General features: G+C 47.3%; 3 protein-coding genes across 8 annotated transcripts; 2 read left to right on the forward strand and 1 right to left on the reverse strand.

Annotated features, from left to right (window-relative positions):
- Positions 1–11,222: 11,222 nt before the first annotated feature.
- On the forward strand, positions 11,223–56,395 carry DET1 (DET1 partner of COP1 E3 ubiquitin ligase). Of its 6 annotated transcripts, none has more exons than XM_033100059.1 (6): positions 11,382–12,069; positions 16,896–17,988; positions 20,827–21,014; positions 27,093–27,284; positions 27,807–27,928; positions 30,284–30,417. In XM_033100059.1, exons 1-5 carry the CDS (start codon positions 12,065–12,067, stop codon positions 27,907–27,909), a joined length of 1,581 nt encoding a protein of 526 aa, XP_032955950.1. In that variant the 5' UTR covers positions 11,382–12,064; the 3' UTR covers positions 27,910–27,928; positions 30,284–30,417. The 6 variants fall into 6 exon arrangements, 5 of the variants coding, with proteins under 5 accessions (XP_032955948.1, XP_032955950.1, XP_032955951.1 ...); XR_004422333.1 differs by lacking the exons at positions 27,807–27,928; positions 30,284–30,417 and adding exons at positions 55,683–55,829; positions 55,936–56,394 and having other exon boundaries at positions 11,383–12,069; XM_033100057.1 differs by lacking the exons at positions 11,382–12,069; positions 27,807–27,928 and adding an exon at positions 11,223–11,331 and having other exon boundaries at positions 30,284–30,931.
- On the reverse strand, positions 53,042–63,477 carry MRPS11 (mitochondrial ribosomal protein S11). The gene is made up of 7 exons (XM_033100062.1): positions 63,368–63,477; positions 63,123–63,240; positions 62,866–62,994; positions 57,613–57,711; positions 55,400–55,529; positions 54,125–54,190; positions 53,042–53,447 (listed from the first exon to the last, which is right to left on the reverse strand). The coding sequence occupies exons 2-7, from the start codon at positions 63,185–63,187 to the stop codon at positions 53,340–53,342; spliced, it is 597 nt and encodes a 198-aa protein (XP_032955953.1). The 5' UTR covers positions 63,188–63,240; positions 63,368–63,477; the 3' UTR covers positions 53,042–53,339.
- A 24-nt stretch (positions 63,478–63,501) lies between these two features.
- MRPL46 (mitochondrial ribosomal protein L46) lies at positions 63,502–71,878 on the forward strand. The gene is made up of 4 exons (XM_033100061.1): positions 63,502–63,762; positions 65,075–65,264; positions 66,654–66,827; positions 71,498–71,878. Exons 1-4 carry the CDS (start codon positions 63,535–63,537, stop codon positions 71,746–71,748), a joined length of 843 nt encoding a protein of 280 aa, XP_032955952.1. The 5' UTR covers positions 63,502–63,534; the 3' UTR covers positions 71,749–71,878.
- Positions 71,879–142,372: the final 70,494 nt, after the last annotated feature.

Consider the following 142,372-nt stretch of genomic DNA (forward strand, 5'->3'; position numbering starts at 1 on the left):
GAAATGCTTTTCCCAAGCCAAGATTTTTTTTAAATTACCCATAATTTGTCTAGTTTTTGTTTACATTTAAATCTTCAAACCAATTGGTTGCCTCTCATTTCTAAATAAATTGTAATTTGATTCTTTTTTTTAACTGAAGACTTATTTCGAAGGATATTTTAAGTATTTTTATAGGCAGATAATATTTTGGTTATTATTTTAAAATTAACTTTGAATAGTATTTCATTGTCTTCAGAGATTATGGACTCGAATTTTTGAGTTTTAGAATTTGTCCAGTTTTCTTTTGTAGCCTAAGGCAGCGTCTGTTTTTGAGACTGTTTTCTGTTTGCTGTGTGTGTGCGCATAATTTTATTGGATTTTGTGTGTATATATATGTGTGTATATACATACGTATTTACACATGCAATATACATTTATATATAATGAAGTTTAATTATGTTACCAAATTTTTTGTTTTACCTAATATCTGGTAGATAACTGTCAAAACTTTCTACCACATGGATTTATTAATTTCGCCTTGCTTTTCTATCCATTTACTCTGTGTATTTCAAAGCCATGCTCTTAAGTGCGTAAGGAATCATGATTTTTATTTACATTAATTTTATACACAAATTAATACACAGGAATTCTCATTGTTAAAATGCAAACAATACAGAAGTATAAGCGTTACGTACATTCAGACAACAATGATATGTCATTTCCCCAACAGAGGAAAAATTTAAAGATTGGTCACATTCTGTGATGGCCAGTGTGTAGGAAAGGTAGATACTGTGTTCATTATTGTTGGTGAAAGCGTAACTAGGAAATGTTATTAGAGCATCGCCTGGGATGTGGTAAAGGTACCATAAATGTGGCCTCTTGTTATAAGTGAAATCACTGGGTGTGACATTTTAAAATTTGGTAGATATGACCAAATCTCGTCCATCTAACAAGTTCTGAATGCTTAATGTTAAAGCCATGCCACTGTGAGTTCCCATCCATCCGCCGGGCGAGGGAAATGCAATCTAAGGCGTGGTGGCCTCTCCTGTCCGTTAGGGTTGTGGGAGATTTCAAGAGAGCTGGAGCAATGGGAGCCCACGCCAGCCAGGCCTTTCTTGCACCTCTCAGTGGAGCAGAGACTCATATTCAATAGCTGCTAACTAGGCTCTCTGGCCCTGGCCTCTCTCAGAGTTTGCCTTTCCTGTAGGATCATCAAGGTTGCCTGGCAACCACCAGCAGGTCGGCCTCTCACATGGTTTCCTTAAAGAAAATGGCAAAGCTCTCTATCCTGTCTCAGGCCAAACGAGGCCTAATTAGTGTGAACCAGGAATCAATCAGAGAGGGGGTTGGGAGCGTGGATGGTGAAAAGGGTGTGAAGAGCACAGAGGAGGGTCTGGACTCTTGGGAACCCTATGAAAATAGCCACCATTGCTTCATTTTACTCCTTACCCCCTTCAGAATGGAACCCTGGGCAGGGCATAGCGAGGACGGAACTTTTTAGGCTCGCGTCTGAGCAACGGTTGAAGGAACTGGGGATCTTTAATCTGGAGAAGGCTCTTTTCGAGGGTGGAGACATAGTTGTCTTTAAATATTTGGAGGCTGAGAGTGTTGGGAAGGGATTAGGCTGGTTCTAGTTGGCAGGAGAGGGAAGTAACTGTGGACCCATCAGGAGGCAGTGGTTTTGAAAACTGTCTGTGGTTCATAGAGGAAAGGGTTTGTCTTGGGACGGTGGTGAATTCCGCACAGCACAGGTATACAGGTTGGGGAAGGATGTACTCAGGTGGGCACTGATGCCTTTCACGTGTCCGTCCATATGGGTGACACTTCACCTTGCACAGGTCTGCGTTCCTGAGTGGACGGAGTAGCTCGTATGTGGGTACTGAGTCTGCCCCACCCATATCCGGGGTCCTGAGAACTGGCCCCGCTCGTCTCCACTGGCAAGTGCTGGGTAGGCGTTTGATGTCCTCTTCACTCACCTGAAGCCCAGTCCCAGGTCTCCTGAACCGACAGGTAGCCTTGGGGCCATGGCTGGTGTGGATGGGTGACTGCCGGGGGCACTGGCTGCAGAGTGGGGATCGGGGTGGTCTCGTGGGATGGACAGTAGAAAGGATTGACCCACTCTTACAGGAACAGGCGACAGGTCAAGAGTGGTAAGCAGGACTTTTGCAGTTGAAATAGGGACCCGGAAAATCTTGGGGAGAGGAGGTGGAAAGTGAAGAGCTGGTATCAAGTCACATCGAAGTTCATTTCAGATGTTGGGTGTGTCAAGCTAAGGTGAGGACCGGTAAGCAGGAGGAGCAGGCTCCTGAGGGACAAGCTTTTCACAGTGACCGGCGCTGGCATTTAGTGTGTATCTACGACGTGCCAGCTGCTTTCCACGTCATCATCTTTAATCCTTGCCACAACCCATAAAGCAAGGACTATTATCCCCACTTTACAGGTGAGGAAACTGAGAAATGGAGAGGCCTGTGACTTGCCCAGAGTGACTAAGGAAACAGCAGAGTCAATATTCAAATATGGAACTCCTCAAATTCTACCTCTTTCTGCCTCGCTGCCGCCGCCCACCCCCACCCCCACCCCCACCCCACCCCCACCCCCACCCCCACCCCACCCCCACCCCCACCACGACCCCGCCCCTACCCCGCCCCAGCAGGCACGGATCCAGCTACGGTTGTGCACACACAGCCAGGGCCCTTCCTGATGGGGTAGGGTGTTAAACCCAAGAGCTTGGCATCGCTCAGTTGTGTTTCTTCCTTTCCATCTTTTTTTCAGTCGATTTTTAAAAATGTCAAATTTATAAGTAGAGGGAGAGTATATAGAGAGCACAGTGGTGTACGCAGGACACTTGAGTGTACAGCTGGGTGACGTTTTACACATCCCACACCTGTATAATAACCACGCAGGCCAGGACACAGACGATTTCCAGCAGTCCCAATTGTGTTGTGCTTAACACCAGTCAGAACTCGATGGCCCTGAAATCTATGTAATTTTACTAACAATTGTCACCCCAATAAATTAAAAAAAAAAATGCACAAATCAAAAAAAAAAAAAAAAAGAACTCGATGGCAACAGCTGCATATATACATTAGCCGGTCATAAGCCGCTACAGAAAGCCTACCTAACAAGATTGGCTAACATAGGTGTTATGTTTTCTCCGCACATGCTATGGTTTCCAGAGCCCAGCCTGGGAGAGGTGAGGTGATCACAGCAGATAAGCTCGTGAAGCCCAGCGTCTGACATGATTAATAGTCCCTGGGCTGCCGCCCCGCTTCAGTCTGATATGGACAGAGGGCAGCCTGGTTGAAACTCTTCCTGTTCCAGCCCCCCGCCGCCCCCCCATGCCACGGCTGTTATCTCAGCGAGGCCAGAATCCAGCTGTGTTTAAACTACCCCCACCCATGCACACGTCCTCACTAGAGACCCATCTCTTAACAAAGTCAAAGAAATATTTCTGAGTCTTACCTGGGAACATGGAGGGCTGCCATACAGCCCTTGGCATCTGGGGGTTTTCATGCTCGCTGGACCCCTGCAGCCCACTTGCTTCGAGGAGGTGGGCGAGGAGGCCTGGGTGGCCCTCTCTGGAGGATAAAAGTGCCAGATGGCGGGGCAGGTGTTCCGGCTGACTTAACAACCTTATCAGATGCCCCGAGGGGCCCAGCCCCCAGCGGACAGTAATGTTTTATGAAGGTGGCAGGGGAAGGTGTCCCCACTCCTCTCTTCCCTTCCCTCTCCTCCCTTCAACCTGCCCCATGTTAGAAGACCATCCGGTGGTTCTTAGCTGCTGTCACTTTTTCCTCATTGTGCCTGGCCAGGTCCCTAGAAGGACCTTGGCTGTGTCTCGAGCTTGCTATTGATGAACCGGCAGGGGAGTGGGCTGTGGCCGAGCCCCCTGGCTGGCCGATTCCCGCTGAGGTGAAGTGTGACTGATCTTATTGCAGTCACCCTGGAGGCGTTCCCATCCCCAGACACCTACACTCCAAATGCTCTGGCCTCCTGCACCGGGCCTGGGCTTCCTGTGTTTGTCATTGGGGTGGAGGGAGAAGAGAGTGACTCTGGTGGCTTCACCCATGAAAGGGGGGGGCCAAACTTCACATCCAGCCCCTGTGGTCATTGGTTACACATCACACATATCAACTTCCAAGTCCAAATGGCCAGCCCAGCCATCTTGGGACAGAGCCCAGCTTTGTTAGGAATATACCGAAAATGATGTCATTTGCCTATTTCAGCCACTGGGGCCTAGGAAGGCTGGATGTCCCCAGGGCCACAATCCTTCCCAGCACTCTGCTCCCAGGAAGACAGAAAGGAATCTCCAGGTCAGAGTGGCTCCCTGAACACAAGTGTTTTCCTCCTGCCCTCTCAAAATCCCATGGAGAAGGCCGTGATGTATAGAAGGAAATAGATCCCTAGTGTCGAGGAAAACAGGAAAAGGGATCAACAGTGGATTAAGTGATGAACACATGCCTGGAAGACAGAAAGTGGTGGGTCGTACTGGGCTGAATGCTCTCAATGCGGCAGAGGACTCAGTTGTCACGGTCCCAGAAAAGCTCCAAATTCAGAGTCTGATAAAGAGCGCCAGCTGCTCGGGATCCATTCCAGGAGGAGGTGGGAGAGCTTGTCTGGGGACAGACCCCTGGGGCTCCTGCTGTACCCCATGGAGCTGTAGAGCAGTGTCTCTCAAACTCCACTCTACTTTAGAAAGTGCTGACATATCTCAATGCCCCGGCCAGATCAATTACATCAGAATACGCGAGAATGGAACCCAGGATTCGGGATTTCTAAAGCTCCCCAGTTACACTCATTGGGAAGCCAAGATTGAGAACCCCTGGTCTAGAGGACATTCTTCTTTGGGGCATAGGGCAGGGGGTGAATCAGCCTGTTTCCTGCGTGCTGCCCTTACAAGCTGGTCAGTAGGTGGGCCTCCCTGGATACGCCCCCTGACATGGGCCTTCAGCACCTGGAAGGATGATGGCCCAGCCTCTGGCACCACTCGTGTCCCTGTCTCCACCCTCCCCGCCCATCCCCACAGCTCCTGGAGAGTGATCTTCCAAAGGATCAATGCTAATTGTGTCACACCCCTGCCTTCTCCCTGCAGAACTACTACAGGCCATGGAGACACTTCAGGAAGATCCCCATGCTTTTCTTTCTAAGCAAATGTCCTCCCCCAGCCCTATACTGTAGTCAAACTGAGGATGGGGGCTCATCTTGATTTCCTATCCCTTCGCCGTGTCCCCCACCCCCAGTGCCTCGCCAGGTGACCTGGGCATCACAGATACTCACACAAAGGGCTCCTTGCGCTGAATTGAGCTTAGCAGAGTGCAGTGTCTCTGGGCTGTAGAATGAAAGAAACATCATTTGTCCTCGCTGAATGCTCTGGCTACGGATGGCGTTGTTCTGAGGGAAACGCAGCTTGAAAACTCAGCATTTTTGTCAACCTACCATTTGCTGTTACTTGTGTTTTCTGTTGAATACTTTTTAAAACTGAGGTGTAATTGACGTACACATTACGTTAGTTTCAGGTATACAACACGATTTGATATTTGAATATATTGCAAAATAATCGCCACGATAAGTCTAGTTAACATCTGTCACCTTACATAGTTATAGAATTTTTGTGTGTGTGATAAGAACTGTTAAGAGTTACTCTCTTAGCAACCTTGTATGAACTATAGTTACCATGTTGCATGTGATATCCCCAGGACTTATTTTATAACTGGAAATTTGTACCTTTTGATGCCCTTCACCCATTTTGCCTTTTCCCCACTTCCCTGCCTCTGGCAACCACCAATCTATTCTCTGTATCTATGAGCTTGGTTTCTTTTCCTCCCCACACCCCCTCATACACATTTAAGTGAGATCATACAGTATTTGTCTTTCTCTGTCTGGCTCATTTCACTTAGCATAATGCCCTCAAGGTCCACCCATGGCAAGATTTCATTCTTTGTTATGGCTGAATAATATTCCTCTGTGTGTGTGTGTGTGTGTGTGTGTGTGTGTGTGTACACCACATTTTCTTTATCCATTCACGTGTGATGGACTCTTAGGTTGCTTTCATGTCTTGGCTATTATAAATAATGCTGTAATGAACATGATAGTGCAATGAAATACTTTAAGTACCTGTATTGATTTTGCTGAATGTTAAAATAAGACATGCTCATTAGAAATTAAAAAAAAAATAGCAATGTATATAAAGTAGAAAGTGAATCTCTTCCTATCTATTCCTCCAGGGAACAACCACTGTCAACAGATCAATGTATAAACTTGCTGACTTTTTATTCCTCATGTAAACTTTTCCCCCCTTAAAATGGGCCTACATGCTACATGCTATTTTCCTTATATTCCTTTCTGATACTCTACCTTCCTTTGTTGAATCAGAGTCCCCTCTTGGTAGTCCCCTTTGTTCCCAACTTTAGCTGTAACATTTTGTAGTGTGTGAAAATAATGTGAAAAATGTAAATCATAGGAACAATTCATGAAGAAAAATGTGAACAAAAGAAATATCACCCAGGACCTTCTACCCAAGCAAAACCATTTTGTCATATTCCCTTCCAGCCATTGTTCTTCCCATATGTTTTTGTCGAAACATTTTAGACTCGGTGTGAATACAATTTGGGACCTACTTTGACATTTATTTCGTCATAAACTTATAAAATATTATGACTTAGTGGTCATCACCATTAACTTTAAAGAAAGCTTGGTATACCTTGCGGGTCGGTACGGGGTTCCTTAGTTATTCCGCCGCTGTAAGACATTTTGGTTGTAATGAACATTCTGTTGTGGATGGGTCCATTCCCCTGAGATTTATAATTTTAATTCCTGGTCAGAGTGATGGCAGTCCTCCAAATTGCTGATCGTGGTTCTACCGTTTCAGCAAACTTCAAAAACTGCCTCCCAAAGTGAAATGCATTTTCTAGAAGGCAGGTCTCGTCTTGTGCTTTCCCACCTGCTGTCCACTTTTGCTGTCACCCCACGGCCATGCCCCAGACGTAGGTAGAGAGCACGTCTTCTTGAAAACCTTCTCTCACGAAGGAACACCTGGGCTAGCTGTCACCTGCTGGGTCCACCTGGCTCTGTGCTTCCATAACCAGCATTTGCTGCACCCCATTCTCTGTTTTACAGTGTGAGTTACTCAACACGGAATCCTGAGTGGGTGAAACGGAGGACAATGGGAGAAAGGGGAGAAGGGGATGCCCTGTCCCTCCCCCACGGATTGCCCCCGGCAATTGCCCACAGGAGGGCAATCCTAGCTTAGCCACCCGTTAGCCTCCTGCCCGCAGAGCAGGTCCCAGCTGCACAGTTCTTGGGCTCCCAGACCCCAGGCCTGGGGCGGTGATTGGAAGGAGACCTGTGCCTTGGGTGGCCAGGCCACCCCCACTCCTCTAGCTGTCCCGGCTGCCCCCATCACAGGGCAGCATGGGGGTAGGGCCAGGAAGGACTGTTTGTTCAGTCATCATGACAGAGGGGCGATTACTGGCCCTGGAGGGGATGGCTGGCTGTTCATCTCCACAGCCGGGTCTGGGCCTCCTCACCTGAGAGCTTCCCTAGGTCTTTATCGAATGTCTGTGTCTCACAATTACCTCTCATTTCATTGCCTTCATGGGAAGAAGATTGCTTTTCCCTGCAGCTAAGATGTTTTTATGTTCCCTGGGCTTTGGCTCCTCGGCCTCCAGCCTCTGCCTTTGCATCCATCTTCCTTATCCTGCCCCTGGCAGTGGAAGGTGGACAAGACAGCCCTGAGACACGCAGGGAACCCCTGGTGAAGGGGACACTCCACAGGGCTTTGCTGTAGGGTCGCAGCAGCTGCTTCCATAGGAAAGAAGGTGCTGGAGTGCCCCCTGTTTCTTCCTCTCCTTCCTCCACACCCATCCCAGGCACGTCTAGGGGCAGGAGAGCACTACACTTCCGGTTTGGCTTAACTCATTCATTCATTCACTCAACCAGTGCATATTAGGCCTCTCATATGTGCGAGGCACGAGACAATCAAAAACTACTGATTCAATGCAGATTTTATCCTCAGCCCAGGGCCCAGATGAGGTGCAACCTAATTTTCAGAAACGGTCGCTGCCTTTCAGAAGTTTCACATCTACTTGGGCACGGCGGCAGTCATTGATTGGATCCCTAATCGGAGCTAGCACTGTTTGAGGTAATACGTCACCCCTGATTTAGAGATGAGAAATGTGAGCCTCAGAGTCTTGAGCTTTCTCTCCTGTCACCACCCATCTTACCCTCTGTGCCCACACTGCGCTTTGCCGTTTCGCGTCGCACGCCTTTGCCCGTGTGGGCCCTGCTTCCCAGAACACTGCCCCATTTTGTCCTTCAGCATCTGCTGTAGCATCTCTTCTCGGAGTGTTGGGTTAAGTGCCCATCCGCCCCACCTGGCACATACCTCCAGCTGAGTGCTCGCCGCGTCAGATAGAAATTAGCTGTTTGTGAGTGTCTTTCCAAAGAGACTGCAGGCTTCTCGGAGGCAGGAATCGTGACTTATTCCCCTTGGCTCTGGCACATGAGCCGGTGTTCAAAAAAGACGGGCTGAACAGGGCAGATAGGTGAAGTCACTTGTCTGAAGTGGCACTGTTAGCACAGGGCACAAAGGAGATTGGAATCGTGGTTGCTGCTACCATAACGCACCTCTGTGTGAATTAGGACCAGGCTCCCTCCGTTAGTGGATTGACTGCAAAAAAGGCAAGTCCGCTGGGTGGACCAGTAGGAAACAAAAAAAGACACTCTTTCTCTGGCTGATGCAGCCCTTTGCCAGGGTCCCAGGGTTTGGCTGAGCCAGCAGGAACTAGATTGCAGCCCGATTCAGGCTTCTGGGGCATGCCAACTCAGGAGCAGCAAGGGACGGCCTGTTTAAACCCAGGTCAGTCTCATTCTAAAACCCAGACTTTCCTTCTCTGCTACGTGAGTGAGAGCAAGTCCCCCTCAACATTCTCAAGCCAAGAGAAAGCTGTGGTGTGTGTGCGTGCATGCATGTGTGTGTGTGTGTGTGTGATTATTTTTGGCAATAATAATTGCCAAATTATTATTATAATTATTATATTATAATAATTATTATATATTATAATTATTATAATGGGTAAAAGGTAAAACAGTAAAAGCCCCAAATGGCTGCTGCCATGTTCTCCTTGATCCAAATCTGGAAGTTATTCTTTCCCCCGAAACCAAGCGGAACAAAAATGGTTCCATTGCTGGATCACTAAGTCATAGGTGCCAGAGGCAGTGGCAAGATTGTCTGAGAAAGACAGAAGGCTGCAGGATCACAGAAGATAAAGCAAAACCCCTCCTGGGGCAGGGAGCATTTAGCCTAGAGCATGGAGGGAAGGCACCTCTTTAGACAGTTGATATGAATTGGGGTTTGAAATCTGAAGGCTGAAGAACTGCAAGCAGAAACAGCATTTCCTGCAAATAGCCATAAGGGCTTATTATGAAGAAGTGAGGCTTCTAAAAGCAAATATAGGGTGGGGATCAAATGAAACCGAGCCTCAGTTTCTGCATCTGTAATGTGGGGATAATAATACCTAACTCGCAGTGTCATCCGGGGATTAAATGAGATAATGTAGGCGGGATGATTGGCGTACAGTGCATTCATACTAAATGGTGATTGCAATTATTTTGATTCAAGGACGGGTGGTGATGATGATGAGGGTGAAGGAGATGGTATGTTGGTGGAATAATACTTAGGGCAAGACATGTCTGCTACAATATAGAGGTGAAGAGTGCTGCCAGCCTCTTTTCGAAAGGGAGAAAGAACAAGAGCCTCTCATGCGAGCAGAGTCGTTAAAAGCCTTGGCAGAAGAGTCACAGGAGGACTGGAGTGGAGAGAAAGCTCTCAAGTACTTCAGGTCTCTCCCTGTCACTCCATCATCCCACTTACTTGGGGACCTTGTGTACGTGGATGGGGACTCTTGAGAGGGACAAAGGAGGCAGGAGCATGGCAGTGCAGTGGCGGCTCAGGACTCAGTGTTCTGCCCAGGGTGAGAGGACAGTGGGGGGAGTGGAAGGGAATTATACATTGGAACATCTGAGAGAGGCAGGCTGAAGAGCTGTGGAGATAAAGTGTGACATCTGGTGTGCTTGAACATTACCCCACTGAAGCACTGCCCTTGCGTGCATAAAAGACCGTTGTCAGCATTCAGCTAACCTTTACTGAGAGCCTCCGTGCCTGGCCCTGTGTAAGCCCTCAGGGATCAATAGTTGCAAAACAGAAATGGCCCTGTCCTTGTGGAGCTGACTTCCAATGTAGCCCCATCCAAATATTCTATTACTTTCTGAGCAAAAGCATTCACCGTTACTTAGGCCAAATACCTTGGGACATTGTTGCCTCATCCCTTTCTCGGTCTCACACTGTTTATCCAATCTGTTGGCAAGTCCCGTTGACTCCATCTTCAATGTATATTCCAAATCTGCCCACTTCTCACCACCTTCACCTATATCGCCACGATCGTCTCTGGCCTGGACTACTGCAGTAGCTCCTGGATGTTCTCTCAATAGTCCCCTCTCCTTGGGGCAGCCAGAGTGAACCTTCTAAAACATGAGTCAGTTTATGCTACTCCTCTGTTCAAAGCCTTGGCTCTTGATTCCATTCTGAAATGAAGGCACAAACCAGGTAATATCAGATAGTGATGAGTGCTGTGAAGGAATAGCGTGGTGACAGTGGCATGACAGCCGTCAGGGAAGCCCTCTGAAGAGGTGACATTTGCTTTGAGACCTGGAGACTGAGGCCGGAAAAGTGGGGGGCAGGCTGTCCAGAAATAGGACAAAGCAAAGGCTTCGAGGGAGGAACCAGGTTGTGAGAGACTGAATGAGAGAACGTAAGTGAAAGACAAGTAAAGGTGATGGATTCATTTAGTGCGAGAAGCTTTCACTGTACGTCCTGTGTGCCAGCAAACGTATTAGGCACTGAATTCAGAGAAAAGTACAATCCTGTGCTCCAAGCGCTCACTGTCGAGGAGGAGACAACAGAAAGCAGATTGTTTCTCGGCGGAGGAAATAGCACATCTCATCATGAGATGAAAAATAAATTTCCATTCATAGTTTTGCAAATGTGTCCAGCAGGCGCAGACCATTTGCCGAGGTGGCCTGGTTGGAGCTCCAGGTTAGTTTTTTTCCTTCGCGGTCCCTGGGCCTCTGTGGCTTCGATTCCCCCTCCCGACACCAGGGTGCGCTGTAACGTCCCTTCGTGCCGGCTGGACGGCACCGCGCTCTCCCCACGTCTCTTCTCGCCGTGCCGCACTTCCGGTCGTTAGCGGAAGTGGGGGCCGGGTCCTGAAGCATGGCGGGGGCGGGGCCGGGGGAGGTGCACGCCGAGCCGGCCGGGGGGTCCCTCGCCCCGGCCCATTGAGCCCGGACCGACAGGTGAGGACTTCTCCTTCCTTGGCCCAGCCTCCAAGCCCGACAGGCCCTCCCCAGGCCTCCTCAGGTTACCGCCATGGGGCTGCCCCCTCCCCGCAGGACGCCGCAGCCCCGCGGCCCCCGCCCTCCCTCGGAATTCTCTTCCCCTTGAGGCCCCGCCCCGGGCTTTCCTTTCCGGGGGCGCCCCCTGGGGGGGGGTGTCCGCCCCTCCGTCTCCCCTGCCCGTTTTTGGAAGCTGTCACAAAGAATTGAGGGACACGTGCCCCGGTCCCCCTGGGGAAACTGGGACCCAGCCCGAGGAGGAGGACTTGCTTAGTCCCACGAATTGAGTTGTGGTCCGATTGAGCCAGGCTTGCTTTCGTTCCGTAAATGACGTGCCCCGCGCACACTTAGGGGCCAGCCCCAGTGCTGGGCTCTGAGGACACGGAGGTGACTCCTCGGCTAGTCATGGTTATTACGTCCTGCCCGGAGAGTACAGTTGAGTGAGAAGTCCACCATGAAGCACATAACCCATGCGAGTCAACGGTACACATTCAGATGGTGCCAGGCACGTTGGCGAAGACGAAAGCACGACAAGAGGAGGCCGGTTTGAGACAGGGTGGTCCAAGAAGACTTCCTGAAAGGGATGACCCTTCCGCTGCAGCTTGGGAAATGATGGCAAGGGCCAGAGGAAACACATCCTAGGCAGAGGGAACAGCCCCTGTGGATACCCGAGTTGGCGAAGAACGTGCTTGGCATGAGGCAGGTCCAACGTTCAGGAAAGGGCGTTGAAGATGTGCCAAGTACTGTGATTGGCATACGAAATATACTGTTTGTGGACCGGGCAGTAGCCCACCGTCTGGTGCCCTAGACATAAGTAACATGCAGAGACAAAGTGGCAAGTGTGCCAAGTGGTATGATGGAGACGTATGGCTAGTACGTTGGTATTTTATCTGATGGGGAGGAGAAGGAAGAGTTCTCTGAGAAGGCATGGTTAAGCTGTTATCCGAAACACGGGATAACCGCAAGGTGAGAAGAGCTTTTTTAGATTGAGGTTAACAGCCAGTGCCAAGGTTTTGAGGCAGGAGGGAGGCCATCTGTTGAAGAAATGGCTAGATGGGAAATGAGAGCAGAGAGACAGAGCTGAGACCTCAGAGCTGAGCACCTGCGTGGTGTGGGAGGGATTTTGATCCTGTCACGGAGAGCAGTTGGAAGATTCGGGACCTGTCTTCATCTGTGGTGGAAAGGACGTGATCACCAAAGCATTTTTAAAAGATCACTGGCTGTTGAATGTATGGGAGGTAGAGTGGATTTAGGGAGACCGTATAGGAAACTGTTGCAGTAACGTAGAAGTGAAGATAGAAAATTCTGGATAAGGGTGCTGGCAGGTCATGAGAGAAAGAAGTGGAGGACTAGAGGACTACTTAGGAGATAAAATCGCCAGAGTTTGGTGACCGATCAGGTATGACGGCTGAGGGAAGTAGGTGTCAAGAAAGACTTGTAGTTCTCGTTCTTGTCAGCACGTGAAAGGCCATGTTATTCCCTGGGAGAGGGAGAGTGCTCGAAGGCAGCTTCTAGGACAGATACGTGACTCTAACTCTTATCGTAGCTCCCACCCTGACTGGAGACTTTCATTACATACTTTTTCTATGTTGTTTGAATTTTTGAGCATGTATTATTTTTATAATGAGGATACTAACAGAACAAAGGGAAAAAGACTTTTAGAATTCCACCACGTCCCTCAGAAACATAACTGTGTGACAGTAAAATTTTATATACATATATAGAGCTAGAGCATCCTAAGAGAAGTGTTAGGAAATTCAGTAAGAGCTCCCTGTATAGTTAGGAGCTAATAGGCCTTCATTTCTGCCCACCCCGCCTTTCCACTCCCTCCACTCCAGGGCTGGTTTCTTTACCTTCCGGAAGACAAACCAGAGAATTTCAGATGGGACTATTCCAAATGTACGCACGTTTTCTTAGAATTAAGCATTTACTTTGCTTAAAAGGATAATGGTCTTTTCTAAGTTGAACAACTGTGGTATACTTTATCCGACTCGGATGGGATTCGTCAGGTAGATGTGGTCTAACGCTCGTTCCTTCTCCCACTCCTGGGCCTTTCCCGCTTCTCTCATCCCGTGCTGGTCTCCCCCCTCTTAGATTGGCAGAGGTGTCTTGCGCAGACATTGATTGAGGCACTTAAGTACATTACGTGGTATTTTAAAATGCTAACACCTTCATAGTGTGTTTTCTTAGGCTGTTTCAAAATAGGCACATAACAATGCCACTGTTAGAAGGAGGAGCCGTGTGAAATTCAGTATCGTATTTATTGTTCAGCTGTGGAGGCTGTTGCCCACCCACTTACTCATGCCAAGGTCCTTTGAGAAAACTCATGAGAGAGATTTCTTTTAAATGCTCCTGCTGCTGGAAAGAGCTGTGCTGCTTCTGAGCCGCTGTGAAGTTTTTATCCTACTGGCAGTGCAAATTCTGTAACCATTTTCCTCTTTGCCTTGTGCGCTGAGAAAGTTAGAACCAAATTAGAAGGCTGAAAGTTCTGCAGATCCTCATGGTACGCCTTTCTGCCTATCTCTGGCTTCATTGTATTGTCCTGCCTTTGTTTTCTCTGTAAGGATTATTTGCTAACTTAAAAACATTCTAAGTACAATAGTTTAAAAATATGTGATCTTTAAAGAATAACAGTACAATCAATGCTGTTGGGTTGGTGCAAAAGTGATCGCGGTTTTTGCAATTATTTTTAACCTTTTGAACCGCATTGTTGTACCAACTAATAGTTGAAGAAAAAATAACACCCTCGGAGTTGTCAGTGTGTCCCCAACTCCCATCCTATTTTTTAACTTGCTCGGAGGTAACCACTATTCTGAGTTTTATGTTTATCATTTCCTTGCTTTTCATAAATGTATATTTGTATCTTTAAACTAGAAATTGTTTGATGCTTGTGTAAAAGGAATCACGCTGTATATATTCTGCAGTTTGCTTTCTTCATCCATCATTGTGTTTTGAGATTCAGCAGTGTTATGTATAACTTGTAGTGCGTTCATTCATTGCTTCATAAGATTCCACTGCATGAATATGCCTGGATACATTTATCTTGTCTGCTGTTGATAGACATTTGGAGTGTTGTCAGTGTCTGCTGTTGCTAACAGTCCTGGTACAGGTGTTCTTGTATACAGCTCATGTTACATGTGTGCGTGTATTTCTCTAGATTAAGGTTTCCCAACCTTAGCACTGTTGACATTTTGGGCCAGATGTGAGGGGCCGTCCTCCTCAGTGGAGGATGTTTGGCAGCATCCTTGGCTTCTATTTGCCGGACCCCCATGACACCCCTCCCTCCCAAGTTATGACAACCACAGATGTCTCCAGGTATCACGGAGTACCTGGAGTCACTCCCCTTCTTGAAACGTTTAATAGCTTGCATGGCATGACATACAAAGTGCTTTCCAGTCTGGCTCCAGTCTTCTTTTCTAGGCTTCTCTTTTATCACTCACTCTTCTGTGCTCTAACCACTTGGAATTCTTCTGTTTCCCAAATGTGCTGTGCTATGCTCTTTTTTTATTATACAAGCTTGTTTTTGCATTTTAAAGTCAATCAGAGTAATTCAGCGTATAACAGACTAACTGTATGAACAATTAACAAATGCAGAAAAAGCATTTTAAAATTCAGCAGGTTTTCCTATTAAAATCTATTAGCAAGGAAGGAATAGAATGCAATTTGAACCTGAAAAAAAGTTTATGAAAGTCCTACAACCAAACTCATTATTATGATGAAAGTTCAGTGTTCTCCCTTAGTTACAGGACTTTTGTTTAGCTAATCTTCAGATGGTTCTCCAGGCTGATTGTTCTATAGTTTAGTTGCAGTTTTCATGTGGTCATAGGAGAAGGCAAGCACAATGTTTACGTACTCTGCCATCTTGACCAGAGCTCTGTCGTGCTCTTTCTTAGTGTGTTTTTCAGACAACCTTCTTTCTGGAATGTTCCTCATTTACTTTGCCTAATGAATTCTTTGTCCTTCGAGGCCCATGTCAAATGTTGCTTCATTCATTTAACATATTTGTGAGTATTTACTGTGCTTCAGGCACTGTCCAGGGTGCTTGGAGATACAGCAGAGAATTAGACGAGGTCCTTACTGTTTGGTAAGGGAGACTTATACTAAGAAGATAAATAAGTAAGATAATCTCAAAGTGATAGGGGCCGAGGAAAAAAATAGGACAAAATGATAGATTGATATGGATGGAAAAAAGGTACTACTTTAGGTAAGTAGTCAGGAAAAAATTCTGAAGAGTTGCCACTTTAGCTGAGATTGAACTGATGAAACGGGCAATGAAATGTTGCTCTAAGAAAACAAAAGTGTTGTTCTCTTTCCTTCTGGCGTCCATAGTGTCTCATTAGAAATCCACAGACATTTGAATTGTTCCCCTGTAAGTAATGTATTTTTTTCCCCTTCTTCCGCCTCCCCCCTCCCCAACTCTGTTTCAAGCCGTTGTTTCTCAATCTAGTTGTGTAGAACACAGCTCCCTGGCCCATGCTGGTGTTACGAGCCTTGCGCTCCCCCCTGGCTGAGGCAGTCGGTCACTGGTTGTCGGTTGGCCGCTCACAGCAGCTCTCCCCGGCTGCCAGCCACTCATGGCAGCACATACTAGCCCACGGCTGCACACGCCAACCTCCGGCTGCTCCCGGCAGCCCAGCTCCAGGGAGAGCCGTTGTTCACAATCTCAGCTGTAGAGGGCACAGCTCACTGGCCCATGTGGGAATAGAACCAGTGACCTCGGCGTTAGGAACATGGCGCTCCAACCACCTCAGCCACCAGGCTGGCCAAGTATTGTATGTTTTACTTGGTTTGCTTTCAGGATTTTTACTTTGTGTCTTATTTCTTCCCAGTTTGCCTATGATATGTCTGGGCATGGGTTTCTTTGGGTTTATAATGTTTGGGATTCTCTGAACTTGAATTTCAGTCTTGTGTGCACGAAGGGCTCTTTTCTATTCCATTGGTGCATTTGTCTTGTCTTTATGCCAGTACCACACTTTTTGATTACTGTAGCTTTATAATATGTTTTGAAATCAGGAAGTGTGAATCTTCCACCTTCGTTGTTCTTTTATAAAACTGCTGGCTGTACTTTCAGGGTTCCTTGAGATGACATGTGCACGTTAGGATGAATTTTTCTATGTTTGCAAAAGATGCTGTTGGGATTTTGTTATGGATTGCATTGCGTTTGTAGATTGCTTTGGGTAGTATGGACGTCTTAATGCCCAATAAGTGGATGTATTTTTAATGAATGTACGTTGAATATGACTCTTACACTGAACAAATTTGATGCAGTTCTAGGTTTATTCTGTTGACTGTTCCTGACAGCTAAGCATGCCTTGAAGATATTCCTATTGAATTAGGTCCTTTTCTCCAACCTGTTTCTAGATTCAGAAGTGTCAGGACCAGTTCCTTACTACCATCCAGGACAGAGAAACGCCCATCACTGTCATGTCGGGAGCTCCTCGGTTCAGGATGTAAGGAGGGAAATCTGTTTGACTTGTACATGTTTTGGTAACTTTTGTTTTATTCTACTTTACTTCTCCCTGTAGAGATGTGACAATGGATCATCATGTTGCCACCATCAAACCTCGAAGAATCCAGAACCAGAACGTCATTCACCGCTTGGAACGCCGGCGGATCAGCTCCGGCAAAGCAGGCACCCACTGGCATCAGGTCCGCGTGTTCCACCAGAATGTCTTCCCCAACTTCACGGTGGTCAACGTGGAAAAGCCTCCTTGTTTCTTGCGTAAATTCTCACCTGATGGACGCTACTTCATTGCTTTTTCTTCAGACCAGACATCTCTGGAAATCTATGAGTACCAGGGCTGCCAGGCGGCCGAGGACCTCCTGCAGGGCTACGAGGGGGAGATCCTTTCCAACGGCAACGACCAGCGCTCCGTCAACATCCGCGGCCGGCTCTTCGAACGCTTTTTCGTCCTGCTCCACATCACCAACGTGGCAGCCAACGGGGAGCACCTGAACCGGGAGTGCAGCCTGTTCACCGACGACTGCCGCTGTGTCATCGTGGGCTCGGCGGCCTACCTCCCCGACGAGCCCCACCCTCCTTTTTACGAGGTGTATCGGAACAGTGAATCCGTGACCCCCAACCCACGGTCCCCTCTGGAGGACTATTCCCTCCACATCATTGACCTTCACACGGGCCGCTTATGTGATACGCGTACCTTCAAGTGTGACAAAGTGGTCCTGTCGCACAACCAAGGACTGTACTTGTACAAAAACATCCTGGCCATCTTGTCAGTGCAGCAGCAGACCATCCACGTCTTCCAGGTGACGCCTGAAGGCACTTTCATCGACGTGAGGACCATTGGCCGCTTCTGCTACGAGGATGACTTGCTCACCGTGTCCGCTGTGTTTCCCGAGGTGCAGCGGGACAGCCAGACAGGCATGGCCAATCCTTTCCGGGATCCCTTCATCAACTCCCTGAAGCACAGGCTGCTCGTGTACCTGTGGCGCCGGGCAGAGCAGGACGGGAGCGCCATGGCCAAGAGGCGCTTCTTCCAGTATTTTGACCAACTGCGGCAGCTGCGCATGTGGAAAATGCAGCTTCTGGACGAAAACCACCTGTTTATCAAGTACACGAGTGAGGATGTGGTCACGCTGAGGGTCACAGACCCTTCTCAGGTATGAGGTGCTCTCCTGCCCTGCACCCCTGCAGTCCCCTTGGCAGAAGGGGATGGTTTCCCTCTTTGCCTGTTGCCAGTCTCTCAGAAATACACATTTTATGTAGTCTTGAATGTCTGCTGTCCTCGGCTCAGTCAAATTGAAAACAGCTCCGTTTTTCTCTGGCCACGTGTATTTGTTTAGCTAAATAACCATCAGATGATTATCTGCGTGTCAGTGGCTAAATCTGAAGCCACTGACATTTAGCTAATCTTCTCTCTGATTATTATCCTTCCACCTTCTGCGCAGCATTTTCAGTCTCCTTGAGGTAGAAGTCCAAATGCTGCAAGGTCAAGGTTTGGGCTACCTGTGGAAAATCCCGCCTTGATTTTGTAAGACTGTGCTTATCGGTCTGACTATTTTAGTTCTGGCGATGACAGTGAGCCCCCCAAGCAAAAAGAAAAGCCTCTAAAAATCTAGCCTCTCTTTTCTGCTTACACGGTTAATGTCAATATACTTCTTTACAAAGTCTTCTTTAGAAGGGAATTGACACGTAAGTTCATTTGACAGAGGTAAGTGTTAGGATGCATCCTGCTTTTGCCCACGTGCTGAAAGATGGGCTGTGGAGCAGGAAAAGGTTTGCCAGGGAAGCCACGTTTTGGATTCCCCAAGTGAGTCATCAGGACGTCAGGGGCAGAGGGTTTGTTAGTTTGGGTGAAAGGTGTTGATAGAGGAGAGGGACATTTCTCAAATGCGAATAAAGTGGTAAGAGCACAGAAACCTCTAAGACTCTTGGGTTGAAACACCATGTTGAAATTCAGGGTAATCGGGGTGTTTCCCTTTGGGAAGCTGTCCACTTCAGTGTTGACTAAGTAAGAGACCACCTTTCTGTACCTTTGCCCCATTCTCCTGTTTCCAGTTTGTTTTCTTAGATGCTAGTTTGGAAATTCTGAACAGAGAGCAAAGCAGTAAAGCACAGAGTTGTCTGAGGCTGGTGTTTCTCGTTGCCCTGCCGCTGATTCTGCCATTAAAAGAGACTGTACAGAGCTTTGTCTCCTAAGGCCTTACCAGCCATCAGGGTAAAATGTTTCCTAACATTTGTCTTCTGAATCATAGCTTGTGTATTCTTAAAAAAAAGGGGGTGGGGAGGCATATGGTTAGAGATCAGTTTTTTCTGGATTTCTTTTTTTTTTTTTCCTGTCAATGATGAAGTCACCTGTTTTGCCATCATCACGAGTGACATTGTAGTTCATATGCGTCACGGGAGATTCGAAGAGATGCCCTTGACTTTTTCTGTACCCTCCTGGCCTGTAGTTCCTGATCTGCCCTGGAGGGAAGCTGGGTAGCCGTTTGTGTCATTCTGTATTCATGTAATTATGATGAATCCTGGTGAAGCTGCGATATGATCAAAGTGTTGTCCAGATCTATAGAAAGAACATGAGTCAGTCTTTTATTTAGGTTTGAGTTATAATTACTTTTTATTTTGGAGGGAATAAAATGTCCGTGATTGCTGCATTTGAGATTATCCTTTTTTCCTTTGCTAAAACATGACCTACTTATTTCTGGTAGCTGTGATAAGTTGTAGCCAGAAATGTAACTAGGGCTCTGTGCGTTGCTTAACCGAGTTTGTAACTTTAAACCCAATCTCTCTGCCCTAGTTGTCTTTCCCTCTTTCTTCAGTTTAATTCGATAGGTTCCAATAAGGTTAATGAGTAAAAAGTGCATCTAAAAACAAAGCCTTGGTAAGATTAGGGGTATTATTCTCAAGTTACCCTCCAGCCTCTTTAATTTACAGCCAAATTTAATTTCCAGGGGTTTGCAAAAGTCGTGTAATATAAGCTCTGGGAAGGACTAATTAGTAGTAAAATAGGTGGGCCAAATAGCACCAGAAATTGGTAATGGAAATTTAAACTCAATCATAGAAGGGGGAATACTAATCCCAGAATTCTGGAAACTTCTAGAGTTCTGTTGGAAGCAGGCAGATTGATTTACACTGTCACATTCACTGTAACAAAAACTAGGGGTTCCTGTCACGTCCCTGTTAGGCCAAGCAGAGCACTGGAGATTTAGAGGAAGAGGGCTCGTCACCCAGGAACCCGTTCAGAAAAGGCAGTAACTCTGCCACCTATGGCATTTGAATGCTTTTCAGGTTCCCCTTCTGATCTTAATTGCTACAAATCTCAAATGTATTTTACAGATGCCCGTGGGTGAAAGACCATTTATGAAGAAAGAAATGGAAATGCCTGTCTGGTTTTTCATTTGTTCAGCAGCAGTGCCCTGTTTGGTTACAGTTTGCCTGGGTGGTTTTTGGGCACAGTGTACTTAAGGCATCTCTCTGCATGTTAGAAATATTAAGAGGAAAAATAAATGCCCCTAAATTGAACTTTCAGCTGTTCATTTACAAGAGAAAATAATTTGTCAACAGGCAGCTCCAGGCTGCAAATCACTTTCTCAGCAGGAAAGAAAATTAAATCTGGCATTTTTTTAAAAAGTGTTTTTTATCTCAGGGTGGGTTGGGGAGCAAATAGGGAATAAACACTTAGAAGGAAAAATACTGAAATTGCACAGTTTGAAATGAAAGCTTGGGAACCTTTTCATACATATGTGCTGGCTAATTCAGTAATTCTAGCAGCACAGGTACAGTGGGAAATCTGGCAACGCTGAGGCCCTTGATTGATAGAGCCCGCGGAGGCCTCCTTCTTTCCCAGAACCACTTTGAACCATGTTTTGGCCCTAGTACTGGAGCGGAGGGCTTTGCATGTTTCCCTTGGGTAGCTGGAATTTTCAGCCAAGTGCGAAGTTTGCTAGGCACATGGTATTATACGCAGCTGTCCCTTAGCTCTCTCTGTTCTCCTGCAGGCATCTTTCTTTGTGGTGTACAATATGGTGACAACAGAGGTGATCGCTGTGTTCGAGAACACGTCCGATGAGCTTCTGGAGCTCTTTGAGAACTTCTGTGATCTCTTCCGCAATGCTACCCTGCACAGTGAAGTCCAGTTTCCCTGCTCAGCTTCCAGCAACAATTTCGCAAGGCAGATCCAGCGCCGGTAAGTTGTTCCAGCAGGTTTCCCAGGCTTACTTTTTCTTCAGTTTCCTTAATTTGTTGGTGTTAGGCCAACTGTAACTTATCCTCCAATTCATGTATCTATTCCATCTCCTGCACAGAATTGTATCCTAATTCTGTAACATATTTTGTTAATCATTTTATACTTTGCTGCATTGAAAAGATAATGTATTGAAATTATTTTTTTATTTTTTGGGAAGACATGGCTTTTAATGCTCAATTTTATAGTCTCCAAAAATCTTTTGGTAAAAATAAATAAAAATGAATTTATTATAGGTAAGAGTAAATATTTAAGAAAAAAGTATGGACACTAAGGGTCACGAGTCACTTAAGGAAAGCCTTTATCTTGAGAAAGTGAGATCAAAATAAAACAAACAATAAAAAAACTGCATTCACTGAAATAATTGAAGCTATAAGAATAAGAACATTCGTAGGACAGTGCAAAGAGAGTTCTGAGGATGAGGGTAAAGGGCGTCCAGGTTGACAGACCACCAGCTGGACCAGGTTGAAGCAGGAAGATGGGTGGAGATTTCCAAGAGGGATGGATCCAAGGAAATAGTAAAATCATTAGCACATTTGGTGGCCTTGAGTGTGTTAACAGGAGATTGTGGGTTCTGTTCTAGCAGGGTCGTCAGCACAGGCCTCACAGAAGGTGCTATTTGAGCAAAGCTTTGGAAGGAGGTGGGGGAGCGAGCCACGAGGATGTCAGGGGGAATCCTGTACCAAGCAAAGGGAATAGTGCACGGAAAGGTCCTGAGGGCGGGTCTCGCGCCTCGGAGGTCAGTGAGGCTGAGCCAGAGCGAGCAGGAGGCAGAGCGGGGAGAGCCGTGCTGAGCGACGGGCCAGGCACACAGGCCGTGCGGAGGCTTTGGCTTTACCTGTAGGTGAGATTGGGTTCTTGCGGAGGACCTGGGTGGTCTCACTCACGTTCTAACAGGAGCACTCTGGCTGCTGTGTTAAGAATAGACTGTGGGGGGCGGGGCGGGTAGAAGCGGGGTCACCAGTGAGGGTGCTGTCACAAGGATCCAGTATATACAATTGTTGCATTCTGTTTCCTTCCACTAGAATTTAAGTTCTTCTTGTTCACTTATAATATTCTAAGCACCTAGAAGACCATCAATAGTTATTTATTAATGATGGTGGCTTGGGTCAGGGTAGTGACATTCGGGGAGGTATTGTATTGTCGGTATATTTTGAAGATAGAGCCCAAAAGATCAGTGGAGGATGGGATATAGGCTGTGAAAAAGCACAAAGATGATTGTAATGTTTGTGGCTTAAGCCACTTGCAGGAGAGAGTCACCATTAAACTGATGGCAAAGCTTATGGTGGAACAGGTGTACGGGGGACCGGAAGTCCTGTGAGTAGAGTAGTCCAGTCGTTTCTCAGTGGAAGCAGGGTCACATCCTTCCGACAGGTCAAGGATGATGAGGACTGATAATCAGCTCTTGGGGTTAGCAACCTGGAGATCACGGTGACCCTGATGAGCGTGGTTTCAGCAAGGTGGTGGGGGTGAAAGTCTTTTGGGGGAAGTTTAAGAAAGAATGGGAGGAAGAGAATTGGAGGCAGTACAAAAAGACAGTAGGAGGAGTTTTGTTGTAGAGGAGAGCTGAAAATGGTGCGTTAGCCCGAAGGGCAAGTGGTGGTAAGTTTTTGTTATTTTTTTAAATGGGAGGGGGAAATGGCATGTTTGTATGCAGATGGGACTTACCCTGTAGACAGGGGGACACCTATTGTATGGGAAAAGGGGAGAAAGAGTTGGGTAAGGTACCAGAGAGGGGATGGGATCTAGTGCCCAAGTGGAGGGATGGACCTCACACGGAGCACAGGCAGTTATGTGGGCACGCATGTGCTGATGGGAGCTTTCAAAAATCCTCGTGACTTCCATTTGCCAGTAACGAAGTAGGCAATGCCATTAGGTTAGGGTGCGCATGGAGGAGGGGGATGAAATGGTCCGCGAAGAATGCGGGAGTCGCACTGGACTAGCAGAATGTGGCATGAGTGCCCTGCAGCGTTCAGGGTCCCCCGAGGTTCCTGGTTGTAAATGTAAAGTGAGCCTTGTCGTGTGTTTTTCTGCAGCCATGGAGACAACTGGGTGGATACAGGCATAGGCAGAGTTGAACTTAAGTAGAGTTGTGGTTTTTCCAAGCAAGTACCACAAAGCGCGAGAAGACAGGTTGTCGAGGATGAGTGCAATGGAGTAACGGCCTGTGGAACTGACGCTGGCTAAGGGAGGGAGGACAGGATGAGGCTTCAGGGTGGCCAGAAGCAGGTAGAATTCATGGATTGTACCATTCCACCTATGCAGGTGGAAGGAGTGCGGAAGCCGAGGTGAGGAGAGGTAGTGAGCTGGAAAGGTAGGAGAAAAGAGGGTTGGAGAGTGTGGGCCCATCTCGAGATTGCAGGGGGCGGCAGTCATTAGCCATGGTGACGTTGAGGATATGCTTTCGGAATGAGTGGCGGAGACAGACAGGAGGGCCAGGGACCAGGAGGCCGTGCTGTCGTAAAGTTCATCTCTGAGAAGTTTGAAATCGTCACAAGCGTAGATGGACAGAGTGACCGTGAGCCAGGAGCTAAGCTGGTGAAGAGTCAGAGGGATGACCGCTTCATCTCGTAGTCCGTGGGGGAGCATGGTGGGTGGGGGTGGGGGTGCTGCGGGGGAAGGTGGCGGCTGCTACCGCTTCTTCCTGTAGATTTTCACGGACGCTTTGATTTGTGATCATCACAAAGCTCGGGCCGGCCCCCATCATTTTACCTTTTGAAGCAAGTGAGCCAGGCAGGGTCGGAGTGTACATCATTCAGTGCGGTGTTAGATCTTTGCTGAAAAAGGGCTGAAAACCAAAGAGCCCAGGATCTTTGATTCCGGCTCAATGAAAGGGAAAGAAATAAGTTCTATTTGGCCAAGGTTTAATTTTATGATTCACATGGAGGCTGTGAAAATTACTGTCGAGAGGAGTAATGGAAAAGCAGTGTTGATGGCTTGGCTTCTGGGAAAACTGCGAAGTGTTAATGTCCATCTAACACTACAGGTTAGCGGTGAAAACAAAAATCAAAGCCCATGTACTCAGTCTTGCTGGTCTTACCAAATTTAGGAACATTCAACTTTTTTATTTCTTTAGTTTTTTTTTCTTTCTTTCTTCCACCAAGTTTATTTACTTTTAAAAGAAAAATACAGTAATTTTCAAACTGTTGCTAGTTCACAACATTTCCACTAGTCCCATTCCATCTTAACCTTGTCACAGCAATTTGTTTTGGTAGCCGCAACCATCAACACTTTAATTTGTAAGTCAGTTCTATGTATAAACTATCTACATTGCTTATTATTTGTGTGTCCCTGGCTTAGATAGAAAAATATGGTCAACATCCACGTTCAGCTCACCAATACCGATAATTTGATGTATCTTAGAACTGAGACAGACAGTGAGTGGAGTGGGTGGGGGGAGAGAGAGAGAAAAGGGGAGGGGAGGAGAAAGGAGGGGATGAGGAGAGGGAGGGAGGGAAGAGAAGAGGGAAGGACGGGCGGGAGGAGAGGAAAAGTGAGAAGGGGCCTGGAGGACAGTGGAAAAGAGAGGAGAGGAGGGAAAAGGCAAGGGACCATCTTCTTACTCCACACACAGGAGTGAACTCAAAATGGATTCAAGACTTAAATGTAAGACCCCAAAACATAAAACTCCTAAAAGAAAACAGGCGGTAAACTCTCAGACATCACCCTCAGTAATATTTTTACTGATTTGTCTCCTCGGGCAAGGGAAACAAAAGAACAAATGAACAAATGGGAGTACATCAAACTAACAGGTTTCTGCACAGCAAAGGGAACCATCAACAAAACGAAAACACATCCTACTGAATGGGAGAAGATATTTGCCAGTGACACACCTGATAAGGGGTTAATATCCAAAATTTATAGAAAAACTCATACAACTCAACGAAAAAAAACAACCCAATTAAAAAAATGGGCAGAGGACCTGAATAGACATTTCTCCAAAGTGGATATACAGATGACCAATAGACATATGAAAGAAATGTTCAACTTCACTAATCATCAGAGAAATGCAAATTAAAACTGTAAGGAGATAATCACCTCACATCTGTCAGAATGTCCATCATCAATAAATCAACAAACAAGTGCTGGCGAGAATGTAGAGAAAAGGGAACCCTCCTGCACTGTTGGTGGGATTGCAAATTGGTGCAGCCACTATGGAAAACAGTATGGAGGTTCCTCAAAAAAATAAACAGAGCTGCCTTGTGACCCAGCTATTCCACTCCTGGGTATTTATCTGAAGAAATCCAAAACATTAATTCAAAAAAATATATGCACCCCTATGTTCATTGCAGCACTATTTACAATAGCTAAGATATGGAAACAACCGAAATACACATCACTAGATGATTGAATAAAGAAATTGTGGTACGTATACACAATGGAATATTACTCTGCCATCAAAAAGAATGAAATATTAACATTTGCGACAACGTGGATGGACCTAGAGGGTATCGTGCTTAGTGAAATAAGTTAGACTGAGAAAGCCCAATACTATATGATCTCACTTATATGTGGAATCTAAAGAACAAAATGAATGAACAAACAAAAGAGAAACAGACCCACAGACACAGAGAACAAACTGATGGTGACTAGATGGGAAGGGGGTGGGGGCTGGGTGAGAAAGGTGAAGGGAGTAAAAAGTACAAATTGGTAGTGACAGGAGAGTCATGGGGATGTACAGTACAGTATGGGGAATATAGTCAATAGTATTGCAGAAACTATGTATAGTGTCAGATGGGTACTGGACTGGGGATCACTTCATAAATTATTTCTTTAGTTTTCATTCCATTAGTTTCATGGATGAGCTGTGAGATCAGTATTCCCCCAGACTAAACAAAGTTTATTTTCCCTTTGATGGTTAAACTATATGATAATGCTTTGATATAGAGATTTTTAAAAAATACATACTGATAGGCAGTTGACATTCTTTCTAAGAAACTATAGGAAAGTGGAAAGAAAGGGAAGAAATCCAAAATATCATTATGCAAACACAGCCATTAATATTTTGATGTATTTCTGCCAGTCTATTTTTTTTAGGCATAATTTTTGTTTTCTTTGTGTTTTTAATTATACTATATAGACAGAATGTACTTATTTTTCTCTTTTTTTTTAGTTAAAGTTTATTGGGGTGACAATAGTTAGTAAAGTTACATAGGTTTCAAGTACAATTCTGTAATACGTCCTCTAAATATCGCATTCTGTGTTCATCACCCAGAGTCAGTTCTTCCATCACTATATATTTGACCCCATTTACTACTTTTTTCATACCATTATGATAAACATTTCTCCTGTTACTATACAGTATTTGAAAATTATAGTTTTCCATTTACTTTTAAGTTTTTCTTCAAATTTTTCTTGTAGTATTAAATGTGCACAGATAACTTGCTGCATATAGGATTTCTTCATTGGGGTAAATTTCCAGAAATTTGGTCAAAGGGTTTTAAATTCAGTATTTGTTACCATTGTGAGAAGTGACTGCTTTATTATTATTTCTTATAGGTCAGATATGTGACTCTGTGTCCATGTTACTATTCTTCTAGACACTGGTGTTTCTGTAGGATATAGGTAGCTAGCTCTCAAAGTTTATTTAAACAAAGAATGAGTAATTTGTTGCAAGGTTTGGTGAAAGTTTATAACTGATCCTAAGAACAATCAGAGAGCGGCTGCTTTTTTCTGGATTCTCTGCTGTCCGTTATGCCTTCCTAATGCAGTCTGAGGCTGTTATTTGGGGAGAGTAAATTCAAGTAGGAGTCGTCGTCATAGATTAGTTATACTCATTTTAAACTTGTTTGTAGAGTCTTTGTTAATTTTTCTAAAGTAATGTTCCCCATTTCTGCTTTCTGCTTTTTGAGAGTATTAGTAGCCAGCCAGACTTGGGATGTATGTGAGATCTGACTTCGGTCAACATCTGGATTTTTATTTACCGAAGAGTTGTTTCTGGATATGTGTGTGTCCGTTTAAAATGCCAGGCAGCCTTGTGTGTCCACTAACACAGCCTTCCTCACTTTTGCTTTGTTTTAGATTCAAAGACACCATCGTGAACGCCAAGTACGGAGGGCACACGGAGGCCGTACGCCGACTGCTGGGCCAGCTCCCCATTAGCGCCCAGTCCTACAGCGGTAGCCCCTACCTTGATCTGTCTCTGTTCAGCTACGATGACAAGTGGGTGTCGGTCATGGAGCGGCCCAAGACTTGCGGAGATCACCCTATCAGGTACGCCAACTCCGCCAGCCGCTTCACTGCCAACCACCTAAGCGCTGGTGACGGCCCGCTTTCTCTCGTTAGACATCATTTCGCTGTGATTGTGTCCATTTGTACTCATGGGTTAAATGGAAAGGGCAGGCTGTTTCTATAATGTGGTGGGTGCTTTGATCAAATAGGCACTAGTCTCATAAATTAAACAATTACTCTTCGCTTCTCATCAAAACATCCAATTCAGGTAAGTGGTGTTCCCTTTTAAAGGTATCCAGGGAAGGAAACCATACTGTTTGTTCCATTTAGTAATCCAGTACCATTTCATAATAATGTTTCTGGTTGAGACTTTTTAATTTTATGTAGCTCAAACGATTTTATTCCCCCATGTTACCTAGTAGAAAAGATAGCTGAGACAATTTGGGGAACAGGAGGATTTGGAGAAACTCATGCTTCCTCATTTGGGGAATTTTGGAATGTAGACTACTGTGTTATTGCTGGAACCTTGAAACTAACCTCTTACACTCAATCCCTCCCTCACAGATGTCCAGTTCACAGATCCACTTGTCTCTCCATGTCAGGAGCTTATGCTGTTCTGTGTGCTGTAATAGGCATTAGGGAAAGGAACTGGCCTCATCGTTACTAGTGGGTTTCTTTTAAGGGAGGTAGGTGTGTTCCCGGAGCCCTGAGCTGCACGGAGCATGGGATGTGCTTTTCCATATAGATACAGTGGTAGTTAGTAGTTCATAATCCAGCTCATTGTGTATTACATAGGCTTGTGTAACATCTGCTATACAATTATCACCATTCTTAATATTTTCTTTGGCAAATTGTAGTCAAGATCCAAAAACTAGTTAAATTTTTTTAATTATAGAAGATTTTAAACATACAAAAAGGAGAAGAGTGAACCTTCACGTTCCCATCACCTAGCTTCAGCAGTGATCAACTCATCGTCAATGTTGGTGCATTTCTTTCTACCGTGACCACTACTCCCTCCCCTCCCGACTGCCACCCAGATTATTCTGAAGCAAGTCCCAGGTGGCATAGCATTTTACTCGTAAATATTTCAGTAAGAATTTCTAAGAGAGAAGGACTTAAAAAAAAAAATACAACCTCGATACCATTATTTCATCTAGAGACAATTAACGAAACTTTATTGAGACCACCAAATATCTAATCAGCGTTTACATTTTCCTATTGTCTTGTAAGTATTCTTGCTGCAGGTCGTTTGTTCCAGTCAGGACGTAAACAGGCTCTTGCTGTTGCATTTGGTCACTTTTTCATTCTCCAGGTTCTGTTTTCCTCTTATTTTCCTTGGCAGTGAAATTGTTGAAGAAGCCAGATGGTCCGTCCTGTAGTGTTCCCCACATTCTAGATTTTGCTCATTGTGTCTCTGGAGTAGTATTTACCATCGTTCTCATTCTGCCATATTTCCTGTAAAGTGGTAGTTACATTTAGAAGCTCCAACAACTCATGTTAAATTACAAGCCCTTTGTGTGTTGGGGACTAAGTGGGTAAAGTGAATGTGTTTTTCACACATAAAAGCATGTAATGGGCATTAATAGGCATCATTTGATATTGGCAAGTAGCATGAGATACATTTCTCTCCTTTCTGACTTCCCTGCCTTTCTGAAGTGAGAAGATATACCTAATTAACACATCTGGAAAGGCCAGAGTCCCTGGCTAAAGGGGTTTTTCTTGTAATTCTTATTTATTTTTAATTTAAAATGAGAAATGCAAGCATATGAAGGGCATTTGAAGAGGTAATGCCATTACTCTAACACTTTTATTGTATATTCCATTCTGGTCTTGGTCAACGTTACTGCTGTAATCGTGGTTAGCACTGTACTTTGTGGTCTGCTTTTATTTTATACATGTTTTTCCTGTTGTTACATGGTCCTCACAGAGTCCTAATGAGGGCATATTATTCCATCAGATAGATGTACCATTCTTTATGGAACCATTCCCCTATGACTGAGCATTTATTCTCCTTCTGCATTTTTCCATTAAAGCTGGTGCTATAGTAGCCATCTTTATTCATGTCACTGGTTACTTCATTGAAATTAAATGCTGAGGATCTAAATTCTTGGAAATGGGATTATTGAGTCAAAGGGTATGAATATCTTCATGTCTGATTAATATTTGCTTTCCAAAAGGGAAATTGTAGAGCTCTCTAATTCAGGCTCTTCATGTTGTAGGACTTGCCCCAGTTCAGCCCCACCCTGCTGATTCCCTGTAGTTCTCAGTGCCACCGGGGTACTTAATTTGCATATGGGAAAAGGTAGTGAAGTACTGGGATGGATGGCAGCATCTTCAGTCTTACTGTATTAGATGAAGAGCTAAAAACTACGTAGTATTTTGTTTTTGTGCATGAAAAGGAGAACCTTCCAAAAGAATTTATTCTTAAAATGGAAAACTCCAGTGGGCCTGGCTCTACACTGTCCTGTATAGTAGCCACTACCCACGAGACTCGCGCACGTAGAAGGTGATGAGTCCAAGTCGAGCTGTGCTCACTGTCAAGTACACATCCAATTTCAACGGCTTGGTACAGAAAAAAGAACGCGCACTATCTCATTCATATTTGTTATATTGACTCTAGGTTGAGATGATAATATTTTGGACACCAATAATGGGTTAAATAAAATAGATTATTAAAATTAATTTTGCCATAAAATTTTTTTTAGCATAGCTACCTGAAAAATTGAGATGGTCTGTGTGGTTCACATTTCATTTCTAGCCCTGGCCTCGACAGTTTGGGGGCAGCTAGCTTCTGGAAAGGGGGGGGTGTAATTAAGGGCCGTGTTGGGAAAAAGCAAAGACCCGTGACCCAGGACAACGTAGTAAAATTCATAATCCTGCCCCTGACACCAGCTGATGAGACGAAGGTGATTTTGCAGTTCTGATACCCTGGGGCTGGCACTAGAGGGGATTCGAGAAGCTGAAATAATGAGTTGCAGATTCCAGGTGGTGGTGAGTATCTCGACCGGCCTCCCTCTCTTTCTCTCTCTCGTTCTGTTTAGGTTCTATGCCCGCGACTCTGGTTTGCTCAAGTTTGAGATCCAGGCTGGCCTCCTGGGCCGCCCCGTCAGCCACACCGTGCGACGTCTTGTGGCCTTTACCTTTCATCCCTTTGAGCCCTTTGCTATTTCTGTGCAGAGGACTAACGCTGAGTATGTTGTCAACTTCCACGTGCGACACTGCTGCACGTAGGGGCCCCACCAAAGCCAGGTTTCCTGGGCTCCCAGGACTTTCCCCCTCTCGTCTCGTGGACTCGAAGCAGAAGCTCCTGACTGTCAGCGTGTTGGTGCCAGACCGGTGTTACCTCTGGTGGGGAGAGCTGGACCGAGGGGTGAGGGCGGCCCAGCCTAATGACACTGTCGTATCGTCTACAGAAAAGCTGCTGATTGATTTCACGTCCTCTCGCCTTTTCCCTGTGGCAATGCCTTAGTTAAGTCCATTTCATTTTTGTTTTATTTTGCATTTTATTGCTATGAAATGAGAGCATTACATCTTTCCCTCCTTCATATCACTTCTTTGGCATTATGGTATGCAGCCTGAAGCAGGTAAATCTTGTTTACTCAAGAGAACGGTGTACGTCCTTTCTACTTAGCCAACAAGCAGGGCTGTCTTTATAAGAAAACAAAATAAAGCCTTGGTATTTTCTTACTGAAATATATCCTGTTTGATGACTGGCTTGTGTTCTAATCTCACCAAATGCTTTTCAAAGACTTGGGTTCCAGGAAGGACTGTGAAAGGGACGAGAGGCCATGGGATTAGCAGCTGCTCTTGGGAGAACTCAGTGGTGTGTGCCAGCATGGAGACAGTTATCTGCCAGGATTGTTTCCCTCCCTTGGGTTTTCTCCTGGGGATGGTATAGCTGGAGGGACTGGGCGTAATTGCACATGCTCATGTGGCAGCACGGTCCCATCTGTACCATCTGTGTCGTGCAGGTGGCCATCGCAGAAACAAACACTGTAGCACGTACCGCAATTCGGGTAGTGGGAGCCGGCAAGTTCCAGGTGCTCCTAACGCAATCAGACTGGTTGTTCCTGGATGGTTGGGCCATCACAGCTATCCTAGAAACACCTGCCGGCCCCCAGCCAGCATCCTTCTGTCACATTCTCAGCAAGTCCCCTCCAGAGGACTTGTCAGACTGTGTATGTTTCATCTTTAAAATGCCATTTATTTATAAGCTTGTGTAGTGACATCTGACATCGAAGGGTACCTTTGAAATGTGGGGTTTCGGAACAGGCTGTGAAGGGAGCCATGGATGCAGACAGCTGGATCCTGTATCCTTCTGTAGCCAGACTGACTTCCCTTGGGAACATAAGAAATGGGATATGAGATGTGAAGCCCCGCTAAAAACAGTTCAGCTAATTGCATCATCTTCAATACTAAACAGCTAAATTCATTCTCATTTAGCACTCAACACAAGATTTGAGCACCTGTGTTGACGTACTACGAGTCAGGTAGATGCTGTGTCAAGATGCTGAGGAGGAGGAGAGAAATAGACAAAGAGGATTATCATGCAAAACAGTAAAAGCTCCAAAACTGTATATCTGGGAACAGTGGGGCGGGGGGATGAAGGACAGGAGGAGAAGGGAAGCTCTCCTGGGGAAGGGACCCTGGAACCAGATAAGTGGGGGTGTGTTGCATGAACCAGGGCAGAGCACACTTCAGGGAGAGATCCGGCATGTTCAAAGGCGTAGAAACGTGGAAAGGGCTGTCAGGAGTGTGGCATGGCAGATAACTGAATATGGCTACAGCATGAGCTGAGTAGGGGCCGGGGGAAACGTGAGTCGTCGTGGAGAGGTCTTGCGCACGGTGCTAGGGTTTTATGCAGTGGAAGGCATAGTAGGAATTCCACAGAGAACTTCCAGCAGTTAGGAAGATGGCTTGGAGAGAATAGAGACTAGAGGTAGGGAGGCTGGACCAGTCAGTGGTGGTCGTCCAGAGGGGACTTGGACGACCTCACGGGGCATCTGGATGGATGACAGACTGAGGCATTCTCTTGGAGTCTTTGTAGGTCATGACTAAATCAGGGTCCCAAAGCAGTCGCATGGGTGTGGGGCTGAACTACCCTTTCTTTGTAGACGCACTTCACCCGCAGCTTTTCCTTTGTAGCGGGCTGCTTGATTGCACCTGAGGACTGGCAGAGTGGAAAGAGCATAGAGTGTGAATTCGCTCGGGGCTCAGTGTGAATCCCGGCCCTTCCACTCACTGGCTGTGTCACCATGGGCTGATTTCCTAACTGTCCTGAGCCTTAATCTGCACTCCCCCCACCTGGTCACTCAGTCCCTTGGTCATATCTTCCATCTTTTCATCGCCTCCAGCCACTGCCTCCGGAGTCTGAATTCCATACACCCTGCTCTCCCCCACCTTGTAGCCTTTCACCTTACTCATTTTACTACCTTTGCAGATGACCTTTGACCTCACTGCAGCCTCCAATCCTTTGACCCAGCCTGGATTAGTTAGGGTGAGTTAAGCTGCCGCAGCCAAAGCGCTGCACAGTACAGTGGCTCAGACGACAGGAGTTGCTCATGCAGCAGCATGGGGCAGACACACACAGCCATTCAGGGACCCAGGCCCCTCTCCTCTTGATCCCCTGTGGCGTTGTCCTGGATTGAGCTGGGGAGACGGGGCAAAGCTGTAGAGGAGGCTCTGCTTGGTCTTCAGGCCCCTGTCGCTTAGTGGCACATGTCACTGCCACATGGCCACATGTAATGGGAGAGCCCAGGCAACGTAGTGTGCCTGGCCAGCCACTACATTTCTTGCTGTATTCCCAAGAAGGGGCCGTGGGTTTTGGCAAAGAGCCAGCCGATGCTGGGGCACTGGCATCTTCCTAGTGGTTGCTTCCTCTCCGGTCCTCTCCCCTGTCCTTATTCAGCCGAGGCCGTGTAGTCTTAACACTCTAATCACTCCCTGGCAGATGCCTGTAATTTCCTTGCTGCTCCTCCTCCATGATCATTTAGAAAACCCTCAACTCCGTGCATGTCTGTGTCTGAATAGAGGAAAATGGCTTCAGAGAATCCACGTCTGTTCTTAAATTCGTGACCACGAGCCGGAAGTGGGCACGTAGGACTGCTGAGCGATCCTCGTGTACTTTCTTGGTCTGTTCACTTTCCCACTCCCTGAAATATACCTTCACTCCTCTTCACAACCCCCCTCCCATTTCTCACTTATCATCCTTGCCACCCACTGCATGGCAGAAATAGAAGGGCATTTCCTTGTCTTTCCCTGACCATGGCAACCACGTGACATGTGTCTGTGCTCATTCTCTGCCTTTCTTCCTGAGTGAACAATCCCTGCTTCTGGAAAAGGCCAACTCATCCTTTTGGCTTCTCAAGGTATTTGCCCCTGCACTAACTTTCTCTCTCTTGCATCATCTGTCTCGTGATAAGTCATCTCCATTAGCATATAGATATGCTCCAGGGGCTTTCTTCTTTAAATAAAAACCCCTGCTCTGGCCCCATAACCCCCTTTAGTTACTGCCCATTTTTCTGTTACCTTTCACAGACAAATTTCTCAAGAGTTGTCTAAATTTAATGTGTTCGCTTCTGTACATTCCATCTTTCCTCAACCCACTCCAAACAGGTTTCTGTCGCCACTGAAACTGCAGATGTCTAGGTTACCAGTGATTCTGCATTGCCAGTACTTCGCTCACCTCTCCGTCCCTTTCCTACTCTGCTTCCCAGTGTGGGACGTGATTGATTTCTCTCTGTATCAAGAAGCACTTGCTTCCCTTGGCTTCTGGCACAGTATATGTATTTGGTTTTCTTCCTGCCTTACTGATTGTCGCGTCTTTGTTCCTTTGCTGGCCTCTTGTTTGCTATACCCATAGATGGTGGAGTATATATACCAGCCCTCGGCCTCGGATCGTCACCTCTTTTTCTCTATATATTCTTCCTTTAGTTGATTTCATCCATTCCCACGGTTTTAGGTTCTAGTTCTATGCTGATCGCTCTCAAAGTTACAACCCGAGCTCTGACCCCTTCCTTGAGTTCCAAATTCCTTTGCCCCATGGATTACTTGGCATCTCCGTTTGGATTCCAATAGGCATTTCAAAACTAACGTGTCCAAAACAACTCTTCTGATTCCTGTCCCCGCCTCCCACCTGGTTTTCCTCAAAGACTTCCCGTATGGCTTCAGTATCTACCCGCTTCCTTGAGCCCTTCTTTCCCTCTCCCACCCCCATATCTGACCTCACTCCAGGGATGTGCCCTGAGCAGTCTAAACCGATCACGATAGTCCTATGCTCCTTGGTAATGACTCGAAGTAGAACGAGGCCAAAACCAGCCAGCATAAGTGGGTAGTTTAGGAATCATGTGACTTATTTCAGGCCAATGCTACCGTGAGGTGAAGGTTTCTGGGACTTCTGGGGGAACATTTCCACTATCAACACCCTGCGATCATACTTAGAAAGAATCAGCCTTAGGATCACGCTTGGCCCCCCTGACAGCAGAATGAGGAGGAAGCAACCTGCATCGTAGATAACGTAGTTGGTTGACTAGATCATAACAGCCTTGAAACCCACCTTACGTCTGGATTTCCTGTTTTGTGAGACAACGCGTTCCTTACTGTTTAAGCCATTTTGAATTGGGTTTTCTGTTTCTTGTACTTGACAGCGGAAAATACCTAGGTGCAAAGATAAAGGTCCCTGGTGGAGGGTCACAGCATTCCTGCTGGCTGGGTGCCATTTCATTTCCAGTTTCCATGAGACCCAATTATGATTCCCATTCTTGCATTCTTCTTCTTGGATTTCTGTAAGATTCCTGGCAATGTCTTGTGAGTAAAAAAGACTTGACTAAAACAGGAGGTAAAGCACTCAGCCCCATATTAAGGGTTTGAATACTTGCTCCATATTAAGTTCTCAACCCCTGTGTGTTTCTTTATATTATTATAACTTTGTTTCTGAAGCAGTTAAGGCTGCTGTCGGTAAATTCAGTGTCTTGTCTCCACAAATGTCCAGTGAATCTCAAGAATCTTTGGAGAAACAAGATCTTTGGAACCAAAATGTTTAAGAAAAACAGAGACTTCTGGGATATATCCTTCAGAATGAAATTCTTCCCCAAACCCCTCTTCTCTCACCCCTGCACTTCAGGGAGCTGACGTGTCAACAATGCATGTGAAGCTACTCTGGACCTTTGAGAGAAAGATTCCATTTAAATTTTGCAAAACTCCTGGTATTCAGAGTCCTTGCAGAGAAGCACAGTATAAATCAGTGAAAACCTAAATTAGATAATTTTTAAAAGAAGGGTAGCTTCATTATTTTCAAGTACACAGAGTAACTGCGTCTCAGCCATGAGTGTTGCTTTGTAGAAGCCCTTAGGGACTTTCCTTAATGAGTAGATTATAATTATTGCTAATCAGCATAACCGTTTTCTGCAATGCGTGCTTCGAAAGCAATTGAGCATATTAAGTGATTTTGATGTTCCAGGGGGCAATTTTGTTTACAACATTAATCTGTTCAGTGTATATTCTTTATAGCTATCACCCTCTGTTATTTAAAAAATTCTGAAGGCTGCTCCATACACTGGATGACCAGACAGAGCTAATGTAGGAGGCAGAGAGATGCAGAGTAGGTCTCAGATTCCTTCCCCATGGTGTTCTGAGAATTCTGGGCACAGCTCGGGCCTGTGCAGACCCTGGCTCTGTCACCTACTCGTTCTGTCACCCTGGGTGCGGTAACAAGAACTTTACTGAGACTCAGTTTCTCCTCTGTAAAATGGGGATAACTCCTACTTTGCAGGGTTGATGTGAGCGCTAAATGCGTAGTAATTACAGCTCTTAATACAGCAAGAACTCCTTAAGTGCCCTCTCCTCCTCTCTAGATCTCTTGGCCTGTGGGGGAGCCTCTCCCACCTCTTTTAGTGTCACAGAGACTACACCCAGCCCTCGTAGTACCTCTTCATTCCCTGATGACCACCATAAGCTTGCCCCTTCTCCAGGCCCAGCCCCTGCTCACGCACCAGTCACTGGTGGCATCAGTGGTGGTGCCACTCTGCTGCCAAAGCCTCTGTCCCCATATCCCAGGTCTGAGAAGACCAGAATGTCCCAAACCATTTTTGCAGCCAAACATTGGATAAAGGGAGCTTTGTTTGCTGAGAGTTTGTGATTGCTGTTGATTGTGAACATTTATTAAGAGCTTACGATGGGCCAGAAACTATGGTAAGCACCTTCCTCCATAGGAAGGTGTTATGTCAGCTCATCAATTCTGAGATGCATTTTTCAAAGTTGGAGTGTATCTAAGATTGGCACATCTTGTCACTATCACCCAAGCAGCAGCTGTGACATCACTGTCATCCCTTGTGTCTGTGCAAATTGAACGTGCTCTTCATCTTGTCATCATTCCTGTTGAGTCATGCGCACTGTTGTAATACCGCGTGTTACATGCCTGCTTAAGATGTCTTCAAAAGGTTATCCTCTGACTAACCCTCTCTGGCGCCCCCATCCCACCGTCAGTAAAGCTACCAGTCATCCAGCCTTTGAGTGGAGTTAGGAAGAAAGAGCCAACTGGTGGACTGCTTTTGTGTGGGAGCCCACTGCTTCGCCCTGCAATGTTTCATTAACTCTGATGATGAAGGTCTGGCTCCTGTGGGGAGCACTTACAGCGCCCCAGGAGAACTGCCTGAAACTGACGCGGGGCAGTAGCACACGTTGGCTCTGACAGCGGAAGCGGGTTCCCAGGCCCCATGCTGTCTATTCAGGCAGCTTCCTGAGACCAGAGATCTGGTCTCCAGCTACTGTTGCCCTTCCAACCTTGGTAATTAATTTCCCAGGATTAGAAGAAGAGAAGAAGAGACTGTCCCTTAGCTTTAATTGATTGTTGAAAGAACAGAGGGGTTCTATATTCCTACAAAAAGAAAAAAAAAAGGAGGGAATGAAATTTTCTGAACAGGGGAACAAAGCAGCAAAAGAAAAGGTCAAGCTGAAGCTCAGTCTCTTCATCATCTCAGTCTTTAAAAGTTTTTGTTGGCCTTTATGAGGTTTGAAATCTGTCCTAAGGTGGGGCCAGGGGTGGATATGTTACTCAAAATAAACTGCCTCTGGATTGTTTTCCCAAGTCAATTATTTAAAAAAAATGTAAATGTCATTCTGGTTAAATTCTTTTCAAAATGAAGTTTATCTAAAAAGTGCTTCTTAATTCAGGGTAGGTTAGGGACGAGATTGAGGTACTAGGCGTGTTAGAATCTCCAGGGAAGTTTCCTTTGAAAAAAACAAGTTGGTACCATTTTTATTGAGAAAAGGAAAAAATGCGGAAGTTTTCACTTGCAAACTGGAGAATTTGAAAAAAAATGTTGTTTGACGCGGTTATGCAGAAGAACAGGGTTTAATAATTGGGACACATGGGGGACAGGAGATTTTCCTGGTTATCAAATAGGGGGTGAATTTAGAAGGCTGAAAAGCGTTGTATTAGAAAAATGTTGAGTTTTCTAAATAGGCAGAATGGGGAAAGCTGGAGTAGGACTCGGATATTTCTGTGGGTCTCACGAAGAGAGGATTCAGGGAGGGGCAGGCAGCAGGTATCAAGATCAGAGAAAGGGGAGGGACGCAAAGTGGAGCTAAATTGCCAAGGCGCATTGTCTTCTGGATTTCCCTGTATAATTTTTCAGTAAGTCCCTTTTAAGAATGTGGGAAAAAACATAAAATTGAATACATAGAAATGAAAACTTATGCCTGGCAAAAAAATATCAAAACAAAACCAAATGACAAATGACAACACATTTATCAAAGGTTTGATTTCCTTAGTATAAAACAATTTAAAAAATAATAAAAAAAATGAACAATCCCAAAGAAAAAATGGGCAAAGGGTATTATTAGCAGGGTATTCACAGAAAAAATAAACACATAGTAAACAATGATATGAAAAATGCTTATAATTATGTGTTTTTCACCCATCAGATTAGCAAAAGTTAAAAAATGTTTGATAATGCAGTATTGTCAAGAATGTACGGTGCTCTCACCCACTATTGGTGGGAGAGTAGTAAGTTGATTCAGATTTCTTGAAAGACCGAAAGCAATGTCTTAATAAATATGCGTATCTTTTAACTCCGTTAAATTCTATGTATCAAGGCAAAACGTGCATATGTGAGCAAAACATATGTACAAGCCTATTTCATTGCAACTTTTTGTTTATGAAAAAGTGGAAGCTACAGTAGAGGACAGAGTAAATAACTTGTGAAATGCCCATAAAATGGGATCCCATACAGCTGTTAAAAATAACGAGGCAGATGTGTGCATATTGATTTGGGAAGCTCTGTGAGACATCATAATTGAACAGCTGTGTTTAGTGTGATGCTATCTTTTGTGTAGGAAAAAAAAAGTACAATCTGTACTGAAATGGAAGCCAGTATAGATATAAATACATACACGTTTGTAGGTTCATAGAATACTTTTGAAAGCAAACAGAAGAGGCTGTTGACCATGGTGACCTTTGGAGCGTGAACTCAGGAATGAGGGAAGGTGAACATGTGCTTTTTAGCTTATTCCCTTTCTCTTTATAATTCTTTTATTGTAAACATGTATTTATTACTTAAACATTTTTTAAAGTGAGTTTTTTACTTGTAATTGTGGTAAAATTCACATAATATAGCATTTACCATCTTAACTATTTCTAAATGTACAGTTCGGTAGTGTTAAGTATATTCACATTGTTATGTGATCAATCTCTATAACTTTTTCATCTTGCAAAACTGAAACTCTATACCCATTAAACAATTCCCCCTTTGCAACCCTCCCACACACACCCACCAAGCCCCTGGTAACCACCGTTCTATTTTCTGTTTCTATGAATTTGACTAATTACCTCATATCAGTGGAATCCTACAGTATTTGTTCTCTTGTATCTAATGTATTTCACTTCGCCTAATGTCTTCAGGATGTAGCATGTGTCAGAATTTCGTTCCTTTTTACGGCTGAATAATATTTCATTGTATGTGTAGACCACATTTTGTTTATCCACTCCTCTGCTGATGGGTCACCTGGGTGGCTTCCCCTGTTGGTTGTCGTGAATAGTGCTTCTGTGTACATGTGTGTGCAGGTATCTCTCTGAGCTCCTTTTTTCAGTTCTTTAGGACGTTATACCCAGAAGTGGGCTTTAACAAGCTTTTAAAAAGGTATTTCACTCCTGGATTCATCTGTAGCAGCAGAGCTGGTATTAGGTAGACACTGTCTGTGTGGGCTAGTTGAGCTGAGTAGTCTGAGGCCAGGGTTTTCTTCACCAGCCTCCTGGCGCTCAGCAGTTTCCTTCCTTCCCCCTGAGCCTTTCCCATGCACAGGCAGGAGGGTCCTTAGCAGGTTCCCTGCCTGCTCCTGCCTGCATTAATTCTGCACATTTCTGTAGCTCCCTGATGGAAGACACGCTGCAGCAGCATTTAATTAGCGGCCGCGAACATGCTTTCCCAAGGACACGACTTATTTCTCAGCCAGCTGTTGCCAGTGGCTTCCTAGCAACATGCAAGACTCATATCTGGTTGCTTCTTTCCAGACAAGGGGGTTGGGTGGGGTGGGTGGTGACTGGTCCACCCGATGTCACAGCCAGGGTGGGGTGGGGTGGGGGTGAGACCCTGGGTCTAGGGCTAATTCTCCAGAGGGAGTGAGGGAGCGATCTGAACCTGTTATTCCTGCCAAGCCAGATACGGTGCTAAAACCTCTTGACCCTTGAACTACCTACCCCACCCCTCTCCTTCAAATTCAGGATTAGAGAGACAGAAAGAATGTCACCAGCTGGAACACAGAGCAGCACGCCCAGCCAGGTCCTCTCCCACTGTGAAGTGCAGCTCAGAGACTGGGGAAGAGAGAGTGATCTCACCCCACAGTCGGTGAAGCCTGCCTTTCCAAATGAGGGTGTGCGGGGGGAGGCTGGGAGCACCCCATCTTGGGCAAGGGGAAAGGAAAGCCTCATCTCAAGTGGCCCACTAACTGCTCTGGGCTGGAGGAGCTTTGGAAAGAGGGAGAGGGAAGGAAGATGTCAGCAACAGCTACCACCCTCAATCTGAACTTGCCGTTCCGCAAGGGCTCAGAGATGGCTGCTCTGGGGCCAGACTTCAGACCCCAATCCTTTGCACATGCTCCTTCTGCAGAGGTTGCAAACTAGATGCTTTGAGATGAGGTGCTGCGTAGTGACATGCTTTGGTTGGCTTGCGTGGGGTTTTTATAGTGTTGAAGATTGGTGAAAGATCGTGCTTTTTTATGTTGCTATCATGAGGCCCACAGCCCCACGTGAGGTCCCTTGGGATTGGGCGTGTGTGCCTCTGGCTTGAGTAACCCCACCTCACCCATCCAGGGGCCTGATATGTGGCCCCTGCACGCTTCTCCATCTGCAGTGGAGAGTGAGGCTGCATCTGCAGGGGTCCCCTTGTATTCATTCATTCATTCATTCATTCATTCATTCATTCATTCATTCCACAAGCATTTCTTGAGCTTCTTCTGAGTATCAGAGCCGGAGCTATTGAAAGGACCATAGGGTGTGTCTCTTTTTAGTCCTGAGTTGTGGACCTGATGGGAGGCAGGCAAGGAAACAGGCTGGGTTCACTGAGAGCGGGCGATGGACAGTGCACAGGGGCCAGGGAGGCAGAGACCCTGGGCGCCTGAGCCAGACTGGCGGGGTCGTGGAAGGCGTCTGGCAGACATGTCACCTGCGTGGAATTCTGAAGAAAGGTGAGAGGAGTTTGTCTGGTGATGCGAGCAGAGGTGGAGGGCAGAGGGACGAGAAGGGCCTCCATCCAGAGACATGGAGGCCGAGAGTTTGGCATGCCTGGGACTGGCAAGCAAGACTCAGTTACCTGAAGCCAAGAGCTCCTGTGGGGGTGGCCTCAGGAGGGCTTGCATTTAGGGAGCCCCTAGAGAGTTTAATCTGAGAAGCTATTTGTCAGATTCGGGTTTTTAGGTCACTCTGGCTGCAGAGTGGGTTTGATGTGGCATGGGCAGTTAGGAAGTAGGGAGGGTCTCGCAAAGAGGCTGTGGTGGTGACACAGGAAGTGACATGATCTATGTGTAGGGGACTCGGAGCCCCTCCCTCCCACACCGGAGGCAGGGAGCAGGCCTGCCTTCCAGGTGCAGAGATGCAGGTTGGGCATCCTGCCTTCTGCATCCAGCCTGTGCTCTCGCTGCCTCCCTGCCTTCTCCCACCCTGACTGGCTCCTTAGAACTGGCAGCTGGATTCTGGACTGTCCGTGGAGGCTTGGCCTGGTTCTGGCACTGGGGGCTCAGTAAGTGATTATCCTATTGGTGGATAATAGGGCGGGTAGAAAACTCGGCTTCTCTCCAGTCTGCTGCCTGTCATTTGGAACTCTCAGCATTGTAAGCACCACTGTGTGGCCCATCCCAGCCTAGGTCATGGCCCACAGCACGCCCACCCAGGCCTCAGTGCCCTGTGTCTGCGGGGGATGGTCAGGAGTGTGGGTGGCCTGGCGTGGCCAGGGGACGGAGAGGAGGAGAGCAGAGGAATGGGGGAAGGACAGAGTTAAGGATGAGGCAAGTGGGAAGGTGGTGCCCAGGCAAGGCGGGGACCCGGGAAGAGGCTGATGTGGGTGCTCACGAGACATGCGGGGAAGCCTCCACAGGAGGTGGGTGTGAGCCTGGAGGGCTGGGGCTCCAGCCTGGAGATCAGGATTGAGAAGCTGGAGCGGGGCCGACATCCCCCAGGGGCGCGTTTTGTTTGAGGAGAAAATACAACAATAGCTAAGTTCAGCTGAGCAGTGACCGTGTGCCAGGCCTGGCATTCACACTTGACGTTTGTTAACTCCCGAGATTCCTCACAACAACCTCATGAAGCAGAAACTGTTATGGCCGGCACTTTGGAGACAGGACACGTTTCTGGCTCACCAGCCCCTGGCCCTCGGTTACAGAGTGGAAGAGCTGGGCTGTGAGCCCAAGTGGTCGCTTCCAGAGCTTCTGTTGAGAACCGCCCGGCATCTCAGCAGCTGGTTCTCTGGGCCCCTCGCCTAGGGGTGGTCGTGTGTTTCTACTAGTCTGAACCACAGCTCTGCGAGAGGTAACTTTCCTGTTCTCAGATGAGCACGTTGAGGCCTGGAGCAATTTGCCCTAAATAATGCACACGGTGGATGGGAAAATCGGGGCTGTAATTCAGATTCTCCCTGATGCTCACGCTGGTTTCCTGAGCACGTGGTGCTTTGAGGGCCAGGCCACATAGCGAAAGAGGTGAGGACCCCATGCACGCCTGAGGGGGGCGCTTCAAGATGCCTGAGTGAAGAAGCAGAGAGCAGGGGAGGAAGAGGGGAGAGGGACAGAATCCATTCCCCTGTCACTGAGGGGGGCGTCTAATGAACAACTAAGAGTTTGGTCGCTAGAATTCTGACTCCATACCTTCTCAGTCTCTGACCCTATTATGTTGTCTCTGAGCCTGTTTCCTCATCTATGAAGACGCATGATAATTCTGCCTTCAGGGTTGTGAGGATGAAATGAGAGACTGCATGTCTGGTCCCCAGCGGACATGTACTTAGTAGTCAATACATGTGGCCAAAAGCTCTCATCCGGTGCCGGCAGCCCCTCCCTCAGGGTACGTGCAGCTTCTCCCTGGGTCTGGGAGGGTGCAAGTGAGTGTTTGAAGGGTTAACTTGGCATTGTCAAAGCAGTCTGCCCGTGGCGAGGAAGGACGAGCTTTTCCCATTTCTAGAGAGACCCGGGGAAATGATGACCCTTGGTTCTGGCTTCCTTTCCAGCTGGTTCTTATCGATGAGGTGAAAATCAGAAGCCACCACCTCTCGGTTCCCCCACTGTGCAGGCAAAGGCCAGCTTGTCTCGGCCTGTAGACACCTTCTAGGTGTGTGTTTTGTGTGAGCCCCACAACAACAGGAAGCTGGCTCGGGTGGCAGTGCAGAGGAAGGCCGTGTCCTCTCCGCACCTTCAGTGGAAAATTCAGAGTGTGGCGGGGCTCGGGCCACGTGGTGCTCCCGGTATCACAGAACTGAGGGCAGTCTAACTGCAACACCACCGCAGGAGGCCGGACTTGAAAGCCACCTAATTCCGAGCTCCCGGGTTTGAAGTTCAAGGTCTCCATTCACCCTTACAGTGACGTCACTGGGCTCACCCCCACACTTCTTTTCGTACCCACTCAGTGCCATTGCCATTTGTTTGATCTCCCAGCGCTTGAGCCTCTCTGGATTGGTGGGCTTCTGCATTTTATGAGTTTTCACAGGGAACAAAGTCCAGCTCGCTCTGTAGAGGCGTCGCAGCTGAGATTCTGCCAATCAGCCCACCCACGCAGGGCGTCTGCAGCCAGCTGTGCCAGAGGGATGGCGTGGGAGCTCGCTCCCTAGGGCAGTGGACCCCAAATAGTACTGACATTTTAGTATCACAGCCGTTTTCTAAATACAGTGTACATCTGGAAACAGCATGAAATGACAGAGATTCTACTGCTGGAGTAATGAGGATTAGATGAAATGATTCCCATTTTATGGAACAGGAGAGCAACTAAGAGAACAAGAATAAGGGGGTCACGGACATGGCCAAAAGTAGCGTGCAGGCCGTTAGTCTTTCCACTAGATCCTTACAGTCCATTCAGAGGTTCCAGGACCCTTTCTGAAGAGGGTTGTACGGCTGCTGCTTGGTCTCCTTAACAGGCGGAGGGGGAGGCCCTGCCTGAGATAAAGGGGAGGTCTGCTGCGCAGGCTGCCCTCTGAGGGGTCACAGGGGATTCAGGGGCCAAAAAAGAGCTTGTATTGCCTGGGCACTTGAGCCAGACACTGTAAAAGGCTTTATATATGTTAACTAATTGAATCCTCTCAGCCTTCTGAAGTGCCTAGATTCTTGTCTCCCTCTTCTACATGACAAAGGAACTCAGGCACAGAGACTCTAAGTACTTGCCAAAGGTCACAAAGCTGGTGCCAGAATGTAAATCGGACTTCAGAGCCTGTGGCCCAGCCTGGTGAGAAGCGCTGAGGAGGGACTTGGGCCAGAGGAGTACAGATGGCATATCTGGGCCTTACGGCCGTGTGTACAGGATGGAAAATCCCCATCTGAGCCACAGATCCACGCCAGGGGGAACGAGGGGAGATGGTCTGTGGGATAAGGGCCGTCTTAGAGACACCCACATCTCTGGTCAGGGAGGGTGCGTGGCAGATGGGCAGCCATGGGGCCCAGCCCTGACCAGCTGTTGTTTGCAGAGGAGGGCGAGTGCATGGTGACAGCTGGATTAGGTGTACCCAGCAACCTCAGGGCCCACTGCGTGGAGACGCACAGTGGGCCCCCTTCTGGCTGGCCCTTCTCGCACCTCCAAGCCCGTGGAGCTTAGTATTTGCTAATCTCCATCCCCATGGCAGCAGGAGGTGACAGGGCCATCACGAAGTCTGTGGAATCTGCCTCTCATGGCCAGGGAGCTTTTCCAAATGGTCAGGGAACCTGCCCCTTCTAGAAAGTAAGACGTCAAAGTAGGATGATGGGCCCAGAGTCTGTGCCTGGAACGAACAGTCTCTCTCTTGTCCTGCTTGATTCCTTTCCTTCCATGTCTTCTACACCCTCTTGGATTGGGGTCTCCCTATTTCGTTTGTTTTGTCTGCCCTTCTGTCTGTTTTCCTGCCTCATTTCACAAAGGATTTGAAGCAGCTCTCAAAAATACATTCAAAATAATAGGACAACAGAGTAAGTATTTAAATGACTGGGACCAGAGGAATATATGGGTAAGCGACCGACCAGAGGTATATGGAATGTTGGGATTCCTTTGTGACTTTGTCAGAACACTGATTCTGCAAGCATTCTGGTCTGTTTTATACTTTCTGGCTTAGAATGACATTTTGGGCATGGTTTTCATATTATATAAGCAGTTGGTGTATCCTTCGTTGGGGGAGAATGGCATCTCGTACCTGGGCTGGAAGCACACAGAGCTGCGGAAAACCCGTGAGCCTGCGCCAGCCACGTCTCAAGCAGAGGATTCACATATGCGTGAACCCATGAAGGAGAACCCTGGAGGTGGGAGGCTGGCGGAGCAGGGCAGGGTGATGGGGGCAGCACTTGGGTAAGCCCTTCTGCTCGCAGAAGGTCAGCCGCAGAGCGCACACACTTCCTGCTGACAGGGTCATGCTCTGGTTGTCTGGGGAGCTGCCTGCGCCGTCCCGGGGTGTGGCCCAGGGTCGATGACCGTGGAAGGGAGAGGAGGCGGCAGGGTTGGGCAGAGGGAAGGTGCGCGGTGGTGCAGGCCCAGCAGCTAAGCCAGTCAGGGCTTCAGCCACGGTTGAAAGTGCCTGTCAGAGCTGGCCCCCATTTGGCTGAAGTGGCCAGGCCCTCACGTGGACCTCTGTCACTCTGGGCGTGCCATTGGAAGCGTGACAGGAACAAGGCAGCTCTCTGCAGCTGTCCTTAATGGAGTGCCTGTCATAACGGAGGTGTGATGGCCAGTTCTGGCCAAGAGAGCCCCACGGACAGGAGGACAAGCTCTGCACCTCCCCTGGTTCCCTCCACCCCATCCCCACCCTGGAAGAGTGAAGGTGGGTGGGGTCTGCAGATGGGAGAGGGAGGAGCTTCGGAGGGGCTGTGACAGTGAAGTTTTGTTACAGATTTGATTGGACTTTTAGATTCCTGAGAGAGGGACTCATTCTTACAAGTGGAAGTAACTGGAGAGCCATGGACTCTTCCTGAGAGGGAGGTTTGTGGAGGTAGAAAGGGCTTTCTGACACAGTTGATTTAAGGCAGCGGTGGGAGAAAAATAAAGTTGGATCCTGTTAGTACTCCACGTTCAGTGTGTTTCTTGAACTTGTCCCTCGCTGAGGGACACAGGGGCACAGGTGCTGGGGGGTGGACGTGGACCCTGTGGCATTCTGGGAGGCTAGGAGCCCACGTGGTGACCCAGTTTCCTGCCTCTGTCTGAGCGACAGGAGTTCTGATTATAGGGGGTGTGAGGGCTCCAGATGACTGCAAAGTACTTTCCAATCAGACAGAAAATGGTGAGAAATGCATTTTCGTTAATGCCCCAATTATGCCAATCCCAACGAGGACAAAAAATGTCTCGCCTGCGCCAGGGACGTGCTGTCAGGATCCCTGATTGCTTCTCCTGGAAGTAGCTTTGTGCTCAGTTCGCACAGCCGAGGGGCCAGAGCGGGGTCCTTGCAGTGGCTGAGGTTCATCCGCCTGCTTCATAGGGCCCAGGATGCCAGGCCCAGGCAGGGAACCCCGTCTGTTACTCAGGCAGAGCATGCAGGCCCAGGGGGCTGGAGAGGAGCTTGTGCTGCTGCTGCCCCCCAGGTCCCTTCTGTTAGACGCTCCCTGTGGCAGCTCCTGTGCTTCCTGGCCCCCTTCACCCGGAAATGGCAATTTTGCCTCCTACACCGCTCGGCTGAACGGGCAGGGCTGCTGCTCAAGGGAGTGTTCATTCTTCTTCCAATGTCTGGTCGCTCCAGGTGGTCCTTGGCTTGTGGCTGCACCACTCTAACCTCTGCCCATGTGGTCACGTGGCCGTCTTCTCTTCTGTCAGTGTAGTCAAATCTCCTGCTGCCCCCGTTTTATAAGGATGCATGCAATCTCATTTAGGGCCCACCCAGATAATCCAGATAGTCTTCCCATTTTACGATCTTTAACTTCATTACATCTGCAAAGACCCTGTTTACGTACGAGGTGACATGTACAGGTTCCAGGGGTAGGATCTGATATCTTTGGGGGCCATTATTCAGCCTGCACAGCCTCCCAACTTTACATTATGCTCTCAACTGTTTGTAGTTTACTGCTCTGACTGTGTTATTTCTGTACTCTGCCCTTTGTCCATTCCATCCGCTCTGCTAGATACTTCCACATCGACATTCGTCCCTCACATTTGCCTCTTATTTTGAGCTCAGATGTCACCTCCTCCAGGAAGTGTTCCTTGACTCCTGTTCTTATCACCACCATCTCTTTCTCTTTCTCTCTCTCCCCAATTGTCTCTCTGTCTCTCTCCCCAACTCTCTCTGTCTCTCTCTCTCTCTCTCTCTCTCTCTCTCTGTCTCTCTCTCTCTCTCTCTCTCTCTCTGTCTCTCTCTCCCCCCAACTGTCTGTCTCTCTCTCACACACACACACACACACACAAGCCCTTGTTCTGTGGTAGCACTGGTGATATTAAAATGGAGTTTTTCTGTATTTCCCCAACCTGTCTCTAAGATGCTTAATAAACCAGTTCTTTATTTCTATTTTATTTTGATTGGTTCATTAATTAATCTAAGCAACAACAATATACACAGGTTTTAGAGTGTTGTATTTGAGTATTAATAGATTTTTGAGGAAGGGGGAGGGAAGAAAGACTCTTTAACAGTGGATTCTTGAGTCATTTGGCTTTTTAACTTAATTTTTGGCCGCAAAGTTTAACAATCTGACTTAATCTATAGTTGGTTGGATGTAAGGGAATAGGAGGATGGGTGGTTGGCTCCTACAGAACATTTTCTGATGAAAATCACAGGGAAAAACCTTTTAATAATAATACTTATAGTCAGAGCAGCAAGCGGGGTGTGGATCTGTGTTCACGCTGTGTTCCCCGCCAAGACCCCACAGACGAGCCCGAGGGGGCAGTGTGAGCAAGGGGTGCCTGGATGAGCACCAGCTGTATACAGTGGAGTGCATGTACAGTCGTCTGAGGGAACGCCTGTGACAGCTCCGTGGAGGTGGGGACAGCTGAGGTTCAGCTCCGTGCAGGGCTGGGACACCACGCAGGCCTGTGTGTCTCCGTGCGCCCCCCGCCCCCCCGCCCGACCCCCCGCCGCCCAAGCATGCTGGAAGGAATGGGTGCACAGGGAAAGCCCTGGCGAGGGCACAGAGGACAAGAGCTAATTGCATTTCCTGGGCACCCAGTCAGGCCTTTGTCCCACTCCTGAGGGACTCCCCCACTGCCGTCACTAGTGGGTGAGGACCCGGGCTTTCCTCCCAGCCATGAATGAGCTGTAGGCCCGTTAGGGTGGCAGAACCCCATCCCATTCAGCCGCCTCTTTGTTCTGAGGGGGAACCGAGATCCAGTGGGGGGAGGGGCGTGTGGCTGGGCGGCCTGCCTGCGAGTCTGTGCTCAGCTGGCTCCAGGTAGCAGGTGTCCTGCCGGCCAGGGCCGCCTATGACACCACACTGCCCCTCAGGTGACATTTCCTTTTGGTTCAAGGGGATTACGCAAATCCCAGGTGGTTACGCTGCCACAGGGCACTATGGAAACAGATCACGGCGCTGTCTGCCCCCTCCCTGCAGCCAAGCAGTGAGGACCAGAGTGAGGCCAGGCAACTTTTCTGGGAAGACTTGTTATGTGAGATCCCAGAGCATGTGCACAATTGAATTTGACTTGGGTGGGCGAGGGGACAAGCCAGGTTACTTACCAGAACTAGTTTCCGAGCCAAGGCAGGCAGATGTCTGCCCCAAGTGCCGGACCACCAGCGGGCTGCTGGCGGGGGTGGGGGGGGTACAGGGGCCCCGTGTGTCAACTGTCCGTGAACACGTGATGTGCACGTTGCAGTAAATAACTTACGTAATGCCTGACTCTGCGGCTTCCGTGCACTTTTAAATAAGCCTGTTCTTTATTGCATTTTAATTGGTTCATTAATTAATCTGAGTAATAACAATGTCCACCCTGACGGTGAGGAAGGTACAAAGCTGTTTTCTTTCTGCCTGTTTCCCACTCTCCCTGGAGAGAATGCTGCCATTGCGGAGTAAGTCTTTCCACACAGTGAGTGCATATACATTTATGTACACACATCCTGTCTCTTTGTACAAAAATTAGTGACTGTCCCATGCACGTTGTCACCCCCCTCCCCCTTATCTGTCACTTAGCAGACATCTAGGCTTGTGTCAGGGCCAACATTCCCTTACACGGACGGACCGTCATTTCTTTAACTAGTTGATGGACAGTTAGGTTCCAATCTTTTACCATTACTGACATTACCTCAGTGAATATATATCTTTACATGCTCGATACACACGTGAAACAATATCTGTGCTGCACTGTCCAGTATAGTAGCCCCAGCCACGTGTTACTATTTACATTAAATTAATTTGAATGAAATGAAACTTAAAATCCAGTTCCTCCGCCATAGTAGCCACAGCTCAAGTGCTAAGAGTGATGGGGCTGGTGGCGCTCTAGTGGCAGTTCTGGGGCATTTCCCTCCTGTGGGAGGTTCTGTTGGACAGCGCTGCTCTGTACAGTAAGTCCCCGGAACGGACTGACGAAGCCAGAGGTCTGTACCTCTGCAGTGTTGACGGATACTGCCAGCCTTCCCTCTGGAGAGGCTCTCGCTACTTATATTCCCCCCAGTCAGAGCTCAGAGAGGGTGGGCACTTTTATTTCAAGACAATTGTGTGGAATGAGGGGGAAGAGAAGAAAGAACATTGTGTTTCTGTGGCCGGTGCCCACGTTGTTCGAGTCAGACACTGCTGTTCCCCACTTGCGACAGGCACACCTGTGGCAGGGAGCCCCACACCGGCTGTGTCTGTCTGAGGCCTGGCCTCCTGCTTCTCCCCAGCTCTCAGTCTCTTCCCTCGCCTCTCCCTGACGTCCAGGGCTCCTCCATACCCCGTCTCATGGCCTGCCCTGCCTCAGTGAGAGTGCCATTTCCTCAAACATTCCCTGTTGCCACGACACAGCCTTTCCCAGAAGACTCCATGGGCTGAGTCTCCATCTCCTCGCCTCCCACTCTCCACCCTCCCTCCTCTCTTTGGTGATCGCCACGTTGCCAAATCCAGGGGGCACTGCCCAGCCCTCATCTTGTGTGAGCTCCTAGCGGACCTCTCAGCTGCAGTCTGCGCTTTGTCCCTTCCTGCTTGGTTCCCGAGGCGCCACACGTGTGGTCTCTGAGCACTCATCCCCTGCCTCCTCTGCAGTCTTATCCCCCTCGAAGTATTTACTACTCGGGGGTCTTCTCCCCCTCATCCTGTACTTTTCACGGGCAGTGTCATCCCCACCATGGCTTTGATTAGCGCCATCTGGGAGATGATAGTCACGTATTCTAATTCCCATTTCCCTGACGACTAGTAAGATGGAGCATCTTTCTGTGGTTTGCCAGTTTCCAGGGCTAAGGACCCCTTGGTCCTTTGGGTTGTCTCGCCTGCTGTCCCCCCACAAAGCCCTCCTTCATTTCTTAAGCTGAGGGCATCAGTCTTTCACTCTAACACCAGTAACATTCATGCATCTTCTGTGGAACTGCTTTCTAAGTCGAAAGTCAGCCGCATGCCTGTCTAGCACCCTAAGCCTGAGCTCGAGGGGAGCAGCGACAGTGCCATAGCTCTGCCCCCCAGTGCCCAGCCTGTGTTTGTGCAGTAACCTTTTTGCTCAGTCTGGTCGAATGGACAGTTTGGACAGCGGTGGCACTGACTGCTCCATCACTTGGGGCTGATAATACTCAGATTTGAAAAGTAGCGTGTGTACCTAAAATTGGAAAAAATGAATAGAGGAAATGAAGGAGGCCGGGGGAAGGTATATATGCTTTTTTTTTTTTTAATGGACCTGTCAGAGCCAGGTTGCAGGCAGAGGCGACTGGAAAGTGGTTTCTCCTAATGTGCCAAGTGATATTCTGCCAGCATCCAGGTACTTTAGTGTTAAACAGGCTTATTTTAGTGGTGACAGTACATCTTGCTGTCAGATGATGGCTTGGTCGAAAGAAGGGAAAACACTGCATTTATGCTGAAAGGGAAAAAATTGTATTTGTCTTTTTGCCTGCGGAGGAGAGGAGAGGGGAAGCTTCTCTAATGTAGCCCGTCCTGTGCCACCAGCCTCGAGCCGGGAGAAGCAAAAGTGCAGATGCAGTTAGAAATAATCCAGTGCTCTGCTGCCAGGAAACCAGGAAGGCTGTCGCCCAAGCTGATGCCAACACTCCGCTCGTGCGTATCCCCGGGACCCAGGGCTAGGCTCTGCCCCTTCTCTGCACGTACGCATTGTAAGCACACGGCCCACGCAGTTTTCAGGACTGCAGGGCATGCTGCTGTGAAGGGCTGTGGCAGCAGGGACCGGGCGGCCTGGCGTTTTAGATAAACAGTAACTGCTTTAATTGGTCAGCCTTTGGTGAAGATGCCTGCGTCTCCCCGCGGAGGGGCCGTGTTTGCGAGGCTAAGGCCTAACGACTGAGAGGTGATCCAGTTTACGAGAGCACAGGTTTCATTGGCCACTCAGACCCTGGACGCAGTCGTGTGCGCCGAGAGCTCACGACAAAGCTGGGCGTCTGCCAGTCTGCCCCGTAGGCAGGGCCAGGGCCGCCCACCCCACCTGGCTCCTGGTGCTTGTGCCGGGCGTCCGTTTCTGCGCCGAGGACCATTGATCCTTTAGGGTCCCCCGTGTCCTGTCTGTGCTGGTAGGTTCTCCTGGGATCCTGTGCAGTCTTGCTTTTCTAAGCCCCCTGTGAGTAGGATAAAACTTTCTAAAACTGCCAAGTATGGAATCCTTCCCTTTCAGGAATGACGCAAACCACCTGTGCGTACTGTTCTCCATTTGCCCCTTCAGGCCCATTTTGTGGCCAGGGAGGCTGACCTGTCAAGGACCACACCACCTGGCTGCCCGCCCTTCTTGCTTCTTGGTGGGTTCAGGCACTGGGGACACCAGCAGGTGACCAGTGGGGCCAGTCAGGGCGTTTCTGACCTCCCCCTCTGCCACACCCTGGCTTTGGCACAGGCCGCATTCCTGTCGGGTTCTGGGAGCTCTTCTTTCCCCAGAAGTGAGGCCTCAGGGGATGAAGGCTTCCTGCTCTTGCTGGTCCTGGAGGGCTTCGCCAATCTGTTTATTCCCTGAACCCTGCCCACACCGCTGGAAAGAACCTTCATGAAGCTTCTCTTTGATACCTTGGAGCCATATTTTATAGTGAGGGCCCTGATAAACTGTGCCATTGCTCCAGGCCCTCTGTCTTCATAGGTCCTGCTAAGCTGGAAGAGGAGACAGTAGGGAGACATTTTTCCTTCTCCAGGTCACATGGTGTTTCCCCTTCTCTAACCTTGTCTAAGCCACTTTCCTATTTAGGAGGGCACTTGTGGGTTAACGACATTGAGTTCAGGCAAATCACACTATTTAGCTGGCTGGGCACAGAAGGGAACCCCCACTGCCTTCCCTTGGGTGGTCAGCAGGCCCCACCTTGTTTGGAAGGAACAATGCTTGTGTGCACGTGTACCTCTCCTTTTCGGCTCCTTGTGATGCTCTCAGATCCTGAGCCCTCTCTGTCCAAGGAGGGAGGGTCTGTCTCTCAAGCCTTTGGCCTCTGTGTGGTATCTGGGAACCCCAGAACCCCGACTGGCGAGCTGTCCTGCCTGGGGCCCGGGCTGAGCCCACTTGTGTCAGCATTATCCGGGTTCCACGCCAACTGTTTTCTGCACTTTTCAGTTTGGGCTCTCGTCTCATCCATCCCTCCACCCACTGATTATCTAGAGTCCGTTTTATACCGCTCTACCCTTCCCCCTTTAGGGTCATTCGGCCTTGGGTGCGGGGACTGCTGAAGCCCCCAGGTGTGTAAAAGATGATGGTGCCACTTACCTGTGGGGTTCTGCCCACTTAGAAGAGGCAGACTGAGGACGGTCTCCTCACATTTTAGGGCGAACTGTACATAGGCTCCCAAGGGTGAACTGTTCTGTCATGAGCACGTTTGAGAGCGAGGAGGCAAAAAGCGCTCAATTTGGGGCCAAATTACAAGCTGGTAATAAGAAAAGTTGCTGTGAGGAGCTCTGGAAATCTTGGTGAAGGGGCTAAAAAAGAAAAACCTGAAAACAGAGGAAGGTGTCTGGTGAACAGCAGCTCACACTTACATTTTACCCCTTCAATCTAGGGTTTCATCTCAATTCACAATGTATTTTTCAGGAGAAAGTGGGGATTACTGTTTGCAAATCTGGAAGCAAGAAACTCACAAATTACTACAGATGGTAGAGACACTCTTTTATTTTTTTAGAGTAGGGCAGCATTTACTGGTTGGAGCCTGGGCCACAGCTGCCCCTGTGGCTCTCCTTGTGTCGGAGAGAAGCATGGCCTCACATGTGGGCGTGCCGATCTCCGGGGAAAAGTACAAAAACGGCCACTACGGGAGGTGGCAAGGCTCTCCCTTACTGTCTGAAGGACGTCCAACAGGCCCGCCTCTGAGACAGCTCCCACAGTGTGCTTTCTACAAGGTCCAGCTGGAGGTGGCACTGAGGCAGGCGCAGGCGCAGGCCGCCTTCCCGTCACAGCCTCCGAGCCTTCCTGGGGCGGCAGCCGTTGTGGGGGATGGGGGTGTTGTCTGTGATGGAGATCACTGCCAGGCCGCCCATCGTCAGTCCCTTGATGGCAGACTGGAAGGAGCAGAAGGAACAGGAGAATGCCATGGTCCTGGGAATGGTGTCCCAGCATGCCCGGAGATGGAGGGACAGGGAGCGTGGATGCTCACTCGCTTTGATACCTACGATCCCAACCGAATTCTACCCTCACAAAGGTCTCCTAACCGAGCTCCTACCCACGCCCTCAGTTCTGTCCACTTCTCTAGTGACACCTGCCCCCTCCTACCTCGTGCCTTACAATCTAAGAACAAAGACCACCTGTGAACCCGGGCAGAACTGGAACACTGCACTTCTGGAGCTTTACTTAAGCTGTTTCGTTCGCCTGGAATGTCCCCCGCTGTCACCCCACACCTGTAATACCTCATTATTCTTAAAAAGTCAGTGGAGATATCACGTCTTTGGGGAAGCTTTCCTGATTATCCGCAGTGGGCTCCCAGGATCCTGGGCACAAGCTTCCCCTGCACCCACTGGTCTGTAGTGAGGAACCCATTTTGCTAGTCCCCACGGACCACTTTCTATTCCCAGTGCCCGGCACACAGCACACACTGAGTGGGTGTCCGATGAATTACACTGGTGATCTGGGCCTGCTGTGAGGTTGGTCATGATAACAACGGAAAGAAACAAGTCCTGTCGCTCCATTACCAGGTCCCTGTCACGCCCGATCCTCTCGCTAACTAATCACCCTCACTCACCAAGCGCCCTGGCCCCAGGCCTTTCACCACCACTCGGATGTGGGTCACGCCCTTCCCTGCAGCTTTCTGGAGAGAAGCAGCAAGTGGTTAGTGCCCCAGCGAGAACTGCTACATCCAGGTGTCGCTACTGCTACCTGGAACAACAGGGTTTTGAGCTCCAGGGACAAGCACCCACATACGAAACCAGACAGAAGACGGGGAAGGGACACATGGCCACAGTGCAGGACAGACACCAGCAGAAAGCACAGAACTTGTCAAGTCATAAAGTCAATTGTGATCCCTTTTCGCCCAGGGCAGCACTGCCACCTAATGGAAATTTCTAATATTGCTCCAGTTTTTCTCAGGTGTGTAAATGCAGAATTTCCGACCATGAGGAGGTGAGGCTGAGCTTAAATATCCACTTAGAAAGTGTTATCACTTTAAATCTTTAATAGTGGTTAAGTTTTTCTTTCTTGATTATGAAGCCATTTCATGACAGAAAGTCTGGAAAACACACAGAAGTCACTCAACCCATCCTGCGGAACCTACAGTTAATACTGACATGTTTCTTTTAAGTGTGTGTAATCTGTCCATTGGCGGACATTTAGCACATTTTGGTGATCATTAATACATAGCAATCAGTATCTCTGGGCATCAAGCTTTATTTGAAGGTCAAGGTTTTCCTTCAGGAAGGCCTGTACTACAGTAGACAGTGCACAAGCTTTGGTCCCAGACCAGTGTGTGTTTAGTGCAGAGAACTGAACTGGTCGCATGCCTCCGAGCAAGTCACACACTCTGTGTCTCAATTCACTCTTTAAAATGGGGGTAGTGCCGAGCGTCTTCTGAGGATTCAAGATAATGGGTGTGAAGTGTCTGGCGTATAGTAGATGCTTAATAAATATACCAATAGCAGCACAGTGCCAATTTGCTTCTAGAAAGGTCTGCAGCTGTTCACACTCAAACTGGTATTGCATGAGGGTTTTCACTACACCACATCTTCCCCAGTAGCTTATTATCACCACTCCCCACCCCACCTCACTGGTCTTTAAATTGAGGAGGCTTTGGTAAGCCTTCAGCACCTGTCTCTTAAGTCCTCTAGAATGAACCAACAAGCGTCTCACTTCTGCTGAAGCTAAGACCTCTTCAAACCCTTTCCAATGTTCGGATATCAAACAAGAGCTGGCAAATTCCCCTCTGCTTCTGAATGGCTGGTTCATAGACAGTTCTTATCACAGTGATCGGCCATGCAGAAAGGGGGACATACCACAGAGGGAGCCGGAAAGAACACACACTTACCGCCGCAGCAGCTATGCCTGCTGTTTGTGCTGCAATGCCCGTGCCCTTCTTGGCATTCCGAAACCCCTCTGTGCCACAGGAAGTGCGGGCAAGGGGCTGGTTTGTGGCGGAGACTACCTGGATCTGTGTGCTGGGAACGCAGGAGATGCATAAAAGAGATCATGACTGTTCAGGGACGTAAGAGAGCGCTAACCTCTGCCTGCCCTTCAAGCCCAAGTGAGAGAGAAAAAGCTGCTTTCACTTTGAGCTTATCAGTTGAATGTTTTTTTGAACTCCTATGCAGGCGCCAGGAAAGGTCCAAATCATCACCTAAACCTCACTGAAAATGGACAAGTCATACATCCTAAAGAGAGCTCTGTTATGGACTGAATATTTATGGCCCCCCAAATTCATGTGGAAATCCGAACCCTGAATATGACGGTATTAGCAGGTGGGTCCTTTGGGAGGTGACGAGGTCATGAGGGTGGAGCCCTCCTGAGGGGGATGAGTGCCCTTACAAAAGGGACCCCAGACAGCTCCCTCTTCCCTTTCGCCAGGTACGGACACAGTGAGAAGCCAGCCCTCTGCAGCTTGAAAGAGGGTCCTTACCAGAACCCACCACCCTGGCACCCAGATCTTGGACTTCTAGCTTCAGAACTGGGAGAAATAAATGTCTGTAGTGTAAGCCCCCAGTCTGTGGTGCTCTGTTATGGCCGCCTGAGCAGACTAAGACTAGCTCTATACTCTGAGGGTGGTCCAGTGTCACCCCAAAGAAGGATGGCACGTTTTCTTCTAGTGCCTTCCCTGTAGTTCGTGTTTAGATTAGATGTGCTCTCCTTGTCTGGCTTTTTTTCCTAAAAAATCAGATGTTTCATATCAAATAATTTTAAATAAGACTTTTCATTAGGGAAAGTTTTCAACATACACAAAAGTGAACAGAATAGTATATGAACTCCCATGGACCTGTCACCCAGCTTCAACAATTATTACCGTGTTTCCCCAAAAATAAGACCTAGCCGGACCATCAGCTCTAATGCATCTTTCGGAGCAAAAATTAATATAAGACCCGGTATTATATTGTATTATATCTGGTATTATATTATACCTGATATGATATGATATTATATTACATCCGGTCTTATATTAAAATAAGACCGGGTCTTATATTAATTGTTGCTTCAAAAGACCCATTAGAGCTAGGTCCGGCTAGGTCTTATTTTCGGGGAAACACGGTAAGTCATACCAGTTTAGCTTCATCTACAAACCCTGTTTCCACTCCCCCTTTTTTCCCATTAATGAATTTATTTGAAGTAAATCCCAGACCCATTATGTCATCTGTACATATTTCAGTATATGTCACTAAAGGATAGGGACTCTTAAAAAAACTCCACAATACCATTGTACCTAAAAAAAGTTAGCAATATTACCATATTGGATAATTTTAATGATTATGACACTCCATTTCATGATCAAAAATCTTTTTTACATAAGTGGAACATTTTTCCTAAACATCTCTAACTTTAAAAAAGTTAAGGATAACTTTAGAAATCCCTAGACATGCTTTCCATTTCCCCCTTGGTCATCACTGCCCTGCCTTTTGGTCTGAAGAACTCCCTGAGAACTCATAGTAAAGCGGGAAGTGGAGGAGTGGTTTTGGGGAGACCTGCTGAAATCTGCCTGGGCTGGGGCCATCTGCTTGTTGGCCCGTCTATGGCTGCCATTTCCCCACCAGGGCGTTGTGGTTTCCTACACTGAAGAGCAGCATAAGAGAACTGCTTGTCCACGAGACAGCCCACACAGAGAGCTACAGAGCAGGCCCCGGACACTTCCGAATGCTGAAGGAGTCCGATGGCATCTCACGTGAGCCCCACACTCTATCTGTGACTACCAACAGTCTCTTGTGTCGTTCTCTACATAACGTTGTCACTAATGTCAGCAGCTTCTGTTGCCAACACACAGGTGGGTACGCCCTTGACACCCGTTTGTAGGAAAGCAAATCTTACCGATATGAAATGCTGTTCATTGTCATGAAATCTGAATGAACATCACAAGACAGAAGCCGGTTTTCCAACACAAGGAGGGAGCCTGGGGAACGTCTGCAGTGGCACCTTCATGCAGGACGCAGTGCCCTGACTTCCCTCCCCAAGCAGCGTGCCCAGGGCCACCTTGCCCTCCCCCACAAAGGTGAAAAAAGCCCCCCCTAGCACTGTCCAGCTGCTTCCCTTTCCGCTTACTTGTTGTAGGATGCTTTAATGTGTGCGATTGGGATCTCTTCAAATTTCTTTCCTGCCCACCTCAGAGAGTTCTCCTGTCCTGGAATCGGAGGATAAATGCTGAAATTAGAAGAAACAGTTTATGTAAAATTGTCCTGACTTTTTTCAAATCAAAGAAATCCATCATAAGAAATCCATAGTTAAAAAAAATCCAGTAGTACAGACAAACTTGAGTAGTTGACTCTAGACACATCGAGAGACTTCTTGCTAGAAGAGAATTTAATCTACATTCCCCATCTTTTCTTGTCCCTTCTCATATAATCTGATCACTAGAATTTTCAATCCTCTAGAAGCTCCACTTTCTGCACTTTAAAAAATATAGTTAAACTTCTATTTCTTGTTTCATCATCCACAGTTGATATGTTGACTCTCTATAAAAAAGGAAAACAAAATTTTAATAATACTTATAATATCATTACTGTAGAAAAATCCAGTATCCCCTAGAAGAGAGAGAAATCAGCAGACTTTTTCTTTAATGGGCCACAGGGAAAATATTTTAGGTTTTGCTGGCCGTGAAATTTCTGTTGCAACTCTGGCCCTCTAGTGCAAAACGGCCACAGACAACAGTAAATCAGTGGGTGTGGCTGTGTCCCAATAAAACTTTATTGCAACTGGCCAGATCTGGCCCATGGGAAGTAGTTTGCCAAGCCCTACCCTAGACCAGTGGTTCTCCATACTGGCTGAACAGCCGAGCCACTGTTACTGTGATGCGTAAGCTCTAGCCCAGACTTCTGAACGGAGCCTGGGAATCTTATTTCTGCAATGCCCCGGGTGAACCACATGTGAACTCAGGGTGGGGAACACTGGCTGAGACACTGTGAAGAATTCAGGATCTTTTGCCATCGCAGTCCAGTCTGTTCTCTGGCTATCCTAGGTGAGTACTCTTCATTTTCAGGTGGAGAAACTGAGGTACAAATAGGGGAATAGGGTTAGCCGGCATGTCAGGCGTTGGGCCTAGGAGACCTGACTCAGTTCAGAGCTCTGCTCATCATGCTCTCCTTTCTTTTATTCACACACACACACACACCTGTCAGGAAGCATGTGAGATGTGCATGAACCTGTGGGCGCAAATCAGATCAATGTCTGTACCCCCCGTCACGGGAAATACAACGGACTCTGGGTTAGAAATACACTATTATCTGAGCGCCGTCCTCCCTGCAGCCCTACCTGCTTTCTTAGAGAGAAACAAAACAAAAGAACATCACAGTGCTATTCAAGAGTTACAAGTGTATTCTTTCCTGCTCGGCCTGATCTTAAGAGATGGTTTAGCATCTCCGCAGGCTGCTGGTTTATCAGCCTACATGCCGAGATGGAACGCGGACGAGGCTCTGAGATGATAATGTTTAAAACATCATCACTTCCCAACTGGTAATTTCCCCTGCTGACTTTTGGGGGGGGGTCAAAAAAAATAAGCCTACTAAACTCTGAATGTACCAGTGTAATGCCTTATGTATAAAGCAAGGTTTTTGAAGTAAGGACTCGGAACTTGAGCCATTTAATTGAAGGCACGGACAAGCTCAGGCCTTTAAACCTCCCAAGTCCAGTGTACAAATGAACGAGTGCTTTACCCCAAGCAAGCCCAGGAAAAAGGAAGACAGCATTTTCTGGCACCGGTCTGCTGCCTCTTCGTACCTGTCCTCAGACAAGGGAAACGTAGAGGGGCCAGCACACGTGGCATCTGCTGTGCATGGCTGCGGACTGACTTCTGCTGTGTGTACTTCAGGCATGAGAATTTGCTGATCCCTGGACAAAACCATCCCACACGGACCCTGGCACAAAGGTGGCAGAAGTTGGATCTTGCCAGGGTAAGCTGCAGTTTTATTCCCAAAGGGAGAAGGTCCTGCCTCCCAGTCTTCAACCCATTTTCTAATTGTGGCTATAGACAATTTTTAGAAATGAAAATAAATGTAGAAAAATGCAAAGGTTATATAGTTCCTGGCCCGCCACTCCTGTCATGATTATATATGTGATCTCAGTTAAGAGCTTTCCCACCCTTGGCTTCTGTTCTTGACCTCTTTGCTCCAGTGACCCTGTGTCCTATCCTACACTGGCTACTTCCTCCCGTGGTCAGACCTAGCCCTTGTCATTACACCTGCAACCCCAACATAACCTCGGTTCCGGGAACCTCTGGCCACCACCTCCTGGCACACCCACTGGCTCCCCCACTAGCTTCTCTCCAGGAACCCTTCAATCCCACTGACCTTACCAGCTTTTCCCTTTCCCTCACATCCTTGATGCTCTTACTTCTCTCCTGACCTCAAGTCAATTCCATGGCCAATCATTATACTGACTCCCTTGCACACACCCTCCATTCTCTGCCCCCCTCTTACTTCACTGTACTCTCCCTAACCCTGTCACGTCCATCTCTCCAGCCACTCTGAGCCTGTACATGCCCCTGCATAGATGGCTAGAGAAACACTCATCAGTGACAGCTGGCCCTGTATGTCAGTTTCTCAGCTTCGACACTGGACATTTTGGGCAAGATAATTCAGTGTTGTGGGGGGCTGTCCTGCGCACTGGCCTCTACTCCCCAGACACTGCACTCCAAAGTTATGACAACCAAAAAAGTCTTCAGACATTGCTGGACGTCCCCTTGGAGGCAAAACTGCCCCAGGTTGAACCACTGCTTTATTTTAATGACTTCCAACATCACGTGGGCCCTGGGCACTGCCTGCCATCATACAGCACATCCCCAATTCAATCATCCCCCCATTCTCCTGGATGACTCTTTTATACCCTCTCGTCTCCTCAAAGCTCCATTTCCTTCCTGCTTGCTCCCTGCCAGCTGATGACCTTCACAGAGAAATCGAAGCAATCAGAGTTTCTTCCAGCTCCCACCATCAAACATCTGAGCCCGCAATCTTCACATTCTCTCCCGTTACGATGCTCCCCTGGTGTGTTAGCCTCTCAAGGACGTCACTCCAGCAATGTTCCCGCTCTGGCATCAGCCCCATCAGCAAAACATGCTCATTTCCCCAACCTGAAACCGAACAAAACCCTCTTGACCGCAAAGCCTCCTCGAGCTACTGCCCTTTTCTCTATTGCCCCTTAAAGAACTGACTGTACTTGCTGTTTCTTCCTGTCTTCCATTCTTTCTGAAGCCACTTCAATCAGACTTTAGCCCCTGTCCCCTCCACCAAATTGCTGTTCCTTATCCATTCCATGAAAAATGCTCTAGTTAAGGTCACCAACCAACGCACAATGTTAAATGCAATGAACACTTTTGTCATCAGCCTATTGACCTGTCATAGCAGTTGACATAGCTCATCTGTCTGCCCTTCAACCACATTCAAAACAACAACAGAAACCTCGCCAGGTTTTCTTACTACCTCTCTGGATGTCCCTTCTATCGCTTTTGCTGATCCTTTCTCATGTCCCAAATCTCTAAATGTCAGAGGCCTCCAGGGTTTGGGCCTTGGACTCTTCTCTTTATCTGTACTTACTGTCTTGATGATCTTGTAGTGTCATGGTTTTAAACATCATCTGGGAGTCATCCAAATGTGTATCTCTAGCCCAGATCTATCCCCTGAACTCCACTTCTGATAACCAACATTGTATCTCCATTTGGATGTCAATTAAGCATCTCAGCCTTAACCACCCAAATCCAATCTCCTGTGTTTTCCCCATTTAGTGACAACTCCGTCTTTCCGATTGTTCAGGCCCCAAATTTTAGTGTTCCTTCATCCTTCTCCTTTGCATACACATTAACGAATCCTGTTGGTTCTGCTTTCTGAATGGATCAGCCCGACCAGTCATAGTACCTCTACAGCTGTCACTCTGGTCCAAGCCACTGATCCTTGCCTAGATGGTTTCAATAGCCTTCTAACTGCCTAGAAGACTTCTAGCTTCCACCCTGGCTTCTCTACAGTTCATTATCAACACAACAGCCAAGGGGACTCTTTAAAATGTGGGCACGATCGTGTCAATCCTCTATTCAGAATTTTCCAGTGGCTCCTCATCTCACTCAGAGTAAAAGGTGAAATCCTCAGGATGCTCTACAGGCCATATAGGATGTACCCCTGCATGCCTGCTGCACCCCTTGTCCCATCTCCTGTTTTTACTCCTCACTCCACATTGGCCGCCGTACTATTGCTCACGAACTCCAGACACTCTCCTACCATCTGTCCTATTCCTGTGTTTTACTTGTTTTATAATTGCTGTTCCCTGTCCACTAGAATTTAAGTTCTGTGGGGGCAGAGAGTTTTGTGTGTTTGGTCACCCGTGTGTCTCCAATACCTTGAACAGAGCCTGGCAATGTTGAATGACCACAATAGAATCTTGACCTAAACTCCTTAGAAGCTCCCACTGCCTAGAGTGAAGACAGTGCAGAAGCCCCACTGTTCCAGACAAGATGCTCAGTGTTCTGATTCCTTCTTGGCTTGCTAGCCTCATCTGCCATTACACACACACCTGAATATACCATGTTCTTTCACACCACGTGCCTCTACCCAGACTCTCACTTCGCCTAAAACAATCCTTCATCTTCTCCATTCAGTTCAGTTCTTCACGTTTTCTTCTCTACAGTTTTACCTGGTTTCCTCAGTGTTAGACACTCACTCTTTCACACTTCTAAGCATCCAGTTCTTAGCTCCAGTGTATCATTGATCAGATTATGGTGAAAATGTTTGCATGTTTCTCTTCCCTGGCAGCCTGTGAACTACTTGTGGGGAAGAACGATCTTTTGTATTTCTGTTCCCAGCATCTAGCATGGTACCTGGCAGATGGTAGGTTCTCCGTAAATGTCTGTAAGAACACATAGCATATAGAGATGGTGGCACTGGTGGGAAGCAAGATGCCAGTCCCCAGGGCTAAGCACAAAAGCCGCCTAGACATTAGACCAACTCCAAAAAGTGCACAATAATCTATACCATAGCACAGCTCCCTCTCCCCTCTGATTTTGTGTCCTAGGCCCAGGGAAGGTTGTCATTCTGATGTGATCGTCCTCTCAGAGGGAAAGCTGATGTTTACTATACACCTCCGACATTCACTCATTCTTCAAATGTTCACTGAACGTCCTCCTCATGCCGATGCTCATCTCGTTTGATTTTCACAACTTCTCTCGGCAATTTATCCATTTTTCGACAAGAAAACTGAGGCTTAGAGATTAATTTTCATGTTTCACGGATGGCAAGGGAAAGAGTTGGGAATTCATTGGTTCTCTGACCCTGGAGGGTGATGCCAGCGTCGCGAGGGTTGGACCTAAGTGGCCCTCACCTGAAGCTGCTGCGGCTCAGAGCGGGAGCTGGAGCTGCGGTCTTCTCTTCAGCTTCCTTCCTGGCCGCGGCGTCTTGCAGCTGGTGGACACCCGTATGGATGGAGGGAGCCGGCGCCCGGGCCACGACCCTGCGGGGAAGGAAAGCTCAGAGAGGTCCCCAGGCCTAACGGCCCCTGGAGTCCTGGTGGCTCAGGGGACACGGGCAGGAGCGCACTCCGGAGGTGGCCGTGGGCTCGGAGCGGGCAATCAATCTTACCTGCTCGTCGGTGGCCAAGCCCATGACCACAGGAGGCGAGACCCCGCGTTTCTTACAACCTGCATGACTTGAATTGACCCGACTCAGCTCCGGTCCGCGGCGCCAGCACCGTGAGCGCCTGTGGGGGAAGAGTACAGAGGAAAAGTCATCTGATTCCTCTTCATAAGACCTGTTAAAAGATTTTTGCCCCATTTTTCATGGTCTATAATAACTATCTCTGCGATTTTCAACTGGGAATTTCCTACCTTTCCCCTGCTCTTTTAACATGAGATCTTCGCCCACCCCTTCGCATTGGAATGGTTCGTTCTAGTCGTTCCGGGGACAGGGCTCTTCCCTACGTGCCGCTCCCGCGCTGCCTTGTGGGAACATACGATTGGTCCAGGACCGCGTTGCATTGTGGGAGGGCAGAGAGATGGCGGCGACGGGAAGGCGGGCTCTGTTTGGGGTGGCGAGAGGCTGGCGGCGATTCGAGAGGCTTAGGGCCCGTAGTCTGGGTTTTCGCAGCCTGACTCTTGCGACCGCACCCTCGCACCGCGGGTCTCCATGGCACCTGTTAGGCGCGTTGTGCCTGCAGCGGCCACCGCTCGTGTCGAAACCGCTGACTCCTTTGCAGGAAGAGATAGCAGCTCTACTACAGCAGGTAGGTTTGAGGTGCGGCTTCTGGGGACCGTTGGGGAACCAGTAGAGGCACGCGGGCCTGGGTTGGATCCTGACTCTGGCACCAATTAGTCTGTGTGACCTTGGACAAGTCACCTAAGAACTTTAGTGTAAGTACAGAATGGTACCTACCTGCAGAATGGTACCTACCTTACTGGGTTGGTTTGGTACACAGTTGGCGTTCAGTAAAAGTTAGTTTGTTTTCGTTGGCCTTCTTTATCGTCGCCTTAGGCAATTCTTTGGAGAAGCTCTTCTTTTTCACTCAACGCACGAGGGTAGCGGTGGTAAATAAGACAGACTCAACCCGTCATAGGTGGTTGACAATTTGGAGAGGAGGAAGTCTTACATGATGAGTGTTACAAGATGCCCGGGATGAAGTCACCTTTGTTTTGCCTCCCAGGACTATTTGTGTGAGGGGCAAGTGATGAAACACGGGCAAAAACGGGGGGTAGTTGCTGTGAGGGTCTTAAGTCTCCAAAGATAGTGATGGAAGAATAGTATTATATGTTTCTTTAGAAGCAGAAGTTTTTCTGTTGGTACTGAGAGCTGTAAACTTCACTTCTGTGCTTTTTATTTGACTTATTAATATACTCTGCACATATTTCACTAATCACTTACAGATAATCATTGAGCACCTACTTTGTGCAGACACTGCAGAAATGCTAGGGATGCAGTGATGATTAAGACAGACATAACTGATTCTCAGAGTGCTTCAGTCTAGTGGAGGGGGCCCAGTCAGTAACCAGATAACCACATGATTATAATTGCAGAATCTGGTAAATGTAAAGGAAAACACATGGTACTGTAAGAGAACTTAACAGGGACATCTAATTTTGGTTTTATGAGAGGTGTCAAGGAATATCTCTCCAAGAAGTTGTATTTAAGTTGAGATCTGAAGGATTAATGGGAAATCTCTCAGGGGAAAAATGGGAAGGAAAACATTGTAGGAAGAAGGAACAGCACTTGTAAACTCCCTGAGGCAGGAAGTGGTGAGTGAGGTTCGAATCAAAGACTGACAAGACTGGAACATGGTAAGTAGACAGGCAATGGCTATCTTGGTCCTCTGTTATTAGCCATCTCATGCAGGGTCAAGGACCGCCAATCACATTCTGACATTTTAGCAAACGTAACTCAGGCCCAAAGTGCAGGTAACTTTTCTCTCTCTCTCTTTTTTTTTTCCCCCTGTGGTATTTTGATTGTATGTCGGGTTATAGTGGGTGGTAAACTTTTTAGTCTGTCATGTGTGCTATAACTGTTTTATTCTTCCTGTTTTCTTGTCCTTTTAATTTTCCCAGATTGAGATAGAGAGAAGCCTGTATTCAGACCATGAGCTTCGTGCTTTAGATGAAGCCCAGAGACTGGCAAAGAGGAAAGCTGACCTCTATGATGATGAAGAAGATGAAAAGAGTATATTGTTGGTACAGGATTTGGAAGATATGTGGGAGCAGAAATTCCTACAGTTTAAACCTGGAGCTCGCATCACAGGTTTGTGGCCTTTTCAGGCCAGTAAGAGGAAAGGGAAAAAGGGGTATTCTAGTTCCCAAATAAAGGACAGTTGCTTACCCTTGCTTTGTGTTTTAAGTAACAAATAATTGCAAATGAATAAACTTACAGGTGGAACAAAAATAAATTCTTTTTTGTGTTCCTTAATCTGCCTTAATATAATTTTTTCCCCTAAATTAATAACCCTAATAGAATTTTGTAATGCCTGTGTTATTTTTGAATAGGAGGTTAGGATGTTGGGATAGCCTTTTCTCTCTCAGCTAAACTTTATGAAAGTTACCTGAATTTTACTCCTAGTTTGGACAGAGAGAGGAGGAAATTAAGCCTATTCCCTCTAGTTCCCAGTGCTTTTTCTGAAATCCTCCTAAAGCAGGGGGTTCTCTTATCCTTGTTTCACAGAGGAAGACTGAAGGGAAAGTGGGGGCTGGTTGAGTCAGTAACCAATGGAGTAGTATAGTGTTTGAGTTAAAATGGGTATTGTTTCTTTTCCAAAGGCTCAAAGTACTTTATGGTTTGTTCTTCAGAGAAGTTCAACTTTTGGTTTTCCTTTTCGTATATTTTAGTTTCCTCAAGATTATAGGACTCTACCTTGAAAGAGGTCACAGTTAGAGAGATGGGTCAGGGTTGTATCTGATTACAGCAGGCCCCCATTATCTACAGGGAATGTATTCCAAGGCTCCCAGTGGATGCCTGAAACTGTGGATAGTACCAAACTCTGTATATACTATTTTTTTCTATACATTTATACTTACAGTGTTTAATTTATAAATTAGGCACAGTAAGAGATTACAGTAATCACAGTAAGAGATTAAAAACAATAAGTAATAAAATAGAACAATTACAGCAATATATTGTGATAAAAGTGTGTCTCAGAATACAAGTATGGTCTCAGAATATCTTAAGGTACTGTACTCACCTTTTCACTTAAAGGAAGCACTTTATGGCTTCTCCTTGGCATGTCTGAATTGCCAGCATCGCTATTCCTGTGCTTTAGGGCCCTGATTATGTAAAATAGGGTTATTTGAACAAGCACTGTGAGACTGAGACCGTCTATCTGGTAATTGAGACAGCTACTAAGTGACTAATGGGCTGGGATTGAATACAGCGTGGAGACATTGGACAAAGGGGTGATGCACGTCCTGAGCGGGACGGAGCTGGATGGCGAGCAATTTCATTATGCTACTCAGAACAGTGTGCGATTTAAAACCTAGGAATAGCTGATTTCTGGAATTTTCCATTTACTATTTTTGGGCCATGGTACTAAGTTCTTTGAGGGCAAGGGTTGTGGCTCTACCTTGAAGACTGTAAAGATCTTCTTGATTCTGGCAGATCACAGTAATCTTGTCTCCTCTCACCCTCTTTTTTCCCCAGATGCCGATAAAAAGAATGACCGAACCTCATTGCACCGGAAGCTAGACAGCAACCTTGTTCTGTTGGTCAAAGAGAAGCTCGGAGACCAGGATGTGTGGATGCTGCCCCAGGCAGAGTGGCAGCCTGGGGAGACCCTCCGAGGAACAGCTGAGCGAACCCTGGCCACACTCTCAGGTGAGTTCTCTGCCACCCTCTAAACCCCACGAGACTCACTTCAGACTCAGCCAGAGGATTTACAGGCTGACTGTCACGATGGGTCTAAGGGTAGCGGGTGGGAAGGTGAATGAAAACTTACATTTGTAAAATTTTCAGCTAGAAAAATCCAGGTAAGGATTTTCCTTAGATCAGGTGAGAGCCTATCTATGTCCCACTGAGATATTAAAATTTAGTACAGTTGACCCGTGAACACAGGCTTGAACTGTGTAGGTTCACTTATATGTGGATGTTTTGCGGTAAACATGTACAGTACTGTAAATGTATTTTTTCTTCCTTATGATTTTCTTAACATTTTCCTCTAGCTGACTGTATTGCAAGAATGCAGTATATAATACATACCCATACAAAATATGTGTTCATCAACTGTTTGTGTTAGACTCTCAGTCACTAGTAAGATATTAGTTAAGTTTTGAAGGAGTCAGAAGTTACCTGCGGATTTGCAACTGTGCGGGGAGGTGGGCACTCCTTCCCCCCACCTTGTTCAAGGGTCAACTGGACATTCAAAATCGATGTTCCTACCATTGTCTCAGCCTGCTTCTGTTCCTATCCTGGCCCATCGGCCCATCGTTTGCCCCTTCACCCAACTGGAAACCTCAGAATTACCCTTAATATCCATAAATTCTGGAGTCCTACCTGGTCTGCTCTTAATATATTGTCTCTTCTTTGTTTCCACAGTTTCAGCTGTGACCCCTTCAGTTCTCACTAGACCAGGGTTTCTCAGCAGCCTTGGCACTAGTGATATTTGGGGCCAGAGAATTTGTTGTGGGCAGTACTCTGTGCATTGTGGGATGTTTAGCAGCATCTCTGCCTTCTGTTCCCTAGATGCCAGTTACACTAACCCATCCCCACCCCATCTAGTGTGACAACCAGAAACATCTAGACATTGGCAAATATTACCTGGGGAGTGAAATCACAGTGGTTGAGAACCATGGCTATGAAAGTAGATGCCAGATAAGTTCCTCTTGCTTTCGTGTGGTACCCTTCATTGCTGCCAGAATGAGCTTGCTAAAGCACAGTTTCCTCGTCACTCCTCTACCTGGAGTTCTTAGAAGGTTTCCCATAGAAGTTCAGGCTTTCTCAAGCATGGCCTACACATCCTTTTTGCTCTGATCCCGAGCTCATCAGTCTTGCTGCTCATTAATGTGGACTCTAACTTCTAACCTAGTAATCCTTTGCATTCCTTGAATAACGTGGTCGTTCATGTGTCTTTGTTTTGAGGCATGCTGGTCCCTGGTTGGATGCTTTTCCTCCTCCCTGGTCTGAATGCTCAGCTCGTTCGTTACATCATCCGTGGTGGAGCCTTCTCCAGGCCTCTAGGTAGAGAGAGCTGCTCCTCCCTCTGGGCTCCGTACCGCTTGTGTGTGCCCTTGTTCAGTTTATTCAACATACATTTACTCTGCTTACCATTTGCTGGACACTGTCCTCGCAGTGGGGGGACAGTGATGAGCAGGACGCCACCCCTGCTCCCTGGGAGCTTGTGTGCCAGTGGAGAACAACACACTTGCACTTAGCCCATTGCCTGTAATCTCTTATTAACATTTCCCTCCCCAGCCAGAATTCTGACTGCCTTGAAGGTACGGACGATATCTATTCCTCTCCATCACCCAGCCGTCAGCAAAGTAGTTGGCACATAGTAGGTACTTGCTGAGTGTTTATTGAGTAAATGGATGTGGTAATATAAGTGCACAACCACTTTACTGGCCCCGCCACCAGCTTGAGTACTTGCTAAGGAGACATTGCAGCCAGTGTGTGCTCCTTGATCCTTTCCCTCGAGGGCCCTGTGGCCTGCAGGAGAGGCAGGGAGACAGAATGGAATGGGTGGGGGCCTTCGCAGGGCTTTATTTTCTCAGCCGTCACGTGGGAGTTGGCAGCTGGTTTCTTTCCGGGATCATTGTGTTCAGATGCTCAGCTTCCCTCATGTCAAATATTCACGACTGACCATTTGTGACTGACGCTTGCTCAGCTCTACCTCCTGTGTGCCAGGTGGAAAGGGGTTCTGCTTTGGTACTGCACTTTCCTCCTTTAACCTTCCCACTGTAATAAATCAATGTGAAAGGAAACATGTAACAGGTATGTTGACATTTAATAGGTGGATATAAAGTAAAATGTGTCAGTTTATTGCCAATCTATTAAGATGGCAAAGAAAAGCTCAAGCAATATAAAAGAAGTATATTTACAAAATAGTCAGAGTCCATTTCTTTTTTCGCATGGCCCCACACTTCTCAAGTATTTCTGCAAGATGGAATTCCTAGAGGTGGAATTAATGGTCAAGGATGGACGCATCAGGTTTTTGATAGGTACTGCTCATTGGTCCTGCAGAATGTACCCGATGTTTCACATTGGCAGGAGTGGTGTCCATGCGTGGCTGTTGGCCTGGCTCTCACCAACATGAAATAGTCTCTTTAATTTTTGCCTGTCCAGTCAGTGAAAACTATTGCTTTTGGATTAGCATATACCCGATTGCTCGTGCGATTGACTATCTTTTCATATGCTTATTGGCTGAGTCTTGTAAATTTGTGCCTGTCCAGTCAGTAAAACGATTGCTTTTGGATTAGCATTTTCCCGATTGCTCGTGAGATTGACCATCTTTCCACACATTTATTGGTTGTTTGTGTTTCTTCTTCCACGAACTGCCTGTTCAGAGTCTTTGCTCATGTTTGTAATGAACAGTTTCTTTTTTATTTTCTTCTTGATTTAATTATATTTTAATCCATTTTTCCCAGATTATAGAAAAGTAATATGTACCCATTTAATTAGGTGGAAATTTCAGAAACGTACAAAAGAAATATGCCAGTATAATTCCACCACCCACAGATACCTACTGTTGACATTTTGTTTTGTATAAAGTTGTTGTTTTTTAATAATCGAGAAAAGTAATTCATTATATATGATGAAAATATTATCAAACAATGTCTACCAAGTGTAATATAGGGTAAGAAGTAATTTTCCCTTCTCAGAAGCAACCACCATTAACAGTTTTTTGTGTATTCTTTTAGAAATTGCAAGCATATACATATTTTATCTGTTTCTTTTTTCCACATAGTTGAAGTGCGTGTGTACACACACACATATACACACACATATATGTACACAGAGTTGTATACCTTTTTTCTCTTCTTATATACAGCCTTTAATCATGTCTGTATCAGCACATGATGACATATCTTAGACTTTTTTTACACTAGTGTGCTATTTCATATGTACCTACTGTAATTTGTTTAGCCGGTCTGTTGCTTTTACAAGTAAAGCTGCAGTGACCTCATCCTTGTACAGTCATCTTTGCTCACATGGGCAAATAAATATATCTGGAGGATAAATTTCTAGAAGCAGAGTTGCTAGATCAAAGGGTATGTCTAAGTAAAATTGATAACTCTTGCCATATATAGCAGTTATAGTAATATACATCCATGTAAGAATACTCATTTTTCCCTTATCCTTGACAAGCAGTGTATAGCTCAGTTTTTGAACTTCAGTAATAATGATTTGTTGTTTTAATTTGTATTTCTTTAATTATTAATAAGATTGAACATATTTTAATGAGTTTGTAAGTCATTGATATTTATTTTCATGTGAGCTTCATGTTCATATATGCTTGGCTCTTTTTTTTATATACATTTGTTTTTTTCCTCATTGATTTCTAAGTACTTTTTACATCTTAACATATTATTCTTCTGTTGAATGTGTTGAAATATTTTTTTGTTTGTCAATTTGTCTGACTTTTCTTTTTGCTTCATTTTTTCTTTGCAGAAAGTTTTAATTTTTATGTAGCTAAGTATGTCTTTTATGGATTTTTCAATTTTGTATATTAGGCCTTCCTCTCTCAAAACTGATATAGAAAGTACTCTGATGGTTTATTTTTCCTTTAATGAAAATTTTTTTAAAATGGAAAAATCCATAAAATATTGTTAAATACCCATGAAACTACCATCCAGAATGAACAGACTTTTTATGAAAATTTTAAATTTCTGTTGTTAAATCTTTGATCTGTATGTTGCATATTGATATGGTAGCAGTGTTGATATGGGCCGAGGTTGAGATCCAGCTTTAGTTTTGTTATTTAGCTCACCAATTCTCCATATGCCATTTAGTTATTAATTATTTTCCTGTCATTGGAAATGCAGGTTTGGGGTTATTAACACTTTGTTATACATTGCAGATACTATCTATCAGTCTCTCGTTGTGTTTTAACTTTGATTATGATGTTTTTGCCCTACAGAAGTTAAATCGGGTCCTTTTTATGTTTTCCTTATGACATTCCCTTTGAAAGGCAGATGAACTTTGCTTCACAGTTGCCAGGTGTCTTCATTCTGCACTAACAGACGGTGACTGGGCTGAGTGCAGAAGCTCAGTGTTCTGATTCCCAGGTAGTAGTGTTTGCTGCATTGCTGACTCCAGTCTGGAAGCAGTAGCTTGGCACATGGTGAGGACGCAGTCATTCTGGAGCCCATGGGCCAGGAGCGTTTGGATTGAGAAGAGAGGAGGCTCTTCAGGAATGACTGTAGTCCTTACTCCTAGGGATTGCTTTTACGGCGTGGAAAACGGCTCTCGCAGAGACCCCGATGATTTGGGTTCCATAGTACACAGGTGGGTGTATCCTCATCTTCCAATTCTGTTTTCCCCCCTCTCAGAAAACAACATGGAAGCCAAGTTCCTGGGAAATGCACCCTGTGGCCACTACAAGTTCAAGTTCCCCCAGGCAGTACGGACAGAGAGCAGCCTCGGGGCCAAAATATTCTTCTTCAAAGCACTACTACTAACCGGAGACTTTTCTCAGGCTGGGCAGAAGGGCCATCATGTGTGGGTCAGTAAGGAGGAGCTGGGTGACTATTTGAAACCCAAATACCTGGCCCAGGTGAGGAGATTTCTGTTGGACCTCTGATGGACAGAGCTGCCTGTGGACTGCCCGAACAATTCTGTGATTTGGGTCTCAAGGACGTTTGTGATTGCTCCGTGTGTGCAGGGAATATCAAGCAGTAAACTAATTCTGAGAATAAACGAGTTTATCGTTGCGTGTGTCTCGGCTGATTTGCCCTTTGAGGGGTACTGGCTTCTGCCTGTGCAGAGAGAGCCAGCTCTTAGGGCGCCTTTCCCTTCTTTCCCTGATAATTATGTATTGCATTACTTTTCAGTGAATCGACTGGCTTCCTGGGCCAGGAAGGAAGAACAGAAGGAAATGAATCTAACTGCTAAAAGCCTTGAGTTCTGTGAAAGCTTCTAGGCCCATGAAAAAAAATAAAAACTAGTTCAGTGTAGTTTTTTAGCCATTTTCCCTTTTATTATTCCCTCCGTTTCTACTTAAAATATGAATGTATCAGTGTAGCCTAGGAAATAATTCCTTCCTTTTGTCTTCTTCCCTCCCTCCTTCCCTACCGCTTCTTTTATTCGTTTTTTTAAAAAGCATTTTGTATTTAAACAATTCAATCATGTGTTACCTGTTTTTGAAACAGTCGTGAAATAAGCAGTGTCGGCTCATTCTCTATTTTACAGGAGGGGAATCATGGCCGGTGTGTCTTGGCTAAGAGTCTCCTGTGTTCCCTTGGCATTGATGGTGCAGGAGGAGAACGCTGATCTCTGGCCTCTTGGTTGGGACTCCACCCCTCACTGTGTTGCTTGGGTCACCACTGGCCCCAGTGCCTGGCGCGGGGAAGGCACTCCGTGAACATTTGCTAAATGAGTGAAAAGAGGGGGCGTCTCAAATATGTCTCTGCCTGGAATAGTGGTTCCAGTAGCAAGGCTGCAGTCTGGGATCCCAACTCTCAGACGTCCTTCGGGTTAAACAGACTGGCCTATGTGATGTAAGGTCGCAAAATGGGATTTCTCTGTTTGCGGCAGGTGTAGCCCCATGTTCTCTCACTCAGGGTCAAGGAAGTTTTCTTCTGTGATGAAAATGGGAGTGCCCTGTCCTGATACTCCCTCCACCTGCTGTCCCTCCTGCGTGTGCCCCTTCTCTTTACTGAGGGGACATGGGCATAGTGGACATGTGAAGCCTAGGCCATAGGGGACGGTAAGAGCACCCATAGGATCAGGAGGGCATTTCTCGGTTTTGGAGTGAATTGTGTATGTGAACTAGGCTGTATATTCACTGCGGGGACCTCTAACCTAGAAGGGAAGGAATCACCCGGGTGAGGTGGCAACCATTTTTAAGACCGATACCTTGATTTATAATAAATATATATTTGGTCTTTGTCCTCATTCATTGGCACAGTGCTCCTATAAGCCCTTGGAGTTTCCTAAGTCTTGAGTGCAATCAGGGTCTCTTTTATTACGTTCATGGGGGCTTGCCATGCCCCTTGATAACCGGAGGTTGGGGTCTGGTTGCTGGGGAAGCCAGCCATTTGACTAGAGGGTTGGAACGTTCGGTCTCACCCCCTGACCCTCCGGGGAGGGAAGAAGGGCTAGAGATTTTAGTTCCGTCACCAATGGCCAGCCATTGGTTTCATCAATCATGCCTACGGAATGAAGCTTCCGTGAAAGCCCAGAAGGGTGGGGTTTGGAGAGCTCTCAGGCTGAACACGAGATGTGGAGAGGTGTGCCAGAGAGCATGGAATCGCCACATCCTTCCACTCCTGGCCTCATGCACGTCTTCTGGTTGTTCCTGCGTTACATCCTTTTGTAATAAACCGGTAATCTAGTCCGTAGACTGTTTCTGAGTTCTGTGAGCTGCTCTAGTAAATTAGTCGTACCCAAGGGAACCAGTGGGTCAGAAACAGGTATAACAACCTGGACTTGTGATCGGCATCTGAAGTGGAGAGCTGTCTTGTGGGACTGATAGCATCTATCGAGCCTGTAACGTGGCATCTGATGCTGTCTCCAGGTAGATAGGTAGTGTCAGAACTGAGATGAATTGCAGGACACCCAGGTGGTGTCTGTAAATTGCTTGGTTTGGGGAGAAACCCACACATTGGAATTGGTACCAGAATCTTAATGACCATGCATAAGGTGGTCTGTTTTGTTCCAGAGTTGTTTCTCTAGAGGGAAATAGTATATATACAACTGGTAAATAGAGAAATGGTGTCAGGATAACCCCAAATTAGGTTAGTTCCTGTGAGGTTTTCCCCAGAACATTAATATTTTGAAGTGATCGGGGACAGGATTGAATACCTTAAGAAAAAAGCCAAAAATTTTATAGAAGTGCCTGCCTTTATTGCAAGTAGTGGCAGGTACAATAGCTTCAAGAATCACCATTAAGCCCTCCCACTGTGTTTGGTTGGGGAAACCTCATGGAAAGGAAGACAATGCAAAGACACCACCCCTTTGTTTTAAAAATTGATGACGAAGTCGTTCCATTTTTGATTTTGATGGAACTCGTCTGCTAGGACCTGCATCTCCGAGAACCTACCTCTCAGGAAGAAGAATGAAGCCCAGGATTTCAGGGACCAGTGTTTGTGCCAGTGGGGGGTTAAGTGCCTTAGCATCGTCATTGGGCTTCATTCTGTTTTGTTAGTGCCCTGGCTACAAAATACAGGTTTTAGGTGATCTGCCCCAAGCCCCTTTTCCCAGAAGCCCTGTTATTTTTGGAGTGTGGTTTTGCAGAGTTTTGGAGATAAGTTGTTATTTGTTTTTTTCCCCCTGGCATCATAGTAGAAATGACTGCATGTGCTGAGTGCCCTGCAGCTTCCAGTGGCTGTCACACATGACCAGAAAATTGTTTCTAGTCTAATCCTCTGGGAGAAGAACCCCAGGGAACAGAGAAAAAGGTGATATTCTCTGTTAGAGGATGGGAGCTTTCAAAGAAAACCCAGAGGAAGAAACAGTAATGTGTGTGATGTGGGGATTAGGAATTAGTGTGAGGTGTGGTTGTGCCCCCTAAGAAGAGAAATGCCACGTGTGTGTGTGTAAGTGTGCAAGTGTGACATGTAAAACACCCCCCAGCTTACTGGAAGGCTCCTCCAGAAGTTCATCCCCACAGCTGGTCATTGCCTTCTAAATGATTTCTAGTCACTTTTGCTGGTACTATGGAGAAAATATTACCACTCTTACAAACTTGTCTTCCTGGTAACATCCTCAAGAGTTTCCTCCTGCTGGGCCATTTCTGCACCTTGTACGTGCTTCTCCACTTACCACTTGATAGGACAATGAGTTGTACCATGTGTTAGTCTGGCTCTGACACTTAACTGCACTTCCAAATCCTTGAGCAGAGCCTGCCTGCCTCATGGCCGTACTTACAAAAAATATTTAAGCGAATCAGCTTCTTTCCCCACGAACACTGAACTTCGGAGTCAGAAAACCTGGGTTTGAATTTGTTTTATGACCTTTGGCAAGTTACAACTACTATTGCTATTAATACTCGTGGAGTGACCTCGGAAGGTTCAGAACTGGTCCGAGATCCGTACCTGCAACATCCAGTTCTGTTGCAACCCAGGCATCCTCGTCACTATTTATAGATGAGAAAATATTCAGAGGCGTGTTAACTTGCTTAGGGTTGGTTACTCGCTAGTAAGTGGTGGGCTCAGAATTTGAACTCCAATGTGTGTACAAAGCTAGTAGTTAACCTTTGTTAGCTTTCCCTTTCTCATCTGTAAGATACAGATGATACTATTTCTCAGAATGTGATAATTTATGTGAAAATACTTAGCACTGTGCATGACTTGTTATAAACACTCAGTAAATGTTTCCCTCCTTTCAGCATCTTGAAGCTCCTAAATCCTGAATTCCGTTCTATCATCTTTAGCTCTTGCATCTCCCATTCTCACCTTCTCCAGGTTATATATTTTGTGGCAACTAAGGTGTCTGACCTGTTTGGAAAAGGATGTGACTATGAGGTCATTAATGGATTCATTCCATCAGCCGATCTCAAGATGGGGGGCTGGCAGGTCAGTCCCATAGTGACATCCAGCTGCCTGGGCACGTTAGCCCTGTCCACTCTGGGCCAGGTAATCCAGAGCCACTGTTAAGACACAGGCTTATGGGGCAGTACGAACAGAAAGGACATACTGACCCATTCTGTTGCCCCACAGGGGGAAAAGGAACGCCGCTGAAAGGCAGGCAACCCTATTATGAAGAACTCATAGCTGCAAGCACGCACAGCAAGATAGGGCCTGTTTGTCAGAAATCTTAGGATAGCCTCAGTCCCCTGCCTTTCTCTGCTTTATTTCCTAGAAGCCTGGATGAGAGCCAGTCACTTCAGGCTATCAGTCACCTCCCACCTGCCGTGGAATGGCAGTGGGAAGGAGGAAACTGCTCTGCTCCCTGCTTCCAGGACGGGTCCAGAGTAGGTACTGCTGTGAAGGCTCAGGGAGGTCCAGAGAGCTGTCACAGCTGAGGGGCGGCCACTGTGAGTTAGACTGGGGATGCCCAGGCAGGGCAGTAGTAGCCCAGAGCCAGGAATAGGTACGTGTGTGCACACACACACACACATACATCCCTACCACCTGTCCCAAGCCATCAAATGGGCCGGAGGAGCCAGCAACAGGTTTTGTTCAGAGGATTAAGCAGTACAGGCACACCGCTGATCGCTGAAAAACCAGACACCCAGTCCCCAAGTAGCTGCTGAATGGCTGAAGGAGTGACCGAAGTGGGCAGAGAGACCCAGGTTCTCGTTTGGCCCAGTAACGGGAAAATGGCCCTAACACGGTCCCGTGAGGACCATTGAGAGTAGGTGTTTGAGGACAACACGACTGGTAGACAAAGTGGAGACACCTGGGTAGGGGGTGTTGGGAGGACACTCCAGGGCAGAAGGCCTTGGGGTAGACAGGGCTGAGAAGAGAGAGAGAACCCCCAGAATAAGTGGCCTGATGGAGGTGGAGGTGGTAAGGCAGGGCTGCTGGGCTGGACTCATGCATGAGTGCCACAAGGTGGCAGGGTTTGCCTGGCAACCTCCGTCCCTTGCAACATCTGCCTTGGAGAGGCTTCTTGCCCAAGCTCTGCAGGGCCCCTAGTGCCCTGTCCTCTGGGATTGAGGGGCCTCTGGCCAGGACAGCCGGAGGGCATGGTTGTGTACTCTTCCTCATTTGCTGCCTCTGTCAGCCATGTGTGGTGACTTCCCTTGCCATGTGTTGATCAGCAGACGAGCTTGGGGAGGTGAAGGAACTCTGAAGGGCTTGGCACCAATGTGTGGTGGAATCAGGATTTGAACTCAGAGCTATGTGATTCTAAAGCCACCTACTGCCTGTCCCGTTACCTTTGTATCAGAGATCGCACACCTCTCACCAAGGGGCAGTGTACTGCAGGCCCATGGACCCCTGGAAAGGCCTGAACTGGAGCAATTTGGGAGAACCCAAAGAGCGTTTGGAGTAGAGAACAATGAGACTGAAGAGAAGGAAGTTACTGAACTTGGAGAAGAATATGACGAGAGTCACTGGTTGGTCTTCACGTGTGTATAAGACTTAAACAGGGTCTCCTTTGAATTAGAGGCGGTAGCTTGAAATGCAGCAGAAGGAACTTTGGGAAGTTACAACAAGGGAAGACTTCCTTGCCATTTAGGATTATTACATTAAACATGAAAGTGAGTTCCTGAAACGTTCCAGTTACCATTCAGCAAGTATTTGTAGAGGAGGTCGTTAGACTACCCAGCACTGGGGATAAAATGGTGATGGCTATGCTCCTGCCCAGTGCTCTCAGACGGTGGGGACAGGAAACAGACGCATCAACCAGTAGAAGGGAACTGTGCGCCCAGCCCCCGGGGGCTCAGAGAATGCCCCCCGGACAGTCATGGCTAAGCTGGGGCCTGAAGAGTAAGGTGAGTGAGCCGGTGAGGAAGAAGCAGAGGGAGCACGTGCCCACAGGGGCCCGAAAGAAGTTCTGTGGGACCGGAGCTCAGCACCTGCGGGATTTGCAGTGTTCTCAGTTCTTAACTGGCCAAGACAGCTTACGAGTTGTTTTGTCTGAAGGCAAGAGGCTGGGTCCCGTGATGTCTCGTGACAGTGGAGCCACACCTTGCCTGGGGGCTGGATTCTAAAGTTGGTGCGTCAGTCACAAGTAATGTGCAGAGTTACTGTGGAATTGCCCCTTAGGAAGGCATCGCATTGGTGACCGGCACAGGTCTGTTCGGGGAATCCAGAGCAGCCAGTGTTTCCTCTGGTGATGGAACCAATCACAGTGTATTTGGTTGAGCCCAAGAGTAACCAGTTGGCTTGTGTTTCGGGGCTGTGCTGTGTAAAGAAGTAGGATTCCCCACACTGAGGGGCATTGACTACAGGTCTGTGTACCCCAGCAAAGGCCCAGTTGGGGCAACTTGGGAGAATATGAGGAGATTCAGAATCACACTCAGGATCATGAGATGCTCACACAGGCTTTCGGGATTCAAGATGAAGTTGTCTCCCCGTCTCAGGCTCACTCCGCAGCAGGCGCCCCTGGGAGCAGTAAGCGCATCCACCGTGGATGGAAGTGCCCGCTTCCCGCTCACTAGTCTCACCTGTAAAAATCCCAGGACAACAGTTGGAATTCGTAAAAGTCAGATGTGTGTATGATGGGATTCCATGGTATCCGTTTGGTTCCCAGTTGTTCCCTGCAGCCTTCCATCTGCAGCAGCTAATAATCAAGCAGTGAAGCTTGTGTGTTAATCCATCTACATGAAGGAGGCTTGGCCTCAAAGGGGATGAAATAGCTTTTTTTTTTGGAGAGAGTTGGTTTTGGAAAAGTTCCGTCAGGCCAGGAGGGCAGTGATTAAGTGACTAAATTGGGTAATTCTGGCCTCAGCCAATAAGAATATGTGATGCTTGTACAGTTTTTTACAGGTGAGACTAATGATTGTAGATTTTATGTATGGCATACAAACTGACTCAAAGCAGGTCCAAAGACTTCTGAGCCATGGCTGCCTCGTTAAAATAAAAATTTAGCTTTTTAAGGTGACTCCTTGGAAGCAGGTGACACTCATTCGGATGGAAAGGTGTATTTGCTAAAAAATATTCTGTGTCTTGTAGTCACACCTGCTATAAAACTCAGCAGCACCCTCTTGGCCATCCTGTGTGCCTACCCGAGAACGGAAGGGCTTCGTACACATCTGTCCCCAGCAAAGACACGTGGCCACGTGTTCTACCCCGTCCATAGACATTGTACGCTTCCTACTTCCCATCCCCACTTCTCATCACGCTCACAGCCACGCACCACACACCCCCCCACACACACATCCTAGAACGTCATGTCACACGGCTTTGAATATTCACGTCACACACACACAGCTTTGAGCATTCGCCTCACACATCCACCTCCTGGAACATTCGCCGCCACACACACACACACACACACACACACACCCGAAAGCTTCAAATATTCTCGTCACACACACCCCTCCTCGAATGTTCACATCACACACACACCCCTGGATGCTCGCTCCTGTCCCACATTTGTACAAACCCTTGAAATCCACCCGATGCATACATACCCCTGAGCAGTCCCACTGAAACACACACGTGCACATTCTGTACACACACGCCTTGGCAGCGGGTATGAGAACAGGCACGGGCTTGAGCATTCCCCTCACGCACGGTGCAGGTCGTTGGCCTGTGGCTCTCAGATCTGCTCCCTACCCTTCCCCTGCCGAGCTCTGCGGTGCGTGCGTGCACGTGTGTTGAGGGGGCTGCCGACCCCTGACAATTGTATTTTCCAAGCTTTCTTGCCGCTGGATTCCGGTCGGGTTTGGCCAGTAAGAGGCGCTGGTGAGACATGGGAGGGCAAAGGGAGAAGCCGGGGGTTTCTCCCGGTTCTGTGCGGAGGAGGCGTTGCCGGCATCCCCTTCGTGGTCCCGTCTCACCAGCAGGTGTCTCCACGATGCCGGTTCCTGCAGGATGGCGGAGGCTCCGGGCAGCACCAGCACCACTCCTTCCTCTGTCCCGCCAGCTCCAGGGGTAATGGTGACTTCTACTCCTGCGACCTCTGCGCTGCTTCACCCCCCCCCCCCCCCCGTTTTGGTTTCTCTGTCTTCCCAACGCTTTTGTAGCTAGTTCCCTGTGTTGTTTTCCCTCTCTGTGCAACTTTGCCCTAACTGGACCCTGACTGCTACTCAGCTGACACCCAGACCGACAGAGTTCCTTCCAGCTGTGCTCGGATCTGTGTTGGGTCCATTCCTGGTACAGAGTAGCTATTCAGTATTTGTTGAGGGAGTGAGTGTAGTGGCCCCCTCCCTGTTCTGGGCTGTTCCTGGGACAGAAATCATTGTATTCCTGGACTAGATGGCTCAGTGGCACCGTTGGCCATCGAGACGGATTGCAAATGACCACAGTGAGCCCAGCCTCCTGGGGATCCAGGTCATCTTGGCCTAGAGCCCACTTGGAGAGTGGAGGATGAGTAGACCTCAGCTGAGTCGTGGAAACACCAGATTTTCATCCACAGGCCAGATGTGGTTTGAGAAGCAAAGGGACACTCAATGCCTGAGATACATAGGAAAGAATGGGGGCGGGGGGTCTCTCCCTAATGATTTGGCTGCACCTGTGGTCTGAGCACTGGCCCCCAAATCCCAATTCCTGGTTCTGAAATTGACTTGGGCGTGGTGTTCCCATGTTTCCCTGAAAATAAGACCTAGTCGACAATCAGCTCCAATGCGTCTTTTGGAGCAAACATTAATATAAGACCTGGTCTTATTTTATTATAAGACTGGCTAATATAATGTAATATAACATAATATAATAATCAGGTCTTATATTAATGTTTGCTCCAAAAGACGCATTGGAGCTGATGGTCCGGCTAGGTCTTATTTTCAGGGAAACAGGGTCTTTGTCTCAGCATTCTTGCTTATAGAAACACAGACTCTGAGCTGTCACTTATTCCTCTTTACGAAATGTCTGAGGAACTGTTTGATCTTGAACAAGTAATACGTCCCCCTGTGGGCCTCGGTTTCCTCGTCTGCAACACAAGGAAGTCAGATTCACAATGCTGGTGGGGGCGGCGGTGGGTTGGTGATTAGGTGTGGGGCTCAGGGTGGGTCCCAGGCACTACCTGCATTGTCCACAGGGAGGCCCCACACAAATGCATGTGCAGCCCGGACATTGCAGACCAGAAGCTGGCAAGCCAGGTTCCCCGTTCCCCAGAGCCTCCCTGCGTTCAAGTGCATTGGAGGCCACTGCACCTATGCAATGACACGGCGGCAAGGCAGAAGTCACCAGCCCAGTCATTAACATTAGAATGAGCTCCTAGAATCCAGCAGAATCATGAGAGGGTGTGGGAACCCAGGAGAGGTACAATTTCAAAGGGACGACAGCCAGAAACAAAAGTAATCACACCAACATCCAAGCGTTTTCACAAGTGTTTGATTCAACAGAACATAGTTTTATTTTGAGCAGACTGATAACACTAGAGCGTCCCTGTAGTCCAGCGTCCTACATGTCTGTGATCCTTACAGTTCGCCCGAGGAAAGCAGGTGCTGTAAGGTCCCTAACTGACAGAGAGGGGGCTGAGAGCTGGGGGAGTGGAGTAGCGTGATCCTGGTCACACACCTAGCAAGTACAGAACTGGGACTTCAATCCAGGTATTCATGAGCCAAAAAGGGCACCCCTGGGTGCTGGAAACATCCAGTAGGATGGGCACCTGCCGCGTGGTGGCCTGGGCTGATTCTGTCTTGCCAGCAGCTCCTGACATGTGACAGGGAGGCAGTCTGGCCAGATTCACACATGGCAGCAGGTGAAGCAGATGAGCACCTTAAATCACCTGTGCTTGTGCTTCCTCTCTTGACATTTGGGGTAATTGAGGCCCAGGGCGGGAGAGTCTCTTGTCAGGCTTCACATAGCGCCAGAGGCGAAGGTGAGAGACCTCGGGAGTCTTGAGGCCCAGCCCCCAGCGTTTGCCATGGGGGGTCTGGCCGGCCCCAGTGTGAGAACTGGTGCCTTCTGGAAGCCTCTGGAATGTTAGGGGCCTCCCTTTCTGCTCCCAAATACCAGGCCCTGGTGACAGCCCCCTTTTGGCCCCCTGGCAGGGCTCCTTGGCTCAGCAGAGCAGGCCTTATCCAGCACACGGGGGCTTGTGGGGGTAGGGAGAGCCGGGCTCTTGGCTCTGCACAGCTTTCTCTGGGATTACAAGATAATGCATATAAAGGAACGTTAGCTCATCCAAGTTTATGGATTATGTGGAAATCAAATTGTAGTAATCTCCCTGGCCATCTGGTCTTGGCACCACTCGCCAGGACCTCCCAGGGGCCTTCTCAGGCTCCCGAGTAGGGCTGGGGCTAGGGCTGGATGTCATTGTTATGCCTGAGGCCAGGACAGGATTTTCCACGGGGCCTGGAGAGGATTCTGCCCGGAGAGAGGAAGGAAGAGCATGGGTGTAGAAACTAAGTCATTACCAATAATACCGCATATGGACGGTCCACCTGGTTCTGTAATGAAATTGCAACCTTGCACTTTTGAAGGCATCATTAGGCACATTTCTGGGGTGGGGTGGGGAGGGAAATTGGACTCCAGGTTAGATGCACAGATCTCCCATCCTCCTTAAGAAGTCTGGCCTGAGCAATGGAGTGTGTTTCTGAAGCCCGGGGCCTGCCCGGCCTCCCAAGGATGTGAAGTCAGGCTTTCTGTTCTAGTAGTTTGGGTTTGGCTTCCATGACCGATGAAAAGCCCAGAGCCCACTGAAGATTTCGAGGGGGTAGAAGTAGAGAAGGGCAGTGTTATGGAGGGATGAAGCCGTGGACTCTGGTTCCTGATGGCCAGGTTTGAACTCAGCTCTGCCATTTAATAGCTGTGTGGCCTCGGGCCAGTCATTTGACCTCTCTGTGGCTCGGTTCCTCGCCAGCAAAATGGGGATACAAATCAGGCGTACCTTGTGGGGTGGTTGTGAGGGTGAAATGAGTGTGAAGATGGCCTGGCACCAGGGTCTCTGAGAGCAGAGACTGACCTGAGTGTGGGTTGTAGCTGATACTTAGTACCAGTGGGGAGCCGGGGGACGTGCTCCTGAGCCGGGGGGCGGTGGGGAGGGGGTGCTGCTTTGCAGCGCTTGCCGATTTCCAAGGTGTGAATATCCCCACTGTGGCTGGTGTTGAGGCCTCGCGGTGGTGACACTACATGCGGAGTCGGGAAGAGGCGCTCACAGCTGGCTCTCCAGAAGTGGCGTGAGCTGGTTCCAGCACAGCTCTGGCCCAGTCAGGCTGCTTAATAAATATGAAAGATTTTACACCGGTTTCTAAATAGCCACTGCTTTAAGGTCCTACTCTGCTAGCTTTTAGCCTCTCCCCTTGTGATCCGCCCACACTCCCACTGGTCCATTCACTAAAAGGGTTAGGAGGACCCTGCTTCCATGGTTGGGCCAGTGTCAGCTGTGCTTGGTCAAGGTTGTGCCAGACCAATGGAGACATTATTTGGATATCACAGGTCTGTAGCTTAGAGGTGTCAGGCCACTAGGCTGAGTGACCCTGGATTGTGGACATGATGCCTGCCCCTCCCCCCACTGTCAGCTGCCTTGTGAGGCCCCGTCCCCATGGTTCCCCAGCACAGCCCAAGACAGAGGTGGAGGAGCCCTGCGTCTGGAGGTTGAACTGGGGCAACAGAGAGGGCACGTCTCTTAAAACAGAGTTTGCACGTGATTTGCTTCAGTGACTAAAAATGCAATCAATACGACCTGCTTCACCAGCTTGGAATGCAAATACCATCACATTTATTTTATTTCTTCAATTAATTGCTTGAGCAGTCTTTATTATTCACAAGTTCAGGATCTCTCTTTTGAGGCTTCCTGCCACATTGAATTGTTGCCTCGGAGTGAAGGAAGTCGACCTGCTTCCAAATGCCAGGCAGAAAAACCACTAGCGTCTGATTAGTTGGTCTGCTGGTGGCCTGGGTTGGTGGCTGCTGTGGTGACCTCACTCAAGACTCGCAGCCTGACCCATGTGCCACAGTGGTTGGATCTGGGGCAGTAGGGAGCCAGGCAGGTAGCAGAAATGAGTGTGATGGGTTGGGGATGACAACTGAGTGGGAGGGGTCTGTGGAGAAGTGGCCTGTGCATTACCCCAGCCACGTGTGGACATATGCCGGCCCTGTGGTGCCAGATTTGCTCCTGTTTTCAGAAGAAAAAAGATATATGTGGGTTTTATTTTGGAGGCATAATTTACATATAATAAAATGCGCAAATTCTAGTGAATTTTTACATATGTATACATTTTACATATGCAACCACCATATGTCCCATATGGGGCGTTTTCCATCTCTTAGAGAGCTGCCTGCGCTCCAAATCAATAGCTACCCCCCCGCCCCCCAAATCCATGATTTAGTTGTCTCATCTTGAACTTCCTCGGAATACAATTTTACAGTATGTGTACTTTTGGCTTCTCTTGTTCAGTATGCTACACACGAGATTATCCGTCTTGCATATGCATTCCTTTTTCTTGCTGAATAGTATCAAACACCATGATTTGTTTACCCACATTCTTGTTGAGGAATATTTGGATAGGTTTTACCTCTTGGCTGTTGTGGATACAGCTGCTATGAATCTTCACAGAGAAGTCTCACTCACTCCTCTTGCACACTCACTCCTCTTGCGGATGTGTAGCCATCAGAGTGGTATGTCTGGGCTGTAAAATGGGTCTGTGAAACTTTATTAGAAACAGTTTTCCATAAAGATTATGTCGGTTTACATTGTCACCAGCTTTGAGCGAGAGTTCTAGTGGCTCCTCTTTGTCACTAGCTCTTTTGGCCATTGTAATGGGTGTGGAGTGGGACCTCATTGTGGTTTAAATTTACATTTCCCTGATGAATAAAGGTGTTGAGCACCTTTATGCATATCTATAGGCAATTCAGTGTTACTTTTGTGAAGTTCCTTTTCAATTCCTTGCCCTCTTTTTAAATTGGGGTGCCTTATTATTATCTTATATAATATATATGATATATATATATATCATATATATATATATGATATATATATATATCTCCTCTATTTATTTGTTCTGAGCACAAGTCCTTTGTCAGATATATGTTCTGTGAATATTTTCTCCCCGTCTGTGACTTGCCTTTTCACTTTCTTTGTAGTGTTATTATTTTTTCTCTTACATGTTTGGTGGAATCCATTAGTGAATCCGTCATCTGGGTCTGAAGTCTAATTTATACAAGGTTTTTAACTACAAATTTAATGAACAAAAATAGAACTTCCTCTTTTTGTATCAATTTCAGAAAGTGGTGTTTTTCAAGGGATATTTTTCATTTCCTCTAAGTTGTCAAATTTATTAACGTAAAGTTCTTCATAATATCTCCCTATTATCTTTTGAATAGCTGTAGGACTTATAATAATATTCTCCTTTTTATTCCTAATATTAGTATTATGTTGCCTTGATTATTCTTATTAGACATTAGCCAATTTTATTAATCTTTAAATAACACAAATTTTTGTTTTGTTGGATTTCTCATTGATTTTTTTGCTCTTATATTTTATTTTCTTCTACTTAGGGTTAAATTTGTTCTTTTAGCTTCTGGAGGTGGAATCTTTGGCTATTGATTTTATGCACTTATTCTTTTCTAATAGATGCCTTTAAAATATAAATTTCCCTCTAAGCATTGCTTTGACTACATACTACAGATTTTAATACAGCAGGTCCTCGAATAATGGTGCTTCGTTCAATATTGTATCATTATAACATTGATGAGACGCTGTAGGAACAGAATGCTTGTTTGTATCAGTTAGCTTCATTATATGTCATTTGGCTTAAAATTGCTTAAAATCAAAGAACCTCTCAATATGTTAAATGAGAACTTACTATATGCTGATTGTTCAACAGTTCACAATCTTTTCTCATGTACTTGGGATTTCTTCTTTGATGCTTGGAGGGGCTTTTTGTTTGTTTTTTTTTAAGGGTGTTACTTAATTCCTGTATACTTAGAGATTTTTAGCTTTTGTTTTGTTAATGATTTCTCTTTTAGTGCATTGTAGTCATAGAACATACTGTGTTTGATTTTTAACCTTTTGAGATTTAGCGAGACTTGCTTTATGTCCCAGCATATGGATTATTTTAGTGACGGTTCCATGTGAATTTAACAAAAGTTATATTCTGTAGTTGTTGGATATTGTTTTCTATGACTGTTAATTAGGTCAAGGTAGTTGATAATGTTGTCTAAATCTTTTCTATACTTCTTCATTTTTTGACTAGTCATTCTGTCAATCAAAAGTATTCATCTATCTCAACACAAAAAAAACAACCACCAAACAATCCAATTAAAAAATGGGCAGAGGACTTAAACAGACATTTCTCCAGAGAGGACATACAGATGGCCAACAGACATATGAGAATATGCTCAGCGTCACTAGTCATCAGAGAAATACAAATAAAAATCACAATGAGATACCACCACCTCACACCTGTCAGAATGGCTATTATCAATAAATCAACAAACAACAAGTGTCCCCGAGGATGTGGAGAAAAGGGAGCCCTTGTGTACTGCTGGTGGGATTGCAGACTGGTGCAGCCACTATGGAAAACAGTATAGGCTCCTCAAAAAAAGTAAAAATAGAACTACCTTATGACCCAGCAATTCCACTTCTGGGTATTCATCTGAAGAATACTAATTCGAAATACTAATTCGAAAAGATACATGCAATCCTGTGTTCACTGCAGCATTTCTAGTAATAGCCAAGATATGGAAGCAAACTAAGTGCCCATCGATAGATGAATGAGTAAAGATGTGATACATACACACAATGGAATATTACTCAGCCATAAAAAGGATGAAATTTTACCATTTGTGACAACTTCTATGGACCTGGGGGGGTATTATGCTAAGTGAAATAAGTCAGAGAAAGACAAATACCATGTGATTTCACTTACAGTGTTTCCCCAAAAATAAGACCTAGCCGGACCATCAGCTCTAATGCGTCTTTTGGAGCAAAAATTAATATAAGACCCGGTATTATGTTATGTTATGTCATATATCATATCATATCATATCATATCATATCATATCATATCATATTATATATAATTATATTAATTTTTGCCCCCCAAAACGCATTAGAGCTGATGGTCTGGCTATGTCTTATTTTTGGGGAAACACGGTATATGTGGAATCTGGAAAACAAAATAAACAGACAAAAACTCATAGATACAGAGAACATTTTGATGGTTGCCAGTGGGAGGGGGTTTGGGAGGCTGGGTAAAAAAGGTGAAGCGTTTAAGTATTATACAGATTGGTGGTTACAAAATAGTTATGGGATATAAAGTACAGCATAGGGATTATAGTCCATAATATTGTAATGACTGTGTAGGGCCAGGTGGGTACTAGACTAATTGAGAAGATCACTTCCTAAATTATATAAATGTCTAACCACTATGCTGTACACCTGAAACTAATATAAAATATGGAATGTCAACTGTAATTGAAAAAAATATTCATCTGTTATTGTGGGTTTGCTTATTTCTCCTTTAGCTTACATTAGTTTTTGCTTCACATATTTTGGAACTTTAATATTAGGTGTATACACATTTATGATTGTCTGTCATCCTGATGAAATGACCCTTTTATCATGATAACATGATCCTTTATTTCTAGTAATATTCCTTGTCTTGAAGTCTATTTGTCTGATAGGAATATAGCTACACCAACTTTCTTCTGATTAACATTTATGTGGTATGTCTTTTTTCATCTTTTTACTTTCAAACTGTGTTCTTATATTTTAAGTATATCTCTTGCAAACAGCATAATTTGAGCTTGATTCTTTACAGGCAATTTCTTTTAATTGAAGTGTTTGGTGTATTCACATTTAGTATAATTAAAGATATAGCTGGTTTTAAATTTGTCCTTTTACTGTGTGTCCAGTATTTGTCTTATATATTTGTTCTTCATTTCCAGCCTTCTTTTGAATTAATCAAGTATTTTTAATTATTCCATTTTATTCCTCTGTCGGCTTTTAAACTGTATTTCCTTATATTAATTTAAATGTCTATTCTAGAACTTATAATATGCATCCTTAACTTTTTCACATTTAATAAATCATTAATTAGTATTATTTCATTTAACAATATAAGAATCTTAGCAAGTATGATTCCTTTCATTTCTTCTTTCACCATGTGGGCTATTTTTCATGTATTTTACATCTAGACATGCTGTTAACCCCGCAATTCAATGCTATTTATTTTTGCTTTAAATAGTCATATATATAAATATATACACTTACCAGTATTTACCCTTTTTCTGTACTCTTCATTCCTCCCTGAAGATCTGGGCCTCCATTTGTTTGTTCCTCAGCCTAAAGATCTCCCTTTAGTGTTTTTTTTTTTTTTTAGTGTAGTCTACTGGTAATGAATAGTCTCTCCTTTTGTGCTTTTTTGAAAATGTCTTTATTTTGCTTTCATTCTTTAATAATGTTTTCACTGCATATAGAATTTATAGGTTGACTGGTTTTTCTTGCAGCACCTAAACCATGTCATTCCATTGTTTGGTGAATTCCATTGTTTACATTGTGGAGATATTTGCTCTAAATCTTATGATTATTCCTTTAAATTTAATGCCCCTCTTTTCTCTAGCTGCTTTAAACTTTTGTTGTCATCTTTATTTTTCAGTGATTTTACTACAATGTGCTTAGATATACTATTCTTTGTATTTCCCTACTTGGGATTCACTTAGCTTCTTGGATCGGTGGGCTGATACGGTTCACAAAATTTTGAAAATTCTGGTTACTGGTTCTTCAAATATTTCTTTTGTCCCAATTCTGTCTTTCCTATTATTTTTGGATTCCAGTGGTATTTGTATATACTGCTTGATATTTTCTCCCCCACATTACTCTGAAGCTACATTCTGTTTTTTAAATTTTTTTGCTCTTTATGTTTCAGTTTTGTTATTTTTCTGATTGATCTATTCTTGAGTTTACTGATCCTTTCTTCTGCTTTCTGTCCAGTCCATTATTAAGTAGCTTCTTCATTTCAGTGATTTATTTTTTTAGGTCTGAAATTTCAATTTGATTTTTCTTTAGAGTTTCTCTAATGAAATTATCCATCTTTTATCCATTATGTTTACACTTTCCACCAATTTAAAAAACCTTTATAATTGTTATTTCAAAGTGCTGATATGTTAATTTCATTATCTAGATCATCCGAAGGTCTGCTTCTATTGACCATTTTTCTCTTGATTAGAGTTGTCATTCTTCTTTGCATGTATTATAATTTTCATGACAAACTAGATGTTGTGTATAAAAGAGTGGTAGAAACTGAAGCAGGTAATACTTATTTCCAGAAAGATGATGTCCTTTCTTCTCTCAGTAGTAAAATAATGGTTTCATCACTGTTGGTTTCAGAAGCCTTGAGAATGGGGTCAGATTTCTCCCTGGGATCTAAATAATAGGTGATTATAAGATCTCTCTCTGATTTCCTTTCCTGCTTTCAGACTTTTATTCTGTGGGAGAGCTCTTGCTCTGCTTTCCAGCCCAGGTTCACATACTGCTGTGGACTCGATAAACATCCTGTGGGGGAGAATTGGCCATCACTACCTGAGGGCTCAATCAGAATCCAATCCATCATGCCAGCCCTTATGGTCTTTGTAAGTTAATCTGGTTTCCTCTTAATTCGGCAAAGTATCCCTATCTATTGCAGATTTGCTTCTCTGCCTGCTGATGACCCAGGAATAAAAGCAGCCACTAGTCTCTATTCATTTATTAAAGGCTTGCCTCTCTCCAGAATTCACTTCATTTAGCTTTTTCTGCATCCTTAGCTCATTGTTGGGTTTACAAAGTATGATTTTGTGGTTTATTGATGTTTTCTCATTGTTACGGTGAGAGTGATTGTTTTTTATGACCTTCTGCATCCTAATTGGAAGCTCGGATGATTGTTTTTTTTAGTGTGAAATCATCTCATTTTCAAGGTAGCAAAAAATTTCAATATTTAAAAAATGTCATGCAGGGCAAGGGAAATATGTCTGGGCTCCAGACTGCTTTTTAGCCCATGAGCTGTACGTTGTAGCCCCCAATTGACCTACAATTATTTATTGATTAATACATAATTATGGATGGGATAACTGACTTAGTGTAATATCTTACTTCCCTGAAAAATGGTTTGAGGTTTCTGTTAAAATCTGCTTGTGCTTAGGGAGTCTGTCATGCTTGTGCCATTCACATCTTTCTTAAGTGTCATGATGGGGGAAAATGTTAAGAGGCTGCTTGATAAGGCATTGATGCTCATAGTTGAAAGTCATCAGTCACCTAAGACCTTGGATCATAGCAAGCCCTACCCTAAGTGCAAAGGGCACGGGATCTCTGGTGGGGAGAGAAGGAAAGGAACTGAGGATGCTAGGGTTATATGTGTTTGGGGGGGGGCGGGGGGGGCTAGTTGGGGAAACTAACGAGCTGGGAAAGGCTAACTAGTAGTCCAAATTGCCAAGTCCAATGTGGTGTATGATCCCAAGGACTTGGGCAGAATGCAGGGCTGCCCTTTCTCCAAGTCCAGTGAGGGCCTGAGACATGGATCAGGAAGACTTTCAGAAAGACTCCAAAGTAGACAGTAGTCCCAGGGGCAGGGGCTGCTGGGAAATGAGCCGTACCCCGTGTAGCTGTCACACTTCGTTCCAGCAACTCTCACCTGCTATTAAGAAAATCATATTTTTTCATCTCTCTCATTGTGAAAAGTTAATCTTATTCTTCTCAAATATAACGCTTAATGAGCCCTATGATGAAACTCCTGACAGAGCATATCGTCTTCCAGGATTTGAAATACTGCCAAAACTTTTCCCCTGGGGCTTGTAGGTGATCATTGAAAAAATCAGTAGCCAATTCTTTTGAATATGGAGAGCAACAGTGGGAGTCAGAGGTGAATAGTGTCTGAGTTCACTGAGATGCTCATATTTGTTATCTATTTCCTATCTTGGGCCCAACTATGCTGATTATAGCTCAGGATACTATAAGAAAATACCAACGCCTGGGTGGCTGAAACAGTGGACATGTGTTTCTCATAGTTCTGGAGGCTGGGAAGTCCAAGATCAAGGTGTTGGCTGATTCAGTTCTTGGTGAGGCCTCCCTTCCTGGCTTGCAGACAGTGACCTTCTCACTGCGTCTCCACAGGGTGGAGAGAGGAAGCTCTGGTGTCTCTTCCTCTTAATAGGGCACTGACCCCGTCATTATGGCTCTGTCCTCATCCTCATCTATACCTAATACCTCCCACATACCATCACATTGTGGGTTCGAGCTTCAACATACGCATTTTAGGGGGACACAAACATTCAGTTTCTAACACTTATCGATGATTTGTATCTGGAATATCTCTTTATCTAGTCAGTCCTGTAGCATTTTCTCTCTTCCCATTTCTAGTCTTTTCTCTCCACCTTCAGGCCTCTAGTTATTTTCATTGTGACTGTTGCATTTCAGCATTAGAGGTAATTTCATTGCTTCTCTGAAGTTGTATAAGTACTTCCTTTGTGGTTTCTGAGTCCTTACATTTGTTTAGCCATCTTTGCCCTTCTCGAAAATTTGAAACCTTCACTTGATTAAATAAATGCACAAACACATACAAATTTTTGATTAAGCAGATAAATGCTCAAAAACTGCAATTCTTGTAAATATTTTTATGTACTAATGTTAAGAGAAAAAGAAGTGACATGCTTAATGAGGCACTTTGCAGAAATTCAAAGGTTAATTTAGAAGATTAAGTAAATACTAGACGTGCATACAGTTTTTATAAACATTTTTTATGTACAGTTCAAAATAGGTGACACATATTTAATATCAGTGCTGTAAAAATTCTGAATTTAATTTGGAAATACTAAGTAAACAAATTCTCAGAAGCACAGCAGTCCTTTCAAAGGCAGTCACCCAGTGGATAGGCAAGGTTTTTAGTGGCTTAGTCATTATTGTAAAAATGCATGCTCAGCAGAATCTTGGGGAAACTAGCTTTGGGATTTTGTATGTCAATAATGGAGGTTCGTAACTCAGCCCTGTCCTGGCCCAGAGTCAGTAGAAGCCTGAAGGGTGACAGGACATGGGGGCACTTACAGATGCCCCATCAGGTCGCCTGGTACCATGGCACTCAGCTTGGGATTTTTTCCTGCCCCCCGACCACAAGACGTGGCAGCAGGACTGCCTTCAGATCTGGAGAAGGAGACCCTGCTGGCCAGCTTGGTGGGTGGGAAGTGGTTTATTGTGTCCAAATCTATCTGGGCACAGAGGAGAGGAAAGAGCCTGGTCTCTAGGCTGAGAAGTCCCGGGTTAAGACTCTGCTCCACTACTCACCAGCGGGGAACGTCACTTACCAGTTCACGAGGTACTTAGCTTCACTGGACTTCAGTTTGTTTGTTTGTTTTTTAGTCTATAAAATGAGGTTAACAATGCCTTTCTTAGAGGGCTTTTGGGAGGAAGAAGTTAGATAGTGGATACAAGAGTGCTTGGTAAGTTATATGAGGTGCTGCATACGGTGCTAATTGTGATTACGATTGCTGCTGACACCCAGTGCAGTCCAAGAAGCAGGCATTACACACAACTGTTTACCAGACGGGTCCTGTATTAGGCACACCAGGGAGCAGAATGGTGAGTTAGGAGGAGGACCTGATACGTCAAAAGTGGTTGTGATGGAATGCTTTTCCCTGTGGATTTATATCTGCAGTGGAAATACACTTTTAGCAATACGCCCAGTTTAGATAACTTGCTGTAACAGACGTGTTATTTGCCTCTCAAGCAGCCATTCCTCATTTTTCTGGTAATAGCGTGCCCCCATTTTCATCCGAGGATCCACCCCTCCCTCTCTCAGCCCTTGTGGTTTCAGTAGACTCCATCCCCGACCCCAGGGGTGGAGCGTAAGGCTCAGGCATCTCATTCCCCTGCTGGCAGTGATTGCTTCAGGACCTAGCACATGGCTCAAGCGGGGCCGGTCAGAGCCACGGAGGTTTTCTCAGGGATTTTTTTGTTTGAGGACTGGGGAGCAGACTCGCGTGTTCTCACAGGCCTCAAACCTGGGAGTACGTGATGTTGGCGCCACAGTAGTAGCCTTGTGGTTCTGTCAGGAGAACCTTCCTGAGGACGGATCCTGCCCAGAGAAAACAGACCTTAGAGCTGGAGAACCAGGTTTTAGTGACACCCTTTGAGTGCCTGGATGCAGCCAGGCCTGAAGTGAGTCCTACCTCTGAGCTTCTCAGCTACGTGTGCCACTAAATTCTTTTTTGGATTAAAACAATTTGTGTGGGGTTTCTGTGCCTTGTGACAGAAATGTTCCAAACTCACAGCAGGCTGCCTAGAAGAATCCCCCAATAGGCCCATTGGAGACCAGAGAGAAAACCACGCAAACCAAATATTTCACTTCCGGTTGCCCCCAACTCCGATAGCTCCCCCATACACATACCCACACCTACTGGAGACCGTGAGGCAACATCAGGGCCCGAAATGTGTTTCCAGCTTTACTGAGATATGATTGACATAGGTGTAAGGTGTACCGTGTGACGATTTGATTTACGTATATATTGCGAAATGATTACCACAATGAGTTAGTTAACACGTCCTTCACCCTACATAGGTACTATTTTTTTTTTGGTTTTTTGGTTGTTGTGATGAGAATATTCAAGGTCCACTCTTTCAACTTTCACGTCTGTAGTGCAGTATTGTTAACGAGAGTCACCATGTTGTACGTCAGATGCAGAACTTACTGGTCTTATCGCTGGAAGTATATTTCCATTGACCAACACTTCCCCGTTTCCCCCAGCCCTGCAGCTCCTGTGACCATCAACTGACTCTCTCTTTCTGAGAGTTCAGCTTTTTCAGATTCCACATATAGGTGAGATCATGCAGTATTTATCTTTCTCTGACTTATTTCACTTAGCACGGATGAGCTGTGGGACGCTGAGCTAGGAGGGGCTGTGGGGTCAGCGCCGGTCGGCCCCACACAGAAGCCCATGGAAAGCCTAGGGTGTGGGTGAGCCGGAGCCACAGCACCTGTGTGGAATGGGACCGTTCTGCAGACAGGGCTGGACACATGGTCCTGCCCCTCAGGAACAGGGAGGGGCCCCAAATGGCTTTCCAGCTCCTGTGCCAATTACTTCCACTTCCTGCTCCATATTTCGTTGAGTCTCCCTGAAAGCCCTTCCGCCAAACCCTCTATTAGTTGAGCGACTGAGGCATTTCTGTTGCTTGCAAGCTAGTGACCCCCGATTAGGACAGTGTCTCACGTTACATCCCAGCTCCTCGCCGCAAACCCTGCACGTTGGCTGACGATGAATGTGAACGTGCCACTGAGGGCTGTGCAGCGGATGGAGGAGCCCTCTGCAGTTCAGGGCACCCACCGCCCAGGCCCGAGCTGTAGGCGTCGAGGATTCCTAACTGGACATGGGACAGGGGAGTGGTGAGCCGCTGGATGTTTCTGGGATGTTCCTGAGGCAGGCTTGGCTTCAGGGACACACGGCAAGTAGCTCTAGTGTCCCCCCCAAACCATGTGGGATAGGGGTGTTGCTGGCCTTCAGTGTTCTTACCTGTGCTTGTGGAACCCCCAGGCCTCCCCTTTTCACCTCCCCTGTGACTTGAGGTGAGCAAGTTGCTCCCTGTTTCCCCTTGGCACCCCTAAAGGGTCCTGCCGCAGTTCTTTGAGTTTCCGTGAATTGCAGTCTCATTCTTTCTCTTCTAACCCTCTCAAGGTCTTGGGGGGATGGAGAAGAGGGGAACGGAAGTGTGGGAGGCAAAGTGGGCTGTGGTAGGAAGTAACCAAACACATGTTTTGTCAACTAAATTAGTCAGAATAGTTCAACTGCCATGGCAGAGAAGCTCGAGCTGTGCTGCTATCTGAACACGGTAGTTTATATGTTGCTCAGGTAACGGGGTGTGTATGTTTGACAGGTGGCCTTTCATGTGGTACTCCGAGCACCCAGACCCCTGACCTTTGCATCTCCACCGTCGCCTAGGACCTCAGAATACTTTGGGGCTGAGATGCTCTGCATCCCTCTAATAGATGGGGTGGGGGGAACAGGAGGGGGAGGGAGCGGAGAAAGACAGGGGGAGAGGGAGAGACACTTGCATGGGAGGCTGTAGCCCTGAAAGTGTTGTTTTTCACTCTGATGACATTCCATTTGGTGAGGCCAGCAGATAAGGAGACAACTGCCACTGAAAGATAGTTTGTTACAGTTCCCAAGAGATGGGGCCATGCCATGCAGGACCACATGGGGAAGCTGCAGGGTCGGTTAGGCAGAGGGGAGCCAGGGCAAGTGTGGGAAGGAAGTGGTGAGGCGGGGTAAGCGGATTTAGCAGTGGCTGGTTTGAATCATTTCAGGGGGGTCAGGGTGCAGGGGCTGCTCCTAGTTGTCTGCTGCCTGACCCTGTGCTGCTTAGGGCAGAGCCTGAGAAAGCAGGGGTTGGGGTGTGGGTTTGGGCTGGTTAGTTTCATACAAAAAGGCTGCTCTTAGGAGAGTTTACTATCTCTAGAAATCTAACTCTGGGTCAGAAAGCCCCAGATGGCAAAACATTACAATAAGAAGACATGTTTAATTCAATGACCACACGTAATTGTAAGGGAAATGTAATCTAGCTGTGTGCCCGGGAAAGAGAGACCAGTTTTGGTGGGCATATTTACTATCTACCACAGCAACTTAATTAACTGCACCGAGCTTAATGTTCGGCGTTACAGGACATGAACTGCTGACCCAGTGACGTGGAACCATGTGAGCGGGGAGGGGTCTTTTTCTCTCTCAGAACGTCAGTTTTACTAGCTTTCCAAAGGGAAAAAATAATTAGAGCTGCATCGCATAGCAATTGTGAGAATCAAATAAGACGTCATATAAGACGCTTGGCCAACTCCAGAGCGCTGTTCCAATGTTAACTGCGTTCTGCGGCCTTTCCAAGTTCGCAGGGCCCTCTGTGGCTGTCGGAGATGCAGCTCTGCTGTCATTTAAGCATAGGTCCCACCTCCAACCTACTTGGAGTGGGACCAGGGAAGCAGCTGGGTGACCTGTTTCCCCCAAGCCACGTGCAGAGGCCACGAGGGTCTTTACAAGGATGGCTCAGGATTAGCAGATGTGGCTGGGGGATTTCATGCCACATCCAGCTGGGAGCACACGGGGTTCAACAGGAAAGATGGTGATTAGGGACTCTGCCAGTGCTTTTAGAAAAAAGATTCTTTTCTCTATTTTAAATCAGTACACGCTCATTAAAGAACTAGGGTTAAATATAGAAAAATACAAAGAACAAGGAAAAGGGATTCCTAGTACCACCACACAGTCACTGGTAACATTTTGTTTCAAGCTTTTTTGTTTCGGTCATTTCCCACTGTGAAATGGCTTTTAATTCATTTATTCTTAATCAAAAATTTATTTTGATATATAGTACATTCAAAATTCAAAAGTTACAGAGGGTTATGCGGTGAAAAGAAGTCTCCCCCCTCCCACTTCTCTTCCTGGAAGGCAGCCTTGGTTATCAGCCACTTGTGTTTCCTTCCAGAGATGATCAATGCACATAGAAGTGTGTGCGTGCATATCCTTTTATTTTTAAACATGCATTCTTCAATAACGTGCATTTCCACATAATGATGTATCTTAGAGAATGCCCCACATCAGTTCATGGAAGTTGCCTCATTCATTTTAAAGGCTGTGCAGTACTCAGTTATATGGCTTGTATTAGCATTTATTTAACCAGTCTCATATGGAAGGATATTTCGTTTGTTTCCAGTCCTTTGAATTTTTAACAATGCCGCAATGAATATTCTTATACATATGTCATTTCATACATGTGTAAGCATACCTATTGGATAATTTTCTGGAATAGGAATTGCTGGGTTAAAGACTGCACATTTTAAATATTAGGGTTTATTGCCTCTACAAAGGTCACATGCATTCAAAGTACACAGAAATGGGAGTGTCAGTTTCTTCACATTCTTACTAACAGTGTTATTAAGCTTCGAGCTTAGTCAATTTGGCCAACCTGATAAGTAAAAATGGTATTTACATATCTTTTTATATGTTTAAAATCCATTTTATTTCAGTTACTGTTAACTATTTTATCTGGTCAATATTTTCCTATTGGACTGTTGATCTTATTGATTTGTAAAAGCTCTTTATATATGAAGGGAGTTAACCTTCTGTATGTGATATATGTTGCAAATATTTCCCTCAGTTTGTTACTGTTCTTGTAACTGTTTATCTTTTGTTGTTGTTTTTTTCATAAAGAACCTTTTTATTCTTTGTGAAGTCAGTGTAATCAGTCTTTTTCTATCATAATTCCTGGGTTTGTATCATAATTCGGAAAAGGCCTTTCCCATCCAAGAATGTAAACGTTCTTTTGGTATTTTTGTGGTTTTATTAGTTTGAACTTTGTTTCCATCCGAAATTTATTTCAAAGATCAAATATTTGGTTGAGATCAAACTCTTTTATTTTCTAGGTAGAAACATAGTTTATCCCAATGTCATTTATTGAATACTGCATCCTTTGTTCTACTGATTCAAAATGTCATGCTGACCACGTGCTAAATTTTCACTTGTATTTGGATATATTTCTGGAATCTGAAAGCTGTTTCATGGAGATGTACTCTAAGGTAAAAGAATAGATTGAGGGAGGAGTGATCAGGGAAGGTCTATCTGAGGAGGTGATGTTTCAGCTGAGGCTGGCCGGGCCTTTCATGAGGAGGGAACAGCATGTGCAAGGGCTCTGAGGCAGGAAAAGACCTGGTGCATTAGAATAACTGACAGAAGCCTGGTGTGGCTGGCCCCCAAGTCAGGAAGCAAGTGTCGGGAGATGAGCTGGAGAAATGGGGTGGCGCCTGATTAACCCTCATGGGCCCTGTTAACGATTTTGTGCTTCTCCTATGCAATTGGGAGCCTAGAAGGGCCGTAAGCAGGGTAGTGACATGGTCTGCTGTAAAAATATTTCAAAATCTCTCTTTTAAAATGCTTAAGATGCTTGTTGAATGAAGGAAGATACTAGGTATAAGCTTCATTCTGCAGGGCCTCTGAGGGACAGGGGGAGAAGTGCCGTCTTTTCCTCACTCCTGGGGTTTCCAGCACCGCCATCCGCCATCCGGCTCTCCCACTCCCTCTGCCTTCTTGTGCTGAAAGCCGTGAGAGACAGGCGTTATTAGCAAGTAATTAGCTTTTAATTAGGAAAGCATGGCTTTGCCACCACGAAGGGACAAATGCCTTTAAAAATTGAATCGCTGTAATTGAATACATTTTTTACCAGATCGTTCTGAAAACTCCAGTCCTTTCATTAGGAGCCCCAACGAGCAGAGCCCTTTGAAAATGCTCGGTTAATATAGCAGCCACTGGAGCACTGCTTTGAATATAGTTGTTGTATCATGAAGGGTAGCGCGACTTTGGCCAGAACAGGGCTCCTCCCTGATGCTCAGGGCCTCCCTTGCAGGTTCTGTTGAGCAAAGTGTGGTCCCCACCAGCGACCAGTGGCAGCAGCGTCACCGGGGACCTTGGTGGAAATGGAGAATCTCCGACCCCATCCCAGTCCCCTCGAATCAGAAACTCTGGGGTCGGGACCAAGACATCTTTGAAAAGTTCTGTAGGGAATTCCTAGACACCCTGAAGTTTATATTCGGAACCCAGAAGGCGACTAAGCAGCTTTGTCCCATCAGCCTGTTGGATAGAGGGTCCCCTGGCAAATCATCCACACATACGACTCCTCATCATATGATCACTGTACAAACAGTTGAGAAACTACAGAATACCAAGCACTTCCTAGGGATTGGGACTATAAGAGAGTTTACTCTAAAACTTTTTTGTTTTTTTAAATAGCCCGAATGGAGTCATCTAAGAGGGAAGTCCAGGATTCTGTGGAAACACTACGGGGGTACATCTGAGGTGGGCACCTGTTGTTTTGTCACTCGGTACTGGCTCTCCCTTTTTGTGGGCAATTTCTTACACTTTGGGGAACCACTTCTTTCTCAGCCTCAATGTTTATGTTTCAGAAACAGCTAAGCCCACCCCCAGGCTTGGCCAAGGGTTCACTGACCCCTCCATGGTTCGGGGCTTGTGCTGGACAAGCCAGCACCAACTAAAACTAGTCTGGGCCCATTTTGGCACTTCGTATGCCTCCGTGCTCCAGATTGGCTCAGCTCTTACAGTTCCGTTCTGACTTTGAAAATTCAAAATCCCATGTCGGAGTCTTCCTCTGCCTCCCCTGGCTGCCCACCCACGAGCTCCGGGACTCTCAGTGGTCTTCACCCCCACTAGCTTCATTCTGGCCCAGAGGGCAGGACATGGAAAGAGATAAGGCTTCCTGAATCATGGCAGAGGCACGGGCTTGCTGAGGGGCTAGAAATAAGGGCAGGATTGGACATATCTGGTATCAGGTCTAATTTAACAATTTCACCAGCATAGTTTGGGAAGGTTGGTGTGCACTTTGGATAAGAGAGTTGCCTCTGAGAAGAGGTCTAGACCCCTGAATCTGAAAGGGATTCAGGGGATTCACTCCAATGTACCCCTTTCATAGACGGGAAAATTGAGGTTAAGTGTGCGTAATGCCTTGCCAATTGCACACAACTTGTTTTTGGAGAACTGAATCCAGAATTCAGATGTTAGATCCCCATTTTGATGCTCTTTGCTCCATGCCTCAGAGACCAGTTTTTCCTTGAATTTAGGACTTTTTTTCCTCCCAAGAGGAGTAGTCTGTCTTAATGGCAGTCTGAAGCCGAGGAATGGATGGAAAAGAGCATCAGATATAACAAAGGAATGATGTGCCGGGCACGTTCTAGGTACCTGTACAAACATTTCATGGAGACCTGACACTGACTGACTTAGGATCCACTTTAGAGATATGGAAACTGAGGCTTAGAGAGGACAAATGACTTTTTAAATGACCACTCCTAAGGGATGGAAGAGAACTTCAAAAGGTAGCTTGTTTGCTTCTAAAGGCCAGGGTCTTCCCCTAATGCCACACTGCCTTGAAAGTGTTTGTGTACGTGCATGGGTGGCCGCCCCAGGGCTGTCAGGAGGTCACTGAGGTGACCAGCGAGCGACAGGATTCGGGATTTTCTCCCGGCAGGGGAGGTGGTCCTGTGGGTGTTAGTGGGTGCGGCCCCGGCCTCTCCTGTGCGTGCGCATTCAGGAACTGACAGGAGCCGTTCGGCTGGGCCTCATGCTTGCAATGGGCTTCGGATCCGGGCTCATGATATTATCTCCAAATGAGGCTGCATACGCAGTCTGAGATACGCTGACAGGATGGAGAGGAAAAGACATTCATTACACGGTTCTAAGCACATTGCATTACCGAAGCGTGCTGCCTACAGTGCCCTAAGAATTAATAGTTCATAAATCCTATCATCTTGTGGATAACACAATTATCTTGCATTTGAAACCCATGATGATAATTTTTTTAACGTAAACATTTATAACAGCAACAAATATGGGGACTCGGTTGTTGCAATTTCTCATTCTTCAGTATTCTGGAAGCCTCGAGACTGCAAGAGGTCTGGGTTTCTGGTGACCTCAGAGGAGCCCTGAGTGTCGGTCTTTATGTCACCGTGATCGAGAGCGCTTATTCGTATGAGTGTGGGTGAAAGACTGTGTTTGTGAGCCCGTGAGGGTGTGTTCGTGTGAATGTGCGCGTGTGCGGTTGTGTGTTTGTGAGCGAGTATGTGTGTGTATGCTGCTGGGGCACCAGGGTAGGACCACCCCTAGCCTACAGGGACTGGGGCGGGGGTCCTGTCAGAGCTACAAACCCGAGACAGCAGGAGCATAACCTGATTTGATGATTTGGCCTGAGTAACCCTCTCAGAATAGAAAAATCAAGGACCCAGCGTGGAGGCAGCCTGTCTGGGCTCAGGCTGGTAATGAGGACTAACAAGGGCTGATGGAGCCCGGGAGCGATGGGCTGAGATGGCCCCGAGCTGCCTGGCACCCTGGGCCCTGCAGCCATCCAGTGCTGCCCAGCCTGGCCTAATGCTATCACCCCCGGAGATGCTCGTGGATAAGGATGAGAGAGAGAGAGAGAGAGAGAGAGAGAGAGGCTTTGCAAAGCGCTGCAGAGTCCTGACAGGAAGCTGCCTCTGTGGGGTAGCAAAGCGGAGATCCCTAAAGGGAACTTTCTGGAGGACACTTGGTCCAGTACCTGCTAGGACTGGGGGCCTTACCTGTCCTTTAAAAATATATTACGTAAATACATGTTCATTTTAGGAAACTTGGAGCTACGGGTGATCATAAAGAAAACAAGAAACAGCTTCACGTAGAGATCCCCACTGTACACATTTTGTTGGGGAGGACGTGACCGTGGAGGTCAGGGTCATGGAGGTCAGGGTCATGGAGGTCAGGGTCATGGAGGTCAGGGTCTAGTCGGTCCACATGGAGGAGGAAAATCACCCTGGACAATTCCTCAGGGATGGGTCACACAGGAAGCACGTATACCACCGCTCAGCCCATACGACCTGTTTTCCTCTGGGATTGACCAGGTCACTGTTTTGTTGGTTGAGCCCCCGAAAAAGTAGTTGGCTTGCATTTAGGGGACAAGCAGTCTGAAAAATGCAGTTTGAAACAGACTTAACACTCCGCGGGGAGGACGCTGACATTGGAGAAGGCCAAGGGGAAGAGAGGGGGGCTGAAATGGCAGCAGCCTCGGGTCCCCAGGCCCCCCATGGGCTCAGTGAGTAGAGTAGCAGGTCGGACTTGCGCTGCTGATGTCGTTCTCTCCACCACCCCGACCCCGCCCGTCCCCGACCCTGCGCTGGGGAAGCATAGCGCTGAATTCAGAGGAGTTAAATACTTACGTATGATGTGGCCCCGCAGTATATCTTTTCAGTCTTTGTCTGCATGTAAATACATCTATAGGATTGATTGATTGATTGGTAAAACAGATCGCGCTGTATATGCTCTTCGCAGCTATTCTGTCCTGGATATCGTTCTCTATAATATTCACACCACCATTTTACACGACCTCCTGGTTTGCCACTGGAGAGATAAATGCCATAATTTGTGTAATTATATAATCAATCCTTTATTGCACGACATTTACGTTCAAACTTTTGTTATTCCAATAATTGCTGCAATAAATTTCCTTCTGTAGGAATCTTTGCTTTTCTGTCCAATTACTTTCTTGGAGGAAATGTTCTCAATGAGGAGTCTTGTGTCAGTCATATTTACAGTGTAAGCCTTTGGTCACAGCTCACCTGCTGCTGTTTTCACTCTCATCCAGGGAAGGGGAAGAGCTCAGAAACTGGATCAGTAGCCTAGAAAGAGGTGGAGTGGGCCTATGTGTGGTGAAGGGCAGGTGACAGTGGTTCTGGTCTAAACTCTTTTGTGTCTTATTATCTTTATCTACCTCGATTTCCCTGGCATTTGCAAGTGGGATCAACTAGGCTCAGGTTTGAACAAGGTTTGACCTAGGTGTCCTTGGGGCAATACATATGATCTATTATATTTATGGCGTACTTGACAGATTTTGAAGTGGTTTTATGAGTTCTGTCCTGTGGAATCTTTACAAGGTAGGCTTTATTAGTTCTTCATTTGGCAAAGAAGGAGAAGGAGGCCCAGAAAAGTTAAGGGAGATTCCCACATTTACAGACATCAGAATTGGAAACCAGGCCCTCTGAATTTCAGTTCAGCAGCAAACCGAAAGTGCTGCTGGGATCATAAAGTGAGAATACTCAGGGTCTTAGCTTTCAGGCTGTGCTGGTAGCTACCCCATTTGTAGCCAAAGGGAGGAGCCAGAACTTCCTGTCTGTGGACAGCTGTCCTTTCTACCTGCTCAGTACCCATTCTCTTTATCCTGATTTTGGTTTGAGAACCCCCCTTAGGTTAATAGTTGCTCACTTAAAGCATATGCCACATTTTGTAGGGCGACACCTCCACCTCACCAGCTGCTGTTTCTCTGCTGGTGCCGTAACTGTAATAGATGGTTCCTCCATTCTGTAAGGCCAGTTGCTTTGGATGATGCGCTACATGGGAAGACCCGTAAATGTTACACACATCAGCCTATCACTGCAATTCTTTTGCGGTACAGGAATTCCCAGGTCAGAAGCAGTGTTTGAGAGATGATGCCAAGATTTTGTATAAGCCATTAGTAAGTCCGTGAATCATCTGGTTTTCAGAAGCATGGTGGGCAAGGAAGATGGATTGGTTTGCTTGGGCTGCCATGACAAAATACTACAGACTGGGCGACTTAAACAATGGAAATTTATTTTCTCACCGTTCTGGAGCCTGGAAGCCCAAGATCAAAGTGTCAGCAAGTTTGGTTTATTCTGCGGCCTCTGTCCTTGGCTTGTGGATGGCCACCTTCTCTGTGTCCTCACGTGGCCTTTCCTCTGTGCTCAGGTACCCCCACTGTCTCTTTGTGTGTCCAGATTTCCTCTTATAAGGACACCTGTGGGATTGGATTAGCGCCTACCCTAATAGCCTTAATTTAATCACTGGTTTAAAGGCTCTGTTTTCAAATACAGTCACATTCAGGGGTACAACATATAGATTTTGGGGGACACAATTCAACCCAACAGAATAAATGTCTGTATCTAGAATAAATGTCTGTTCCAGTAAGAACAAACACTGCCCCCTCCATGGAGAAGGGATTGCGGTACTATCAGCCTACCCAGAGGTGTCAGGCCGTTTTCCCAGAGGTCTGGGACTTGTCCAGGGATCCAGGTTGATTGTTACCACTGGCAAGGTGTGTTCTTAGCTGTGGGATATCCCAGTCGGGGGAAGTCCTTGTTGTGGAGGCCACGCAGCGCGTCCGTCTCCATCACTGTGGCCATGTTGTCCACGAGCGCATTGAGCAAACATGGGGTGGCTGGAGTAAGGGGCCTTGACGTGCACAGAACAACTTGTTCTCCCTACCCGTGTATTCTGAGCTTCCTCCTTAGTAGGAAGCACAGAGCATTGTCACACTCTGTTCATTCTGAGAGGTCCATCCACACGCTGCTTCTCCAACCCTCCTTGTCACCAATCCTCCAACCTTGTTACCTCCAGGTCGGATGCAGCCTTGTAAGTCCTAGAAGAGCCACACCCCAGGGCAGCTCTCTTCCCAAACACAGTGGAATATGAGCTATGCCCCTACATGTCTGCCCACTGGGAGAGATTCTTTTCCTTCCTGTCCTGTAGGCCTACCTCCACGTGGAGTTACCATCTGATTTCGTCTGATCCCTGCATTTGTGCAGAGCCACCTAGAAATCAGGCTCTCTGGTTTGCACCTGTTCAGTCAGCGAGTCCTAGGGAATACCTGTGACGGCTGCAGGCATGGGTTGAAGAAGAGATGGACATGTGGAGGGAGTAGATACCCTGGGAAGATGAGTCCTGCCGTTAGGTTTCTCCATCGTCTAGCATGTCCATCGGACCATGAAGTATTTTGCGATACACCCCAAAGCTGGGTGGCAATCCTCAGTTCATAACGGGCAGCTCAATTGCAAGGCCACCAGTTTTCCCACAGTGGGACATTCTGTCTCTGCCAGGGCAAATACCAAGCCATCAACTGTTGGGGTGATGTCACTGAGATGGCAACATCGGTTGTTTCTGACTTTGCCCTCTCCTAAGAACAACAGCTAACAACTGTTCATGGACAAGACGCCACTGAGATAGTCCTAGAACATGGGCGTGAGGCTGAAGCCCCAACCTGCACCCACTGAGACCGAGACGGGCCGTATGAGGAGGGAAGGGGGCAGCTGCATGCCGATCGCATTGCCCCACCCCAGGCCACACCGAGGGTCTCCCCTGAGCCTACAGGTCCTCTACTGGGAAAAGAGGGCCCACGGGGGACATCCCAGCATCGTGGGTTGCTTCTTGGGGGCCCCTATGACAGTCTCAGCCCACGAGAGTTGCAAGGGAATTAGCGGGCTCCACTTGGGGAATCTGATTGTGATGGAGAAGTGGGAGGAGCTTGCAACAACCAGCGCTCAGATCTAGGCAGACCCAGTCTCCACCTGCACGGCCCAGCCCCTGCTTTGCTCCTCTGCAGAACCAAGTCCGTGGTGCTGTCGGACCAGGGAACTATAGCCAGGCCCTGACTGACCGGAAAGGCTGGCAAGAGCGCCGGAGAGCTGCGCCGCCCAACCATGAATGGTTAAGAGCACATTTACCCGCTGAGAGGACATAGCTTTGTTTCAGAGCCCCAGATGCCTCAGCTGTGGTTCTCCTGTTGGGGCCGGTCACAGGCTTCACATGGCTGTCTGTCAGCCAGACATCTACCAAGTCAGGAAGTCCTAGTGGCAGAGCTTTCACTGCATCCGGGTCCTACTCCAGAGCCTCCTGTGGCTCTGCGTCCCTCACGCAGCTGGCAGCCTGTGAGTAAATGTTATCTATTATCTTTCAGCTATACAGCCATGAACTGTGAAATCACCATGGCGGGACTCACATCCAACTCCACTGACCCTACTTCCACAGCCTTAGCCGTGGGCCATAGCGCTGTTCTGTGTTGCCAGGGATTAGTGTGAGCCAAACATCAAGTAATTCCCCAAGGGCCTAGGGTGCCTTTATTTCCCAGGGTGCAATTACCCTGAAACGTATTTTATGTCCCTTTGGTAACCGTCAGGTGAAAGTTTTATGGTACATGCTTGCGATGTTACTACATAATTCTTTTTTAAGGGTACCTAGTCTCCTTTTTAATCAGAAAGCCGTGGCTCTTTGAACTGACATAGGTCTAGAAATTGGGTGAGAGGTAGTGAGTCTCTGTAATCGCGGCTCAAATCAATCTTCTCTGCTTACTAAGCCTAGCGTTTTTTTTTTTTTTTTTTTTTTGGTTGCGCACATCAAGTTAAACCTTGGACGGTGGCCCATTTATTTCAGTCACAGAATCCTGATTCCCTCCAGAGATCCCATTAGGTATAACCATTCTGTTTGTTGCTCTGGCTCTGCTGTCGAGTACGGTAACTGCATCTACTTTTTCTCTGGTGGGTGAGTACACCTACTAGTCCTTTGTCATCCTAAGGTTCAATCATTGTCGCTTAGATGAAGGAGCTCGTTATAATGGCAGCACTTCCCGCTATGATGCTCTACCTACAGTGGAGAGCTACTAACGTGGTTTTAAAGGACGTTGGTGCCCTTTATCATCTGTGTATTTCTTAGTACCATGGTGATAAGAATGTCTTCTGAACTCTCTCATGGGTTATTTTCGGAGTGGGCGTTGTGAACGCAGGATCAATCTGATCTTGTATTCTTATCCCCCAGCTTTTTTGGTTCTTTCTGTATTATATCAAGTTCTTTCTGGCATTTCAAATTCATATAGGTTCCTGTTGACTCTAGTTTTGGTCTTTCAGAAAGCAAATAAATGGCATCCTTCCCAGTTGCTTGACTCAGTATTTTGCATGCAGAATCTCTGGTAGGTGTTTACATTGAAAATTTGACCTGATCTAAAATTATATTTTTCTCTCCCTGTTCTAGGTCCATGAGACGCCATTCCCACTCATGTTCCTCATAAAAAAGATTTAATCTACAGTAAAATTGACTCTTCTTGGAATATAATTTTATGAGTTTTGACATACATAGATTCATGTCATTGCCGCCACAATTAAGTTACAGAAGAATTCCATCACCCCCTCAATATCCCTTGTCCTACCCCTGTGTGGTCACACCCGCCCCCCACTCCTCATTCCTGGAAACCATTGATCTGTTCTCCATCGCTATAGTTCTGTCTTTTTAAGAAGGTCAGGTGAGTAGAACCACATAGTATGTAACCTTTTGAGACTGGCTTCTTTTATTCATCACAATGCATTTGCAATTCAGTCACATTGTATATGTGTATCAACTTGCCTTGTTTTTCAAGCTACGCATTTATTGCTATTATAGTTCTTGAGATCTTACTCTAGTCTAATAACGACCCTTTTAAAAAGACATGCTAGGGCTTTGAGTTCAAGCTCCAATGTAATTAAACAAACTACTGCAGACTCTGAGTTTGATTTTAGTTGCATCAGCCCTGCGAGAGAGAACAGATTCATTCTTTCTGGGTAGTCATAGAAACTCCCTGGTTCTCTGATCATACTTGGAGTAGAAAACTTAAAATCCTAGCCTTTCCATTTTTATTCTCTAAGCTGATCAGTACACTTATACATCCTGGTACACTCCACAGTTTTTATTCCTCAAGCCTCCGATAATGTTCTATCATAGCTCTTATTCTGACCACCAGTCTTTATTCCATGTTCTTCATTTCAGGTAGACACAGGCAATGTTTAAGAAATCGTTTTGTCACTAAGTTTTGGAGACTAGTAATATCACATCCTTTATCGATAACTGGATCCTTGCTCCATCAGGTTAGAAGGCCTCTAAGCCCTGTATTCTCATTTCCTCAAAGATCTGTTGCGCTTTCTATTACTGTTTTTACTCCGGGTTCAACTGCAGACAACAGAATTCATTTACCAAGTTTAAGCAGGAAGGGAATTAAAATAGTGTATGTACGTCCTGGTCCTTTGGGGCTGCTCTAAGAAAAATACCATGGACTAGGTAGCTTATAAACAACAGACATTTATTTCTTATAGTTCTAGAGGCTGGAAGTCCAAGATCAAGACACCTGCAGATTCAGTGTCGAGTGGGGACCTGCTTCCTGGTTCACAGACGGATCTCTTTGGACTGCGTCCTCACGTGGTGGAAAGAGCCAGGGAACTCTCTGGGGTCTCTTTCTAAGGGCACTCATACTATTCATGAAGGCTTTACCCTCCTGACCTAATCAGCTCCCCAAGCCCCCACCTCCCAAGGCCGTCACATTCAGGATTAGGTGTCAACCTCTGCATTTTGGGGGGACACGAACATTCCAGTCTTTGCCAATGTGGTAGGCAGAATTTTAAGATGCTCCCCAAGATTCTTTCTCGTTGATGTACATGCCTTGTGTGACCCCCCCGTCTTTGAGTATGGGAAGAAACTGTGCATGTGACAGGACATGACCCATATGGTATTACATTATGTAGCAAAATGGATTTTGATGCTGTAATAAGATCCCTAATCAGTAGAATTTGAGTTAATCAAAAGTGAGATTATTCTGGGTCAGCCTGACCTAATCAGATTATCTCTTTAAAAATATGAGAAAGGCCACGTGGCAAGGACCTAAAAGCAGGCTGTAGGGGTTCGTAGTGGTCCCGAGCTTTTACAGTTAATAAATCAGGGAGCTTAATCACATGGTCCCAGGGAAGTTAATTCTGCCAACAGGGAGAATTAATTTCTGAGAGAGCTTGTCAAGCCTAGTGAAGCCTCCTGAAGAGGACACAGCTGGCTGACACCTTGCGGTCCATGCGGACCTTCCATGCGGTCCTGAGCAGAGGACGTACCTAAAATGTGGTGGATTCTTGATCCATGGAAATTAGGCAATAATAAATATGGACTGTTTTAAGCCACTGAGTTTGTGGCAATGTGTTACACAGCAATAGAAAACGGATATAGCTAACTAACAAACTTACAGAATTTATAAAAGGTCCAGGGCCCGAGTTTGAAAGCCACAAAGCCAGAATTGACACAACCGGGAGATACGTCCAACTGTACAGTGAGACTGTTATAGTTGCAAACCTGCTGCGACTTTCAGCTCATGCACAGCGTTCATAAGCCAAGGATCAAACAGGAAACACAGCTGATCACTATGGCAGGGCTCAGATAACATGTGATGATGTCTTCTCATCTGTGAAATAGGAATAGTAATAGTGCTACATCAATAGGTAGTTATAAGGAGTCAGTGAAATAAAACTTTTAAAGTATTTGAGGGCCACACAGCTCTTAATGTTCTATGTGTGTTCGCTATTATTATTCACGATTGACTCGAATAATAATAGGCCACGAGACTAGTAAGAAACTGAGGGGAGACTTAACTTTAGGTCTGTCTACTATCAAAATCCATTCTCCTCTTCAACCCCCCTTGACTCTGAGTGGGAAGAGTGATCCAGGAACCCAGTGTTAAAAAACCTTTATCCATTCCCATTCTTGGCCTCTCTCAGGAGAGAAAGAGTCACCTCCGAGAGACAGAGGAAATCCTGCATAATGGAACATAAATGTTTTATGAATTGGTCTTCACTGAGTAAATGAAAGGGTCATTAAGACGTTCATTAACAAGTGCAACACTTTGTTTGGAATTCTGAAAATGACTGGATAACGTACAACCAAATGAGCTCAGGAAGACTTCTTGAAATTGCCTACATCAGCTTTCCTGCTTTCACAAGATTCTATCTCTCTCCTGATTTCTGCCTCTGGTATCGTGCATCACATTCCAAATATACTTGTACATCTCTTTTTCTCCTTTACTAATTGTCTGGAATTCTCTGCCTGTCACTGGGAGGCAAGGGTGGAGCATCAGCCTTTACCGGCTGTGGAAAATGTATCTGTGTGTGTGGGCACGTGCTTGTGTATGTATGGGTGGAGAGTAAGGCAGGTAGTTTGGTGAGGATGTTATAGGCGCTGAGAACTGATATGGAGGAGAGGAATTCTGACCAATAGGACGCAGAGAGAAAAGGCTCGTGAAACAGTATCCAAACTAGGGGGTAAAATGACTGAGTGATATCAGGAAGTAATATAATTAGCTATGTGCAGAAATATGATTATTATAAAACGAAAATTTTTAAGTCAAATTGTTCATTTAAAAAGTGAAAAAACAAATATATGGTGATGGAAGGAGAACTGACTCTGGGTGGTGAACACACAATGGGATTTATAGATGATATAATACAGAATTGTACACCTGAAATCTATATAATTTTACTAACAATTGTCACCCCAATAAACAAACAAACAAACAAACAAATAAATAAATAGTGAAAAAAAAATGGCAACAATGAAAGGTAGCAGTGATCTGGGTGAGGTTTGCATCCAGGGAGAGTCATGGATGGCCAGTGGTTGTGGAGACATCTTTGAAGCTACTCACGGAGTCAAGATTTGAGCAACACACAGTCAATAGAAACCGTAGGTATTAGTTCCAGCCCTTGATTATAAGTAGCAGAACTTGCTGTGGCTATTTCAACCCCAAATGTGTTCACCTGGAAGGAGATTGGGATGCTTACCAAATAAATGACAGAAATCTGGAGGGCTGGGTTTCAAGTGGTGAGACACATGAATAACTGAGTAGGATGTTGCTCAGTTTGTGTAATGAAAACATTTCAAGAGATTTTCTGGTTTCAGATAATGGCAGAGGACCTAATGTCAGACTAACTTTCCCAGTAACAATAATTTTAAATTTGTGGCAAGATACAAAAGGAATTGTTTGAAGACACTGTACAGTGACCAAAAGCAAGCAGAAACTGGAGGGACTACAGCCCATGAAAGAAGGGAAACACCCTAGGTGAGACCACATTTACCTGTTTTTTCCCTGAGGACACTCTCCAGTCTGCTCAGTGTATGGGAATAGAGCTCACACAGGGTTCCTAATGGACTGAGGAGACAGAGATTAGAGTTGAGGTTTTCCAGAATGACTGAAGATTGAAGGGCGGGATATCTAGGAAAAGAGGGAATAATGTGAAAGGGAGCCCCAAATCTGCCTACAGTCTCCCTTCAAATCCTTAGCTGACTCCTGAACTGTGAAGACATACGGCAAGACGCCAAGGAACTCCAGAAGAAAGTCCTAGGGCTCTTACTAAGCAGATATTACAGCAATTTCCTAGTGCTGTGGACACATAATTTAGAGTTCAAGCACTGCCAAGTTAAAAGAGCTTGAGAAACACCTCAGCTTTTCTGTTAAAATGCCCGAGGGCCAAACGCTAGGAATAAGGACCATGTACAAGGATTAAGGACTGCTGCTTCGGGGAATGAAAAAAACTAAAAAAACCTATTCTAACAAAACTTAAAATTAAGCCTTCACAAGATCAAGGTTATTCGTCAGTAATTTAACTGCTTGCTAGAACAAAAATCAATATTCTTCTGGGGAAGATAACAGCATCTAGGGTCTCTATATAATCACAATGTCCAGAATATTATAAAAATATATAGTCAAGAAAAAAATATACAGAAAAAAATATACAGTCAAGAGAAAAATCAAGTCAATAGAAACAGACCTAGAATTGCCCCAGATGTCCATTTTAGCAGACAAGACTTTAACATAATTGTGAAGAATATGTTAGAGTCTACAGGAAAAGATGATATAATGGGTGAGAAGGAGAATTTCAAAAGATATAGGAAAACTGTAAAACAGATCCAAATGGAAATGTTAACACAAAAATCACAATATCCAAAATAAAAATTCTTTTGGATGAGATTAACAGCAAATTTGGTAGAGCAGAAAAGAGGATGACTGAACTTTAAGACAGGCCAATAGAAATGATCTGAACTGAAATAGAGAGAAAAAAATGGAAATAAAAGAATAGAGTCTCAATAACCTTTGAAAAGAATATGAAGAGGTTAGAATACATGTACTTGGAGTCCCAGATTAAAAACAAACAAACAAACCAAAAAAAAAAAAAAATGAGTATGGGATAGGAAAAATATTTGAACAAATATTGACCAAAAATTTCCCAGTTTGACCAAAACAGCAATTTACAGAACTAAAAAGAATAGCAAACCCCAAAGAAGATAAATTTTAAAAAATCACATATGATCAAAATGATGAAATCATTACATAAGAATAAAGTCTTAAAGGCAGCCCGATAAAAAGCCTAAAAAAGCAGCATACAGGGGAATGATGATAAGAATAATAGCTGACTTTGCAACAAACTTTCAAGAAGAGAAGGGAATGATATATTTAAAATTAGAAAAAAAGATCCATCAACTTTGAATTTCATATCCTGTGTAAAACTCTTTCAAAAATGAAGGCTAAATAAAATTTTAAAATGAAGGCAAAAATGAAAGTATTATCAGATAAATGAAGGCTGAGAGACTTGAACCATAAAGAAATGCTAAAGGAAGTTCTTGAGGAAAAGGGGGAAATGATGCCAGATGGAAATTTGAATCTACAGGAGGCAATAAAGAGTGCTGAAAATGGTAAATATATGGGAAAAAAGAAAGATTTTTTTCCTTAAGTTATTTAAAAGACAATTCTTTCGAGTGAAAATAACGGTGTATTGTGCAGAAGGCAAATATTTATGACAATAGTAGCACGAAGGGTGGGAGGCGCAAATGGAATTTTACTGTTATAAGTTCTTATATGTGGAGTGCCATAATATTAATTCAAGGTACAATGTGATAAATTAAGTATGTATAGTGTAATTTTAAGAGAACCACCAAAAAAACAACTCTAAAGTGGTATGACTGAAAAGCCATTGGAGGTTATAGAATGGAATACTGAAAAAAAAAAATTTGATTAACCCAAAGACAGTAGGAAAAGGAATAACAGAGAACAAGAAACCTAGGGACAAATAGCAAAAAAAATAGTAAGATGATAGAACTAAGTTCACCACGTCAATAAATGTATTAAATGTACTTGGACTAATACAAACACTCCAAGTAAATGATGGAGATCGTAGAGGGAGAAAAAAGTAAGACCCAACTCCATGCTATCTATGAGAAAGCCACTTTCAACGAAAGACAGATTTAAAGTAAAAAGATGGAAAAATATATAACTTGCAAAAACAGCATAAGAAGACAGAAATGGCTACACTACCATCAGGCAAGTTAAAGAGTATTGCAGAGATAAAAGGGTCATTTCACAATAAAAGGGCCAATTCATCAAAAAGATATAATACTTCTAACTATGGTCACACCTAATAATGATCAGCAAAAATACATGAAGCAAAAATTGATGGAAATACAGAAAAATCTATAATCATACTTGTAATTCATAGAGCCAGCAAAAAAAATCAGTAAGTGTACAGAAAATTTGAACAGTATTATGAACTAACTTGACCTGACAATTATAGAACACGTCCAGAATCTGTAGAATATACAGTCATATTCTTTACCAATGCATATGGAATGTGCACTATATATACTGGGCCATAAAGCTAGTCTTGGTGAATTTCAAAAGATTGGAATAGTACAAATGTGTTCTCCGATCACAAAGAAATTAAATTAGAAATCAGTAACAATAAGATATTTGGAAAATCCCCAAATATTTGGAAATTAAACAATACACTTCTAAGTAAGCCATAAGTCATGGAAATAATCATAAGGGATATTAAAAAGTACTTTGAACTAAATGATAATGAAAACAGCGTATAAAAATTTGTGGGATAAAAGTAAAATGTTATTACTTAAACTGCTCGTATTAAGAAAAAAAGGTTGAAAATCAATGATCTGGCTTCCACCTTAAGAAGCTAGAAAAAGAATAAATTAAATCTAAAGTTAGTAGTGAAGAGGAAATATAAAAATAGCTGTAGAAATCAATGAAGTGAAAAATGGTCAAAGAAAATGGAGATGCCAGAAGAGTCCATGAACTTGAAGACAGATGAGCAGAAATTCTGTAATCTGAAGTAGAGAGAGAAGAATGATTGAATAAAAAAGAGAACAGAGCATTAGGGACCCACGAAACAACCTCAGCTGCTCTAGCATCTGTGGAATTGGAGTCCCAGAAGGAGAGGAGAGAGAGCATGGGGCAGAAAAGGACATGTTTGCAGATATAATGGCTGAAAATTTCCATTTTGTGAAAACATAAATGGACAGATTTGAGGAGATCAGTGATTCCCAAGGACAAATACAAAGAAAATCACAGCTAGGCAAATCATAACCACAGCGCTAAAAACCAAAGATAAGGAGAAAATCGTGATAGCAGCCAGAGAAAAGCGACACATTACATGCATGGTGGCAATGGTTCAAATTTCCATTGACTTCTCATCACTGATCACAGGGGCCAGAAGATAGTAGAGAAACATCTGCAAGGTACTGATTGAAAAAAAAAAGGGTCACTTTAGAATTCTGTCTCTCGTGAAAATATTCTTCAAGAATGAAGGTGAAATAATGACATTTTCAGATAAAAGAAAAGAGAGAATCCATTGCCAACAAAACTGCACTACAAGAAGTGCTAAGGATAGTTCTTTAAGCTGAAGGAAAATTACATCAACTGAAATGCAAATCTTTAGGAAGGAATGGAAAGCACCAGAAATGGTAAATATCTGTGTAAATATAAAAGGCTTCCCACAAAGAAACCCCCAGGCTCCGATAGTTTCATTGGTGAACTCTAGCAAGTATTTAAGGAAGAAATATACCAGTCTTAAGTAAACTATGAAAACAGAGCAAGAAGAAACACTTTTTAACTTGTTCATATCAAAATCAGACAAAGACAATAAAAGAAATGACCAGTATCCCTCATGGATATAGATGTCAAAATCTTGAGCAAAATATTAGCAAATTGAATCTAGCATTATGTACAAAGAGTAATATATCATGGCCAAAAGAGGCTTATTCCAAGAATGCAAGGTTTTCTTAACATTGGAAAATCAATTAAATAAATTCAGCACCTAAACAGACTAAAGGAGAAAACCATACGAATGTCACCACAGATGCAGAAAAAGCCAGAGCTGCCAGCCCATCAGGATGTTGAGGTCATCCACAGGAGTGGAAAATCCTGGCCTCTGGCCTGGTTTCCAGATTTCTCTCTGTACATAGACCCAGAGCCCATTGTTCGAAGGGAATGGTGACTCCAGAGAGTACAGTAAGGTCTCTCTTCACTAGACATTGCAGCTACCACTCGCCCGCTTTTAGGTCCTTATGCCAATGAAACCAGTAAAAAAAGAGAGAATAATTGAATCATTACCAGTGCCAGGTATGTTGCTTATATAATGGGGACGGAAGAGTATGTCCGGAAGCTGGAGGACTCACTGAGGGTATATTTTGGTGCTTCTGTGCCCGTGGGCAACTCTGGCAACAATGTCTCTTCAAGGTCGAGGCAACTAAGGATTCAGACCTCTTGGGGATGAAGGGCTAGTTTACCCTACCAGGGAAGCAATCCAGATCAGTAAAAATAGACGCCAAATGATGAATATCAGTGATGACAATTCTAGGATTGGCTGCAGTCATGCAGACGTAGCAAGTTTGGCTTGCAAATCCTCTGAGTCTTCTCAGGAGATTGCAAACTGCCGTCACCTTGAAGAACCGGATTTTCATGTCACCTCTTGGGGAAGAATTGAGGGTGTCTTGTTCTGATCTGAGATACATACTCGGTTGGTGCAAAAGTAACGGCGGTTTAAAAGGTCAAAAGTAATTGCAAAAACCGCCGTTATTTTTGCACCAACCTAATATATCATAGAATGGGAATGAGAAGATCTGAGAGGCACAAGGGTTGGGGGGGGCAGTACTGGATTCCATTTGCATGCCACCCCAGGTCCATGTGGCCACTTTCCCTGTGCCTGGGCCTCGGTCACTTGCTTTGTTCTCCAGTTGAGCAGACTTAGCAGGAGCTCACCATGATATTCCCACAGCAGCAAAGCCAGCTCTCGAGCACTGACGTCACCCCACTACAGCTAAAGTACCCTCAAAGACAGTGCTGCAGACCATGAGACTGGCCACGGGGCCCTTGGAAACTCTGGCCTCTCTAGACGTTGTTTGGGGAGACCAGGTTATATAGAAGAGCAAAGGAGGAAATGTTCCATAGAGCCGATTTTGACGGGTGGGGCCAGGAAGGAGTCCACAGGTAACGTGTCCATTCCTCCCCACAAATGAACCATGAAGAGGTACGCAGGTGAACCACTGCTACCTGAACAGTCAGTTGTATTTGTTATACCAACAGAGGCATGCTACTGAAATATCCCCTTCTGTGTGCTCTCTGTGTCCTTTTCCCTGGGGTTGTACTCCGAGAAGGGAAGCTTCTCTCCCAGGCAGGATCTCTGTGCCAGGGAACCCGGGTTAAGACCGGCAGTTAATAACGGTGCCACGTTGTGGTGAGGATGGTGAAAGGGGTGGTGGTGGTGACTTACAAATGGATTAAAAGGATGATGTGTTGGACGCCTGGGAAGGCAAGACTTACTGAGGTCACTCCGCGTCCTCCTCTTTAGTACTTTTTCCCGGGGAAGGATTATATGTCCCTACGCTTTTGAACCTAAGCATGGCCGTGTGACTTGCTCTGGCCAATAAAGAAGCTGTAAAAGCCAGCGTGGGCTTTTGCCGAACTTGCCTTCCTTCTGCCGTGGGACTGGCACTCTCCTGTTAAGGTTGCTCGTTCTGCGCGGTTCTTGGAGCAGAGCCGTAACCCACCTGTGACAGGCATGCAGCGTGAGTGGGACATAATCTTTTGTAATTGAGAGTCAACAAGAGTTTGGGGAGTTTGTTACCACTGCATCATTTAGTACATCCCGACTTGCAGGAGAGAAAGGAAGTGTGCCTTTGAGATACTAATGGCAAATAGGAAAAGCCGGTGCCCTAAAAAGTAATATTGTCCCTTGGAAAAACATGGGGAGACGTTTTTGGGAGAATCCCAGCCCATTTGAATCTGGACCAAAGAGGAATGAGGAAAACCACCTTCGTGGCCTGAGGCAGCTGCTAGGTTGTCCCCCAGTTGCCTGTCCGTATTAATGGGGTTCTTGGAGGCTCGGGGTCCCGCAGAGTTCTCGGGTGGATCCGTGTGCTCGCAGGCTGTACGCAGTCTGGAGGGGAAGACGGGGTGGCCAGGCCGGGGGTGTGGCAAGGACGTCGGGTGTCCTTGAAGCCTGCGTGGCTAAATGCAATCAGGTTCAGTTCTCTACTGCCCCCCAGCCCACAGGGGTTCCCGCTAATGATGAGTCTAGGTTGCTTCTCATTACTGCTCGTTATTTACAGGCAAATGAATCAATTATGGAGAGCGGGCCTTCTCCACACGTCAGTTTTGTGCTCCATTTTCTACCTGCTGCTGTTCTGGGCCAGGAGTGCTGAGCCCTGTTCTTTGCAGGGTTGTTCCTTTGGCGGCGTGAGAGGATAGGAGGGGCCTGTGCCCGGTGGGGGGGTCTGGGGGGTGGGGATAGAAGGTGGCTTCTTTGGGAGCAGTCTGGGAGAGGAGACTTGGAGGGGGATGATCTAATTGAGTATGCAATTTCGGATTAAAACCTAGAGCTGGGAGCCACCACATTCTCTCCCCCAGAGCACTGCTGTGCGCCCTGGCACAACTTACACAGGCTCTCAGAATGTGGGGCTGCCTAAAGGTATGTGCTCTGTGCTCCTTGGCCTGCATTTTCTTTGTCCTTGTAAAGGAGGCGGGGGAGGGGGCCTGGGTGTGAGAGTCTGAAGGGAAAGTGCCCCGTGTGTGGAGGTTCATGCAGTCCACGTCCCTGACGGAGCACCTACTACGGTTTCCTCCGAAGGAAACACCGAGGAAAAAAAGCAGTGACAACTCTGTTCCCTCCCCGCGCTCCCATTCTGGCAAGGAAGACCGAGTTTGAACAATTCAAGATGCCATGGGCGCAGCTAAGGGGCCTTTAATTGGAGCTCGAATCTTGATGGTCAAGGAGGAAATGTGTCAGATGAGAGCTGACGGAGGGCAGCAGTGAGTGTGAGGGGATGCAATAGCATGAAGTACGCACTTGTGCGTACGTGTGCCTGCACGCCTACGCAGGTACACGTGCCAAATACGCCCGTGGGTAATGCGGTACGTGAATTAGTACCCGGAGAAAAATTTTCCAAATTGCCAACTTTGTGATTCATGGAGCACTCGTGATTTGATTGCCAACCAATTGGATGTAGACTTCTTTACAAACTTAATTTTTATGTTTCTCTGCCCTCTTCAGCAGGGTAAGGATCACTTTCTTCGTGTTTCAGGGTCTTGGCTGTGAGTAACACGACTATCTGATACTTTGAGAGAGTGCTTCCTCAGGATTTATTTAGGGGCATATATATAATATAGTAACTTTATCCCACTGAGATGGCTTCAGACGGGTTTGTTTTTTGAGTTCTTATGTCTGCTTTTTATAGTTTGCTGTCTCTTTGCTATCAGGCTGTCAACTGTCACTTCCTGCAGCTGTCAGAAAGCCTGGCTGTGGCAGGGCTCCCCACTCTCAGCATCTGTCCCCCACCCTGCGCCCCCAGCTCACACTCACACGGCTGATTTGAGTCGGATCAGGTCTGGCTTGGGAGTCCATGGACTTCCCCGAACTATAAAGCGGTGGTCCTAAAAGCGAGGCCCCTGGGCCAGCCACAGCAGCTTCATCTGGGAACTTGTTAGAAATGCAAATTCTTGGGCCCCATCCCAGATCTGCTGAATGGGAAGCACTGGAGTGGGGCCAAGCGATCTGTATTTAACACGCTGTCCTGGTGATCAGATGTCCCTAACGTGTGAAAGCCCGTGCTGGGAGGAAGGATAAATAAGGCTGATTTCCTCTCCCTCGTGCAAACACCATGTGCCTAGAGCATCAGCCGTGATCTGTGTTCCATCCAGCCAAGGGGCTTGTGTGTCTTGTCAGTTCTCGGCTGTTGTTCAGTGTGATTGGATTGTTCCAGAATAACCGAGTCCTAGGAAGGTGTGTGTGCGCAGGTGTGCTCATGCGTGTGCCTGCGCACAGCAAGACAGGCAAAGCCAGGCCCGGAGACACACCTGTCTCATGCCCCCTCCCCTGCCCTTAGCTGCGAGAGTCGCCCATGTGTCCTGGTTTCAGCGCTCCAGCATGAACCCTCCAGCTCGGGCCTTAGGTGGCACAAGTATCTTCTGGTGTCCCCTCGCTCCCACCCATGAATGGCACCCGGGGCCCAGGCTGAGCGTGGGGAACACACTGAGAGTCACCAGCTGGCGGTGAGACTGCCAGAGACTTTCCAAACAGAGTTCTTGGGAAGGACAGCTGGGATGTGTGTGGGAGCCTCGGAGAGGCATGGACTTGGTTTGTAAACACGGGCCTGTTAGATTTTGGGTGGGCCCCGGGCCTAGGAGAGCCTCCGAGCATCTTTTGGCAACAGCTGAACATTTTGAGTGGTGTTAAAACATTGCTCATACCTTATATAGTAGGAGGCCTGTTTTAGCACCGCTCGTCAGCAGGGGGAGGAGAGAGGAGGGTTGGCACTGGTTGAACACCCACCACCCTCTGTGCCAGGGACTTTGTGGGAGCCATCGCCTTTTGTCTACACGCCATCCCCAGGGGCTGGGGCTTGTTAGCTCTGCTTTACAGACCGGGATGTTGACCGGGAGCGAACATCTGGGCCCCAGAGGTGTCTCAGGGAGTCCGACCTGACCTGGTGTGAGGATGTGTCTCGTCAGCGGCCCTGACTGTCGCTGGCCGCTGACATGAGAGGACGAGGGCACGCTGCCCGCAGTGGGAGCACGTGGTCGCATTCCGCGGTCCGGGCAGCTGACGCTCCCTTGTGATTGGGTCGCCAGTTTGCCTAAATAAAAGTTTGGGGGGTGGGAGGGAGCAAAGTGGAAGGGAGGTGAGAGACTGTCGAACAGGAGTCCCATGAGGTGTTCCTGGACCTCGAGGCCCCACTGGCCAAATCTGTTTGGGAATTGTCATAAAGCTGTATTCTTCTCTTGGAGATTATGAATTGTGATACAAATTGTATCAGACAGAGTTCAAGCAGAGAAACAGAACCAGTAGAATGACAGATAGATAGATAGATAGATAGATAGAGATTTATGGCAAGGAACTGGCGTACACAATTTTGGGGGCTGGCCAGGCAAGTCTGAGTCTTCCGGGCAGGCATGGGGAGGGCAGGCTGGAGCTCTCGGCCTGGGGAGAAGCTCCCGTCCGTAGGCGGAGTTTCTTCTCCAGGGAAGCGTCAGCTCTGCTCTTCAGGCCTTCGCACTGATGGAACCAGGCCCACCCAGGTCACGGAGGAGAATCTCTCTTCTTTAAAGGCATCTGCTTGGGGATTTGAATCAGTACCGACACGTAGATTAGTGCTGGACAGACAGACTGGGACTGGGGCTGGGCACGTCGACACGTCAAACCTGACCACACAGATAAACGCACTGAGAAGTCCTGCACCAAAGCCGCCTTGTTTGGGTGAGCCCGTTCTTTCCCAAAGTTACATGAACACGATCCATGCCCCCCTCCCAATCCTCCCACAGAACTGTGTACACCCAGTGAACCCCACCTCAGAGCTGGACCCTACCTCAGAGGAGCCGTATAGTGAAAGCCCAGAGCACGAGTCTGTCTGGCTCTAAGTCAGCGTTTCTCTTCTGTGGCCAGATCGTCTTTGTGGCGGGGGCTGTCCTGTTTATTGTAGGCTGTTTAGCAGCATGCCTGGCTTCTACCCACCAGATGCCAGCTGCGCACCACTTCCCCCAGCTGTGATAACCCAGAATGTCTCCAGACATTGCCAGATGTTCCCTTCGAGAACCACTGGGGTAGAGGAAGAAATTGTGGCACAGCGCTGGGTTTGAATCCAACCTCCGTCTGTGTTACTGTCATTTACTTGTGTGCTGTCACGTTCCAAAAGTTTCTGAGTGGCGAAGTCTGTCATTTCATAGCACTGTGATTCTGGGGAAGTGATTGTACTTTGTGAGCTTCAGTTTTCACCTCTGCAAAACGGGAATCACGACAGCCCTCCTCTCGTGCGGTTATTGAGGAGATGCATTGGAGTAGATGGCGCAGGGCACCTGGGTCTCGGTGGTTATCCTAGCAATGTTAGTTCCTCCCAAGATTCTCACAGGTAGGCTTCCATAGGCCTCCTCGAATTGTGGAGTGGAAAGGATCTGAGTTATCACCAGTTCCGTTTTCTGGATGAGACCAGCCTAGGACCTGCCTGAGGTCCCAGAGCTCCAGGCCAGGGACAGTCCTTAACTGTGAGGTGTGTGGCTTGTCCAGATGCCCTGGGTACGAACAGTTCCCACTGTGGTGTCTGGAGAGAGGCACTTAGGGTGCCAGAGGCTCTGAGGTCCCTCTAAGGGCGTGGGACACGCTGCTCCTCTCTGGGCCTCTTCTGTAGCCTGTTCCAGTGCAGTCACCCTTTCCCATGTGCTGTGTGCAGTCTCCCCTTCCCCGCGGGCTGTGTGCAGAAGCTGGAATGCCAGGGTGGAGATTTATGAACAGCGCAGCCCGGCTATGCCCAGGTCAGGCCTTGCCAGGAGGTTTATTGATGGGCTTTCATCTAGCACTTTAGGGCTGCAGGTTCTCTCGATTCCCTGGTTCACAGCCGGATGTGGAGAGGTCCATCACACCAGCAGAATCTTCCTTGTGATTTGGTGGCTGGACTGTGGCAAAGGCCCCCCTGGGATCCGCACCCACAGCCCTCCTCTCCCTGGTCTCGGCTGTCTCTCAGCCCACTGGGCTGTGTCCCTTGGAGGGAAACAGGGAGTTTGCAGTCTCATTTGCAGTCATGATGGTGACCACTGTCTCAGGCCTTGGGGGGAAGCTGAGAATACCAGTTCCGGGCCAGAAACTATGGGCTCTGAGCCTTGCTGCGGACCGGATGCATGACCTGGGAGAGCCTGAGCTCCTCTCAGGACCTCAGTTTCTTCATCTGTGAAATGGGGACAATAGTAGCCACCCCACGGGATGGGCATGAGTACTCACTGAGACTTGGCGTAGAAGGGCCTAGTGGGAGCTTCCTCACTCCTCCCGCCCACCCAGCGCAGGGCCTCACATTGGGTTAGGCCCTTCTCATTGTGTGGGGGGTGTGCATTGCAGTGGGGCATGGTCCCCAAACATGAAAGCTCCTACGCATTCACCCCACTGGGCGATGGCTTCAGAGGGGCTCCTGCGCCATCTTTCCGAGGGACACCGCTTTCCCAGCCAGGGAGAGCTCGAGGGCACCGCTCTGTGCCCTGCTGGTGCTTTAGGAGCCATGCACGCCTGACACTGGGGAAGGGGCTGAGGAAGGACACGGTTCTTAGCATCGCACCATTTGGCGTTTCGAGGCCGTTAATTATTTATCAAGAAAGGAGAACATCCAGCCGACTCTTCGCAAACAGTGCTGGAATAGCTGCCTCAGCATCTCCTGAGGGGCTTGTTAAAAATGCAGATAGTGGGGGCCCACCCCAGACCTATGGAGTCAGAACAGCTGGCCGTGAATGATGAGAGAGAAGCCCAAGGGATGGGGACCCTTTCCCCCAGTGCCACGTGCCTGGGAAGCATTCTCACCCTCCGCCCAGAAGCCTGCTAAGATGCCACCAGCAGCTCTGGGCATCTGCTTCCCTAGTTTTGATTCCCCAGAAGACTCCAGAAGTCCCTTCCAGCTCTGATGTTCAGTGCTTTCAGGAGAGGGGTTCCAGAGACTGGAGGAGCAGCAGGAGCTCACTGTCCCGTCCTGGTGGTGGGGGCTCTTGGTGGGGCAGATATGCGGGTCCCAGTCACCAGCCTGGGATGTGAGGGACTTGTTGGGGACTCTTGTCCTACCCCATGCATTGCAGGCCTTCCCTGCCTCTCCTGGGCGATGTCTTTACTCAGCAAACAATGGCTAAGCACCCACTCTGGGATCAGACCAGCCATCGTCCATGAGCCTCGAGCAGCTCCAGGCTGGAAAGGAAGCAGGCAGACTCATACACCGAGAAGAGCTTTGCAACGTCATTGGCTGGCTGGTGGGCAGACACGTGCTGGGGCTGCAGATGGCGTCCTGGAGATGCCCTGGATTTTCTGCCAAGGAGATGGGCTGAACTTGGAGGTCAGTGCCCCTCACCCCACCCCAGCTGACCCTGGTGGAGACCCTCTGACTGCAGCCAGTTCCGGGTTCTGATTTGGGGTGTGGAGCCCTGGCTCCACTATCGGGCCCTGAGCAAGCAGCTGCTGCATTAGTTGGGAAAGCTCTCCTCTCTAGCAAAGAGGAGTGTTCGCTCCTCCTCCGTTGGTCTAACACAATCCTGGCCTCTGAGGGGCCCCTGGGGAAACTGGCACCAAGGAGCCCGGCAGTTTAAAAGCCCTGTAATTGCACTGCTGGTTTCTAGTGCCACTCTGGGCTTCCCGAGTCAAAGGAAGTTTGCAAGGCCCTGGAAATATTATACCTCGGATGCCAACAGGCTCTGGAGCTGTGGGCTAGAGCAGTGGAAGGAGGAGAATGTTTCCTGAAGGGTCCCTGGGACCTGGGCCCTCTAGGGGACCCTCTAGGATACAGGGAGAGAAAGTGGCAGGGGTGGGAAGTTTCAAGTAAGAGAATTTGGCAAGTTCTTTTGGGACTCCGGGTTTTCTTAGTGCCTTCAGACATGTGTGTTGAGCACCTGCCCTGTGTGCCTGTCCTAGACGGTGGGTCCATCACTGAGCAAAGCAGATCAAGTCCTTCCTTGCCTTTAAAGGGCTCACACTCCACTTGGGAGGCTCAACAGAAGTGCATGTGCACATGTGTATGTGGAATCACGCCACGGAGCGAGACCTGGGAGAAGGAAAATAGAGCAAAGTTACTGGATGCAAAGATAGGGGAGGACAATTTTAGACTCGATGGCCCGGGAGGACCTCAGAGGAGGGGAGGCTGGGAGACCTCTGCTCGGAGACTGAAGGGAGGGAAGCAGTGAAGGCGGCAGGTGAGCGGGGAGGGGAGGAAGGGCACAGCCCTGAGCTGGGAGTGTGCGTGGCCTGTTCAAGGAGCAGCATGAGGCGCAGAGAGGCTGGGAGGACAGAGTGGGAAATGGGGTCCGCTTCGCATGGAGGGATGTTTGTGGATTTGGGGATGGCAGATAAGGGAGTGTCCACGCATGGCTTCCCTTTGTAAATGGAGATGGGGTGAGATCAGTAGCTGGGAGTGAATGGGGAGACTTGGGAAGCAGGGGACAGAGGGTGGATAAGGAGAGAAGAGGGGCTGCTCAGTATTTGTCTCTGAGAGTGAGAGAGGTTTCTAGAGAAGCATGCTAGAAGCAGCGCTGGGGGTGCTCTGTGGTTTGTGGTCTTGCATTTAAAGGAACACCAGCCTCATTGTGTCGTTTGTCCTGTGGAGTGGCTAAATGGGCTGGCCCGGGGCGAGGCAGGCACAGGGGTAGAAATGAGACACATCCCTGCCCTCAGGCAGCTTACACCTCTGCAGGGGAATAAGTCAAGATTACGGACAACTACAAATCAGACAACTAAGGCTTTGGAAAGAGCTTGACGAAGTAAGACTTTGAGGACAGGCAGCCCTGGGTTGGAATCCAAGCAGCTGGATACTCGACAGCAAGTCACAAAAGCTCTCTGAAACTCAAGTTTTCTCGATTATAAAATGAGAGTAGTCCTACTGATCTAAAAGGCCTGTAACAGTGGCTAGAAAAGGAAGTAGAAGATCGTGTGTTTGTGTAGAGTAGGAATTTATTGACTAGCAGTCATTGCCGTTCATTATTTAGAGCAGGGTTCGGCAAATTACGACCCATGGGCCAAATCTGGTCTACTGACAGTTTGTGTAACCTATGAGCTAAGAATGATTTTACATTTTTAAATAGTTGGAAAAAAAATCAAAAGAATGCTATTTCACGACATGTGAAACTTACATGAAATTTGCATTTTATTGTCCATAAGGAAGGTTTTATTAGAACACAGCCATGCTCCTTTGTGTACGTGTTCCCTAGGGTGGCTTTTGCTCCACAGCTGTGGAGTGGAGGAGTTGGTTGGGACAGAGACCGTTTACCGCAGAAGACCTGAAATATTTACCATGTAGACCTTTTTACAAAAAAAGTTGGCCAACCTCTGATTTAGAGGAAGGAAGGAGAGGTGGGACCGGGCATTCGGGAAGGTTTGCCGTGGGTCTGGCCTTGGCTGCTGCATTGGATTGCCACGTGACCTGAGGGGAGGGGCTGGGCTAAGGAGGCCATAGGTCGTAGGGGTGTGGGATCGGGGGCGGGGTACTGCAGACAAGTGCCCCCCATGAGCAGGGACAGAGCTTAGCTAGAAGAGTGGCTTTTATTGTGAATGAGTTTCTCTTTTTCTAGCAGAAGCAGGACAGGTGGGAAGCTGGGATCCACAGGAATTCTCTCCAAACAAGCGCCGTGTGGTTTGCAGGTGGGGGGCATCCCTGAGCTTGGACCACTGCGCTCATGTTGTCTGCTGGGAAGTGAGACGCGGTGTCTGCTTTTCAAGGTACCCAAGGGAGATAGAATTAGAGCCAAAGACACCGTATAAGACAAAAGGCATCAGGCCCTTTGCTATGCAGCAACCTTCCATTTTTCTCCTGCGAACAATTACAGCAGCGGTTCCAACCTTTCTCTGCTGCCCTCGCGCCTCTGCGGCCACCGGTCTGCCTGGCTCTGCAGAAGACCCACGCCCGAGCTTGAGGAGACTGAGCTACCTGCTGCGAAGACCCTCAGCATTCCTTCTCCCCCCTCAACCTTTCTGAATCTCCCCGAGTTTCTTCCTTCCTGCTGCCCCCGAGGAAGAAGTGTCCCTCCCACCTGTGCTTTGATCTCATCTCTTCTTGGCTCCTCCAGGCGCTTGCTCTGTTGATTAGACATCTTGCACTCTCAGGCTGTGTCCACTGGCACTTTCCCCTTCCGTCTCTTGTTGGGAAGGTGGCTAATATTTAATGCGTTCCCATTATGTGCCAGCAGCCTGCTAGGTGATAGTACATGCTGTTTCATTTGATTCTGACAGAAGCCCTGAGGTAGTGCCTTTAGACAGGACTTTTAGTTGCCAGCGAAAGAAACACAACTCAAACTAGTTTAGAGGAAATTTATTGGCTCATGTCATTGGGAAGTTCAAGGGTGGACTTCAGACTTGGCCAGATACATATTGTTAGATAACGTCCTGAGGAATTGCTCTCTTTTTCCTCAGTTCTGTTTTCTTCCATGTTGGTTTCTTCTCAGGAGTGCTTCAAGGATGGCTATCAGTAGCTCTAGATACATTCGACCTCTGCGGCAATTCCCCGGGAGAGCTGCGGCAGAAGTCCCAAGGCTGACGGTCTACTGTTGGCTTGGCCTGGGTCACGTGGCCTTTCCTGAACTAATCCCTAGGGCCAGGCAGTTGCTGTGCTCTCCTCGGCCAGCCCAGGGCTGTCAGCCTACTTTTGGTGATGTAGGAGCATCAGTCCCCTCGAAACCACATGGACTCAGAGTAAGAAAGATGTGGTTTCCTTAAAGGAAAATCACGGTGTTGACACCAGAAGTTAGGAGAATAGTTTCTGTGTCGGCAAAAATGACAGTTGTCCCTTAGAGATAGCTATTACAACCCCCATATTGCCGGGGAAGAAATTGAGCCTAAAAGAGGTAAATGGCTTATGCCAGGATACACAACTAAGCCTCAGTAGAGATGCAATTTCAACCCAAGTGGGGCCCACCCTATATTCTACTTTGATTCCTAGGCTTGCTGAAGGCCTGCAGGAAACTCGACTGGTCAGGGAGTAGAAGGGACCAGGAAGGAATGATATGAAAGAAAATAGGGTTATTCTGAAATAAGCAGTGAGAAAAATGCCATGGCCTGGGCCCACCTCCGTGGAGCAGGTGGCGGGCAGTGTCGGGATCAAGGGGTCCAAGGGAGGCGTCTACACTGGCGGGGCTCGGCCTATCTGCCTGCGCAGGTGGCACTGCTCATCGGTGTGTCCAAAGCCTTTTCCAGTTGGTCTTGGTGTCAGGGACACGCCGTCGTGTTTTACATAACACAGCTGAGCTCAGAGGGCATTGCTGTGAACACACACACACACAAGCCTGGTGTCTCTGAGTGACGTCAGGGAGCAGGAGAGTGCTGTGCCCCAGGAATGAGTCCCCACCTTGGGATGAGCAGGAGAAACACCACCCAAACAGGTATTTCAGTTCTGTATCCACCTGGAACCCTGCCAGGGAGAGGGACCCTTTGAGCAAGGCCACGAGAGAGAGGAGAATTTGCCTGGAGCAAGCAGTTTTCTTCTGGTTGAGGGTGGAGCTGTTTTCTAGAAAATTTGGGGCCAGCTCTGTTCATGTACACTTAGGGGAAGAGGGGAGACACGCAAACACACGGACTCTTCCTGGGCACTTTTTCTGGGGCCTCCAGACCATGACATTGGAGAATAAAGGCTGTGGTCAGGCTCTGAGTAGGGGGTGCTGGGAGTTAGGCAGACATGAAGGACACAGGGCCAGCAGGAGGGGTGGCTGCAGGAGGGGGAGGAGTGTGGACCCAGAAAGGAAAGAATTGAAACCACGTATGTCACCACGTCATGGTTCTGCTAACTGATTCTCCCAAGAGGCAGAGACGGTGACAGAAGCTGGCATCAGACCCTAAAGAAAGGCTCAGGTTGACTTGGAGGCCAGCCGCAGAGTCGCCGTGTGTGTGCTGTGCGTCTCCTCCGTACCTCAGCCCACCCAGCTGCTCTGTGCTTCCACTCGGAGCTCCTGGACGCCTCCAAGAAACGCGCGGACCGTTTCTATGTCTTCAACTGGGGATCCGTGAGAACCTCAGAAACTAACCCCTCCTTATCGGGTGAAAAATGCCCTTCCTTATGTCACACCCACGTCTGCCTCTCAAAGAAAGGTCCCAGTTGTGTCCAGTGGGCACCATGCTGGACATATTGGTGCCGCTTTCCAGGGTAGGGCTGGTCCAGGGAGTGTCAGTGATGCCGTGGGGTCCGAGCGGACGGCTCTCCGTGCGTGTGCATGGGCGTGGCGTGTGTCGGTGGCAGCGTGTGCCGTTGTGCGTTCGGGCACCCCAACTGCTGAGTACGTGAACGGTTATATTTATCTGCGCCGCCGGGGCCCAAGCCGGCGTTGGGAGAAACAGGCGTGCGGGGAGATGACTCCCTTTATTGTGACAAGTAATTAGGTGATGTGAGATGTTCAGAAATTACTTTATTAGACAAATGCTGCTTATAAACCCCACGCAGTAAACATGCCTGTGCAGTTCACTCCGCCGCTGAAGGAGTCCCAGCTCCCCAGGCCCAGGGGCTCCTCTTATCCCTCCACGTGGTGGGTCTGAGTTTGGATGAGATGAAGGGCAGTGCCAAGTTTGCAGGGAAGGGTCTCGATTTGAATGTCTGCCCTGCCCCTTCTAGCTGCATGACCTTAGGCAGTTTGGCGACAGCGGTTTCTCGGTAGGTGGGAGTTTGCTCTCTGCTTTGGGACGTGCCTCCAGCAGACCCTCGTCCCACTGCCAGCTGGAGAGCCAAAGAGAAGTGGCGATAGCAGCCCAGGCGTCAGGGTCTGCCTGTGGGCATGGGGACCGTGAAGAGGTGTTTCCTGGGACTAGAACAGGCCCAGGGCACAGAGTTGAACAAAATTTCTCCTCAAGTTGTTCGGCAGCCACAGAGAAGACAGGTGATTCTAGGACAAGAGCTGTTTGAAATCAGAGTGGTAGCTGCAGAGAGCTGGGGTCATCAAGCTTTTCTGTTAGGGCAAGAGCAAGAGAGTAAAGTGTCCACGACTCGCGACGGTGTGGTCTCTTGTCACCACCCGACGCCGCGTTGTCACGCAGAAGCAGCCCGACAGAGCATACACGGGTGTGCGTGCCTGTGTTTTGTTGGGACTATTTCTGGACACTGAAATTGGAAGTTCACATAATTTTCACACGTCCTGACATACTGTTTTTCTTTTGATTTTCTTAAACACTTAAAACTGTAAAACGCATTCTCTGCTCGTGGTTGGCCGCCTTCGGGCCGTAGTTCGCAGAGCCCTGGCTTAGAGGAAGAAGCAGTGGAGCCCACAAGGGGGGCCGGGGAAGGCTTTGCCGCGTCTGGGTCTCTAAGTCTGTGATGATTTCCCGGGGCCACATGCTGCGGAGGGAGGGCGGCCTGCTACGCTGAGGGAGGAGGCAGAGCGGGGTGACTGCAGGACGGTGGGAGGTTTGGGGTGATTGGATTATCGGTGCAGGTGGAGAAGTGAGTGGGTGAGATTGGAGAGCAGGTGGGATGGTCTTGGGAAGCCCTTGTGCGCCATGAAAACGAGTTGAGCCTACCCTGAGGGCCTTGGGGCTCCAGGAGGGGTGTCGTTCTGCTTAGGAAGGCTGGGGCGGAATGCTTTCCGTTTGTCTTAGATCCCCTTCCCTTCGGGAGTTTTTGAGGGGCGTTCCCGTAACTGGCCTTGGGTACAGAGATCCAGTTCTTTCACTTACATCCTGATTGCATTCATTCCCACGATGCATCTTCTCCTGGTCTTGGCTGGGTTAGAGCTTTGCCTGGTGGGAAGGTGTGGAGAGTTGGTGGCCTCTCATCACCATGTCTTAGGGCCGCAGGTGCTCGGAGGCCACTCTGTCCCCTCTGGCCTGGCCCCATTGTCCACTGTGGGAGGCCTGCACTTGAGGACTGCAGCTCTCAGGCCCACTTTTGGGCTCAGGAAGGTCCTCCCTCCACCCTGTACCTCTGCTCGATCTGTCTTCCACCTAATGGTTTGCCACCTTGGCAGGAAGGGTGCTGCTGGGAGCTGGGGAGGCCCCGTCTTCCAAGTCCGCTCTAGCAGGAGGGCACTGTGTTTGCTAATAGGTGTTAAATGGGGGCATCAAATTTTCATCAGCTCCTTAATGGAGTCTGAGGGCCTGGGGGAGTTCTCGAGCCCTGCATTATGCTGCTGGCAGAAGCCAAGCTGGATGCCGCGAGCGAGCGGGAAGATGAGGTGCTGCGGCCCAGTCGGCAGCCACTTTTAACCAGGGTGACACAGCTCAAGTGTCACTACTCCTGGTGACCCATCCAGCCATGGCTTCCTGGTGGTGGGAAGCAGGTCTGGCAGCAAGTGTGCAAATGGGAGAACATGGGCATTAGAGCAGCCTGGTTCGTATGCTGGGATTTTCAGGATGTGAATGACTGTGGACAAGGTCCTTGGTACGGTGCCTCGTTATAACGACGGCCCTCAGCGAATCAGGCCTCCTCGGGTCCCTTTTGCAATAGGTGTTGTCGCCGCTCCTCCCATTAAGAGGCGGAGTACATCCCTCCATCGCCTTGACTACACTAGGTTGGCCTGTGCTTACTTTGACCAATAGAATATGGTAGACGTGCTATCAGGCAAGATCTGGGCGTCTCCCTTAAGAGACCACGGAGCTTTGGCTTTCCACCCCCCCTGGCATGCGGCCCCGAGACCACCACAACAGGGAGCCGGTCTAGCCGAGTGGAAGGTGAAAACGCATCGGTGCCACCTTCATAGCCAGCATCCACTGCCAGACGTGTGCGCGAGCTGCCTGCTGACTGCAGCAGTGTGGCGAGACGTGCAAGACCTGCCGAAGGACCACCCGCATCACAAACAAACCCAGATCGTGAGAAATGAAACACCGTCGTCGTTTCCAGGCACTAAGTTTTAGGGTGCCTCGTGGCTTATGAACACATAGCTGAGATGCTTGGCTTCCCTGAGCCTGGGGTTCTCAGGTGTAGCTCAGGACCAGCAATGAGCACCTTGTCCCCGGGAGGGGCATCGATGACAGGTGCCAGGGCCACGCCTGGGATGCAGAAGAGGGGAGAGGAGCACTGTCAGTGAGCCGCAAAGGGGAGGGAGGCTGGTTGGGAAGGAAGGGCCTTGACTGCCGCAGGAGGCGACGTGACAGGGTGGGGGTGGCTCGAGAGGAGAGGAACGAAGTGCAAGACGTTTCCGAGACAAAACAGAGGGCCTTGATGAATGGCTGGGGTGAGTGAGCAGGATGAGTCAGACATGCCGTGGAGGTTGCCAGCCTGGTGAGCGAGTAAACAGCGCTGCGAGGAAGGTGGGAGGAGGGGCAGGGCTGGAGGGGTGACACTTCCTGGGGTTTCCACTGAAACCTGAAGCACGGCTGTCTTACTCTGTTCAGGCCGCTGTGCAGAGCAGCGCAGCTCAGGAGGCTGGCAGTTGGGGATCAGCGTGCCAGCATGGTGGTTCTGTGTCTGCTGAGGTCCCCTTCTCGCTGTGTCCCAAACTGGTGGAAGGGGCGAGGGAGCGCTCTGGGGTCCCTTTTATGAGGGCACTAATGGCGTTCAGGAGGGCTGCACCCTCATGACCTAATCACCTCCCAAAGGGCCCACCTCCTCGTACCGTCACCTTGGGGGTTAGAATTTCAACCTATGAATTTTGGGGTGGGGGGGTGTCACAAGACTCAGACCATAGCACTGACTCCATGCAGCCGGGTTAAGGACACAGGGCTGTGGACACCCCCGGTTTCTCCAGGGACTAAAGTGAAATATAGCTGAGGTAACAGCCCGGGGAGCCATCCCGGCTTGGCCGACGAAAGGTGCAGTGTGGGAAATCCTTGGTTTTGGGAGGATATGAGACCCATCGAGTGGGCCTCACAGATGAGTGGGTCCTACACTTCCGTGGTGCCCTGAGTACAGCTGATAGCCCATCTCAATCTGTGATCTGATTTAATTTAAAAAGCACATCTAGAAAACTCAGCAAGGAGAGGCCAACGGCAGCGGCCTCCCGGCAGAAGCTTAATGGGTGATTCCCCACCACCCCCCCTTCCTTCTGCTTTTTCTGACGTTCCAAATTTTCTATAATGAGCATTCAGTACTTTTTCTTGGCACGTATTATTTTTAAAAAGGACAAAAAAACTTATAAAAACAAAACAGGAAGCTTTAAGGCTGGAAATTAGAGCTTCTCTTCTCGGACAAGGGGTACCCCGGTTATAGTTCTGCTCTCAAATGCCAGGACCCCACGAAAGAGTGAAACCCGGGGAAGACAGAACGGGGGGTGTGGTCACACTCCTTGTTGCTGTAGAGACTGACCCCACTTCACAGGTCTCCTGAAACATCCAGGAGAAGGTGAGGAAAGATGGTGGCGGCAGCTAGGACGGGGCGGGTGAAGTAACCTGCTCTTTACAGGCCCTTTGGGGAAGTAGGCCTGATGGCCGGCAGCAAAACACATCCAGGTGGGCGAGGCCACGGGGTTGGGCTTTCCAACCAGGGAGAATGGAACAGTCCAAGGCGCCGAGTCCTGACGGGGCCACGGAGGCCTGAAATCTCATCTGGGAGTCATCACATCTGAGAGCAGTGGGCAGTCAGATGCAGGTCCAGCGCTTTGCTCAGGGGGCCCTGGAATGCTAGTTGATGCAAGAAAGCTGGCCTGAGTCCCAGGCAGGGGTGGAGAGCGGAGAAGGGCTGGGTGGGAGGAATCCATAGCCAGCTGACCTGGAGAGGGCCTGGGAAAGTTGCCGAACCTTAATGTTTCTTCTCCCCCGCCTCGTCCTGTCCCCCTGACTTGGGCCAGCCTCGCACGCTGTTTTCATCCTCTCCTTGCTCCTGGGGGAAGGGCTCCTGGTCCGTGTATGCCAGCCCTGCTCTGTGGGGGCTCAGTGCCGGCAGCCGGGTAGAGTTGGGCAGGTGGGCTGGTGAGAGGAGAATTCAAGCAGGAGGAGGGAGACTGAATGTAAACCCTCTCCTGTCCAGACAGGCCGTTCTCCTGTTCCCCTCGGCAGAGAGCGGGGTTATTTTGAGAGAGGACGATCTGTAACACTCCTCTCATTGCTCAGAAAGTTCCTTTTAATTGTTTAAACGGGGTCATCATGATTTGGGGGAGGTAACGTGAGCTATAGGAGGTGAAATACCTTGCTGTAAAGCAAGTGGTTATGAGAAGGGGGTACCAGCGTGATTACCCCTCAAGGGCTGGGACCCCTGCCTTGAATGCCTCCTCGCCCGGTCGGACTATCGTGCATGTCACGTTGCATGTCACGTTTGTGGCAGGAATGATGCTAAGCTTTGTTGACTGCTTAATGGATGTCAGGCTCCTTCGAAGCATGTCACGGACATCATTCATCTCAGCCTTTCACTGACTTCACCGTCCCCATTTTACAGACGAGGAAGCAGAGGCAGAGTGACCGTGTTACCAGAGGGCGAGGCCGATGCCAGCAGTCTGCTCCCGAGCCCGCACCCTTAACCATTGCCCTCTCAGCCAGACCCCCGGCAAGCTGCACATAGTAGGCACTCACAAAATACTTGTCGCATTGAATTAAATCACATTGCTCTTCCCAAGAAAGCCAACGATCATGCATTCTCTGGAACCCGAATCTCTGTCAGCACCTCTTTTAGAATCTCAGGAAGAGAGCGAAAGAGGAGGGAAGGTAGGTCTTCAGGAGCGATTTTGCTTTTCCAGTTTTGCGGCCGGAGTGGTTTGCTGCCCTCTGGGCACGCCCCTGTCCTGACAACCCTTCCTGCCCGTCTTGCCCTCTTGGCGAAGGGAAGAGGAGGGAGTGCCCGCCATGTCTGACAGCAGCGGGCAGAGCAGAGATCAGTGCCCTTCCTGCTGCTGGAGCCAGTGAGGCGGAGGCCAGCTGAGCTGGAGCTGAATGCAATTTTTGTCAGAGTTCCCTTCCTGTCTGTGAATGCAAATCCTGAATTACAAGCCATCCGTATGACAAGCTGACATTTTAGCTCCAAACATTCTCCTATAATTAGGAGAATCTAATGCAATACAGGGAATGGCTCCATTTTATACACACATTATCGTAATGCCTTTAAATAAGATAATTGATTATGCCTTTGCATAAGAAAGTGGAATATTCAGTGTAATTCAAACCAGCGTTCCCATCCTGACTCCCTGACAGGTGATGCACGTGTCACTGAATAAAGCATTAAAGTAGTCTCACACCCACATTCCGGTTTTCAAAGTTTGGTGTAAAAAAACTTTGGAGAATTTTCTTTTTCCCCAATGGTTTCCAATCTGGAAAACTGAGTGGGGCTGGCTACTGAATTTTGGGTATTTCTGTATTCCTCTTCAGCGCCCCCAACACTGTCATGAACTGTGTCTTAGGTTTGCCTCCTAGGTCTTCATTTTATGGATGGGGACATTGAGGTACAAGGACGTGACAGTAGTTCTGTGACTGAGCCAGGCTTGGAACTCCGTCACCTGTCTCACAGCCCTAGCGATTAGATTTTAATTCGAGTTCTTTTGCTAAAAGTGGGAAAAGTGTGGGTTAGTGGACAGAACGTAAGGATGGAATCAGGAAATCTGGATTCTAGTCTTGGCTTTGCAGTCAGTTAACTTCCCTGAGCCTTAGTTTCTCCACTTACTGCATTGATTGCCTATGGACAAAATTAGATCAGATTAAGTAAAGCAAGAAATCTTAATATACTAGCAATCCAGTAGCTAGACTACTGCGTGGTCCGAGGGGTGGGAGTGGAGATTCCTTGTCTGAGTGAAGAGAAGTCAGATATGGCTGTGGAAATCTTAGTGGCCTTGAGCTCTGGGGGGCCCCCAGTACAGTGCCATTATTCTTGACCCAACCTCCGTGTTCTGGAAGTTGAGTGGTGGGAAGGAGGAGGGAGTGGGTGATAGCCGTAGGAAAGCTAGTTAAGAACTGTGTGGGCAAGTCTGCCTGGCTGGTACCTGGAGATGATGCTACAAATGTCTCAGGTGGCGTTGACGCTGTCCTGAATTAGTCCTGCCTTCTCACTGGGTTTCCAGAGGGTTCGTCTGGGGCATGCTTTTGTGGGACAGCTGGTGGGTGTTTGGTGAGTGCTCTGGGGCCAGGAAACCCAGCTTCTCCTATTGGTTTCTCCTACGGGGCAAGCTAGTTTCTTTACCCTTAGTCTCATGAACCCCATAGCTGCGTCCAAGTAACTTTCCTAGCTGAAGCCTAGTTTCCTACAGAGCTGTCAAGACTAATCCACTTGTCCAGGAAAAACTCTTCCCAGGGATGTCTTCCTCATGCTTCCATTAGTTTCCTATGGCTGCTGTAACAAATGACCACACACGGCTTAAAAACACACAAATGTATTGTCTTACAATTCTAGAGGTCAGAAGTCTAAAATGGATCTCGTTGAACTAAAATCAAGGTGTTGGCAAGGTTGCCTTCCTTCTGGAGGCTCCAGGGGACGATCTGTTTCCTTGCCTTTTCCAGCTTCTAGACGCCAGCTGCATTCTTTGGCTCGTGGTCTCTTCTTCCATCTTCAAAGCTAGCAATGGTCAGCCGACTTTTTCTTACAAGGCTGTATCTCTGACTCTGACGCCTCTGTCCCTTTCTTGCCCATTTACGGACCCTTGTGATTGCACTGAACCTACCAGGACAATGCAGGAAATCTCCCCATCTCCAGACCTTTAACTCAATCACATCAGCAAAGTCCATTTTACCACGCAAAGTGACAGCTTCTCCGGTTCCAGGGACGGGGCTTTGGGCATCTCTGCGGGGGAGGCGTTATTCTGCCCACCACCCAAGGATCATTGTATCAGCTATCTATTGTTTCTTAACACATTACCTCCAAATTCTGTGGCCTAAGCAAGGACCATTTGCTGGCTCACAGTGCGTGTTGTGAGAAACCCGGGTACGCCTGGCTCCGGGTCTCTCACAAGGCTGTAATCAGGGTCGGCGGGCGCTGTAGTCGTCTCAAGGCTGGGCGGGGGAGGATTGGCTTCCCAGTTCACTCACGTGGCTGTTGGCAGCTCTCAGGTTGTTGCGGGCTGTTGGCTGCAGACATCAGTTCCTTGCTACGTAGACTCTCCATGAGGCGGCTCAGCATATGGCGGCTGAGTTCCTTCAGAGAGCAAGGTCAGGAGCCAAAAGGCTGCCCAAGGTGGAAGCCACAGCCCTTTTGTAACCCAGTGTGGAGAGTGACAGCCCGTCACTCTGCCATCTCCTGTTTGTTTAGGAATAAGTCCATAAATCCAGCCCACACTCACGGAGTGGTGTCAGTATCAGGAAGGGGGATCCCATGTGGGGCCCATTTCAGAAGCTCCTTACTCCAACAGCCACACAGGCCACTTCCCTTCGGGAGGGCTAGTCCCTAATGTCCAGAGATTAGGCCTTCATGATTTACGGCAGGAGAGATCAGAATTGAGAGACGCCATCCCAGTGCCCGGGAGAAGGAGAAAGTAGAGGGGTGGGGCAGTAGATGGGTGGCTGCCAGACTTTCTTCCATCTGGGTCAGTGGTTCTCTCCCTGCGGAGGTGTCCTGCAATAATCTGGACAGCAAGATACAAGGCCGAAAGCTGGGCCCCAAACCTGTAGATAAGAATCTTACTTAGTTGGACTGAAGTAGAACCCATGCGTAGGCATTTTTTGTTGTTTATAATCCCGGAGGAATTCTGATTGGCATCAAAGTTTGAGAAAGTTGGATCTGTAGGGTCTGCTGATGTCTCAAAGAAGGGACTTGCAGGTACCGTGGGACTCTGAAGCCTGGATCTTCCAGATGACGATGATGGTGATGACGTCAGTGGCAGTCGTAAGAATTATTGTTTCAGTGAGTACTTAATACTTGGCAGGCACTTTGCAAGTTACTTATCTCCTGAGCATGTTTCCTCATCTGCAAAATGAAGAAAGCAGCATCAATCCAGCAGGGAGACTGTCACGTCTAAATGATTTAAGTATGTAAAATGTCCAGGGCAAAGCCTGGCACCTGGTAGAGGCTCGGTTTTCCCCAGCCCCTGCCTGTCTGGCTTCTTTTGGGGGGGGCTGAGATACCATGCAGCAGGATATCACACCCACCCCGCTGCCCTAGGTGTTGGAACTGCTGGACGAGGATGAGTGAACTCACAGGTACCTGTAACGAGCGTTTCTAAGTGACCACAGGTCTGACGGGCTGCCCAGGAGGCCGTTATGCAGGCCTGGGCCTGGCGGAGGCTGGCCGTGTGGCGCCCAGGTTTCCCTTTAAGTCTTGGACCAGCAGCCTGAGCCAAGGGCAGTGATTCTGGGCTCTTTTTAGCTCCTAGCGATGGATCTGGGTCTGAACAGGGCTGTACCTCTAAGGCCCCCGTCTGCTTGTCGCCGATGACTGAGCGCCTGGCACAGTTGTCCCCAGCCTTCCCAGACATCTCAGTCCTCTCCAGAGCTACCTGGTAGTGTGGCCTGGGGCTGAGATGGCTGTGCTTCTCTGGGGGCAGGACCTTTGGCCTCCCCTGCTTCAACCTGCATTTGGTTCTTCTGGTCTGCCTGTGCTCGTCTCCTCTCACAGCCCGAACTAGGGAAGTAGAAAGCGCTGGTCACCTAAGCCATCTTTTCTGCTCTGCCATTAGTAGGGAAACTGAGGCGAACATAGGGCTTCTCTGCTTACCGATAGCACGAGCTTTGGCTGCAATCAGGAAGTTCCAAGCCTCCTGGAAGTTTCAACTCAGTGAAAATAGCCCCGAACTGACTTGCTTTGTATGTTCTTTTCTGCCGGAGACTGAGATCCTAGGGACTAATGACAAGGGTAAGAGTTCTAGTTCTCTAGTTCTAGTTCCAAAGAGGCGAAGTTCAAGATTCAAAATAGCTTTGCAATAGTGAACTTAGGGTCAGAGAGAATACCCTTTAAGTTTTGCTACTATTTTGCTGTGTTACTTAAGGCAAGTTAATTCACTTAACCTAGCTCAGCCTTGATTTTCCTATCTGTGTCATGGGTGCATCAGTCAGCATAGGCTCATGCTGCAGTAACAAGTATCCCCCCTCCAATCTCAGTTGCTTAACACAGCAAAGACTTATTTTTTATTCACTTTTCATGTCCATCTTAGGTCTACTAGGGGCTCTGATACACGTTGTCTTCATTCTAGAACTCAGACTGATAAAATTCTTCCTGGTAGACATATTGCAAATTTCTGTGGCAGTGGGACAGGGAGAGTGGGGGCAGATGATGGCTCACTGTTCATACAGCTGTTGCCTGGAAGTAACATATGTCCTTCTGCTCACACTCCTTTGGTCAGAGCAATCACGAGGCCACCTGTAGCTCCTAGGATGCGGGGAAGTATAATCTTACCATGTGCCCAGAAAGGGGGAGATCTGCAAAGGTTTGGTGGACAGCACTGGCTGCCACAATGAGTGCTGTTACATCAGCTTCCCCGGAGGGTTATTTAAGGAGTAAAAGAGCTAATGGCTGAAAAGAGCTAATGGATGAAAAATCGCTTTGCAAATAACAGACCTACCTACGATGTGCTTAGGTAACATTTAGAGGGCAGCCATTGTGGGCCAAATGCTATGCTAGATATTTTGTAACAGCACCCCACCCCCACAGAATCCTGGAAGGGTGAGGCGCTCCTGGTTCCGCTCCCTGTTGGCACTGGACCCTTGAGTGTAATTCAGGCAGAGCCCACTAGCCCAGGGATGCTCACGGATCAAGAGTGCTGCTTCAGCTGGAGATGTCTGGATGCTTTAACTATTTCTTGGGAAGGGCTCGCTTGTGTGACCGTTGACCAGTGACCCTCCTAAGCAGAGAACACGGGTGGTCTTGCTATTGGTCTCTGTGTCGTCGTCACTAAGGAGCAGGTGAGGCCGCCTGGCTCAGTGGATTGGAGACGGGCGGTGGCTTTTGTGTGAAGCCCCTCTGCGGTCCTGCCCTTAACACAGGTCTGCTCTGCTTCGAGGCTGCTTCCTGCGTGGAGGCCCCTGGACTGGGAACCTGTGGTAACCTGGGGAGGGTCCTGTTTCCTCATCAGTGTCGTCTCTGGGAGGAAAGAAAAGTTCATTGGGATCAGCAGTGTCTTGGTGGTGGCTATAGTCCCATGCTCTCTGACCATTGGAATTTGGGGTTGTAAGTACCCCCTTCTTTTGATGGGAAGATTCCCTGCTGGAAACTCAACCTGAAGAGGTCCCTGTGTCCTTAACCTTCTACGTGGCCAGAAGGCATGTCTCTGGCAGTGGTAGCTCAGTAGTTATCACTCCGTGCTCAGTAGACACTTGCATGTACAGCCTCTCATTATCATTATATCCTACTAATAATACAGTGAAGTGGGGAAATAGGGAACATTCTCATCCCCATTTTACAGATGAGGAGACTGAGGCTCCAGTAGTTTGTCTGCCTTGCCCAAGGTTCCACCAGTGCAAGTTGCTGGGATTTAAATACAGGGCCTTAGATTCCAAGCCCCATTGCCTCTTTCACTTGATAGCTCTCCTGTGGAGTGCTAAATTTGCCTTTTTTTCCCCCTTTAATGATGGAAGATTCCGACTATCAGAGTTTAAGAGCTCGAGGGAATTTTAGAGGTGATTTGGCCCAGTTCCCTTATTTTATGGAGGCAGAAACTTGAGGCCTCCAGATGGCTGCTCGATGGCTCTCCGTGAGTTGTCTGTCTCACTCCTTTGCTTTTTCTGTTCTATTCTAACCATGACGATACTTTTTTTTCCTTTTTATCTCTGCCCCATTCTCTGTCCCCTTTCCACAATATCTTACTCTTATTTGGTCACACCACTTCCTAGAAGCCTCCCAAGCACCTTTCCTCCCCCAGGTTAGTTCCCGGCCTACCCTACGTGGTGCAGTGTAACCGCCCCTGCAGCCTACCAGACTGTAGCCCCACCGTGGTATTGTAAGGGCCAGTGTGGTGTGGAGAACAATGGACCGCCCTCTCCAGCCTTCACCTCCAGGGCAGAAACTGTGTTTGTTTTGCTTGCCACTTTGCACTTGGGGCTGACACTTAGCTGCTGGTGTTTAGAAGATGTTCACAGAGCGCTGGGCGGGAAGGAAAGGAGGGAGCCAGCGAGGGCCCAGGTGTGGCTGTCAGGCCACTGTGCAGCCTGGGCCCCGTCTTATAGGGAGTGTGTGGGGGCACCTCCGAGGGGCTCTTCCCTGTTGGGGTCTCCCAAGGGTCAGGGAGCAGGAAAGCCTCTCTGCTGTTTTGTGGGGCCTGCCCCTGCCTTCTGAGTGTTCCTGCTCTCACCAGCAGCCCCCGGAAGAGAGAAATGAGCGAGGGGGAGAGAAAGAAAGATTGAGGGGCAGAGAGCCGAGGAAGGTGTGCTGCACTAAGACAGGGGAAGAGCGCTTATAAAACGTCACTTAGAGTCCCTGAAAGGATAAGCTGTAAAAACAACCACGCGCGCTCTGCTGGGTGACGCTAGTCAAAGAGAAATGCGGTGCAATTAGTCACTGGTTCTGAGTAGGAGGCGGGAGGGGGCTGGGAGGCAGAACAGGGCATGGGGAAGGGCGGGGGTGGCAGCCGCCTCCCCCACAAACTGCTCATCTGCTCCCACAGCCTCCTAGCCCTAGGGGTGGGCCGGGTGCCGTGGGGCGGGCTGTTACTTCCTTCCTCTCAGCCCCTGTGCCGGCCAGAGCCCACCTTGCATCTCCGCTTTCTCTCCCGCCACGTGGCATCTGCCCCCTTTTCCAGCACAGTCTTCGTTCTAGAAATAGGGAGGGAGGAGGCTGGGAGACCAGAGCTCCTGGGAGCTTAAAGGAGGGACATCTTTGACTCCCCACATCCCTGCCCACTTTGGCCCAGAGAGAAGTGTTTGCCCTGTTCAGGACCTCAAGGTGGTATTCACTCATCCCGCACCCCGCACCCCCACCTACCAGGTAAGTATTAAGTATCCGCTGTGTGCCAGACCCTGCCCTCATGCTGCTCACAGTTTAAATCCAGGAGATGGACAAGTGAGTAGGCAGATAGGATGCTGAAGGGTGGGAAACGTGCGGCTGCGTTCCTGTTTATCCATCCAAGAGGTCGGACCCCAGCCAGTTTGCCGCCGTGGAACCAAGGACTACGGTTGAGAGTGGGAGGGCCTTGCACTATAATTAATGGCCTCTGTCCGGGAGGCTGAGTTGATGTGATTTTGTTTTGTAGCTTTGTTTGTTATCTACGTAATTTTGTAATTCACAAGTAGAGAATTTTTTTAAAAATCTGTAGCTTGTTGGATTCAGTTATACTTAAATCCAGGGTATCGTTTCTTTTAAGTGTCTTTCCATAGTGTGTGAGTGCAGTCTCATTTTTCCTTGAAGCTCAGTCCCTAGCGTCTGGGGAATAAAGAATTCTACTGAATATTGTTACAGTTCAGTCTGTCCCCAATTGTGCTCTGTGGGGCGTTAATAGGTGTTCCCACCTAAAAAAGGTCTGTGGTAAGATAAATTTGGGAGCTCTGGCATACCTTGCTCTGGGATATTCACAGTATGTGTTATTTAAAAGGCTCTGCTTACTTAATGTGTATTATCACTTAAAAGTCTTTTTTTTTTTTTAATCTAGTATTTCTTGTACTTGCTTGACTGTAGAACTCTTTCCTCATGTAACATCCTGTGTTCCAATATTTTTTAGGGACATGTTGATATATATATTTATCTGGTAGATCAGGTGATTCTGGTGCAGAAAGGGACGAAAACCATAATCATAGCGCTCTCACAGAATACTGCCTTTGCAAAGCTCATTTCAGCCCTGGTGTGCAAAACTCTAAAACCGCCCAGCTGCAGAAGACACTGCCTGCTTGGCATTCTGGAAAGGGTCCTCACGCTGTCTAGTTCAGTGATACTGAACACATTTCCCCAGCAGGTAATTCAGTGTCTCAGCAATCTTTGCATTTTGTGGAAGAGAGACATGAGAAAATTCCGGCAGTTACAGGAAGGCTTGAAGCACTTGATTTGTTTTTTTGAGTAGGCTCATCTTGCCTTGCACACGTCTTACCCTGAGCGAGGTGAATATTATTCACGGCGAGGGTGTGGCAGCCCAGGACGACGATGACGAGGGTACAAGTTCCCGTTTCCCATTTTTCTTTATTTGGTCTTACATCCCGTGCATCAAAATGATGTAGGAGGTGCCAGTGTTCTTCTCGGAGCTCAAGCTGGGAAGACCCCCATGGAGGGTCATCCCTTAAGTACTGTGTTTCCCCAAAAGTAAGACCCAGCCGGACCATCAGCTCTAATGTGTCTTTTGGAGCAAAAATTAATATAAGACCCCATCTTATTTTACTATAATATAAGACCCTGTCTTATATCATATCATATCATATCATATCATATCATATCATATCATATCATATCATATCATATCATATCATATATCGTATCATATCAGGTCTTATATTAATTTTTGTTCCAAAAGACGCATTAGAGCTGATGGTCCGGCTAGGTTTTATTTTCAGGGACACAGGGTACTAGTCATCGCACAAGAATTCTAGAGGTCCCGTGTGCCTGTGTGTGTGGGTCACGGGGTGAGTTATGAAATACTGAAAAATTTCCTCGGTGTTCGGAATCTAAAACTGAAGGACCCAAACTCAGAAAACTTCTGTGGGAATGATGATATCATCGGGCATTTTCGCGCTCACTCTTGATGACTGGTTATGCAAGGTCAGCGTCTGCAACTCTCAGCCTCAAACTACCCGGTGAGAATGGCAGGAAGTCAACTGACCATGGCTACTGGCGGTGGCCGCTCTTTAATTGCATTATCTCCAACGCGTTTAGGGTCTCCCTTCAATTCACAAGCCGACAGGTGTTAGTCCTGGCAATATTGCCAGAGCCCCTGGCCACAGATGACCAGCCTAATTGTTACAGGAGAATGGGTCCGTTTCGGCGCGGTGTCCAGGTTCTTGGCATCTCGAGCAAAGAGTTGAACTAGATACTGAGGTAAAATACTGAAAAAGCAGTTTATTAGAAGAAAAAGTATACTTCAAAGAAATAGAAGCGGGCCCGAGTAGAAAGTAGTGGCTCAAGGTGGCATTATTAGGAGAAAAAGTACACTCCAGAGGGTTTGGAGTGGGCCCCAAGCAAAGGCAATGCTCAACAGAAGCTCAAATGGGGCTGACTGGCGAGGACTTGGAGTTTTTATCCTTTTTTCTTTAGAATGGGCTGTTCCTTTCCGGGCGTGGGACCACTTGATTGACACCTATGATTGACGAGAGGTGATTACCTCATCTTTTTAGACTGTGCATGTTCTTTCCCAGAATTCAGTCTGTTATAATGAACTTCCGGGCATATGTGGGATATTATAATGATGGTATAATGAGGCCCAGGTGAAATGAAAGGCATTGTGGCCTTTACTGCGCAGGTATGAATGACTGGTTTAATCTAGTTGGGTATTTTGTGCCCATTTGTTCCTCACAGGGGAGATGATTACAATGAAAAGGGGAACTTTTGGGTGGAGAGGGGAGGTCTTTGGGGCGGTTGCATTCTGTGGGTTGTGCAGGAATGCAGAGACCCGATGCCTATCTCTAACTGCCTGCCTTGTTTTTCCCTTGAGAGACGTGATCCCCATAAAATCTCTATGGGAAACTGAGGCACAGAAGGTCTTTTCTTCTACATTTGCTGCTGGGCAGGGGTGTAGAGCTGTCCCTACCTATTGGAGGATTCAGAGAACTCTTGCCCTGTCTGATTTCAGATGAGAGGACGGGGTCTCGAGACCCGCCTGGAAGACTGTGTTGGCTTCTTTGGTTGCGACTGGCAATCTTGCCGGGGTATCTTCTGTATCCCCAAGGCCCCTAAATGAGGAAAACTAGATTTTAATTAATAAATCCATTAGCTCTATAGAGCCCGTGGCCATTCAACCAGTCATTCAGGTGGCGTCCATTGTCCAGGAGCCGGGCCCAGAGTGGGTTGGAAAGAACATCAACAGGTATCCTGGCCTGGGGGAGTGTTCAAACCTATTTGGTGTCTGGGATGGAATTATCCAAGAGTGAGGTCCCGAATGGCTTGGGAAGCCACAGGCTTTTAAGTAGTTATCTGAGGCAGGGGGGGCAGCCATTCTGTGATTCAGGC

This window comes from Rhinolophus ferrumequinum, chromosome 28, assembly GCF_004115265.2.
Source record: "Rhinolophus ferrumequinum isolate MPI-CBG mRhiFer1 chromosome 28, mRhiFer1_v1.p, whole genome shotgun sequence".
In the NCBI taxonomy this organism is placed as follows: domain Eukaryota; kingdom Metazoa; phylum Chordata; class Mammalia; order Chiroptera; family Rhinolophidae; genus Rhinolophus; species Rhinolophus ferrumequinum.

What these genes read in the sequence shown, in the direction of transcription:
- MRPL46 (XM_033100061.1), top strand. Translation starts at nt 63,535, where the DNA reads ATGGCGGCGACGGGAAGGCGGGCTCTGTTTGGGGTGGCGAGAGGCTGG. An exon ending in TAGCAGCTCTACTACAGCAG is followed by an intron (nt 63,763 to 65,074) that starts GTAGGTTTGAGG and finishes TAATTTTCCCAG; the next exon opens with ATTGAGATAGAGAGAAGCCT. An exon ending in AACCCTGGCCACACTCTCAG is followed by an intron (nt 66,828 to 71,497) that starts GTGAGTTCTCTG and finishes CCCCCCTCTCAG; the next exon opens with AAAACAACATGGAAGCCAAG.
- MRPS11 (XM_033100062.1), bottom strand. Translation starts at nt 63,187, where the DNA reads ATGCAGGTTGTAAGAAACGCGGGGTCTCGCCTCCTGTGGTCATGGGCT. An exon ending in CAGGCATAGCTGCTGCGGCG is followed by an intron (nt 54,191 to 55,399) that starts GTAAGTGTGTGT and finishes GCTTCTCTCCAG; the next exon opens with AAAGCTGCAGGGAAGGGCGT. An exon ending in GCCTGGGGCCAGGGCGCTTG is followed by an intron (nt 53,448 to 54,124) that starts GTGAGTGAGGGT and finishes TGCTCCTTCCAG; the next exon opens with TCTGCCATCAAGGGACTGAC.
- DET1 (XM_033100056.1), top strand. An exon ending in GCAAGGCAGATCCAGCGCCG is followed by an intron (nt 21,015 to 27,092) that starts GTAAGTTGTTCC and finishes GCTTTGTTTTAG; the next exon opens with ATTCAAAGACACCATCGTGA. An exon ending in TGCGGAGATCACCCTATCAG is followed by an intron (nt 27,285 to 30,283) that starts GTACGCCAACTC and finishes CGTTCTGTTTAG; the next exon opens with GTTCTATGCCCGCGACTCTG.